The sequence below is a fragment of the Aythya ferina genome (assembly GCF_964211825.1).
Source record: "Aythya ferina genome assembly, chromosome: 3".
Taxonomy (NCBI): Eukaryota; Metazoa; Chordata; class Aves; order Anseriformes; family Anatidae; genus Aythya; species Aythya ferina.
In genome coordinates this window covers 17,977,755-18,097,860 of record NC_140298.1, presented here as the reverse complement: position 1 = coordinate 18,097,860, position 120,106 = coordinate 17,977,755, and the positions used below count along the sequence as shown (strand labels likewise).

Here is a 120,106-nt window from a genome sequence, read left to right as displayed (position 1 = left end):
CCACACACTCCATTCAAAGAAACACTGAGGCTGGCAGGCCTGTGGCTCACTCCTGCCCCCAAGTCAAGGAAACGTGCCAACTGCATGCCATCGGTGTTTTGCATTTTCCCCCAACTTTACAGGTCAAGCAAGAGACGTTAAAATCACCTCATGGCAACCTGATGGCTGATGCCAGACTTCTTTAGGAGAGTAGTGTTAATTTTAGTGAAGTGCCATGCTTAACGAGACACTGAGCTCTGAGGGGTCACCATGTGTTTGGAAACTCTCTGCTGGCCACCCTGGGCCTGCTCTCTGCTACTGCTCTCACAGGAGTAGGTGCTCTTCCAGACCTCAAACTAACCCAAAGCACAGCCACCAGGCTCAGCTGCTGCAGACAGACAGGCCAATGAAATCATAGCATGACCTGCAAAATGCCAGGTACTCAGTGGCAGCCCCTTTCTTTGCCTTTTGCCTAAAGGAACAGGAGGAAGCTCAATTCCAGGGCCAGTTCTGTTCAACATAGAATCATAGAATCATAGAATATCCTGAGTTGGAAGGGACCCTTAAGGATCATCAAGTCCAACTCTTGACACCGCACAGGTCTACCCAAAAGTTCAGACCATGTGCCTAAGTGCACAGTCCAATCTCTTCTTAAATTCAGACAGGCTCGGTGCAGTGACCACTTCCCTGGGGAGCCTGTTCCAGTGTGCAACCACCCTCTCTGTGAAGAACCCCCTCCTGACGTCCAGCCTAAATTTCCCCTGCCTCAGCTTAACCCCGTTCCCGCGGGTCCTGTCCCTGGTGTTAATGGAGAAAAGGTCTCCTGCCTCTCGACACCCCCTTACGAGGAAGTTGTAGACTGTGATGAGGTCTCCCCTCAGCCTCCTCTTCTCCAGGCTGAACAGGCCCAGTGACCTCAGCCGTTCTTCGTACGTCTTCCCCACCAGGCCTTCCACCATCTTCGTAGCCCTCCTCTGGACACTTTCCAACAGTTTCATGTCCTTTTTATACTGTGGTGCCCAGAACTGCACACAGTACTCGAGGTGAGGCCGCACCAGCGCAGAGTAGAGCGGGACAATCACCTCCCTTGACCTACTAGCGATGCCGTGCTTGATGCACCCCAGGACACGATTGGCCCTCCTGGCTGCCAGGGCACACTGTTGGCTCATATTCAAACATCTTTATCACTGATGTAGATGCAGGAGTGGAACGCATCCTGAGCAAGCCTGCTGATGGTACTAAACCGGGAGGTGCTGCTGGCTGTCTGGAGGGAAAGGAGGCCTTGGAGAGAGATCTTGGAGAGTTGAACAATTATCAGCAACATGAGTTTTGACAAAAGGAAATGCCGGGTGCTGCACCTGGGACAGAGTAATGCTGGACGTGGGTACAGGCTGAGAGATGAGTGGCTAGAGAGCAGCTCTGCAAAAAGGGATCTGGGAGCAGTCATTGACAGCAGGCTCAATGTGAGCCAGCAGTGTGCCCTGGCAGCCAAGAGTGCAAAAACACATTTTGGTTGCATTAAGAGGAGATTCTCTGTCTGTATTTAGTGCTGGGGCAGACTGACCTCAAGTATTTCTGAGCTCCACAATATAAAAAGAAGTTAAGGTCCTTGAAAGTGTCCAGAGGAGGGCAACAAAGCTGCTAACAGGGCTGGAAGGCATGTCCTGTGAGGAGAGGCTGAGGACACTTGGGTCGTCCAGTCTGGAGAAAAGAAGGCTGAGAGGCGACCTCATTGCTCTCTGCACATTCCCGAAGAGGAGATGTGGAGAGAGAGCTGCGAGTCTCTTCTCCCTGGGATATGTGGAACACATTGGAGCAGCACAAAGCAGCACCAGTGGAGGGTCAGACTGGACATTAGGAAATACTTCTTTATTGTGAGGGTGGTCAGACACTAGAACAGGCTTCCTAGCAAGGAATTCTATTTCTAAATCATGGGACTACTGCAAGTGAAGAACTGTCTCTGGCTGCTACTGCAATCCTCGTGCTGCAGCACCAAGCTTTATGCCAAAGTCTGCTGTGACAATCTGAGCCTACAGCACACACCAAAGCCCCGTGCCTCTCCTGTCTCCTGTCTTTATGCTTCCTGGGAATATTAATTGCTATTTACAACACTGTATGGTTCATGGGAAGGCACAAACCACAACAGGCCAGGAAGCTCAGATTTTATGAAGTGCTACATTCAACAGAAAGGGTTTGCCAGATGGACACTGATCCCACCCATCTACTATATTATCCATCTGTGTGATGGTTCGGGGGAAGGCCTGAGACTGTGAGCTGAAAGGAGTGCTGTGCAAAGTGTTATCATGAACTAGGCATGGGATAATAGTCAAGCTCTTCTCAGGATGGGGCAAACAAATGTTAACAGTATGCCCCAAGGTTAGATCCCTTCCTGAAACCACCAAGGGGTCAGTTTGTACTGTGAAGTGTGCAAATTTCCATCTGTGTTGAAAATAGTGAACACTGCTTTTATCCAGAAGAATATCTGATCCCTTCTGATAATCTACCAAGCCATTTGCTGTCTGTGCAAATCATGCAAGGAACATTTGAACACAGCTAATTGCTAAAAATAGCCCAGTTTTCAGCAGTAGAAAAGCTGGCAGTTCTTCCAAGTCATGTTAAAAATACTGTTTTAGTATGGCTTCAGTGAGAGCCGCCACCTGTGCGTGCTGGGAGGATGGAGTGGGACTGCCTTGTCCCTGGATGGGATTTCCTCCAACATGTGATAGGAGTGCTGGGTCCCACAACTCTGAAGTAGGGAAGCCACAAGCTCTGAAAATGCGACCGCAGTATAAACTAAGTACCTTGCACCTGTGTTTTCTTCCTCCTTACAGCTTCACATTTTTCTGAGCCCAATTTACGGATGTGTCTCTGAGTATCAGGTCAAAGTGAACAGTTACTTCTTATTAAGTAGGAACCTTCTGGTTACTTTGCTGTTCTAAGCCTGGAGGCCTGAAGTCCCAAGAATGATGCGCTGATTGCTTTTGGCACCTGCTGCCAAAGAAGAGCAGCAAGTTAAGATGCTGGAGAAGCCCAGCCAGCCAGTGATCCCTCTGAACGTTAGGAAGAGGTTCTTCACTGAGAGAATGGTCAGGCACTAGAGCAGGCTCCACAGAGAAGAAGGCAGAGCTCAAAAAGTATTTGGATGACACTTTCAGAGAAATGGTTTGATTTTGGGATGGCCCTGTGTGGACCAAGGACTTCTGGAGCCAACAGTCCTTGTGCATCCCTTCCAATTCAGGAGATGGTGACGTGATTTTCACCCAGCGTTAGGAGGAAGTTTCTGAGAGCAGCTGGCTTCTGCTACTCAGGATAAAGGAATTCGGGCGAAATGTCCAAGTGCTGTGCTTTAAAATCCAAACCCATGATGTAACTGTGTTTCAGCACTGAATCCTGCTTCTGAAGATACTCTTAAATATCACATTAGCTCAGATGTACTTTGAATTTACGTATCTGGAAAGTATGCATAGCTCATGGAATATTTAGGACAGCAGAGCTGGAATAGGACTGGGGATGGAAGAGGTGTGAACGCGTCCACACAAGATATCAACTGTCAGAGTGTAGACACATCAATAGCCCTAAAAGAATGGTATTACAATCATTTATTGTGATAATCAAATAGCCTTTTGCTAATTTACAATTACATCTGTATTTTTGGATTTCTCTTTGCATCAGCAAACACTGAGATGGAAAAACAAGCTTTCGTCGTGCTTAAAGGAGCAACAAATTGTGCCCAGCACCACTGGCAAATCATGTGCCAGTGTTAGCCCTGAAGATCAGGTCCTACTTACAGGCACTGGGAACCTGACCTGAGGAGCTGTGAGTGGAAACACACCTCTTAACCTCGGCTGCTCAGATGTGCCAGCCGAAGAGATCACCCTAACCAAAATGTCCCAGACCCAAAGGCTACGTTCTGACCTGCTTAATTTGATCTAACTTTGCCTTGCTGCCTCTCAGAAGTGCAGGATAGCAGCCAGTTAAGGCACTGAGACAACCAACTCTGGATTCTCCCTGTGAAGCAAGGGCTAGGAATTGTTTCCTTCAGCTTGTGCTTTCCTTGTTCCCAAGGATATGTGGAAAAAATGCAAAACCCTGACAGACTAATATAACTCAGTGGCTCATAGGAACAATGTGGTGTAGAATAGTGCCAGGCTTATTGGTGTTGAAATACTGAGTGACTGTAAATCAGCAGAGGATTGCTGAGACGGGGCTTGAGCGGGAATGGGATTTAATTAACATGCATATCTTACTCATCTGGCCAAAGTACAGGACAGTTGTTGGACATTTGCAGGCTACCAGACCTCAGTGCAATCTGGCAACGTGCAGCACCCAAAGAGCCCTGGCAGTGCCACCCTTTGAGACTCCAGCACTACCTCTCTGTGCACCTAGAAGTCTGAGGGTCAGGGTTTTTACTTTGCTTGCTGAACAGCAGACTGCACCCTTACAAGGGATTTTCATTAATTCTTTGAAAGAAATCTGTTGATTTGATAAGATTTCATTAATAAATTAATACGTTCTATCAAGGGATCTCCAAGCATGTTTCTATTAGCATCAACTTCACATCTGCTCAGTGGGCAAGGCAAAAATCAGTAGGATCTCTTTTTGCAAAGAGGAAAATTGAAGCCAAATGCCCGCTGTGCATCAGCAGCAGAGGTCAGGACCCTCTGCCACTCAGTCTCTTGCTCCAAGTTCTGACTCAGCTTCCTTCTGGTGACAGATCAGTTGCATACGTGCTACATAAGATGGCAATGTTATGTAAGCACAAGGTACTTATGTTGCTACATGATGGGTGTGGGGGAGAAAGATCTCCTGGGTAGAGGGGACATTTTGCATCAATCACTCCCTCCCCCATAGCCACCCACCAACTGCAGGGATTTTTCTGAGCTCTGAAGATGATAGAGTTTGGTACATTTTAATCCGTTCCTTACGCCCATAAAATCATGGTGGAAGCACTGCTTAAGGAAAAACTGATGTGGAGCAATTAGAGATGGCGTAACCTGCAAAGGAGCAACATGTATGTGACAGTGTGTGCATCGCAGGCAACAGGGAAGAGATCGCAGCTCCCACCTTGTGTCTCATTTCACCCCACTGGACAATCACTGTCAAGTACTGGGACTGCAATTAAAAAGGGACAGAAATCTGAATGTCAAGCAGAGCTGAAGAGCCTGGAAAAGGGCTGTGGCAATGGGAAAAGAGATGCACATTTACTGGTAGAAGCGAGGAAAACCAAATTATGTTTAAGAAGGAAGAAAGTAAGTGAGAAGTTAAGTCCTCAGTGCTAGTAAGAAAGGAAATAGCTTAGAAATGTTTCCCCCCTTTATGTAAATAAATTGTTCCTACAGCAGCTGTTTGAAGCAGCATGACTGCAACTATTTTCTTTCAGTACACTTAATACATGTCTCTGTTGGTTATTCAGAGTATATATAGTGCTCCATGCACTTTGCAGACTGTGAGGAGAAGCTATGAATATTAGTCCCTAGGTATATACTTAATTCAGTGTTAAGGCATTTACTCAAATATATTAGCTGGGTATTTGCTTGAGTGAAGATGTATAAAGCCAAAATAATTCACATTTCCACTCACCAATGTTCCAAAAAAAAAAAAAAAAATTAAAAAAATATCCCATTATGTGATTGCATTGGCACAAATTTTAAATTAATTAATCCAAACAAATCCAGATGCAGGATAAATACCTAAATTCTGTGATCAATCAAAACAGAAGTACCTCTGGATCATCATGTCCCACCAACCCTCCTCCAAAGTTCAAAGAGAAAGCTAACAAAACACCTGGAGACAAAGAATCATACTAGAGGGGTAGTCATAAAATACATTTCCTCCCTCTGTGATTTTCCTCAAGAGGACTACTTGTTCGATTTGTGGAAAAGAGAGCAAGAATTGCCAGATAGACTAACCATTTAAAACTGAACACTCAGCTTATTAATGACATAGCTCTGATAGGAAGCATTTTCCACAGTAGACACAAGGAAATTGGTAGACTTACGTAGAAGGCAAGAGATGCCTAAATAAGAGACCAATGGTACAACTACACCAAACTACATAGTGCAATTTTTCTTGACTTGTACAGCTTTCACTTATACTTTCCAGAGGTGAATAACTCTCTTGAAAAATGTATAAGTTACAATTATACTCAAGTGCATTTTGTATTTTAGTTACATATCCAGTTAGGATAAGAAAGCAACTGAGTGCCGCATTTCACTATCCCATAGAGCACCTGTGAGATGGGTGAACATTTCCATACATATATGCTGCAAGGTCTCACTTTCTGGAGTTGCTGGAGTAAAGAGCTCCAGCAACTGCTGCTTCAAGCACACAATCTATCAGCAGGATAACTGAAGTCCCATTCCAAGTCACAGCACCAAGCCTGTCAGAGTTTAAGAAGCATTTGGACTGTGCTCTCAGTCACATGGTCTGAATTTTTGGGTAGACCTGTGTGGAGGCAGGAGTTAGACTTGATGATCATTGTGGATCCCTTCCAACTGAGGATATTCTATGATTCTATGAACTATTCCCAGCACGTTCCAGCTGCTGGGTCACTGAGCTCCATAGCTCATGCTAACTGACTACTCCTGTTATAAATAATTGTTTGGAGATGTCACTGCAACAGTGATCTACGTTTAAGGCATAGTTTGCTGCAGGGATGATTTATTCTTGAGAACCACCTTGTTATTATTACAATAAGTTCTTCCTACCCTGTTAATACCATGGCAGTTTCCGCTAGCATTTCCACAGGCACTCACAGTTCAACAACAGCATATTTTTTCAAGAGCCATAGGCTCTTCCATCAGATTTTTATCTCCTGAAAATGGATTTCCACAGCACATATCCAGAAGAACTCTCTGGAACCAGAGAGTTGGTAGGGGAAGTAAAAGACCTTTGCAGGTAAGACAGTAGTTATTCACAGGACTGAACAACTGCTTCTGCTACAGCAAAGCGCTTGCAAATTCAAATCAAATAAACTTTTTTTTTTTTTTAAATCAATTTCTTTCTCCAGTCAAAAAATCTAAATGAAAAAAAAATCCCAAAAGAAGTCTAAATGGGACTTGTACTACGATTTCAGGTCCCAGCTGTGTTATCTCACAACTGCCTGCAGCTCAGAGCTGGACCTGCTCCATCCCCTTCCCAGCTCCACTCTGCCACTCACCTGTTACTACTGTGAACCAGATCCCAAAGCTGAGCTGGTCAAATTCTGTTCCTCCTCTTCTGCAAAGCTGGGGTCTCTGCCAGCTTGGTTACCTGAATTTCTTTTCTCAGATAAATACCAGAGCTATGCTTGGGGAAGCCACAGAAATACTTATCATAGAATCCCAGAATGGTTTGAGTTGGAAGGGACCTTAAAGATCATCCAGTTCCAACCTCCCTGTACTCATTTGCATGCTTAGATGGGTGCTAATGCAGGCAATGCTTGATCACTCTCTCTGCATGCCCTCCTGGCATTTCCTGGCATTGAAGTCTCAGTGTGAACACAACTATTCAGAGTCCTTGGGTCCTCTGCTGTTATCACAGAGGGGGTGCTTGGGATGCCAAATTTCATGTCTGGACTCAAACTCCTCTAAGCAACAGCCCTATGTACCTGGAATACAGATCGAGGGATCATTTTTATTTTTTCACATTACCAGTTGAAAGAGTTCTAGTTCTGTTCTTGTTTTCCATAAAGCAAAGCATAATTTGTCTGCAAATATTACTTGTTATTTCTTTAGCAAGACAAATGGTAGCCTTCTCAAGTGTCCATACAAGCCATAGGAGACATTCTCCTTAGTTCATTCAATGCTTTGATGGGAAGAACCGCATTTTTTCCTGTACAGAGACATTTATAATTTATTTTTAATTCATATGTGTGGCACAGCTTTGTCTGAGGAGTCTGCCACTGCAGCTTTTGTAATGTAATATTTCAGGAAGATTAGGATAAAAAATGGATTGGAAAAACTGCAAATTTCATTGCTTTGTTCTCTTTCTAGGGGGGGGTGACTGTCAGGGATAAGAGTAAAAAAAAGTGATAAAATACATGCTTGCAATAGTGACTGCTTATTTACCATACTTTCCCTGAAAAAGCCTCAACGTGTTACCAGTGGAAAGCCTGAGAAAGCTGTTTTCAAAAACTTGCGAGACTGGGAAAACATAAATTGCTTCGTTATATAAGAATGGTTTGTTGCAGCTTCTGTCATCGTGCTGTCTAGCAGAAACAATGCTTGTGGTTTCAAGTTCTCAGATCAGCTTTGACTTCACCAAGATTTTTCATGTCCTTGTGTACTTAACCTGACATGATTGGTATCATCAGCTGAACACTTGATATCACACTAAAGTAGCTTTAAAAGTGATCGTGCCTGAACCAGCTGTCCCTATTGCCCCACAACAAACATACTAGTTACCTACATACACACATGTACTCTATTCCTGCACAACATAAAACGAGTACAGGTAAATCACTTTTAGCAGGTCACTGCAGGAATTCAGAGTGTGTGATGAACAGTTATTAACAGAAGAAGCTGGGAGTATGGACCACCCACCCGATCATACACAAACCATGTCCCTTTCAGCAAAAAGGTATGTTTTCAGCAAAAAAGTTATACCAGCACAAAGAAATTCAGGATATTCTATATATAGCACACAGGCCAATGCCAAAAATAGATCCATATTCACCTAAACTGTTGGGGATGAGGCATTCATACTAGCCTCTATCCTGTGTAGGTACTTAATACGAGTAGCTCCAGTCTTTGTGGGTCTCTAGGGATGAATGGAATAATAGTAACGTTGTGACTTTTTAAGATCTGTTGATCCCAAGCTGGCAAAAAGAAATTGCTAGCCCACATGCCTGCTCCATGAGGCTGGAATATGAAATAACAACAATGGTAGCTCACCATCTGTTCAGTAACTGCTATAAAAAGGCTGGAGAATCTTGGTCCAGTTCTTGTCCATGGCATCCATATCCATCACGGGTATACTCACGTGTGCACGGCCACCTGTGTGGAGAAAGTAAGAAAGACAGGTACTGAGCACACATTGCTTTTGTACACTTACACCTATAAGTCTCTCCTTAGAGCAGCAACCTTATATTTAAATCACCTATGAGCCTGTATTCTGCTGACACAATGAAGAGCACGGCAGTAATTTGGATCAAACACAAGCCACATAACAAATCATTCTAGGGTCCCTACTGATACACATATTACACCCCTTTAATCATACCCACAGCAAGGCACTAACAAGAACAGCTCTGTAATAAATTAAGCCCATACTAATGACCTATTAACACAACAACTGAGAATTTTTCTTCTGGATGCATTCTTCCACCACAGTTACTGCACCTGTAAGGTGTACCAACTTTTTAAATTTACTTTAACAAGTTGCACAACATCGCACCTGTAAGCTTTAGTTTGTTTAAAGGTCCAACTTCAGAGCTTTACCAGTCTGTCAACTGTACGGCAAACTGTTGATAAGTTGCCTCAGTGTTTCCATGGAAACAGTAAAATGCCTGTTAATTTTAAAACAAGTGAGAGGATATGCCTTCCAGATGAGCTACTTCACGTTTGATGGGGTGTTTGCTTTTCTCACCTGCACTACAAGGTTTTGATCACCTGGATCTTTCTGGATCGTTCCTGTAGTGAGCTGTATCAAGCTGGCTTGACCTTCTGCAGTCAAGGGCTTTACAGGAAAACTCTGTGCTGGGACATCTACCCATGAACATGCAGATACACATACCTGGACTAATTTCACAAGCAGCTCCAGTCTTGGGGAGCTCAGTAGGCTGGTGCACAGACTCCTGCAGGACCTGCTCCCATTCTTGCCAGAAATAGTGTGAGGGCAGCTGGCCTTATGCTCCCTCCTCACTCATTACAGTCAGCCAGGAGGTGTGTGCAGCAAAGGAGAAGTGGTTCAGCTGTGCCTGATGAGTGAATAAAAATCAAGGAGAGGCAGTGGCCGGTGAGAGAAGATGTGAGCAAATTGGTAGTGTATCCAGTATTTGAACAAAAAGATCACAGAATTTCTAGGTTGGAAGAGACCTCAAGATCATCGAGTCCAACCTCTGACCTAACACTAACAGTCCCCACTAAACCATATCCCTAAGCTCTACATCTAAACGTCTTTTAAAGACCTCCAGGGATGGTGACTCCACCACTTCCCTGGGCAGACGGTTCCAATGTCTAATAACATTTTTGGTAAAGAAGTTCTTCCTAACATCCAACCTAAAACTCCCCTGGCACAACTTTAGCCCATTCCCACTCATCCTGTCACAAGGCACGTGGGAGAACAGACCAAAAATGCTTGTGAACAGTGGACTGTGACAAGATGGAGAACAGCCAAGAACTGCTGCTGTCCTTGAGTTAAAGAGGCGAGCTGGGGTACCCAAACATCCTCTCTTCTTTGAGAACTCTATGGGCAGCGCTAACAGATGTCACAGGATCTATGAAGTCTCATACCCTTTTCTTCCCTTCGAATGTCAAATCAGACTCTCTAAGTCATAGAAAAGACACTGAGGCAGTAAGACTGGAAGTTGCCCAGTCACTGGCAACTGAAGGCTGGAGATGTATTCTGAAGAAGAATTGCTATTGATTTTCCTTGTTCTTATACTCACCCCAGGCATCCATTCTTGGCCACTGCCCAGGGACAGGATGTTGAGCCAGATGGACCTTTACTCTGAGCAAGTATGGCCTTTCTGATGTTCCTGTGTAAAGTATGACAAACTGGCAGTTGCAAAAAGCAGAACATTTTAATTTATTGCTGACAAAAATGTCAATTCATTTTCCTTTGTACCAATTCTTAACATGCCTGATACCTACATCTGTTTTCCAATGAAAACCGTACTAGTTAAAAGCAACACACTCAGAAACACGTTATTTAATAGCTCCTGGATTAGCTAATTGCTTCTAAGTTTTCTAATTTTCTTCTACACTTCAGAGTAAAACCCTGAGGAAGGTAAGAACAATTTCTGCCAACCTCTCCGTGAAGAAGTTGGAGAACAGTCGAGAGCTGCTGTTTTCTTTGGGTTATACAGGCTAGTTGGGAGCACAGCTTGTCTTTCTCTGAGTTCTCCATGAGCGCATCAAACCACAGACATGGTGTTTACTTTTGCAATTATATACACTACCAGATATGGAAATAGCCCCACTGGATGTATTCTAAGCCATCAAAACTAGTTTTCCTTTAATAAATGGGATATTGGCAAGTTAATTCCTGTGTGGCTTCAAGCAAGCTCACCATTTCTTTACTCTCTATCCTGAAGCATTATGGAGTAGTGCTAAACTCAATTAAAGAGATGTCCAGAGAGAAATTGATCTCTATATGCTACTTACTGACTTCATCTGGGTGCTTTCAGATTTAATTAATATTCCAAGAGTACATTTTAATCATTGAGTGAAAAGCCTTATGGCACCCAAATGGCAGTATTTGTTACATTAACCTGATAGCAGTACGAAAGGGGAATAATGATTTGAAAGGACAAAAAGGAATAAGTTGTCTCAAGGAGCAGGCCAAGCAGAGAAATAATGTGACAGAGGACAAAGACCCAATAGTGTGGATCATGAGTGATGAATGTGGCCTACTCATTGATGTCAATAGGATTTTGTTGTCATTAGTAAGGAAATAAAGGTTGATTATTTTTGTGGTCTCTGACTGCTGAAACCCTTAGCGTATAATCTATTGAACATCAATGCTGCAAACTCTTTTTCAAGAACAATTCTGTATAATCAAAATCTGCCTGTTGGAGATTGGTAGTTTTAACCTTTATGGTGCCTTTTGAAAACATTTTATGGATTTTAAAGCTACTTTTTTTTTTCTGACCAACGGGTCAAAACTGCATCCTTGTTATTTATTTGAAAGAAAATAACTAATACCTTGTCAAGTACCTGACAAGAACAGCTACTGAAGTCCAGAAAAAAATAAAAATTACCTAATTGAAAGCATTATGTTTTGTAACACACAACAATACACAGCTAAAAGCCCATCGTCTACCTTGAGGAATAGTTCCATTACACTCTCCCTCCCATCTTGGAGTTCATTAACTTCATACACAGGTGGAACAACACTGTTAGAAACTAAGGACTAAGAATTAAATACAAACACAAATATAAGTCAACACGAAGGCTGTTAGTGTGTAAATCACTGAACCCACACTGGTGATTGACTCTCAACAAACGTGCTAGGCTTAGTGTGAAGACATGGAGGAAAGGAAGTTGGATTTGGAAATTACAGCAGTGATTGTCAAAATCTTAGGGCTGGGGCTTAGCTCCATCTAAAGTACCAAATTCCCTGTCCTTTCAGACAAAAGCGTACCCTGAATCACATTTTTTGCAGTAAATGATTTAATAGCTGCCTTGGCCTTAAATCAACTGGCTGAGAAATCCACACTTCAGCTCAGTGAATAAATTGTTGCAGCAGTATGTTGGGATTGCTCAGAGAATATCTGCTTTGAAGAATAAATTCTAATACCTATCTGGTTGTGGATATGGATGCTTTAGGTAGGACTGGTTACAATTAAGGTGTCTCATTTTTCATGTGTTACAGCTTTGACACATTTCAGTAACATGGGCTGATTCTTCCTGTGTTTGCTTATTGGCTGAATTTGAATTAGTGTTGAAGATTCATTTACAGTGTAAATAAATTAGAGAACAACACATTATTTTGTTCTAACACCTTTCTTTTGCTTCTGAAAAGCTGTTGCTATCCCTGTCACAGTGCTCTCAAAGAATATAGCTGAAACACTCTATTAACTGCAGTCAAAGCAAAATCATCATTAGCTTCAAAGGGAACAGCATTTCATTTTACAAGTAAAATATACTGTCTTGTGGTACAGAAGTTTGATTTTCATTAACAAAGAGGTGGCCACCAAATTGAACTCAGCTCTATTCTTTTCACCTAAATATAGGTACTCCTCTAGCCTCAGTACTACTCAGTAGAGTTCTTTGCTTTTGTTGTTAAAAATGGACTTTGTCACACATGCTTTCAAAATATTTTCAGATAGTATGACAACATCACAAAACTTAAAATCCTAAAGCTGTTCAAGTTCTTTGCTTTAAAACTGACCATTTTTAAAATTTGGCTTGTATGTAAGGTTCCCCCCCAGAAAGCTACATCATTTCCCCCATCTACCCAAGGGAAGCTTTGAGTAGAGCTTCCCTTTCATTAGAGAGGCACACGGATACTGTAGAAACCAAAGCATTTTTTTTCTACACTACTGCTAACTTACTTTAAAGAACTTCTCAAAAAGCAGTCTCCCACTGAGGCAGTTGTATTACAAACAGCTTTGTGTCATGCCAGGTACTGCTAGAGAGATAAAGAAAAAAAAATCTTGTAAAAATCTCTTAGCAGAGAATCACAAAACACTATTATTATTATTATTGGCTTGGGGGACTGAGCCAAATAATATTTAAAAAGCAGATGGGTCTCAGCTTCATCCTTCTAATGTAAAATGGATGCACTGTGTTGAGCAAATGCCTAATAACACTGTGGGTGTTTGCTTAGAAATGCCATTTAGGTTAAACACTGCTGCAGTATCTGTACTTTAAAGGTTCACGTGTTGTTGCTGAATTTGAAAGAGGATGAAATGCAAATGCTTGTGTTGGTCATTTAGAAAAGGCAAAACTTTAAAAATCTCCTTTTGGAGAATAGGAAGACTGCAGCAGCAAATAACACTCAGGACTGTGCAAACAACAGCGTAGCTTGTGCACTGATGTACACAAGGAGACGATGCCCAACGTGCAAAGGGCTGCTCACATTCCTGACTTGTGTTACGTGAGATCTGTTGTCTCCTGAGGCATTTCTGGGTTGGATGTATGGTCAAGGTAAAGTGTGTTTGCTCTGCTGTACCCTTAAACTGTTACACAGTGAAGTTGACTTTGTGACATTAGAATAAACTGTTCTCGAGATGGTCCCTGCATAGAAAGTTCATGTTTGGATTTATCCTTTGGGCACACATAGTTATGATGCGGAGCTCTGACTCAGTCTCTTAGTTTATCATATCTCTGGGCAAAAGCCTTGAATTGTTTCGCAGAGCATTCAAATGTGAAAGCCAAAACTCCGGAACTGATGCAGCCCTGCTGAAAGTCAGAAATGGGTCAATTTATGGAAGTCTGCAATAAGGACATCTTTGTGTACTTTACAGTTAACCTCCTTTTCACTGTCTAGGTATTTCTGACTGAGTGTGGATTCCAGTACTGGACATTATAGAACACATACTGAATATAAATAAAGGGTTATTTTTCCATCTTGATACTAATATCAGTTGCAAGTCAGTTTTCATACTCTCCTAAAACAACTCAGTCTCTCAGCAGGGATATGTTGCTGTAATTCCTCTTTGCTCATGACAATGTTGTAGAAAACACTGCCCTTGCCTTCTCAACACTGCCTGAGCAATACAATAACCATGGGATGTTTTGACAGCATCTCCTTTGCAGTCTTTGGAAACAGAGTTTGCTGGAAATACCTTAAATAGCAAATTAGAAATCTGAGTTTATAAAAGGGTTTCTTCCTCAGTTTATCTGTTCTATGTGTATTTGTAAATCTTATCTTTACTAATGAAACAGCAAGAAGGAAGGAATGAGCTGGATTCTGTCCTGTCTCTGGCACCACCAGTAGAACTGTCAGCTCAGAGCTATTTGTAGATTCCTCTCTTGCTTGGGTGATGTGAGACAGAACAGGTTTTCAGGAAGTGGGGTAAGCCTGTGGGTCAGATTCCCTGCTGTAATACAGACTCAGTGATTTCAAAAAGTGATCATTATGGGACAGTCATGCTCCAAAAGGTCACAGCAAGCTTCCATACTCCATAGTAATCAAGCCTCTTCATGTTTCAGTTTATCCTGTTACACCTAGAATCAATGGCAGTTGCAGTACCTGTGGAAGACCTCTCCCCTCAGAAAAATTAGATATGGGATACAGTCTGTCAGACCATCTCCTGTCACCCTTCCTGCAAGCAGTGAAGAATTTTCCCTTATAATACCAAACATCTGAAAAGTATCTATTTCAGTCATATTTTGGAAGGGGAGCGGAAGGCTGATAGACCTGCAGTTCTAAGAAAATGTCAACATATTGACTAGGAAATTTGTGGCATAAGATATGTAAAAGCACTCAGAGCTAGATCTAGATTAGATCTGGAAGATAATTTAGGGCCTGTTTTTTGCAGAGAAGCTGAGGCCAACTTTACCAACCAGTCTGAAAACTACAGATCTGACTTCAAGATCTGAAATGGGGCAGCTTCTGGGCTCTTCTCACAAAGGCCACCCCTGCAGCTCCCCTGCTACCAAACCCTTGCCATGCAAACACAATACAATGTGCTGTTATGACTGTAGAGGAATAGGAAAGTTATGAAAGTAAGGAAGAAATAATACTTCCATTTGGAAGGCTCTTTAATTCAGCATCAGCCTGGTGGCTATGAAAAAGAGGCTCTTCAGAATCTGCAGTTACCCTGCTTTCAGGGTAACCATCACCACCTGCAACGTTTTGTAATGGCTTTAGCGCAATGCCTCTCCAGGTATAAAGGAGCAAATGGCACAGTTCCAGAGAAAAGAATACACTGATATTTTTTCTAGTAGGAGGAATGAGCTTAAGCAAAACATTCTAACTCATGTCCCATCTTCTTTTCCTCCCTTCTCATTTTTTCTCTCCTTTCCTACTGTGATAGCATATAAAATCCCCACAAAATCTCAGAGGCTGTTTTGCCTGAAGGAAAAGCATAGCCTACCTGCTGGACAACAAACTTAAACCATATTTCAGTCCTCTAAGAAAGCAACGAGGTGGGAAATGACTTAAAATGCAGTTCAGTCTATGTTCTAATATACACATTGGCTTCACCAAGGTCACTGCTATAGCACACGTAGTTAGCACACAGGAACACATACCTCAGTGCGACACACAGCTCATAGCTGTTGACGACCAAACTCACCAGGCACAAGAAATACAGAGGGAGAAACCCTCAAACCAATGAAGCAAGAGGGTGAAATGCAAAAGAAAGACTTGGAACTTAGGAATCTGAATGGCACACCAAAGCTTAGCATCAGCCTCTGCTCTTGTAGGAATCGTGCTACGATGCAACAAGAGGACAGTGCGAAGAGGAGGTTTCGGGGCTAACACTGCTCTCCTGCAGACAAGGCATGGGTGAGTCAACAAAGACAGCAGGTGAGCTGCCTGGTTCAAATAATAGTTAATAATATCTACCTCTGTAGAAAGACCAAGCAGGGATCATAAAGTGAAAAGTATACAAACTATTCCCTAAACTGCACCCACATTTCCTTCTGGAACCCTGCATAACCTTTTTCTCACTAGCATCCCATTGTGTCTGGAAGAACAACCTATTTGTTGATGACTGTACATCAGGCAAAACATCTCTTATCATTTCTCTCCAAGTACGATGTGGTTCCTGTTCTTACTGACTCTTCCTCCCCCATCTCCTCTGCACTAAATCTTTTCTACTCTTCTTCATCTGACAAAGGGGACCGCACACACCCAGCATGCAGCACCATACCCATTGGGCCTGCAGTTGCTAAGAGACTGAATTTTGAAACTGTGGAGAGACCGTGCCCACACAATTTCCCCTCTGGCTCCCAATATCCCTCCTATTGCTACTGTCAGTTCTTACAGTTGATGCCACCTTGGTACCATCACATACATACAGCTTTTATGGGGTGTTTCTTCCCCCCGACTCTCACAGTACACAGGCAGATGTATTTGCTCGTGCCCTACAGAAAATACAGCAAGTTTCAAATGATAACAAATCTACTGACATGTGAAAGTTTTAGGGAAGTTTTAGAAACTCTCCAAGAGTCTTGTCATATTGCTATGCTGACAGAAGGTACCCGATCACTTTGGTCCCTGACAGTAGTGACAGACTTCTGCAGAATCATAAGTGGTTGTGATTTTGGAGTCTGTTTGCTGCCTCTCTCTTTCAGGCACGCGGCTGACAACTTGCTAGATACTTTGCTCTCCGTTAATATAGGGTCAGTGATAAATATGAGAGAATTCAACCACCACCGGCTTCATGAGCCATCTAGTTGTGCCCGTGTAAACAGGACTGAGAAGCCTTCCATGGCATCAGATCACAACTCTTTGCCTGAATATGCATAAAAAGCAATCAAATCTTCTGTTGACCTTCTCTTTGCTTACCTGAATAAAGGCGTGTTTTCTGCTCTTGGATCACTTGAAAGTGATTTTAAAGATTTTTAGGATAAGATCCATCTGCCCTAGAAGGATTAAGGACAAACTCACTTGTGCTTCAGTTGCAGCGTTATATGGCATCTGTAGCTATTGCAAGGATTGTCACTACAAGTATTCCCCTTCCACGTGCTAAAAGGAAGCTTAGGATTAAAGTCTTGGGCAGGCTACCTGAGGTCAGCAAAAACCTGTAACAAGAAACAAAGAAATCAGAAGTACATGGGAATATGAGCAAAGCAGCAAGCGGAGACTGACCACACTGCATAAATGCTTTCCCTGATGAAGGATTAGAGATAGCCTGAGAACAGGACGGGTTTGAGGACACAGCTCTTCAGAAGGGTAGAAGGGTAAGTCGTGCACAGAAGCAGCAGACACTGATAAAAACAAGTTTTCGGCACACTGTTTATAAGGAATGGGGAATGTGGAAAAGATGCCAAGAACAGCCATATATTTTTCTAGGGAAGAAAGCAGAGATGCTGTCAGAAGTTGAGATCGTGCCAAAAATAGTTATAAATTTTTTTTTAGAATGTCACAAGGCTGACAAAACATCAGGGCCAGATGGGATCTGTCTGAGAAAAATCAAGCAATTAACTAAAAAAATGCGGTGGCATATGAATCAAAGGAGCAAGGTCCATCATGCTTTACCCTGCCTGTTTCACACCAGCAACTGAGTGAAATAAACCCTGCCTGGCCTCAGGAAAAAGCCATGCTGTGTGTGCCACAGGAGCAGAAGGGAGAAATCAGGAGGATCCTGGTTCTCATGGGAAAAAAACTTCACGCTGCTTCAGTCACAACGCTGTAAGGCAGGCGTCTCAGAAGGCAGCACGTACCTCTGGAGAACGCTGCTCCTCACTTTCTCCTGGTAGCTGAGTATGAGGGATGCTGACACTGCTTCTGGGACAAGAGGTGCTAGTATATCCTGAGGTTTATGCAGGATCCAAAAACCAGGAAGAAACCCACAGCTTGACTTCCACAACGAGGGGGTGGAGATGGAACGGAGGCACTAATTAAGGGCACACAGAACCACTCAGGAAGTTATGACTTCATTAACGATAATGACTAGATGGGGAATCATACTTAAATCTGTTATACATGGGTTTTCTAGTTTAATTGGATATTAGAAATGCTCTTTTATATGCAGAAAAATCTAATGTGGAAGTCTGTTCAGCAGGGCAAAGGTTCTCAAGTAACTAGACTAAAGTTTCACATGAGAGAGGGAGAATTTGGGATGTCTTGCAGATAAAGTACCAGGAAGCTTATGGTGAGCTCATGGGATTGCATGTCAGTTTCTGGTGACATGACTGGGCAGTTCTCTACTACTGCACCATTAATGAGTATTCTGGCTGGCTCAGCCAACATTCCTACAGAGCCCTGGAGAATTGCATGCTAGAGTGAAGTTTTTGCCAGCTATTGGTGACACAGAGCCCAGTGCACGTTCTGTAGGCCTCCTTTTGTGCAGGAAATCATTTGGGGATGGAGAGAGACATCAACTACAGTCTTAAAAAAAATAAATAAGAAGTCAGTTTAAATCAGAGTTTTATTTAAGGGTGGAAAGCTGAGGCTGCTCTCCTTTCCTAAGCCTTTGAAAACTGAAAGCAGCAATGCTGTTCTCTTTCCTTGTGCTCTTCAGTCATCTATCCAGAATCTATGTAGCCTGGGAAATTCAGCAATGTAATAATCTCCACTGTAAACACCCCTTTCAGGATTTACAGAACATTTCCTGTCCAGTCACCATTGCACTTGACTCAACTCTCATTTAACATACCGGCTATATTCTTCCCATGGGCAAGAATAACTCAAATGGAGATCAGCAAATGCAGCACTGATCACATTCTAGATTGAAAGGAACTTAAGCAAGTTTTTTGTTTATATGACAAGAAATAATTTAAAATAAATTTCCAACTCCAGCAGGAAGGACAGGTAAGAAGCAGATAAATCGCAGGATGAAAATAAATGTATCTTGGGGAGCAGTGGTTCAGCCTGATAGTACAAAAACTTCTTTTACAGTTAGTTGAATTGCTGAAATAAATGAAGAACCAGGGGGTTGCTGGCTTCCCTCCCCACACGTCTTTCCCCAACAGGTCATTCACTCCCTCTGCATGCTACACATTTCATCTCTCATTGCCTGAGAAACAGCTTCTGTCATTATTGCTTTCTTGGTTATGCTAATTTTCACTTTTACATTCTCATCTCGTGCCAGAATTAGTTGGGTGCATTATGCTTCAAGTGAAGCTTTGCTATTTCCTCTTTTGCTGAACAAGCTTGAAAAAAAAAAAATAAAATACTGTTTCTCTCCAATTTTAATTCCTAATAGCCACAGAATATCGCTGTGATTTGTAGCTCTCTGGTGCATGTCTGTGTAGTATTTATAAAATGGGCAAGTACAGTACCAGAAAATTAAGTCTCTTGCTTGCTCATAAGAGAGATACAGACTTGGCAGCATCAGAGAAAGTTCATATTGCAGTAACTACTTAACTGTGCATACATAAATCTTCTCCTGACCATAACAAAAGACCTACTGAAGAATATGGGAATATCGGGCCTGTCTCTACTGACAGAAAGCAGAGGACACAGGTTCTACAGCTTTTTTTTTTTTCCACACCTGAGAGAGATTTCCACACCTAAGAGAGGACTCAGTGAACAGTCATCCTGTGAGCTAATTCCATGGGAAACCTTGTAAGTCCATTGGGCTATATCACAAAACAAAACAAAAAACCACCTCTGATCCTTACATTTCACAGCCCATCAGTTACCTCAAGAAAGCAAACTCAGGCAAAAGCCTTTGTTCTCAGCACATCTTGTTGACAATGTTAAACTCTTGGTGAGGATGTCTACACTTTGGAAGACACCAGAGAGCTAATGCTGTTCCACAAAGAGATGGACAAAAGCTTTCAGCACAGACCAGGGATCAGGCAACTATGTGTGAGAGAATATAAAGCTCCTTACACTCCACATACAACGCTCTCCATCCCACTGGAAATCCCTGAGCAGTGCTTACTGCTTCTGTCTTTTCAGATGTGACCTGTATTGCAGTAGCTGTTGACTTCAGCTCAATTGACAGTACAAAGCTCTGGAAAATTGTAGCAGGGAGACAAGGACTGAAATGCTCGTACTTTTTGGACTTGTAACTCATTTTTAAAATTAGTCCTTCCAGTCAAGGCGTACAACAGTATGAGGAAGACATGCATTTACACTGCTCTCGTGTCAGTAAACAGAAGGTCTCATTCCTCACAGCTGTCAAATAGGTGCCTTTCTCCAAGATCAAAAGTTATATATGCTGGTAAATCAGCCTCTGTCAGCATCATGATTTAAGGGAATCTTAAGAAAGGGGAGCAGCATATGTTTTTCTATTTCACAGCTTTCTGAAAAGACCGTCTTACAAAATATAACATTTAATCCTGTCTGAGCCAGCTTTTACTAAGAAACAGAAAGTATTATATAAGTAGCAAGAAATCTGATCTGAGTCGTAACTTCATTTAAGATGGAGAACAGAATCATAAACACGTTAATGTTGGAAAAGACCTTCAAGATCATCTGGTCCAACCATCCCCTTGCTACCAATGTCACCCACTATACCATGTCCCTGAGCACCACGTCCAACTTTTCCCTGAACACCCCCAGGGATGCTGATGCCATGCTGGAGCCTGGAGTATCTCCTGGTGATCCTGGTAGTATCACATACTCTCAGGACAGAGCAGAACACAGCCACAAGTGCCACCATTAAAAGTTCTAGGCTAATAGAAAATTGCAGAAAGGACAAGACTTTGTTATTTTGACAGAGAAAAACTCCAAACAGAAGATGAATTAATAAATATGAAACTACTGCTCCCTCTAGAATCTGTGCAGGATTTCTGTGAGATTTGGCACAAAGAATACCCTTCAGCTTGATTTGTCAGTCTGAAGTGTGTAACAAAACTTGTCTGAAGTCTTGTGAGTGGAGGATATACTTGCGTACTCTGTAAGCAATAAGCTTGGTTCTCATCTGCACTAGGAAGGGTCCGTTGGGTCAAATCCAGCCTGATGGAGCAGCCTGACATCTGTGAGATGGGAACGACGTATGAGGTCTCGGTGCCATTACAGTCCTGTCAGCACACCATCTACAAGCAGTACCGGGTGAATAAAGCATTCATCTGCACAGAAGCGTACTTCTCCCTTGAACCAGGTGATCGCAGAATGGCTGGGGTTGGGAGGGACCTCAGAGATCATCTAGCTCAGTCCCCCCTGCCATAAATACCTATCAGGAATTCCTCTAGGGAAAATACAATTTTAAAGTGTGCAGTAAGACGCTGACTACTTCTCATGCAGGAGTCCTGTATGCATATCACACTTACGCTCTGTATCAAGATTAATGCCTTTAATATTTCCCCAAGTTCCTTTGCTACGAGCCGCCGAGCCTCGCTATCATTTCTAACTACTGACACATTTCGAGCCCTATTACCACTTCCCATTTTACTGTGTGCTGAATAAATACCAGCCCTACAAGAGGACATTTCCCTTCGCAGTACTGATGTGAACGAAGACACATTTCCCCATCATCCCAAGCCACGATCAACTTGTGGGGCGCCTATTATTTTCTCTCCTAACACTTGTGGCTCTCCCCCCTTCCCTTCGACAGCGCTTTTTCAACCCACAAACGAGCAGCGAGCTGCGTGGGCTCCATTTACAGCCCCTCTTACACCTGCAGGCAGCTCTTTTTACATAAAAACACGGGGGGCAAGCGGCGCTTCTGGGCGCTGCGGGGAGGGGAGGACCCTGTGAGGCACCGGGCACTGGGGGGGGCGCCCTGAGGCGAGCGGGCTCCGTGAGGCGCCGCCGGGGCGGGAACGGCCGCGGGAGCGCGCGCGCGGCGCCGAGGGGGAGTGGGGCGCCCAGGCGGGGCCGCGCAGCGCCGGGAGCGCGCAGAGGCGGCAGCTCGCAGCCCGCCGGGGCAGCGCCGAGCGCCTGGCAATGGAGCCCTCGCCCAAAGACGGCGAGAGCGCGGCGGCCGCGGAGCCCAGCCGGGGCGCCGGCTCCTCCAGCGGGGTGGTGGTGCAGGTCCGGGAGAAGAAGGGCCCCCTGCGCGCCGCCATCCCCTACATGCCCTTCCCCGTGGCCGTCATCTGCCTCTTCCTCAACACCTTCGTGCCGGGGCTGGGTAAGGAGCTCCGGGGCACGGCGGCGGCGGCTTGGAGGGTGCCTGAGGCGGGCGGGGAGCGCGCTCCCGCGGCGGGTGCCGGGACGGGGGCTGCGGGGGGCGCGAGGCGCGCGCGCGGCCGTTGGGCGCCTCAGGGCGCTGCCGCCGCCTCCTGCCCTGCCCGGCCCCAAAACTTCGCTGCGGTGACGGGACCGAGGCACCGGGAGACATGAGGCGGGTGGCCGGAGCCCTCCGGGCACGGTCTGCAGGAGTTTGCCGAGGAGGCTGGTAGGGATAAAGCCCTGAGAGAGCGAGGCGAGGAGCTCCGCGGTACGAGGTCCCGAGTGAGAGGCTGAGGTAGCACGGTTGTAAACTGGGGCTGTGTTTTTGTATTCTAGCGGTAAGCAAAGCACTCCCTTCAAAAAAAGAATCGAACAAAAAAAGTCCATTCCTTGAATCTGCCACAGTCCTGGGCACTGTTTCAGCTACTGTGGCCGTTACTGAAGCTTTCCCTGCAGGAGCAGCAGCACCTCGCTTGTCCCGTACTTTAAAAGCCCTGCCCATCTTATTATTTTCAGGTGGCTTAATTCCTTAATGAACCTGGAATTCTTAATCATTCTTAACGATTAAAGCATCACCTCGGTCTGGGTTACTATGTGCAACGGGTACAAACCATCACTATTTCTGTCTGCCTGCTGTTAAGCTACAGGTGTGTTCCTGAGGAAAACATTCACCTTCTTAAATCCCTCATAGTGTTCCTGTAGAAAGAGTGGCATTGGTATATATGCTTCCAGATGTAATGCTGCACCCTCAGGTGTGTTATTTTCACAGTCCTTAGTGCAGACACCTGAAGATCCCGCGGTGATGAATCAAATAGAAACTCCCTGGTTCGGTACTTCCATGAGTTTTTATGTTATTGTCACGATTTCCCACCACCTTCAGAGAGAGGTTTTCAAAAGCAGAGCTAAGTGGATGTAGTTCTCCATTGCACTGAAGATACTATATGCTCACTGTAGACAAGGAAAAAAAATCACAGAATTGAAGGGGTTGGAAGGGACCTCAAAAGATCATCAGGTCCAACCCCAATGTTGGTTGGACCAGATGTAGATGGGGAGACTTACAATCCCTTTTCCCACCACATTTGAATAATATGATATGATTTTGATATAAAATGTGCTTTGCACAGCACACTAGAAAATCCTCTCTGTCCTTTCCTCATCCTGGGAGGGTAAACCCTTTAAGCTGTCCTCATGCCAGAATTGGCTTGAGGTATAGTTATCTGCACAAGCTCTCCTCTGCTGCTGGGCTGTTGGAGATAGCCAGTGCCGTGCCTTCCCTCAAGTGGAAGGGGCCGGTAAAGAACGGCAGTAGGCAGCGCTTCCTTTCTAAAGACTGGTGTACAGGGCTCCCAGTCCATGCTGGCTTGAATGTTGAATCTGGATTTTGCAGCCCTGCTGGTTGCATTATCACTGTTTGGCTGGACCAGCTCCAAGTCGTATTATTTTGCTTGCTTGTTTAATTTTTTTAATGACCTTAGATTTTTTTTATAATCCATCTTCCTTTTGATAAGCTGTTCTTTTTGACTGCCTGTAACTCTGTTCATCCTGATCATCTGGCATGAAAGTAGCAAAACAAACTACAACTTAAAAAATAAATAAACAAATCTTCCATGTGGCATTCTCACAGACTGGCCAAAAGCTTTGTTTGGGAGATGCATCCCTATGCAAAGCACAGCACTTAGTCCATACATAAATGAGCTCTTCTCTTAATGAAGCTGCTGATGTCTTATACATTTTCCTAAAAAATTTGCTCTGAGATACTATAACCAAGTAGAATATGACTGTGTACGGTCTCAGCCAGATCTTGTCATATATCACACAGCTTACATGCAAGGGGAAACAGGAGGGATACAAATCTGCTGGTAGGAATAGTCAGGGTAAAAAGAGATCTTGTGTCAGTCTCACACTTTAGCTGTCTCCATGAGCTGAGCAGCACTTACAAAATAAATATTTGCGATGATGTGGAGTATTTACATCTAGCATCTGAGCCTGTTCCCGTAGTACAGATTTTTAACATGTTAAAATGATGTTTCACAGGCTTCTTAGATATTTTCCCTGCTTAGGTGGAGAGCGTGACTTTGTACTGGTGATAACAGAAGTTCTCCGTTTTCCAGTCCTCAAATTCTGTTCCTCATCTGTTTTGCATGTAGTTATAACTGATCTGTAGTCTCTGCAGTGCACTTGTAATAGAAGGTCAGAAGCCACCGGAACAGGTGAGGAAATAGGCAACGCTGAGTAAATCCAGTGTTCCACTGCTTGGAGCCCAGTACATTTGATGTGCTCGTTAGTGCCTAGTACCCCAAACAAGTAATATCCAAACAGAACTTGTGCACTGTTGCACTACCAAACACACAGGAGGTCTCTTAGCATCTGAAAGTCTCTCCTTTCTTCAGTTAAATTATCTTTTCTACTTTATGGAAGTCATCTATGAGGGTGAAATCTGAGAATTTTAAACATCCAGTTTATTTTTCCTGTATGCTATTTATGTTTTGCTCTATCACTGTTTGAACAGGAGAAGTAATACTTTCTCTTTGTTTATAATTTTTTTTCCCTACAATTGGTTAATTTTTAGGGTTTTCTGTAGTAACCCAGAATTGCCATTTTTAAGATGCATTGTAAACTGGGTTTGTGCATAAACATTAGAAAATACTCATAAGATTTTTTTCATATCCAGGGGATATGTTAAATTTTTCCCTGACAAAAATTAAGTTTCCAGACCAAATGCCATGTAGAGAAGCTTGATTAGCCCATCTACTTGCAGTCCGCTTTGTGGAGCAGCTTTGAGATTGCACGCTGCTTCCATTCATTACGATAGATGCCACTGCTTGGTGATGTCCTGGATCAGGATTCTTCATGGTGTGCTGGGGTCTTCCTTGTATGCATCTGGTAGGGCTGCAGGAATGAGCTGTAAAAGGTGTCCCTTGTTTGGGTCCATAAAAGGAGGAGTTGGTATCCTTAGGAAGCACTTTAGTAAATGCTGTGGTTCTATCAACTACCAGTCTTCAGCTGTGTCACAGGCAGCCTGCCACGGACTCTGTGAACCTGTAGTTTGGCATAGGGCTTTCGGAGAAGCCTCTGGGGTCTCAGGGCTAACTCGTACCCCACCAAGCTCTGCAGGATGGAAGACAAGGACACCAGCAGAGGTAAATGGTGGTGTATCCTCTGTTTTTCAGTTTCCCACAGGACTGAGCAGCATGCATCTCCAGCCGGTACGTGCTGCAGATGGCAGCTGAAAGAAGGGTCTGTCCATGCCCTTTAGCTTGCAGACTGCGTTCTCCTGGAGCTGCCATGTGCCAGTCAGCGTGGGAGAAGATCTGGCTCTCTGTCATTCCCTGAGCTGATACACAGTAATCTTGCCCTCCTTCCTACCCGTTTTGCCTTCTCTCAACATCACATGTGTGGGAAGAGGGGAAAGCAAAAGGGGAGAACGGGAGGAAAATATGAGGAGTGGAATTATCTGAAAGCGTGAGGTATTCTCCAGGATGAATCCCTTGTGTCAGGAAGAGGGCAGACTGTTGGATCACAGCCTGAATTACACATGAATACTATTTTTATGCAGGGAGTAACTGAAATACATAGTATAACGTTAGTGGAAGATAGAAGAGCAGCCTCTGATGAGGCATGAAATAGCCAGGGGTGGAGATCATGAGGGACAGCCTCTCACAGCCAACTAGAGAAAAAAGGGATGATTCCCAGACGGCTCAACCTTTTTCTTCTGTGGTGTACAGCTCTCCTCTTCTTGGGTGTGACAGCTCCATGTAACATGTCTTTTGTTTTCTGTTTATTCTGCTGCAGTCTTGATAGACTTCAAGGGCTAGACCTTCAGCTGTGTAAACTGCAGTGGCACCATTGGCTTTAAGGCTTCATTTATGCAAGATGAGCATCTGAAGAATGGTTCTCATTAGAAGCTAGTGCTGTCTTCAGCAGAGGGATCTATGTAAAGGGCTGAAAAGAAGTGTAGAACACCACTTAGGAAAGCTGCAGGAATTAGATCTGTCTAAACTTATCAATACCCATTTTATTTTTCTTCATGGAATTGTAAATAGATGCCTCAAGTAAATATCCATCACTTCCATTATTGAAACAAATTTATTAAAAAACAAAAACAAAAAAAAAACCACATTTTCTTATATATAGTAGGGCAAATATTGCCAAAAAGAAATTGGGACTTTCAACTGTCTGTTCTTTAAAACATCAAGCTTTCTTTGGCATTTATGATTCCTTTTATTCTTTTTCTTTTCTATGGACATGCAAATGAATGAATATGGGTGATTCACACCCTTTTTTGTGGAAAACAAAGGTTTTTCAGGTGTTCCTATGAATTTATGTTTGTGAACTTTACTGCTGGAATTCCATAGCTAATGTTGCCTTTCAGCCTGTGGTGCACAGACCACTGGCAGTCTGCAGAAACAAGCTATTTTTTTTATGAGAGCTTAATTAAGCAAAGCAAACCTACTGTCGGTAGACCTTACTCTACTTTTTTTTTTTTTTTTTGTATTTTCTCAGAAAGTGGTCCATACATTGAAAAGATCAAGAAGTTCTTTGTGGTAGTTTTTTCACTTGCACATGTAATGTAGGAAAGGAGACGCAGGGAAAGATGTGTGTATTCACAGCTTGCTGTTCCCTGGTATAGCAGCAGTGGTACCAGCTGTTTGCTAGGTATTCCTAGGGTTGCATCTCTGCTAAGCGCTCTGCCATAGCCCCTCAGTTTTAATCCAGTGTCCATGAAATACAGGAGGGTGAGCCATTGAATAAAGCTGCTTTCTGCTTTGCAGTTATATTTTATTAGCTCATACTTACCTGAATACTTAATGTATTCTTTTCCTTCCTCTCTTTCCATTGTTTAAGACTGGATTCTTTCCTTGTGTTTATCTGCCTAGGCTTTATGCCACATCTGTGCATGCCTTCTTGTCATCTTCTCTTGCTTTACAAATGCTGCTGCTATGGACATACACAATGCACGCACAGTAACACCTTGTTCTTGACTACAGTCTCTGTCATAGTCCAAATATTTAGTATTGTTTATATTATTTGGTCAGTTTTTGCTCTTCACTCATTGTGGTTGGTAAAAGTCAGCTGTTGAGTGCTGCTTGTGTTTATAACAACTTTTTGGTTCTTTTCACTGTCAAGCTGCACACTACCTAACGCTGCTGCTTTCTGAACTGTGGTCACTGCCAGACCAACTTAACTGTGAACAAATTTCTCTCCCCTCCCTCATGCCTTCTGTTTTCATCAAAATAGAAGACAAGAACTGGCCAGAGACATTTTTCACTGCTGTAGTTTCAGCAGTTCTGTGGATGTATTCATTACTTAATGAACACATAAGGAGACAGGGTTTGCTCAGCATCTTGCAGTCTGGTTTGACAATGCAATTTGGACAGATGTACATGAAGATTAACAGTGCAAGTAGGAGCAGACAGAAGAAATATTAAATGGCCAAGTGAACCAACTGAATTTTAAGGGCTCTGGGAAGCTGTTCCAGATGAATGGTGTGACAAGGAGAAAAACAGAGAATCAAGCCCAGAAGGAGAGGAGCACAGCCTGGGAGAGCACATTAGCAGAGATCTGGTAAGAAGGACAAAGAACTAGAAATTCCTACAGAAAGAAGAAGAATGAAAAGATTTGAAGATGGAAGCTGGATGAGAAGAGTGCTTTAACAGATGAGTTTCGGCTAACAGGTGAACTTGAATTGCAGGATAAAGGTGAGTTGTTCCAGTGCTCTGAGTCAGTGGGCACCAGAGGTATTTAAAAACGTTGATAAAGCACCGTTGCCTGCAACAGTTCTCTTCCATTTTCTCTGGTCCACCACGAAAAGATCATTGAGAGGTTGTAGAGCTGTTCAGGATTGTCAAGGGAGCAGGAACACAGGTTTCCCAGGCTCTTTCCTACCCATCGAATCACATGCAGTGCCCTAACAAACACTCCCCTAGGGGGGCAGAAGATGGCATAAAGTAGAAAAATGAATTTTAGAATACATGTACAGTTTTGTGGAGAAATGAGATTGGATGGTGACAGAATTCTAAAATAGTCCCTAATTTTGTAAAAAGGGCAGTAATTTGCACTGGATTTATGAAAACTTTCATTCAGAGATAACCTGGAAAGAAGAAATACAAAAGAGTTTTCTTATTTTCTATGAGATATAAAATCAGTCTGACATAACATTCTTTCATTTGTCTTTAGACTTGTCTTCATTAAAGAGCTCTACAACTTCAAAGTTACACAGTTGCAGCATTACAATGGATGTGTATGGCCTTGGTTGTAGCAGTATGTAAAGATGATTATCAGTGAAAATGCTTTGACTATGAAATGCAAAATGAAAATATTCTAAGAGCTTGAAAAAAAATCACAAGCTATTCTGTGTAGTTATATTTCACTGGTTGATTTCCATTATAAAGTTATAAACTTCCTAGGTTTCATAATGTATAGAATCAAGGAGAAAATTAAGCAGACAGAACTTGAAATTTCCAGACTAGTAAATATAAATGAGATGTTTGATGAAAGCTAATTGGTAATACACTAACTTAAATGAAAAGTTCCAGTTACAAGCATACCCAAAGGATATGCCCAGAGGGGATAATGATTAAATCTTGCTGGAGGAAACAGTGAATGTGATCAATAGAGAGACTCTAGGAACATAATTGTGTTCACTGCAGGGATTCAACCTATACTGCATTTCTAACTTCAGTAATGATGCTTATGCAAGGTAACGTGACTAAGGCTGCCATCTCTGGGAATCTGAATTTGAACATACCACAGGTAATTATCCAGCATCTCACCAGCTTGTCATTTATCTAGGCTGAGTTCTCAACACAAACATTGATGAATATCCACACAAAGTTACAATTTCTCTGTCAGCTTGAGTTTGTGGCTAATCATTTTGTACAAGTCATAATAGTGAAAAGTTTCTAAAGAATGCAAAGCCTAAGTGGTCAAATTCATCCTGAGAAGTGGGGGAAAAAAAATAATCAGCTGAACCAAATGAGTATGCTGTTTTAAAGAAAGTCTGTACATTCACAGGTAAGCGCTATAAGCCCCTGAAGAGCTGAGATTTTAATGGAGATTAATAAACTAAATTATAATGAACCATTGTTACAAGCTTTGTGTTAAAAAGCTGAGTCATATCACAAAGTATGAATGGTAATATATGAAAATATTGTACTCGAGACAAAATAAGCCCAATGATGTTAGTATCTGTCCAGCTGAAACTGAGTTTTGCTGTTGTAGTTTAAAATATTTATAGCTATGCATATCTATTACATATACCAGTATGATAAGGTGAAATTTTTGGCTTAAGGTGATTTCATATTTACGTAGGTAGAAAACCATTTTTTAATATCTGCTTAAGTGCATTCATGAAAGAATTGATCTTAGATTTCATAAATGTGTTTTGTTAATTTATTTTTAAAATACTTGCAAGACCTATTCTGTTGCCATGACAATTTAATTTCCATAAACATGATTTTTGTGTGTGTGAATATTCAACATCGTACTTGATGTGTTGTGTTGGGGAAAGGAGATGGTAACTTGACACTGCAGAAATCACTGTGCTAAATGGCCCATACAGTCATGGAATGGTTTGGGTTGGAAGGGACCTTGAAGATCCTCTAGTTCTAACCCGCCTGCCATGGACACCTCCCACTAGATCAGGCCACCCAAAGCGCCATCCAAGCTGACCCTGAACACTTTGAGGGATGAGGCACTGATAACTTCTCTGGGCAACCTGTTCCAGTGCCTCACCACCCTCATGGTTCCCTGTCCCATATAAAAGAGAGAACAGAGCACAGGTACTACAGTCATTGGCAATTCCAAGTACAAAGCCACTTCCCTGTTTTCTCTCTTTAAAGCCAGAAGGTGATTTTGTATATTGACTTGCACCTGAGTATTTATTTCATTCAGTCCTCTACACCTCTCACACATTCCACAGTCAACATTTGAAATTGATTCTGCTGGCATTCCTTTGAAGCTGACTCCTTGAGGAGTCAGAAATAGATTTCATCCTATTTACATTGGTCAGCTACACGTTAAGCTGGCCGTTCTGCCTCAAGTGGTAGACCCCTTATATCATATTTGTCACAGAAGGCTAGTGTTATTTTACTGTTATGCAAAGGTGCAGATAGCTGCTGAAATGCAAGGCAGAGCTTGAACCAAGCTATCATAGAATATTCCGAGTTGGAAAGGACCCACGAGGATCATCAAGCCCAACTCCTGGCTCCACACAGGTCTACCCAAAAATTCAGACCATGAGACTAAGTGCACAGTCCAAATGCTTCTTAAACTCCGACAGGCTTGGTGCCACGACTATGTCCTTGGGTAGCCTGTGCCAGTGCGTGACCACCCTTGGTGAAGAACCTCTTCCCGATATCCAGCCTGAAGCTGCCCTGCCTCAGCCTGACACCATTCCCAGGGGTTCTATCACTGGTCACTAAAGAGAACAGATCGATGCCTGCCCCTCCATTCCTCCTCATGAGGAAGCCGTAGGCCACAATGAGGTCTTCCCTCAGCCTCCTTTTCTCCAGGCTGAACAGACCAAGTGACTTCAGCTGCTCCTCATATGTCTTCCTTTCTAGGCCCTTCACCATCTTAGTAACCCTTCTCTGGACACTCTCCAACAATTTAATGTCCTTTTTGTACTGTGGTGCCCAGAACCGCACACAGTACTCGAGGTGAGGCCTATGAGTGTATGTAGAAGAATGTGGGGAAGGAGGAAGAGCTTATCTCTCTTCTCCTGTCTCATCGCCAAGATAGAGGCTCTATGGCAGTGTTGTATGAATGTGCAACATAATGCTTACTCCTAGGCAAGGATTAAAATCATGGCCAGCCAGGAGAATACTACATTCTTTGGGTTGGTCATTTTCTTCCAAATCTGAAGAAAAAAGTTGTCTTCCCTATGACACCAAGTCATGGGTTAGCGATAGAACTCAGTAGGTCAGGTTGGCAGTTGGACTTGATGATCTTGAAGATCTTTTCCAACCTAAATGGTTCAATGATTCTGTGGTCATCTGTCTAGCCATCAACCATTCTATGTCACCAACCCATCTGGATACAAATGACTCCTTAGGCACAAGGTTGCCAACAGGCAAAGTCTCATTTCCAAAGTGAAGACCCACTGGAGCCACTTTGGATGTTAGATTTAAGGCAACATAGTTAGAAATAGGATGTGTCTCCTTCTGTTGAGTGCAGTTGATGTTTAGTTGAAGCCTGTGGTGGAGACAGGAATGGAGTTTAGACCAAATATTAGTTCCCTGGAACCACTCTTGCTTGGTAGCTACATGGTGAATCCTTCTTTTGCCGAAGCCACGATAAATAAGTGTGTTATTGACACTAGGTAGAAAAGCTTTTTGTTCTGTGTTAGCTGAAATGCGGTACACATATCTCAACTGAAAATCTGTCTCATGCTTATCTGTTCTACTCTCACATCAGTGCTTCTCCTGTGCATTCTTTCACCGCTAATTTAAATCTGTGTGTGCTAAGGCAGAGCTCATCAGACACATCTTCTTTATAGTTACTCTTAGGACTCCAGATCACATTGCTTGGTACAACAATCAGCAGAACCAGAGCAGTACAGGTACAAAATGTTTCAATTTCAAGATAAATCCACCCGTCAGAACTCTTAAGTCCTCAACGTGCAGAGCAACGTGGGGTTGAGCCTCTAGAAACATTTCTCACATCTGCTCACCATTTTTGTTTCTTAATGTAACATTTATCAAACAAATCCATGGTGTGATGACACATTAATAATGGAAAGAGGACTGGGCTCAAACGTAAGCACTAACATAAGTTCACTACTCGAGGCTGCTAGTGTGAACAAGTGTTACTGTGACAAGGAGCTTCAGGGCTGAGCTCATCGTATTTAAAAGCTGAGAAGATTCTTCCTAATTTGCATTAGCAGTAGGAAAGCCATTAAGAATTATATTTCCCAAAATAGCCAATTACCAAAGCTAAAAATCTGAGGCTGTGGTATCACAAAACGTATTCTTCTTTCTCACTTACAAATGTGGTTTTAAATATTTATGGCACTTATCATAGACTAGTAAATGTTCTTTAGTGTATTTTGTGAAAGGAATAATACCTAAGTGACATGAGACCTTATTCCAGTGACTGTGATTGTCTTATGTTCACTATGAACTGGTGCAAGAAGTGACAAGTCAGTAGCTCAGCAAGGTTTTACTACATTAATTCAGTAGTATTGTAAAGTGCAGATCATGCTTGAGGCCTTTTATGATACAGAAATATGAAGGAAGACTTGTGTCAGACTTAGACTGTTGGTAGTATGAATAGAGAAGTCAGGGAAAATAATCTGAGGATTGCTCAGGAAGATGGTAGCAGAACTGGCCGCAGATCACACAACCATACTTTGTTACCTTTAATCTCTTCCCAGGAAACCGTTTTTAATAAACTACCTGTATTACTCTTGGACTTGATATTTGTCACGAAGCAAGATGTTTGTGCCACATCTTAGTGAAAATGCTATTGACAAGTACAACGGACAGGGCAGTTAGTTCTTATGTGCTGGTTATTTCCTTGCATTATTCTGTGATCTGCTCTATGCTTGTGAAAGCACACACACTGTCTTGTACACATGAGAGGGGACTTCAGCATGTTTTACTTAGTACATGACCCCTCCATCCTCCAAAAAAGCACAACACAACAACACACCACTGATAATCCAAAACTACCAAGTAAGCTAGTTTGTTTCGTAGCATATATACAACTCAGAGTTGCCATTTGAAAGAACACTAATTTGTATTGTTCATTATAATATAGCACTAACAGATATTTGCAGTAAGTAGGCTCTACTGGATCTCATCTACACCGCAGTTGCATGCGGAATGAGTTCTTACTGTGACCCTAAAATGTACTGTTTTAAAATAGATTTATTACCTACACAGCAGTGTAGGTCACTGTGGCACTGTGCAGACAGTGGGAAAAGAACGGGTCCTATACCAGTAGGTTGTGATAGAAATGTAACCTCAAGAGTCAGATCAACGTTAAAAGAAATCTTAATAAAAACATACAATACAGTGTAATGAAAAGAAAAACACTTCCTCGAGTTGTATTTCTAAAGACAGAGTCTTAAAGGCACAGTTGGGACTTGTTTCTTAGCAACAGTGTGCATCTGAGCTGTGCAGGCATTCTCGTGTTGTAAAAAGACACCCTCAAGAAGAACGGTAACATGAAAGGAGCTAGAAACATCAAATTTAAGGGATATCATCCTGCAGGAGCATTTTATCAGCATTGCAAAACCTTGTATCCAGTACTAGATGTTTCAGAGGAAGATCTCTGATGGACAGAGCTGAATGCAATAACCTGCCTGTAGCAGAAACTCCTCCTAAAGCAGTTTACTAGCTAGCTGATGTACCAAAACAGAAGATATTAGTATTTTTTATTCAAAATGGCTTAACTGTAAATGTTCTTTTTAATGGAAATATTAGATAGTATTAATCTACCTGTATATCTGAGTTGGTTGCTGTTATAGTCTGTGAGGATGAATTAGACACTACTGGCATGTGACTCATCTCTTCTGTAAAACAGGTAGTGAATCACACCCTCAGGGGTCCTGTCCTTTTTTTTTTTATTATTAACAAAAACAACAAAAAAAAAATGCAAAGGGAGCTCAGAGTAATGGCTCAGATTGAGGTACATACCTGGCAGATACCTGAAGTTCGCTGAAGCTACCTGATAACTGGTTTGAGTGAAAAGAGGGCCTGGGTACACATCTAGCAGCCATTCAAGGGCAACCAACCACAGCATCTCCCTGATTCCTGCAGTGCTATTATAACCTCTACTATAGAGAGCTACTATACTTACTAATAAGGGTGACACGGATAATAGAGATATAATATCTGTAACTGTTCATTGCCTCTCCTCCTCTTGGTTCAGCTTGCTTCACCCTCGCCTGCCAGGACAATGCCTGGCTATAATCTTTGGTTATGATAAATGACATAGGGTTGCCCCCTCACACTTCTTCTGACTTCTGAGGTATCAACATTGCATCAGAAGCTTGACTGTGACAGCTTAAGCAGTTACTGCAGAAGTAACAGAGCCTTTGCCATGCTATAGCTGGAGATTACTCTATTTCACATCAGAGACAGCAGAAGAAAACATCTACTGGGACCTCAGTGCAAAGCCATGGTTAAACTAAGTTACATTTAAGTTTGGGTAAGCTTTAGTAAGACTTCACACTGAATCTGCTGTAGCACAGATACATGCTCCTTTCTGTTAACTCTGATACAGTCTTACAACCTATACTAAAAATAAATTAAATGCCTGGCAGCTGTTGCTCTTCAGCCTCGAAGTCCTTGTACAGTTACACAGAATAAACACTTGATTATACACCATTAGACCAGTTCTGATCTCCTAAGTTAAAACCAAAAAAAGAGAGAAAAGGCACCATTTAAACAGAAATACTATGACAGCACAGGAAAGAGATTTTTCAGACAAACTTGGCCTTCTTTTATACCCTGCAGTACCCTAATTTTCAGGTACACCCTTCTCTTCAGAAATGAATAGATTCCTAATATATATATTAGGATATATATATAATATATATTTGCATTGTAGCTAAAAGCCTTGGAGGGCAGTGAAGCTAAACTAGGAGAGCCAGAATTTAATCAAGTACCTGACAACTCTTTCACTATGACTTCGGGCATAGTCTTAGGCTGGAATTCCTTGATTTCAATGGGAATTAAATGCCTAAATATCTCCAAAGGACTGTGCTTTAGCCTCTCTGCCTTTCTTTCATTCTTCAGAAGGAAAAAAATGGTGGCATACATAATTACACAGCCTGCGCTGGGGTATCATTAGTACTTAAAGAATGCTGTGATAAAAAAAAGAACTAGATGAAGTGCTGCTGTTGCTTAGCACGTACATTAGGAGAAAAGTAACTATGTTCAAAACAGAATAAGTAGAAAAATATATGCAGTTATTGGCATATGCTAAAAAATATCAAAGGATTGTAAATAGATTGGAGCCAGACATTTGAGAAGGGTAAGAACTACGTCCACATTCTCCTCTGCTGAGTAGCATGGCTCAGCTTCACCCACTGGAAAATAGAAAGCACTTCTCCAATAGTCCAATAGATTTGTACTGCCTTAATCCCAGATCTGTAAATGTGGTGTTTCACATTGATCACATGCATGGCACCAGCTCTGCCAGTCTTGGGTCATTTAATGAGAAGATTGAACTTTCCCACAATACCGGAAAAGGGCAGGGTAATATGGCCATTGACCACCTCTCTGGGTGTGGCCTTTAAGCCAATTTCTTATTCACCAAATGGACCACCCTTCATCTCTCCCCAATTTAGAGATCAAAATGTTGTGTGGAATGTGTCACAGAAGTCCAGGTAGATGACATTGGTTGGCCTTCCCTTATCAACTGATGCAGTCACTCTGTCACAGAAGGCAACCAGAGTGGTCAGGCATGATTTGCCCTCGGTGAAGCTGTGCTGGCTGTCTCAGATCAAATCCTTGTCCTGCATGAATCCTTTACGTATCGTGCATCTCACCTGCTGTGTTCCACCTGTACCCAAGGCCCACCCATGACTCTCATTGTGCTCAGCTCCCAGGCTCAAGCACACGTTGCTTTTACAGCAGACAGAAATTCCTTTTCTATGTGAGGAATGGATTTGGGGTGAAAACTCTCATGATCTCTGTCACACATCTTATCCCTACACTTCCCCTTTCTCCCCATCTATCCTTTGTGCCAACTCACTGCTGCCTTCCCCTACAAGGAGCTGCTGTAGGATAGTGGTTCCGTTTGTGGAGCACAATTACAGGCTTGAGGTCCCACAGAAGGCCATTCCATCTAGGTTATCTCACTGTCTGATCACCCTGCTATCTCAAATACCCGTTCGCTGCAGATGGCTCTGATACTCCTGAGCGTCAATGGTCCTGTTCCAGTCTGTCTCCAAGGACAGTTCAGTAAGATGCTGTTGCTTTGTGATGTGGTCCTAATGCACTAAAATCTCTGGACTTCATGCAGAACAGATTTTTCTCTAGAAAATACTAATTGTAAAATTTCAGGTGATTTTTTTTCATGACTGTATCTGGTTAGACAAATGTTCCTCTAAATTACAATAACAGGCTTCTGCTATCAGATTATATTTTTAGCTAACTATGCTACCCAGAACTTGCTTATTTTTTCATTGCAAGCACAATAAGAGATGGCACAATAGATCTAAAACATCAGATCATTGCTTTTGAACAATACTGTACCAGAAGTATTTTTCTGTAAAAAATGCTGTGTTTTTATTACTAAAATGAAGAGAAATGAAATACTCCAGCATTAAATAACCGCACATTTTTAGCTAAAGTGTAGGAAGCTATAATGCCTGCAGAAATACACTTTAAGCATCTGTAGGGATTAGTGTAAAGGAATAAGGAATTGTAAGTAGGAAGACAGTATTTTGATATAGCAGTGTACCGGTGGTCCACTCTTTCAGAGAACACGTAATACCCCATGCTTTAAGGTGGGGAAGGAAAAACGCGGACTCAGCACTGTGTTAGTGAACACCCATCTTTCTGCCACTGCTAATTGACTTTGAGCAGGACAGAGTGCAGCCTTCTGTCATTTTGATGTTTAGAACCACAGATTTCTACATGCATAAGAAAAATCTGACCTATTTTTTAGTCTTACTAAGAAACGGTGAATTGATTTAGCCTTTGTAAATTCCTAAAACAGATGGGGATTTTTATTAACTGTAGAAAAGAATTTGTTGCACCAAGTTACCTAATGTCACACAGAAACTATGACAGATCCCTAATTCAGGGGTAGGGGTTTTATGTTGCAGTAATATATAAATAACAAGAGCAACAGATGCTCATCAGTTGTGAAATTAAGCGGAAAGCAGTTGATATGGTGTTTGAAAGAACTGTGGCTGCAACAGGCAATAGTGGTTGAAGTAAATTTAAGGAAAGAAAAAAGTTTGAACTTTGTATGAGAGAGGAAGAGGAAAAGTATTTGGGGTGACAAGTGCACAGCAAAAGGAAGGGGAGTATACACATATAGGATCAGATTTCTAATTCTGCTTGAATTTCATGGATACACATTTATGGTAGCCCTGTACAAGTTCATGTTTGAATCTCATTCATTGGCTTCACACAAAACAGCAGATGTCTATGCTTGGCCTGGCCTGTTATCCAGAGGAACAATCTTTCTGGTGTTTGCATTTCTGAATTGCTGCCAAGATCAGGTTAGACCTGATGAGCCAAATTAATCCCCAGTGTAACTCCCAGTGGCAGCCATTGAATTTAGGTTTGAAATGAATCTGAGCCCAATATAGGTTTTTGGCAACAGGAGAACAATAACAGAGGAAGGCTAGGTGGATGATCCCTCAGCTGAGCATGCCCTTTCAAGAAGGCTTTTCTCTCCTTGCTCAGAATTTCTTTTCTTCAGGACAAGGAGAATCTTTTGAGGTTCACATATTGCCTACTACTACTGGCCCAAGCTGATGCACAAGTAGCAAATGTGAATTCCCTTTCCTCTACAAGACTGGTACTCCCTGAGAAGCAGCCTTGTTTTAGAAACCACTATGAAAAATTGGGTAAGAAACCAACGTAGTGATTTCCAGTTTATCGAGCTGAAGGACAGGCAGGAGTAGAAAACCATCAACTTAGTTTAGGTTGTGAAGTCTTGTGTTGCAGCATTAGTCCTGGTTTTCAGGATTCGCTCCCTGCCCCCAGTTTGATGGCTTCTCCATAAGGACATTTTGAAGTCTAAATTTTATCTCAGCTTCACCCTTTAGCATTTCAAATAAGTGTTTCTAGCAGTCTTGCATAGGAGAGTTGAACCATTCCACCATTGCCTCTAATCTTCTTGTAACCCCTTCAACATGAGAATTACAAAAGAGAACGACAGGCAGGATAAAGGTATAACAATTAACACTTTGAGACACTTTCCTCAGTACATCTCACTCGATACAAGTCTTCTCTAACCTCTGAAAAAAATATATCCTTGATTTACTGTATAAGAGAGCACTTGCCATATTTCACTCTGAATAATTACTTGCTATATTGTGATACTCAGTTCTTTGTAATATCTGCAAACATATATGCACTTTTATATAATGCCTACCTGTAGCTAGATGGTTAATATTGGAAAATATGTGGTAAAGGGAAAAAAAAAAAACTGTCCTTTAGCTGAAATCAGTGTAAATCAGATTCTATTTCCTGCAGGTTGGGAATAGAAGAATTTGAAGAGATGATGTTGTACAGCCAGAAGCTGGCTGATTTGTTTGATATGAGCATGCATGCACATACTTAGGGGGTAACATAAAAAAGTGGTTTCTGTGTATTGAATGCTTGCCTGCTTTGGCATGATTGGCAACTCACAAGCAGGATTTGTTTGGGGCTGCTGACTGCTGTGGAAATCATTGCATCTGATACTTAAAAAGCAGAAGAGCTGTTCAAAAACAAATGGGAAGTCATGAAGTGCTCTGTGTTGAAGAGCCATTAGTTGTGTGGTGGCAAGAGGACGTGGCTCTGGAGAAAGAAACCAAGATAGTCTGAGATGGCTGCCAGGAAGAGGGAGTCTTACTTCAGTTCCTAAATACAGGAACTGAGAAAGCAGAGATTAAACAGACACACCATGTCCTTATCACATATAATCTTAATTATTTAAAACAACACCTCAAAGAAGTTTGAGAGTTCCTCTTAGGTAATGCATAAAACACTTGGAAGTAGTAACGTTAACATCTTAATTGTGCTACTGCAGCACTACAGAATAAAGCTGAAATTCAGAATTACTTTGCAAGTGCCAGAAAATTGGAGCATGATTTAGTAAATAAAACCAGGGCTGAATTCTGGTCTCCTAAATCATCTCCCAAACTCCTGAGTTCTACACTGCACCTCTAGGCTAGAGAGTACAGCTCTACCATATCCCCTTCAAGTCCTTCTTTGAGACTCTTCAGCTCATAAAATGCGTGTACTGAATTTTCTGGATAAAAACACCTTTCTGTTAGTCTCCTGGATACTCATCACTGCAGACATCCAAACATCTGTGTCACAGTTGTTTTACATTCTCATGCTACTTAACAGATAGCTTTACTTGCAGTGATTTTGTAGGCTGGTACACTTTATTGCACTTCCATTTCAGCTATCTTGTGCTACAAGCAGAGCTCTAATTGCTCTATGTCCCCATCTAACTTTCTGATAAGATTAATTCTCTCTTATGTCTTGGTAGTCCCTAGTTAACATAATTTATCCTCATAGTTAAGGACTCCAGAGTATTGCACCAAGGTGAAACTCATTGTTCAGTGCATCTTTCAAGTAGATAATTGTTCTTCCACAAGCAGAGCAAATGCTGTTAGGTAGCTTCAAAGGACTAAATTAGCTGCAAAGCAGTGAGCAGAAAAATAGAAGAGGAGGCAACACGACTACACACCTAGCCTTGAGCTGTGGCTGCTTGACTCACAGACAGACAGGACAGATGGACCTTTACACTTTTATTTTTCACTGTTATGCAGCTCTTATTTCCAGGGCACTTTGGGGACTGGATGTACCAGAAAAACAAAAAGCTTTCTTTACAGATCTCATGGCCACTCTGAAGTAAGGATGGGCTCTCTCCAGACATTCTGCTCTTGAATGTTTCAGGCTGGTAAAGTTTGGATGAAAAGCTGTGTGCAAGTTATTTTGATATCAGTAGCAAAAAAATAAAAATGGCTCAAGGGTTGTTTCTGGATTTATGCCAACAAAACAGCAAAGTAACTTCTGGAGGTGTTGAGAATAATGAATTAAGATCTTAAGATTGTAATCTTAAAAATAAGATAGGGAAGATAGGGAAAATAAGATAGGGGAAGGTAGTTTGTCTCCTCAGTTCTCCTGTCTCTTGGATCCTGAGATCCTGCAGTGGGTGGGTACAGAGCATCCTGTGACTAGGGGAGCCATGGCCAAGTGCACAAGTTCCTGCTTAGCTGGTGGCAAAGAGGAGAATAAGGCTTATTACAGAGTGTAAGAAGGACTTAATTTATCAGCAGACAACATGAATATAAAAAATCTGTACAGCAGCAGACAGAAAACTAAGTGTATCTGTTCCCATGAAGTAGAGCTGCTTGGTTGCTGATAAAATTACAGAGCAGCGGGGCTGCGTTCGCTCAGAGAAGATGAGCTTATAGTGAAGAGCCGTATGCCATAAATGCTGGTCATGCCTTTTTTTTTCCCTATATACTTATTATTATAATTGGAAGCCAATTACATTATTTCAACGATGACATACTTAAGGAGGATGCAAATTTATGAAAATTCTCTCATCATTCCACCAGAAAAGAAGAAAAAAAGCAAGCATCAAGCATAAGCAAGGCTGCACTGTCTGGGACCCTTTCATAGCAGTTTCTCTCACTGACAGCAGAACAATGGACACGCTCCTTCAGCCTCCCCGGCTCTTTGTTCCCTGTCTGTGAAGCACAGACAATCTGTTGCCTGCTTCATGACAAACACCTACCTCACCTACTGCAGAGCACCTCTACTACTTGTACTAGCTTTAACAAAGCCTGACTAGCCATGGGCAAGAATCAAGGCAGATTCTTTTATGTAGAACTCAGTCTGCTCTTGCTAGAGTGCTGCCTAGACCTGACTTATGACTTCTGGACGTCCCACAGAGCATCTCTCTACACGACTACAATCAGCATCACGATGCACTGAACGCCTTTCGTGCTACTTGGGCAGCCAGGGATCCCAAGTGACCCACACAGAAAACGGTGGGAAGGAAAGATGACTGTTAATAAGGCATTAGGAAGAAGGTGGGAATGAATGACAGATTATTGCCAAGTACAGGGTTGATCAGAGTGTCAGCTAAAGAGCGGCAAATAATTTCTCCTTGTGGCACATTATCTTAGTAATACGTCAAAAAATGATGCTTCTGATGTGGAGGGATTTATCATAAGCAATTATTTTTTTGTGACTGCAGGTGGTAGGTAGCACTTGTAACACCCTTCCCATTTCCTATATGGATATCTGTAGAGTTTCTGGGTAATATTCTACATCTCTCCCCTTCCCCCCTTTTGGAAAATTGCAAGTCCTCCCCAGTGGTTGAAACTATTATAAAATGTGATTCAAAAATATGAGTGGCAGTTCTGGAACCACATAGTTATATAAAGGAAAAATAAAATAGTTTGGGAGGTGGGCTGGTACAGCTTGCAAACACAGCTCAGCAGCAGAGTTCTGGCAAGAGCCTGAGGTCCGCTGTGCTGCTGCAGCTTACACAGCAGGGCCCTGCACCACAGTTCAACAAAAATACTCCAGTCTCGAGTCCAGGCTGAATTTTAAACGTCAAGTCAGAATTAAATCATAGGCTAACAGACAGGAGCTGGAAAATCTCTATTTATCGGTAGCTGTTTTTAAGTGTTCAAAAACATTGCAGAGCTGCAGCACTAAACAAACAACAGCAAAGAGCCACTGATGGCTCCATGTGTAATTAAGGGTTAGTAAGTCACTTGCCCTTTGTGCAGCCTTCCCCTGCAACTTAATATTTTGCTATGAATTTTTAGCCTAGGAAGCCTATAAAAGTTTGTTGCAATCTGTTTTTTGATGTTCCTGTTAAAACTCCACCTTTTCAGTAGAGTTAACTTCCCCCCCCCCTTGTGTTTAATGTTTTGGAAAGCACTTCTTTTGCATCAAAGTGATCTTATCCTACATGCACATGGGCCATCTTTAGTAGATGCTCCATAAATACTGCTCAGACCATGGTACACAGTCTTTTTAATAAAGAGACGCAGAGCACCAGCTCAGCTTTGTCACGACAGCAGCGTTGTGAAGCAGCTGTAATCAGTTATGAGGATGCAATGCTTTGGTGCAAGCTGGGCATTTGTCACGTAGGGAAATCAGAAAGCAAATCCTATGAACAGCCCACCTTATTCAGACTTCAGAGTTGTGACAAACCCCTTGTTCTTGCGGAGACAAGAAATCACAAGTGCTAGCTCCCACTTGTCAAGGCCCTGTATATATTTTTGTTGATACTGAGCACAAAATGATTGGACAGTCAGAATTCACTTCACATGTCCCTCCTGCATGGGAGGAAAAAAATAAAACCCATGCTGGCAGGAGCTAAGCAATGCATTTTTAATAGCAGGCCACAGAGGAAAAATCATGAGCTGCTCTCCATGGCAACATGCAAGCTCTGTCACATTTGCCTGCCTCCGCTCTTTCCTCTTCTTTCTCTCCTACCCCACCACTCTGGTTTCCTTGCCTGGGTCCTGCCTGCAGTGCTGCCTGTGACAGCTGGCCTTTGCAACCCGTCACTTTGCCACCAGGTGCTTGCAAATCATTGGATTTTCCCCCACTACAGCTCATAGCTGCATCATTTCTTAGTCACACTTTGATGCCATAGTTTGTGCTTGGCCTACAAATTTCAGGATTTTTTAAGTTTTTTTTTTTTTTTTTTTTTCAGTTCTAAGAGGTGATGACTGGGACCGAGCAAGCCTGCCGTTATTTTAAGCAGTCCTCTGCTCCTGCTCTTCTTCCCCATCAAATTGTTAAAGCTACTCATCCATACTAGCCCTCCTTACACCATGTGTGGAAGAAATAAACTTTAGTCTGTTTGGACAATGGGAAGGGGAAAAAGCTTGCCAGTGCCTGTTTAACCAACAAACAAAAAAAACCAACATAAGCTTTCTTTTAAGATATGGAGGTAAAATACCTTTATTTCTAAACAAACGAAGTTAATTGCACTGACTCTTGGATTAATTCCCTGACTGAAGTAAGCTGCAAGGGGAAGGTTGTAACGAATGCCACAGGTACACAGGTCGCATATCCTCTTGTGGGAATACCTAAATCGTGTTGATGCCATCTTGCCACCTCTACTTCCTTTATATTTCAGAAGCAGCACATGCAGCACCTACCAAAGGTGGGAGAACGGCTTTGTGACAAGCCTTGTACCCTGGACTGCGCACTAACCCCAGCCCATAGAGGCATCAGTGCTCCCCAGCCTCTTGGTGCCAAGAAGGCTACAGACGCATGAGCTGGAGCAGCCTCTTCTGAGCAGAGAGCTGTAATCAGCTTGTGATGAGGACGCTTATCTTGGAGGTTTAGGACACTCTCAGGCTGGCAAGGTCTCTCTGATGCAGCCTAAGCCCTAATGAGTTCCAGCAAGGCAGAAACTGGGGAGAGTGGTGAGGGCTCACACTGGCCAAAACATTCCCCCTGGATTTTGCTTTGTGTCTGTTTTCTCAAGGAAAGACATAAACAGATCTCTGAGAAAGGTCAGCAGCTACTCAGCCTGAGCATTAATGCTTTGCAGCTTCCTTTTCTTGTGCTGCTGACAGCGTCCTCTCTGCAGCCCAGCTCCACCCATGTGGCAGAGGGGAAGGACTTCAGGCATCGGCTGGCACTGCATACAGCTATTTCTGGGGAGAGTTTTTGTAGTTCTCTTTCCCTCACCATAATCCAGAGGACTACAGATTAGCATTTTGATTGATGCCACCAAGGACGAGAGGCCTCCATAGCTGAGACTCCTTACAGATGGAAGTATGAAAAATGAGTTCAGGACACCAAGGACTCACAGATATCTCAGCCAGTAGATCACACAGTCCCTATAACAGCAAGCAAACTGCAATCCTTATCACCCTTTTTGTGCTATTTTTCTGGCTTACTCGAGCAAGAACGAGCACATCTCATGAATTTTCAGCACATCCACAACATCTGCCTCACACACCTGTCAACACTGTTTAATGACAGCTAATAATCATTTTAGTTAAAAAAATCAGACACGTTAGACATGTCCCCACACACTGCATTCCCCTGACACAATACTGTTACACAGTTGCTTCTCATCCCCGCAAAACACACACCTTAACTACATCTCCCATCATCAAGCCTGCAGCCTTCCTTGCTGCTGCAGACATCTCACACATCGTTCCCCTGTCCTCCCTAACTGCCCATGCTCACCTGCACGCCTCCTAGAGCCTTGCTCCAGCGTTGTGACACATTTTGCTTTTTTCCTCAGGAAACAGGAGAGAAGCAAAGGTTTCCACTACCTCATTTACTTGCAGTACTGCAGGAGACCATCTTGTACAAGTCCCCAGCTTACAGGAGGAGGAACAGATGTCCCCAAACTCCTCTCTGGCTCCATCTGTCATGCTTTTGTAGGGTAGGGAGCATGACCAGCAGCAACCTAATGAGCTGCCCCAGATGCAGTAATTTTGGTTTCTTCTCTTCCTCCACCTGTAAGTGGGTAGCTCATCAGACCTGAATTCCTCACGTAGATAGTTTGTGGTGTGGTTCCTGGTAGTCAGTGGGAAGCCCAGTAACAAGTTGGTGGGCTAAAATTATTTCCACTTGCCCTGTGGCCACTGGTGTCTCATCTTCCTCTGTTTTGCACCTCGACTGACTAGGCTTCTACATCTGATGTTTCTGGGAAGATACAATCAAAAGTTTGCTCACAGCCACGTCCTTTACATGCAACATGCCAAGCTCCATATCTGACTGAAGCTGTTGCTTAATATCATGTTTATATCACCCCGGATGAGTGACCCAAACAGCAGTAGGCCAGGAGATGTCTCTCTGGAGTGTGAGTTTTAACTCTAGTAGGGAGAAAAAAAAACACACAACATACACAAAACCTTCCTGTCTCATACTAATTTGGTGTGCTCTGTGAGGCCAGGAGCTGACAGCTGATGCTCTTGGGAAGGCTGCGAGTGCCAGGATCAGAGGAGCATACAGCAAATTTCTCTTTCCCTTTGTGGTGGTATCCTACAGATAACAACAGAAAGCCTCCCTTATTTACTTGTGTAATCCAAAATGACCCAATTGATTGATGAATTTTCTCCTGGTGGAGGGAAGCTCTTAACAAGTCTGTTGTCTCTGTGTAACCCTGGCCCTTACTGCCTGCCTCACCTGCAACCTCTCGTTGCCCACCTATGGAACAAAGCAGGACACGGCTACCAGTGCAAGCAGCTTCTGCTCAGAGCAAAACAGAGAAAGCACGTGGTGTGGAGTAATACCAGATTTTACTAGGTTTGGGCTACTTTCTATTGGGAAGATAGGAGAAATGCCTCATATAACTTACTTTTCTCATGTTACACTGGCAAGGTTGTAGGGATTTTTAATTTTAATTCATTTGCAGTGTTAGCAGTTTGCATTCACTGACTACATTCACAGCCAGAGATCCTTTTGGAGAGCTCATTTATGTAGCCTGTGTAATCCCAGCTGCAATTTTCTTACCAGGTTTACACTTTATATGCTGCAGGTATCCGAGTGCCTGCATGTTGGGAGGTAAATGCATGGGTGCCCTAACTGCTGCAGACACGCAGTATCTGCAGACACAGCTTTCCTTCCTCCTCCTCTCCGGGAATGTGCTCCCAGATGCAAACTCTTCCATATTTGGAAACGTGCAGCTAAGAAACTTTCTTAAGGGGAAATCACATACCTCAGAAAATGTATTTAAGGTTGTCTTCTGCCTCACGTTTTGGAGTGAAACGGGGGCTAGAGAAGAGCATTTTCTCCAGGTTTGTTGAAATGTAGATAAGATGCTTGTCCTCTGAAAGAAACGTGTTTACTAGAGGAAAACTACTTCCATTTTATATCTGCTGGCACGTCTTAATTGTTTTTAAAAATGCCAACGTTTTAAACTAATATTAACTCATCATAACTAGTAAAGAAAATGCATTGGTTCCCATGAGCAGGAAATCGGCCTGAATGGGGAGTCAGAAGGCAAGGTTCTTGAGATTTTATCCAAAGTTTCTGTATTAATCCTGTCTCCAGACAGGGGCACTTGGCTGCTTTGTTCCCTTCAGAATGGGACTAGACATTAGCTTAGTCACCGTGGTGTGTAGGGGATTAATTAGGCAATTCAGCACCTCACTCTAATAATGTAAAAACATTAAAAGCGTCACTGGAAGGAACTGAAGCTGTATTTTAAGAATTATTGCTCATTTACAATCTTTTTTGTAACACATCTTGGAAGAGTAAAGGTAAGGCAATTTTCATTATCAAAATAGATATGCATTGCAGTTTGGCAAGATTGGCCATCCTGATGGGAAAACATAAATATTCAGTTTCTGATCCTGCCTCAATCCAATCTCGGATACTGCTGTGCTGTAACTTTGCAGAGAACTGTTTCAGGATGCACTGGGGAATGTTTCAGTCTTCCTTCTGGTTTGAAGAAACCACACAGGGATAAAAAATGGTGGGTAAAGCAGGGCAGAGATCTGGGGTAATCCCACACGGAAGACAGCAAAGCCAGAGAGCAAAAGGTAACCTCTCTCTTAATGAGAAACAGGGAGGCTGGTTCGACGTCCTTCAGGATAAAAGCAGTTCCCCCTTTTGCTCTTCCCACCTTGCTGGGCAGCCTGCCAGCGATGCTCAGGCGTGGGGCTGCCTCCCTCCGTTTCGTTTCATCGCTGCGCACCCACTCCCTCCCCGCGGTGCCGCTACTGCTGCACTGCTGGCTGCAGCGGAGGGAGCCCGTGGGTGTACGAAATCCAGTGGCAGGAGGACAAGGGGAGGTTAGGAGCTGGTGGAGCATGAGGAAGGTGCTGGAGCTGAAGCCTGCAGAAGATGGTGAGATTAAAAACAGGCTGTGGCCAGCCTTCCTGAGCACGAAACTGATTGTCCTCCTTGTTACCACTGGGAAGGAGAGTGGTGGCAGAGAGTCTCTCTCTCACTTCCCTGATGGGGTAGGACATTTTGCTCCTAAGCAGACCCTTCTGCTCTGTCTGTCCCATCTTCAGGAAGGATGCAGACTTAGTGTTTCCTCCTGCCTGCAGCCATGTCAAGGGACTGCCTCTTTCCCCTGAGTTCAGCAAGGTGTTTGTGTACATCAAAGATATCAAAGATGAGCTCACGCATTCACTTCTCACAGGTTGTTTGCGTGCTCCCGTCCTTACAAAGGTAAAAGGACAAGCTTTGTAGAAAACATTGTTCATCATTCTGCACCATTTGTTATCCCAAACATTCATCAAGGAAACCGTTTTACAGAACTGGCTTATCCAGCACAAACTCTGCCACACCTCTGTGTCTACCTTGGCAATGCCCTATCTAGATTAAAAAATTACAAAGACAATTTATAATGATAAGAGCTGTTGAAATGCACACTTAGCTCAGGTAAGTGAATCTGCCGACCTACAGCTTGTACCTCACAGGAATCAGAAACAGCTTCTGCTACTCTTTGCTGATGCTGTGCATTTCTGCAGGTTGGCTGGGGGGAAGATAAGACTTCCCCAAGATGCAGCTTCAGTTATCCATGGAAACAGAACATCAGCTCTGAATAAATGATCAGCCTCATCCAATGTGCTAAATTCAGAAAAAAATCTTTGTAATGTCTGCTGTGTAACTCGCCCCTACTTTTACCTTCGTGCATCACATCAATGAGATCATGTGTCTGAATTGTTTCAGGAAGCCCTGAGGGTGTGTGGAAATTTTGAAAGCTTGGCTCAGTTTGAGCCAGGGTTTGCAGCACCAGGTGAGCCTGGCTCAGTGCTGAGCTTTGGTTTTGATTTTTCCACTTTGTACACCCGGTAGCACCCTAATTCTTGGTGAATTTTTCCCTTTTAGAGCTTCTGTGGAGAAAGTACTCTCCCCAAAAGGGAATCGTGAGGCAGAAAAAAGGTACATGGGTGTTTCCACAGACAAATGTCAATCCTTAATCCTTTGTAAACCCTCTAGAGTGTGTAACTGGTTATTGGTGCCTGGCAGAGAAAAAAAGAATCCAAAACTTGAAAGAGGTTTTCCTGTCCTAGTTTCATGCATACATATCAGTGTAATTCAGTGGAGACAGTAATATGTTCAAAGTAGATGTGGCTATGCCTCTGTTTATCCTCTAATGATAATTGTAGATTTCCAGCACTGCAGTGGGAGCACACGGAGCAGGATGCTCCTTGTAAAAAGTAGGTTTAAAGGAAGGAGTGTGGCATGAAGCTGTGGCTTTCACTGTGTGTTTTCTTGCTGCTCTCTCCATAGGGACACTTGTATCAGCTTTCACGGTGCTGTGTGGAGCCCGGACCGACCTCCCTGACAGGCACATGTGCTGCGTCTTCTGGCTGAACATTGCTGCTGCACTGATTCAGATCCTGACAGCAATCGTGATGGTTGGCTGGATTATGAGTATATTTTGGGGGATGGACATGGTCATTCTTGCAAGTAAGTACAGTGCACTCACCCTCCCATTTACCCCCCATCTTGGGCTGTGTTGCTGGGACCCAGCTAACAGCCCTGCAAGCCTCCAGACTGCTCTCTAGGGAGCAAGAGCCACAGGATGGGCTCTGCAAGTCAATGAGAAACAGTAGGCAGAGGAATTGTGAGAGATGGTTAGGAGCACTTGCACCCAGGCTGCCCCATCACACATCTGGATGTTTCTCATCCCACCACACAGGTTAGGATTGTACATTCCCCCTTAAAAAATGAGAATTGTAGGAAGGGGTGCGGATCCCAGCACTGTGAATGCTGTTTTCTGGAGCTCTCCCTCCCTGGCTGCATCTGTGTGTGGTTTGAACAAGAAAGACCTTTGTCTCCCTGTGACTCCAGCTGCACCTCTCTAATTAATAAATGCTTCCTGCAAGGGCAGTCCATCCCCAGAAAAGCTCTAGGTTGATCTAGTACCTTCCATCCTCCCCGGAATCTATGTATCCAAAGGCTTTTTTTCACTTTTCATTAAGTTCTTAGGCTCAATAGGACTGTTGAGCTTTTTCTGGAAGGAATTCCCCTACACTCTTTAAGAAGGCTCTGGACCACTACTCTAGAGGAAGAAGAGAGGAATCCTTCCTTGAACATACATAACTTAGGTCAGCCAACTGCTTAACTACGTGTTGCCAGCCCACAAGCTCTGTCACTTTATCTGCTAAAGACTTTCACTGGTGGACACTTTCACTTTGGTGGACACTGCCCCAGCTGAACAGGTCTGGGACCTTCCAGACCAAGGGGGTCAGTAGTTCCCAAAGTGAGGGCTTCTGGAGAATGTCTTACCAGTAGCTTTTGCTGTTTTGTTTGAAGGGTCTTCACGTAGTCATCTCTGCTGATGACATCTCTGTGGGAGGAGGATCTCAGGAAACTGCCAGGCACCAGCAAAACAATTAAATGGATGAAACTGAAAAGAACAGCAGGAAAACAGAGCACATTTTCAGATGCCAAACCCACCGGTTAAACCCATCCACCAAACCACCTGCTACTTTCTGAGCCAGCTTCAATTTACAGGCTGAGTTCAGGGAGACCCACATACACAGTAAGATGATGTGAACATGAGTGAAACAAAAGGCTTTCCTCAAGACAAAGACAGCACTACACTTTGTTTTCCCCTGCAAACCAGCAGAAGTTTCATCTCAGATGTACCTGCATGTTTGGTAGCCTGATGAGGATAACATGTGAGTCAGTCTGTAACTGTGAAATGTCTCTAAGAACCTGCCTAATTTGTGTGCAATTGGGTAATTACATGCTTGTACCTATACACGCTAGCACTGTTGCTCTGCTGGGCAGCCTCAGCATGTGGAATGCTGCTGGCAGACCTGCTTTTGGAGTGTCAAGCACCTGTTCAGACAAAGAGCTGCAGCTGAAACTGTGACTTACCTTCCCCTTGTCGCATAGCAAAGACACACATCAGCTGGGCAAATGGCTGGTGCTCAGGAGGCTCCAACTAGTTTTCTGGTTTGGCTGCTGGGGATAAAACCACATCTTCGTCCAGATCTGTCTGCTAGTACGGAAGGGGAAGGGGAGCCCACATGGCTCATGTTAACCAGCTCGTTAAATAGCCAGGTTTTAAGTTTACTTACAATATATAAAGGAAATCCTGAATACGTTAAGCAGCTCATGGTTGATGGAAAACAAAAGAAAAAATAGCTTTGCAATCACAGGAAAAAAACAGAAGTGATCAATTGCTCCCAGCTGGATCAAACAGCCTGCCAGGCCTGAAGTGAAATGTATTTTGTTTTGTTTTTTCCCCAATGCTTTGTTTTCATGTAAAAACAAAACTAAAACAAAACCAAATTCAAAACTGAGTCATTAAAAATGAAACAATGTTTTAAATGCAAGAAATAAGATATTTCATTTAAAAACACTGCCACAAAATGTTTTGCTTTGGTTTGAGTTTGTTTGCATACAAATGGAAACAAGTTGTTTGCAGTTTGTTCTGCACTGAGCAGAAACCACAAACTGTTGCAACTTGAATTTGCATTTGGGTTGGGAGTAGTCAAAACCTACGGAACCACTGCCCCTGAACCTCTAATCTTCCTCACCATGGGATGGTTGAGTCCGTGCCTCCCTGTGGCTGTCCCATATATACAGGTAGTGTGATTCTGATGGGCTGAAGATGGGCAGAGCGTGTGATATCACAGATAAAGGGACTGGGGGGCCTTTGCTCTGGACTTCCATGGATGCCATGAGGGATCAGTGCCTCTTTCATGGGCTCAAGGCTGAGCCTGTGCCATTACATTGATTGGCAGAGCACTGCGTGGCAGCTAGGGAGGCTTGTTGCTATTCTTCCCTTCCTAGTGCTCCTTAATTCTCAGACTCTAAGAGGGGAGCACCGCAGGAGCCTGGTCCAATAGGAGAGGAACCTTGAGGCTAATGTCATGCTGCCTGTCTTTAATGTGGAGAAAAATGAGAGGAATTATAGGTCAGTCAGGTACACTTCAGTTCCTGGAACAGCTAGTCACATGGATGATTTGCAAGCATTCAGAAAATAAAAAGAAACAAAGCAAGAGTCAGCCCAGGGTTGTTGAGAACAAGCTGTGTTAAACTGGCCTAATTCCCTTCTGTGGCACAGGAATTCATTTTGTGAATAGAGAAGGTGATCAGACATACAAATCAACAGTGTGCATGGCTGTGCCTACGAATGAGCAAAGGCACTGTCACTTGTGGTTTCAGAGGACAGAGACTCCTGCTGCAGCAGTCCTTGGCCTTTCAAGAACTGGAAAACAGTAGTAAGAAATTACCTGTAATCATCCCGTCCACTCGTCACTCACTCCTTTGCTAATTACAATGCTCACGCCTCACCAGAAGCAACAGATGATTGCATGGTTACTGTACATCTGGGCTCCCAGAGACTTTGGGAAGTGTCACCAAGGCCTGTCTTCTCCACAGGGCCCGTCCTAGGGTAGGTTCTGCAGTTGCCCTGGTAAGGAAAGAAAACAGAAAGCATGTGAGAGACTCAGAAGAGAAGAGCATCCCTAAACAGCTGGTAACCCTTTGTGAGATTAAGGAAATTCTGGGGACAAATTGCCTACTTAGATCCATTATATTCCTTACAGTCTAAATAGAACCATCCCCCAGACTATGCCTAAGGTAAGTAGGTGGAATAACCTTTGTCGTGGTCTCCTACCAAGGGCTGCAGTGGGTTAAGTTCGTGACCTCATTTATGAATGTTAGATAGGGCCAAGGTCAGCAGCAACCAGTCGGGCTGGGACATGAAGACACCTGTGGGCACGAGCAAACGTGGTGGCAAACCTGGAGAAAAGCCAGCAGGTGTAGTTCTCCTGGCAGTTGGACCATGAACAGTGTATGTGCCATCCTGTACACCAAGATGTCTTGTTTTCCACCTTCAGTTCCTCTTCAGTCCAGCCTGTGTAATAGCAACGTCACTGAGGAGAGCACTCATGGGAGCACCTCGTGGGCTTGGAGGTGCTCGGCTCAGGGCCAGTGACCTGAAAAACAGATGAGGATTCCACAGGCCTCCCTAAACAAGAACCCCAAACAAAACAATCCACTTCAAATACAAGGATTGTAGCTAAACACAGCCTTGTCAAGGGTTAGCTTTGGTGTCAACGTTTGATTGTAGAGTTGTTCTCTGTGTACTTCACAGCCCCAGTTTACTCATTGTTCATGTGTTTCGGATATATAGCCTACAGTTACATTTCTCCCTCTCTCTTTCTTTCATGTTCCTTTGCCTCCTTTTGTTCACCATCCAAGTTTCACAAGGTAAGTTTGTTTCTGTTGTTCTTCCTTCCTCCTCACCCTCACACCTCATGGCAGATCGCAGCAAGCACTTGTCTAGGGTGAGGAGCTTAGGTGTGTTTTGGGCAGGTGCTGCCTGCTCCCAGCCCATGTCCCACTCTGTCTGTGCTGTCTGTGCGTGTCTGCCTGTGTCTGTCTGTCTGTCTGTCCTTTGGTCGCTCCAGCGGATGCAGGGGAACAAGAAGGGTACCGCCTCTGGCAGTAGCCTGCATCCCCATCCCAAGGGCAGGTTGCTCACAAATCCCAATGCCCCTACAACAGGTGATGCCTGAGCTCTTCTCAGAGAAACCCAGGGCACCTGCAACAGTCCCACCGTGTGCCAGGTGGAAGATCCTGGTATGGATCCTGTAGCTGCAAGACAGACCAAGGTCGAAATGTTCCCTAGGCTGTGTCACAGGTGGATAGGGGTGGTAGCAACCTGCTCTGGCCTCAGGGAACCTTGAGCAGGAACGTGCTCCTGGGGAGGGCCAGCGGAAAGACAGCCTGTGTAGGTTGGTTGCCTTTTGCCTTCAGCTTTCTCTAAATGCAATCGTGCAGTGGTTTACAGAAGTGCAATTTCAAGCAACCTTGGTTCAGTTGGTGAATTTGGGCACAAGTGCTGGTTCTAGACCTGTCTGCTTTACCAAACTGCACCTCAATACTATTGCTACACAAGCACACTAACATGAAGTTGCTCTACACAAAATACCTAGTGCTATATAAGAAGCACAGGAACTATTTATTTTAATGTATAAACTATTTAATAGGACAAGTAAGTCTTAAGTGTTTTAATAATGTAATTTAGCACAGAAGAGGTCATCTTTTGGCTTACTTTGTTCATGTAAAGAGTGATACAAGCTCTGCCACTGCAATGGGCTTCTAGCCATTCGCAAAACCAAGCAGCAGAACTGAAAGGATTTCTGTTATATCTTAATTAAAGGCGAGGCTAAACAACATAGCAATTGTTAGTATAACCTATCCTGCTTCAGCTAAGGATTTACAGCATGACCCCTGCTCTCCAGTCCACGTTTATTATTTTTTTTTACTAAACAAGCTAGAGTGGTGCCATAGGTAACTCCACATTGCAGGGCTTCATTTTGCCTTCACAGCCGACTCACAGAACATAAATGGACAAGAAATCATTTTTTCCCTACAAAATACTGTTTGAAAGATCTGGGAATCCTTCTGTTGAGCTGCACGGCGCAGGAAGCAGTGTGGGACAGCGCTGTGCTGAGAAGCGTTCATCCAGCCCTTGCCTCCCTGTGCTCCTTTAACAGAAGGGGATTCAGGCTGCCAAGGCTGGATGCATGCATAGACATTTCCAAAGTGCAGTGGAGTTCATTTACCAGGGCCACCTCTCAGCTCACCCTTACAGTCCCTTAAAGATAGAGGTTGGAGCACTTGAGTGTGCTCTGTGTTTAGCCTCTTTAGATGGACTTAGAACAACCTTACATGTGAGTTGGAAAGAAATTTTTAAAATACCAGCGTTCAAAGCATTAAACATTCTCTGGGATGTAGAATTTCAATTTTATTTTTTATTTTTAATTCAAAATACAAACTTTACACTTTATTCAAGCAAAGAAAACAAATTTAAAAAGATACCTGGTTGGAAGAGCTTCACTATCACAGGCAGCGCAGGTAAGGACAGTTTGTTGGTATTTTTGTTGTCGCTTTTTATTTTTTAAAGAGGAGATCTGTCACATTACAGCCTCAGCTTCTTTTACAACGGCAGCAGGTAAATCGTGCGGTGAGGTCATTGCAACTACCTAGGGAAGTGTTAAACAAATGACGTGTTTTTCTCATCCCCTCAAGATGTCACACAAGAGCTGTGGGTGCTCTGCTATTGCCCCAGCCCCTGGTAGCTCACCCCAGCTGAGGCAGCTGGCAGGGTTGGGCCTTTTTTATGCTGAGCAGATCCCTTGTCCCCAGTGCAGCCGGACTGACAAAAACACCTCTAATGCTGGTGGGCTGGGGCAGAGCAAACAGGTAATGAAGCAGCCGGAGTATCCTGATGGGGACAGCCCCAGCGTACCCGTGAAGGTGTGAGGTTATAGGTTGTAGCGTTGGCAGCCACAGCTATACCCAGCACTTCTGTAACCCCTCCCAGCAGCGTGCCCCCGTTCCTACCAGGGCAGGTGGTTACCCCCCTGCGTGGGTCAGCGTACACCTCCTCGTGCACCAGGCTTGCCGGAGCCTTGCCGGGGCTGCCAAGGGGCTTTAGGAGCTGAGACTAACCGTGTTCCCTTCCCCTCCTCCTCACAGGCTACAAGGAGCAGGGGATCCCACAGCAGCTGTAGTGGCTGGGACAAAAATGTTGAGAGAAACACGGCGAGAGATTTCCTTTGGCAGCCGCGGGCCACGGACCTTCTCACTACCCTTTGTCTTTCTTCTTCCTTTTGTTTTGTGCTCGCCCCTGTCCCCCTGCCCATCCAGCGGAGCGGAGGTGCAGAGCGGCAGCAGGAGACTTGCACTGAGCGAGGAGCAGAGATGGGGCAGAGGCAGCGTGCGTTGGGACCAGCCCCAGCCCGTGTGCGGCGGGTGGTCGAGGAGGAGGAAAAGGAGGGTGCCGAGAGGAGGAAACCCCCCGGTGAAGGTGGCACCCAGGCAGGCAGCAGAGCTGGGGGAGTGGGAGGTGTTGCTCTCTCTGTCCTCCCAGCAGCAAGCGGTCAAAGACATTCTGCCTCCTGTTAGACGTTTTTTGCCTCCTGTTACATTAAAGAAAACCAGCTGTGAACATCAAATGCCAAGGAGCTATCAATAGACAGACGTACAGCCTGTAGAAGCAACAAGCGGTACCTTTTTCCCTTCCGAGAGCCCCTTCTTGACTGCTTGGTGGCAGCAGAGGGCTCAGCCCAGCTTCCTCAGCTGTGTACCTTCGATGCTCTATCATTGCAGATGTCTTGAGAAATGTGCTTGCTGTAAATCGCATTTTACTCTTAAACTGACTTGGGCTGTCCTCTACACCGATCCTCTGGCTCCAGGCAAGCCCCAGACCTCCCACTGGCCCCGGGAAGCTCCTACCAGCGGGAGACGGGGATCCCCTGCACCCTGTGTGCTGCTGGTGGGGCAGTGGGACAAGCCCCGTGCTGCCAAAAACCTCCAGTGTAAAGACTTCTCCCCTTCCCCTGGGAGGAACCTGCTGTCCTTGGTTTGGCCGTGGATCCCTGCGCAGCGTGTCCTGCAGGACCGGTCGATGGAGCATCTCTGCTCTGCTCCCCAGGGGTGAGTGCCTGATGCTTGAGGATTGTGCCCTGCTGCTATCGTGGCCGAGGCGTGGAGCTGCATGCCCACGGTGTGCCTGCAGAGCTGCAGCTGCTGGCCAGGCCCCTTGTTCCTTTTTGGCAGGGCGAGGGGGGCTGCGTTGGGGCAGGTAGGACCTGCTGGGAGCCCTTTGGGAAAAGAAGGGGGTAGGTGGGAGATAGTGTGTGCGTGTGTCTGTCCATCCATCTATCCCTAGCAAAAAAAATCCCATTGCCTTCACCAGGATGTGCCCAAGCAGACAGACCTGAGCTGCTCCTCACCTGTAATTTCTGCAGGGAGGCAGCTGGCAGCACGCATCCCCTGCTGTGCCCAGCCTCTCACAACACGACCGCTGGCTTTGGAAGCACATTTTGAAGCACAGTGGCGTGCTTGCAGTGCAGACCCTCTCACTTAGGATAACTTTTTTTGGATAACTTGGCAGACTTAAGCCAAGCCAGCATAATTTGCACCCTCTGTGTGTGTACAGAAGCCAGCTGGTGCACCAGGGCAGCATGCCTGAGTCCATATGCTCAGATAAATGCATGCACAGCTGCCTTAGCACCACTGAACACATCCTCTGGTGCCCGTGGTCTCTGGAAGACGTGCCTTTGGCTCTTTGGGTGGAGAGAGCTGCAGAAATAACCCAGGGGGTTTCTGCTGGGCTCATGCACTGCACATTGTGCCGCTGTCCTGGACAGCCTCAAACAGATATTTCCAACTATCCTGTGTTAAAATGGGCAAGCTGAACCCTGGTTTTTCAGCTGCTCTACAAAAAGCAAAGGTCCATAGCATGGTGCAGACAGAAAAGCCTCTCACTTTCAATTTTTAGAGGAAAATGAAAAACACCAGCTTCTGGAGTGAGATAAACCACACAGCATAGGCAGCAGTGAAGTGGGTTTCTTGGGAGGACAGGTAGCAGCTGGTGCTTCTTGTTAACCTCGGGCTGGGTGTGCTGAAAATGAAAGGCAGTGTGATTGTCACACCACGAGGTGGTGATGGTTTGCACGACAGCAGCTATTTGGAAATCCCAGCTTGATTCATTTGGGGTGGATTGCAGTAGGAAAGGTTAAATTTGGGGGCAACCTGTATTAAAGGCAAGAGCTGAGTTCCTCAGGATTACCCTGGTGTTAAAAAAGCAAACATAGAAAGCCTTCAGGTGCAGAAGCCCTTCCCAGGTTCTGGACCAGGAGCAGCAGATAACTAGCTAAATGTCACCTAGGAAGGATGTGTTTTGGCACCTGTGGGGACTGATACACTTGTGTGCTTGGTGCTGCCTGTGCACTATAGCGAGGATGGGATGTTGTGGTTAGCCAGGGGAATGCTTGCATGAACACGCTGAACTCCTCAGGACTGCTGCACACTCAGGGGAACACCACTTTGATTATTTTTTTCCTTGTTTTTAACCTTACTGTCAAATTGGTGAAGTCGATCAAGCAATGTACAACTCCAGAGGTGCTGAGGTCTGCCAGATGGACACCAAGGCCAAAGGGTCCAATTTCTGCCTGTGAGAGGGATCAACTTTAATAAACAGCCAGATTTCCACTCCCTACTTCAGGACAGGAGCAGCTTTACAGATTTGCCACTCTCCCAGCTACCTTACAGAGAGCACTGGACTGAATCTTCAACCAACTGCTGCAAAAGCAACGAGGAACGCTGCTTTTTCCAGTTGCCCTTCCCTGGAGAGACATTTATGTGATACCACTGGATGGATAGAGGATGTTTTTTCCCTGCTCCTGAGAGACTAGACCTCTGTCCAGTGATGGATTGAGCGGAGCCCAGACCCCAACACTGCTCCCAAGGAGCCCACAGCAGGGAAGCCAGCAGCCAGAAGCAGGGGGCCACAATTTTCACTGGTGAGAAGACCAATGCCATGAAAGCCCAGGTAGAAGTGCTGATTTGAAGCTCTCCTTCATGAGCAATGCTTATTATTATTATTATTATTATTATTATTATTATTATTATTAATTATTTGTTGTTATTATTTTTAGGGCCAGATGAATCCAGCACCTTCCCACCTCTTCTGCCATGGGTGCACGCGGTGTGCTCGCTCCTGCCTGTGGAAACAGGACTGTCCCAGCCACCCCTCACCAGGCACATCAGCTAACGCTTTCAGGGCTTCCACCAAGATATTCCTCCTCTTCCTCCTGGTAAATACTGCCCCCTTTCACATTTTTTTGGTACAGCAAAATACCAAAAGGCTGTAACTGCAGGCCCTGCGCATGATCCAGCTGCTGACCTGGACGGCTCGATACCATCCTGCGCTTTATGAGTACAAATGCTTTAGGTGCAAGTGTTGCAGCTACAGAGCGACAGCAGGTTACGAAGAACAAATGCAACTGCTTCACCACCATCAGCCAGCAACAAACTGTCCTCTGTTGCTCTTTCCTGACTGGGAAAACCAGGTTTCTCAAAAAGGGCTTTAATGAAATAGTTCCTTGGTACTTTAAACCTAGCCGGGCTGAAAAAAAAAAAAAAAAAAAGCTGATTTACTGCTTGCTGGAAAGCACTTCCAGGTAGGAACCAAACCAAATGTGCTTTTGAAACTCGTGGTGAGTCATAAAGTAGTTTCAGTGAGCCGAACCATTTCAATGTTCATAGATCTGTTGGTGTTGCCAGTTCTGTACTTACCATGGAAAAGGTGCTGTGAAAAATGGTCCCTGCCCTCCGCGCTCCTGCCTGCCCGGCAGAGCTGCCTGCAGAGGCTCAGCACCTCCTGGCCATGGCAGCATGACGGGTGATCCCAGCACTTCCTAGAAACTTTGCCATATTAACACCGGACACCTCCTGCTGCCCTCAGCCAGGCTTTGTGCTAGGAAATGATCTGGCAGCAGGCGTTATGGGTACATGACATGTGGGTACCTGTGTCTGTGCCACCGCATCCCACACTGCCAAAAGAGCCGCATGTTCCTCTCCATGTGCATCACTTAATTTATTAAAGACCTTTCAGTTTTTCTGGAAATTGCCCTTGGTCGTAGCCTCTCCATGATGCATGAGGTGTTATGCAGAGCTCCATGCTTGGGAAACCCAAGCACGAAAACCCATGATGCCATTACTCTTCAGGGGCTGCTTTATCCCATCCTGGTATTGCCTCCTCACCACTTGGGGATGAGCCATGCACATGCTAAGCCATCAGGGTGTCCTCATACCCTGCCACTGTGCAGCACCACAGAGGCAATGCACAGGGCTTTATCCCATAAACACACTTTAAAAAAAAACAAAACACACACACACACACAAAACTATTCAACATGAACTACATCCCCTACATGTCAACACCAAGACTTCTTTGACGCTTTAAGGCCAGGCACAAGAAGAGCCATAAATACAGCCAGACCTGATGTTCCTCCCAGCCAAAGGAGTGGCTTTGCTCACTGGTGCTGCATCGCGATGTTTTGCAGATAGCACTTCTCCGTGTTCACGCACTCCATGCACTTTCAGGCAGTTCTGGAATGGGTTTTCCCAACTGGAACACAGCATTTCAACCCCTCCTGCATGCCCACCCTGCTGTACCACACCAGGTGACGGTGACACTAGCTAAACAGAGATTAGCCCCCCACCACCACCCACCAGTTCTTCCTCACCCACAGACCAGGCTGGTCTGGGCTAAAAAAAAATCAGTCCCACCACACCCAGAGGGCAGCAGCACCCTAGTGAAGGGGGAGCTGGTGCCCACATGCACCATCTTCTCCCCACATGGGGACAGTGCTGGTGTCCTGACGTTCACTCAGCCTGTTTCATTTCCATGCTGGAGCCCGAACTGACCCAGCCGCGACGGTCACGGAGGAGCGCTTGTAAGCCTGCCAGTGTTGCCAACTGTTTGGTTGTGACTTGCTGTGTTTTGATACTGTGGATTATTATTATTATTATTTTTTAAGTTAAATATATTCTATTGCTGTACAACTGGAATGAAATACAGTCTTTTTACACAGAAAAACCCATCGGCCCCACATTGAAGGGAGACTTTTCTCTTTCCACCCACTAAGCAGGTGGGTGAGAACCTCCAGCAATGCCCACGCTCCCTGAGAGGGGAGGCAGAGGCCAGGACAGTTTGCAAAGGAAAACATGTGGATGTGGGCTGTAAACGCAGCAGGAGGGCCTCAGTCCCCAAAATTAGTTTTCTATTAAATATACATGAAGCAGGCCCCCAGAGGGAGTTCAAATGTGGTAACCAGAGCATCCCCGCACTAAATAATGGTATCATGTACCAAGTTTCTAGTTCTGCACTGAGACAGCACAGCTGCACAATCTGCTCTAATGCAGGGGGTACACAGGAGCTGCAAGCCAGACTTACATGTGGGCACACATCCAATATCAGCAGTGCACCTTCCAACAGGAGCTGAAATCTGGGTAGGGGACCAGCTTCCCTGTTGTGCATTTACAGAGCAGCTGAGTCAGCAAAGCCCAAAGCCACAGGGATCTGCGCTGAAGGCCTGCTGCAGACAGGAATGGGTGTTTGACAGCTGCATGCCCAAATACAACCCCAAAGATGCCTTTTTTAGGGGAAAGTGAGCATTCCCATGTGCAAGTTACAACAGTGCTAAAAGAAAGTCAAAATGGAGCAGAAACGTCCTTGTCACTGGGGAAGCCCAGGGGCACCTGATGGGGGGAGAGCAAGCCCCACACCCAGCTGTGACAAAGGGCATGGGTAAGGACCAAAATCGTAACCAATGCACACGAGGCTACCTTCTTCCACGAGGCTCATCCATCCCGAGCAAGCTGAGGATATTTGCTTAGCAAAAAGCACTTCATATTTCAGAGCTGCCACTGTTTTCCTAATGTTAATTTCAGGCTATGTTAATCCAGAGGAGGACGGTTCGCAGCAACTCATCTCTGCTCCAGAAAAATGTTGTGTATATATATAAATAAAAGGCTGCACAGCTGTTTTTATTCCTTCTGAACCTCCCAGGGCCACTCAGGCCTGCACTGGTGACCTACCTATCACCAGCACGTGAATTTGGGGAACCTTGCTCCATTGCCTGGTGCTTGTGAGCCATCCCCTGGCTGCTCAGAGCTGCTACGCTCCCCTGCAGCGCAGTTCCCCTTGCAAGCAAGGCTGCTCTAACCCTTGCGGGTGTCACGGGCTGATTTATTTCTACATCTTTGGGAAAAAAAAATAATAAAGTGTACAAGGAAGGAGGGCTCCCCACTCCCAGCCCCACCCCTCGCGGCCTGGGGCCTGCAGCGGCCCCAGCGCCGGGCCAAGGCAGCGCCCTCCGGGGCCTCCCCCGGTGCCGCTCCCGGCGCGGCCGCTCGGGGGCGGGCACGGCCCGGGCCCGGCAGCGCCTCCGGAAAGGGCCGCGCCTCACGGGCCGGGGCTTAAGGCCCAGCCTGGGCACGGCTCGGTGTGGGGTTTTAATAGTGCTCGTCCTCTGCGACGTGCCCTAAAGGGGTGCGCAGCCCTCTCCCCATGTGTGTCAGTGGGGCATCTGCACGGCTCGTTCCCAAACCAACAGCACCCCGCAGCCCATAGGCTCCATACTCCATGCCCCGCTTGCTCCTGCCTTCCCCCACAGATAAACCACGCCACAGGGACCCGAGCTGAGCGGCTCACCTGCAGGGATGAGCAAGGGCCCTCCAGGACTGGGCTTGCTGTGGCACACACAAGAGGAAAAGCCTGGTTTTGCCAGCACTAATTCCAGCAGCATTTCATCTGGGCACAAACATAGGTTTGCCTGCTCCCTAATACCTTCATTTGTAGCCACCAGCCATAATGTGGCAGCAACTGAGGTCATTTATCTGAATCCTCATTGCCTGGGCTTCATAACCCCCTCCAGACATCTCCTGTGGGGCTTGGCAGCACAGTTGCCCTGCATCACCCATGGTGAGGCCCAAACACATCTCCAGGTGCTCCCCCAACACCAGTGCCACCAGTGCCACCAGTACCACCAGTACCACCAGTATCACCAGTACCACCAGTGCCACCAGTACTGCCACCAGTACCACCTTGCACAGCCTCAGCCGCCACCACGCAGCACAGCTGAGCCCCGCATCACCCAAAAGCCACAACACACCCAACACTCCCAGCAAAAACTTATAGGAGGCTCATTCTTGCAAGTGCTAGATAATTAGATAATTGAGAAGATAATTAGTAGAAATTAAACAGTTTGAACAGAGTGCCCTGTGCTCTATGGCCTTGTGGTAGGTGCTCAGGGGCTTCGCAGTGTTAAGTATCTACAGCAGCATCTGAAGTTTGCCTTGTTGCATCCGTGTAAATGCTGACCTCTCTGCTGTGAGCTGTTTGTTGAACATTTCATTTATTAACTCCTGCTGCGGCAGGGAGCCTGGAGAGGGCGGTTTTGCTTTGGGTGCAGCAAAGCAGGCGGCAGGGTGCTTGCTGTGGCGCGTGCTGTGTGGCGCTTGCAGACACAGCTTGGTGTGAAAAGCTGCCCGTTTCCAAACTGCACCTAAATTTCGGTACTGCCAGACTCCAGCACGCAGTCATGACAGGTTTCTTGCCCTGACCTTTTCCCTTCCCTTATCTACCACACTGTCACGGTATTTCCTTCAATAGTAGGTGAGAACAGATCTGAGGATCTCATTATTTATCTACTAGCTTTGCATTTTAGGGGGCAGCTTGGTGGATTTTGGAGGCCCTTTTGGAAATCTTTGCTGTCCCCTTCAGCAAGACGGGCCTCTCAGTGGCCTCCATGACCTGGAGTTAGCAAGTAAGCCATCAGATATTGGCAGTGATGCTGCAAGAGTGTGAAAGATAGGAAACCCAGGCTTCTTTCTTGCAGCCCGTGAGGAACTGCTGAGCGAAGTTGTAGCAGTGCCAGTTCTGTAGTACTCTACAAGTTATTTTTCATAGCAAGAGGTTCCCAGTCTTTCAGCAAAGTTTTGCTCTGGGAGAACCATGGAGAAGCCATGGGTTGCCCCAAGGCGGCTGCAAGCTGTGCCACAAACGGAACCGACGCCAGAAGGATGCTTCCCATATGCCTTTATTTGGAAAGTTACAGGAGTTTTCTTTTTTTTACAGGCACTGTGCATTGGTGTTCAGACCAGTTTAGATTTTTCTCCATGTTACCCAATGACTGAAAGGGGAGGTGGGAGCTGGGAAAATACCTCACAGCAACTGTTCCAGCCTCCAGAAAGGCATAAGACAGCTGGGAGAAACAATCTGCTTCTTCTGAAGCCACAAAGTGAGGAATCTATTTTATAAAGTCTTAAAAAATAATATATATATATATATATATATATGAGAGCACAAAGCTAAAATACAGCAATAACTGGTACATATCTAGGCATATCGCTTCAAACCTTTTCTCCAAAGGTGGAAAAGGGATGGTTTAAAAACTAAAAACACAGTTTAAAAAAAAAAAAAAAAAGGGATTCCATGCATGAAGCTTTAGTGTTCTGTGCAATTAAAATGGGATGAAAATAAATATAACATTAAAAAAAAAAAATCCAACCTTTTCCATGACACTAATGGAACAGAGGCAAGTCTGTAAGGCACTTCCATAAGGGCTAGTCTAGAAAGCCTGGTGAAGAGCTGCAACAATGCAACCATTTACAATGGCATCGTATGAGCTAAAGACATTTGTCTGCTGAGACAGGAGCTGAGAAAAACCTTGGGGAGTTTAACCCTTGGGAAAGAGGCTGGGGCACAGCTGCTGGGGGCTCGACAGCCCAATCCCCCTTATTGCTGCCAGAAGATGACCCTCAGCAGGGGAGTGTTGCTCAGCAGACGATGGCAGAGGGGCTCTCGAGCATCACTGCCGGGAGCGAGGTGAGCCGGGGCCTGGGGCTCCAGCAGGTGCAGGGTTTGTGGCTGCAGCTCGGTCCTGCCGGCCCATCAATAGCTGACCTTTAGAGAGCCAGTGCTGATGTGAGCAAGCTGCTTAGTTCAAATGTTCCAGGAAGTTAAAAAATAGCCTCCACCCTGAATAGAGAACTGGTTGTTTTCACAGGACTCGAAGCAGGGAGGCCAAACACAGGCTGGGAAGCTAGCGACCGAGCGTAGCGGCAGAGCCAGCAAGCAGTGCAAGAAAAAGGGAAGGCACAGGACTGCCTCGCCTCCCCCCTCTGCTTTGCCATGCAAGTCTAATGGGGCACCAAGAGTGCTGCTCGTCTGCCATAACTCCCAGCTGCTGGGAAGCACCGGGCAAGAAACTGGCACGGGTACAAATGGTGGAGGTGCTCCAGGTGGGAGGGTGGTTCTGGGCCAGGAGCAGGCATTGGCAGCACAACCCCCAAAAAAAAAGAATGACCAACCTGGATGTCTACCTTACATCTCGTAGGTGTCCATTACAAGCTGTTTTTCTCCCTGCCAGCCCTGCCCAAAGCCTTTATTCACTGTGGAAGGTCAGTGAGGAGCTCCTGGCATTGCCCACCCAGCCAGTGCAGCCAAGGTGGGTGACGTGGGGGGGCAGCACCCGGCCGTGGGAAATACCTGTACCCAACCGCATGGCCCTGCAGCGAGAGCAAAACCCTCACCCTCCAGTGTGACTCCAAAATAACAGAGAAACCTCCACAGGATTAATGGAATGTCTTCAACACAAAAACTCAAGTCTGCGATTCTAGTGATTTACGCACTCAGCAAAGACAGTTCCCAGGGCAAAAGGTGCTGGCAAAGGCAACTAAAGGTTATCAACCCCAGTGTCTTTTACCATCTTCAAGCCTTGCTCATCTGCCCTGGGTACTAAAGGGTCCCACGCATGGCCAGAGGTGTTTTGGAGGTGAAGCTGCTGAACCCAGCACAGGCAGAGGCTCCTTCCTCCACCACAGCCCCGTGCCTGGGCAGCACTTCAGGGCCTCAGCTGCAGCATCCCCTGACCCACAGTGTCTCCATGGCCACCCAGGAGGAAGGTTCCCTTAAAACCATGCTGCACAAGAGACAAAAGCATGGTAGAGAAAGTGTGTGTTTGCCTAACCAACCCCTCCCCGGCTGCTCCAGCACAGCCGGGCTACTGACTCTGTGAAGCCAAGGTTTCAAGTTCAGGAGTTGTTCTGGAAGGTTAGCTCTGTATTTACATGTGGAATTAAAAAAAAACAAAACAACACAACAAAACCACCTTAAATAGGGAGAGAATAGCTTTAAAATGGGAAGGGCAAGGGTTGGAAAGTGTCTTGTAGTGCAGTTCAGAAGAGTCAGTTGGGAACAGGTTGGGGGTAGTGGCAGAGTCGGACGCATGGCTTTAATGCGAGTCCTCCTTCTGGGACAACTCTGTCAGGATCTGGATGAGATTGTCCAGTCCCCAGAGGTAGCCATCCTCTCTGTTCCCTTCCACCCAGGGCACGTTGTGCTGGAGAACTTGTCCCTCCGGCAGCGGGGTGGTTTTCCCAAAGTCAATCATCCAGACTTTGGCTTGCTCCTTTTTGTCGTGAATGAAGAGGAGGGAGCTCCCGATCACCTGCGGAGACAAGGGCTCAGTTAGTTGTGCACCTGCTTCACATCAAACCCAGCTCTGACACCTCACCTACAGCTGCGTTTGCAAGAGGTTATGCCGAGATTTTGCATGAGCAAAAGCAAGATCAGTGCTTTGCCAGCAGTGTTTGCCCATGCAAATCAGGCATTCAGACCGGCTGATTTATTCATACAATTCCCCGCTTCTGGCAGAAGAAAAAGGTCAGCAAAACACAGGCACAAAAGGTACAGATGTGATTTCGGAAACTGAGTCAAGGTTCCTGGGGAAGGAGTGAGATGAATCCCAGCCTCCTGACTGAAGATTTTCCAAGGTTGGCTCTTGGTGGCTGGTTAGCACCACTCACACGCACCAACTCTGCAGGCATCGCTGTTGGAACAGGTATGCTCCAAGGACGAGGTACTTACAAACTGCTGCCTGAAACATCATTTGATAGCACCCAGATCTCCCCCTAGAGCATCCTGGCTTTTACAGTGCTCTGCACACACATTATGGAGGTGACCAGACACAAATTTCCTCTTCCACAAATTCCTTCTGCTGCTTTGGAGGGCTCACTCTTACTGACTGGCCTTCCAGCCACAAGCCCCAGGAAAGCCTGCAGGTATTTTCATCTGTGAAGGTGAAGCACATCGTCTGGATGTGCACAGATTTGGTGGACTGTGAGCCCACGTGCTCTTGTGTCACATACGGGGACTTCAGGTGAGCAAAGCACAATGGCCTCAGCACACACGCCATGGTGTGCAGATACCTGGAAACACCTCGCACACCAAAACCTGGGCAGACCAGAGGAGGAGCACAGCTCTGGGGACATCCCGCTGGCGTCAGCCCTTCAAGGCAGCAGCACTGAGTGCTACCAGGGACTCCCATGTCCGTACTGTCACTGGGGTTTGCCTTTAGACAAGGGTTTTAAGCTGGATGCGTGTGCTGTTTGCGATGTATTCACATTTTCAAGGAGACTTCCTCCTCCAGTGCATTGGGAAAATCTCCAAGTTCCAGCAACATGCATTATTTCCCAGAAATGCTTATCTTCAGCTCTTCTCCTAAGCTCTTAGAGCCCTCTCTTGGCCGGGATACAGCATTTTAAGGAAAAGCCTTTTGCTGACGTTCTTTGCTTGCCTGGCCTGAGTCACCAAATTCTCTTGCAGCTGCTTAGAGGAGCCCCAACCCACACGGGGAGATGTGAAGGGCTTGGCAGCCCTCCTGCTATGCTTCATCTTGAAGTTTGGTGGAAAGTCAAAGCCTCTTCTTTACAATTTTTAAGGATTGGAAACTCCTTTCAAAGCCTCTTTGAAAAGCCTGTTTTGTTCCTGCATTTTCAAATGAACTCTTTGGCACTTCACTCCAGGGAGCATTTTGTTTCTGTCATTGAACTGACCCAAAACACTCAGCTGTGACATTTCCCTGGGTTTCCCCATTGCCCTGCAGGCACTGCTGGGGGGAGGCATTTATCAAGGTCCATCAGAGGGGCAGCACAGCTCTGCCTTGGGCAGGGGGAGCAGTGACTCCTGACACGTTGAGCTAGGCATTATTCCTGCCCGTATGACAGCATGTGCCAAGGAAATGCACTCTGCAGTTTGCCAGGTAGATGAAATGGCATGGAGAAACTGGCAGCCAAATGATACCTGACCTGTGCATTCAGGCAGGAATTTCTCCCAAGAAGACCTATTTTTAAACTAGGATTTATTTCCAGTCATATAAAACCATAAGCAGATCGAATTCCTTTGACATCACTTTTAATTTGTATGAACATTGATTTCCATTAGATCTGAGCCCGTGTCAGATGCATGAACACTATTTCAGTCACCTGCTGTCAGTATTAGATAAACAGGTATGGAAATATGAGAATAAATTCAAAACCGTAGAAATTTACAACCTCTGAATTTGACTCCTCCTCCTTGAACAAGTTGGGGTTAAAGCAGTCTGATATACCTACATGGCACCCGAGGAAGGGAATGTGAGCATTACCTCATGGCACTTGAAGAAGGGGGATGTCTCCAGGGTGGCACGGATACCCTTCAGCCGGATCAGGTAGCTGTTCTGAAACCACAAAGGCAAACAAACCCTCAGTGCTGACCGTGTGCTCCTTACAAGCAGCCCTGCAAACTGCTGAAAGGCACTCAGGGCTCCTCGGGGCCCCTTTGGTAATTCGTCTCTGAGGTGTGAGCAGAAGGACAAGGCACAGCCCGTGCACAGCAGGTACCCTGGCAATGTCACACAATTAAACTGCTCACGCTGTGACTGCCTGAGGAGATGGTTTGGCCAAGGAGTCCAGAGACTGTGTGACAGAGTGAGAGCTCCAAGCCCTCCACATATAAAACACAGCCAGGCAGCTTAATTTGCAGATCCAAGAGTAATCCCTGGGTAACTGCTGTCAAAGCAAATTTGAAAGAGGCAGTGCCGAGGGCTACCCCATCTGCAGCCCTTCATTTGTAGGCTTTACAGAGTGCAACTTAAAATAAAGCCCTTTGTCAGTAGGATATTTGACACAGCCCATATGAATTGTTTACAGCTCGTATTCTCCTGGCAGTGCAGCACAACTTGGGAAACGCCAGCTGTGGCATGCCCACGAGAAGGGCACCTGGTGCAGGTATGGAGGTGCCTTGGCCTCTCCTCCTGCCAGAGTGAGCTCGGGGCAGGAGTCTCTGGCACCTGCTGTGTCAAAGCCAAGGCTAAAAAGGAGGCTCGGAGGCTGCCATCAGTCCTGGGGGTGATGGGGCAGAGCCTCTGCAACAGGCTTTGTGGCTGAGCCCTCAGTGGACTTGGACCTGATGGGTGCTGCTGCAGTGAATGTGTCCCCTCCCAGCTCTCCTCTCCTCACCACAGGATGGTGTTTCTCTCTGCCATTTTTCTTTCAAGAGAGCTCCCCTGGGCTGCGGAGTAGCCTCTGCAGGAGAAGCCCTCTCGCTGCAGCTCCCACAGCAGCCCCTGCTCACCAAGACGTTGCGGTTTCCCCTGGTGAACTCCCTGAAGGCTTCCGTGACTTGCTCCTTTGTCCGCGTCTTCTTGAAGTCCCGATTCACAGTGCCATCCTCTTTCTAGGACAGAAGGGAGAGCCGTCAGAGGGACAGGGAGAGGAGGAGCCAGGAGGAAGAACTGGTGTTTCAGAAGTCGTGTGTGTGTCCCCATGTAGGGTGCGACCAGCCCCTCTGGTAGCTGAAGGGCCTGTCTGTGGGGGGAGGCAGAGGCAGCACGCCTTGCCTTGCGTGTCCCAAACCATCCCTCAGCTCTGGTGCGTTGCCACAAGGCAAAAGGCAAGTCTCCACCATCAGGCACTTGCTGAAAACACTGCCAACACGGACAGGCTGCCTTTCACGGACCTTCCACTGAACGCCCTGTGTGTGGCCCACCGTGGGGACAGCGCCCAGCCCCGGCCCTGAGGCTCCCGGCCTCGCAGCCCCTCGTAGCCACTCGCCATTTCCCTGGTACCCCGAGGCTCTGCTGATTTTCACATCAGTGCCTTTCATTGTCTCGGACAGGCAGGGCTGGCTTCCTGGAGACAGGGGCTATTTTAAACAACAGGCTCCTGCTCACGGGGCTGTTTCCAGAGCTCTGTCCCACTGCGCTGGACAGCTCGTTTGCACACAATGGAGCGAAGGGGCAGAGGCCAAAAAGACATCCTGTGGGCTGCGTGAGATGAAGGAAAGGTGAAGGAAAGGAGCAGAGGCCGGGGAAGGAAGACAGCATGATCAGTCACCTGTCCTGGAGACTGACGTGCCCTGGTGGGACACGGAGACCCCTCCAGGGAAGTGACCCTGGCTCGGGGTGGCAGTGCCAGTCCAGCTGGGGGCATGCAGGGCACACGGGCTGTGAAGAGCTGGGCAAAGCATGTCCAGCAGCAACCCAAAACCTGCTGTGCAGCTCAGGATGAGCCACACCACACACATCCAACTTCCAGCTTGCATTTCGTGCGAGCTCTGACAAAGGTGGTATTAAAACCAGCACAGGAATGCTCTCCAAGGAAGAGCTTTGCTTGCACAGGGTGCAGCCGATACACCTGGCTTCAAACCAGCCTGGGATGAACCTGACCACCTCCTGCCCCCGCACTAGCTCTGTCACAGGGTATAAAAGCGAAGCTAACATCTGGCAGAGGCAGATGAGCTTCTCTCTGCAGATCTCCCTGCTGTAGCAGCCGTCCTGGGCATGGATAGAGCAGAGCCAGGCTCTCACCACAGGTTTTTAGCTGCAGCCACGTGTAGGACTCACCAAGTATGTACAAGGAATGTGCACTGCACTGCTCTATGTTTGTCATGGGGCAGTGCAGAAACCAACCCATCCCCTCCTGAGGGGATCTGAGGCCCCATAGGGGTGGGCTCCCCCAAAGCAGAAGCGTGAGGGGGGCTGGAAAGGGCTATTGGCACCTGCCCCAGCTGGCCCCCACCCCGCCAGCAGGTCCAGTTGGTGCTGGTGTCACTGGGACAGGGCTGGGGCTGTCTGCCTGCCCCGGCACCACTGGCCAAGGGGCTCACAAGCTGCCCGTCTGGGGAGAAGTCAGGAAAGGTGGTCAGGACTGGCTATGAGACCCCACAAATGTCCTAGACCCAGAAATATCTCTGCAGCAATGTCCCACCATGGCCTTGCAGTGGGAAATGGTGAACAACCCTCAGGTAAGAGCAGAAACTTCAAGATTTTTAATTTTTTTTTTTCCAGTGAGCAACTCTCCAGAGAGCTGAACTGGGTCAAGAGGGACCATTTGTACTACTTTTAACAGTGACTTTCTTAATAGTTGCTGTTTATAACATTTTTGAGCTGCTCCACAAAGTTAGGTGTCATTAACCCCTTTTGCAGAGGAGAATTCCCATTTTGAAGAGGAAGAGCCATCATCTCGAGGCCACCTGGCAAGTGAGAGCTCAACCAACAAAGTCTCCTTGTCCCTGTTCCCATCCCTGTCCCCGTTCCCATCCTCATTCCCAGCCCTGCCCTGTCCCCAGGCCGTGGCTGCTCCCTTCCTCCTCCTGCCTTCCCCCCAGCCCATGCACCCAGGACAGATCCTGCCCTTCCTGCGAGCACCCAGCCCCTTCCACGGGAACCCATCCTCTCCCATCACCCTCACACTGTCAGCGAGGGGCAGAACAGGCTCACCCCTGCTTTTCCCAACGTTGTATCCTCAGCAGGAAAGGAAGCATGGAGAGCCTTGTCGTTAAATGACACTTCCCTGAGGTTTCCCCAGGGCTCAGAAGCAGCCTCAGGACCCTGAAACAGGTCAGCTGCAGCAATGCAACTCAGCTCTCCTGGTTCTGCAGCCCTGCTGGAGAAACGCCAGCCCTAAACCAGCCTGAACAACTAATGCTGTAGCTTAGGGGAACATAATCCAGAAGCCAAGGGATTTAAGTAGAATTATAGTAATTAAAGCCTTGATCACATTAGTCAGTCCCAAGCAGCAGAGTTACTCCTGGAGGCCAGCACTTCTCAGTTTTTCAATTAGAGGGCTGCCTAACTGCTTTGAAAAAATCCACGGCCCACATCACGTAGCAGCTCACTTACACTTGGCTAAAGCAGGGGTGCAACTCTCACCCATCAGTCATGGCTTTTATTCGTCCCCCCAGCATTTTCTGGCCTGTGTGAGAACAGGATTTTTTATTTTTTTTTTCCATTTCAAGTGCTTTGCATGTGACCTGATTTTGCTGTAAAGCCCATGAAAGTCACCCAAACCACAGAAGCACCACTAGAGGCCAAGGATAGATCAAGCTGGACTATAAATAGACAGATATTCTTGATTATAGTGTAAAAACAGGGAGAAGAAAGAGTGCATGTGAGCTTTGGTCCGAACTGGCACATGCATATCTTTTATAGCCATGGTTTTATAATAGGTACCAGGAATAAGAACCAGGCAAGGGGCTGGCTGGAGCAGCTCACAGCATGCTCGTGGGTGCCTGCAGCAGAGAAGAGGCTTTGGGAGGGCTGGGAATGGTGGCAAAGAGTTGTAAAAGCAGGGAAATTGCTAACATCCATGTGAACCTTCCATCACTAACACAGATGCTCTCAGTTACAGACCTACCTCTGTTCGGGTGCCATCCCGGATGCCTTTATCACTGCAAAGCCTGTTGCTGATCTCTGCCACTCGTCAGGACAGAACCCCCTGGTTCTCATCTAACAGACACCCAGAAGCATCCCAGGAGGTGTCTCCAGAAATGCGTGTGTCAGCTCAGAGCACTGGCATTGCCCAGCTGCTGTGCTCTTTGCAGAGTGCTCAGGCAAAACTGAGAGAAGCAGCCTGGATGTAGGTAACACTCAGGTGCTGAATTTGTCTGAACATTCCCATGTAAATACAGCCTTGTCACCAGCTCCAGCTGAACTCCCAGCTCCAGCCAGAGACAGGCACAGGCCAGCGCACACTCAGGCTGGGAATTGGGATTAATGGCTCAGGCTGGCAGCACGTTGGCATTGAGCTTGTTGGCAGATGCCTGCTGAGGGATCAGGATGCCCTGGGGTGACAGGAGCTTGCCACCAGCCTGTTCTGTGGATTTGCTACTGCGTGTGGTAACAGAGAGCTGCTCTTCCTCCTGCTCTGCCTCCCGGAGGGCCCTCACCTTTATCCCCTCGATCCTGAAGCCCAGCGTGGCGGTGGAACTGATAGTCTCCCTCCACTGCATGTAGCGGGGCTTGGTTACTGCCCGCAGCACGTTCTCCTCCTCCGTGGGAGCATCAGGGTCCACCTCGATCATCTTCTGGTACATGTCCTTCCTCAGGCTCGGCTTCTTTCGGGCCTTTATCAGCTCCTCCTCCAAGTACGTTCTGTGAGGAGACGGGGGGAAATTAGCAGAGCAGCAGAGGCCAATGGCTAGGAGACCACTGAGCCACTCCAAGGCTATGATGATCTTTAAAAATGATCTTTAAAGGTCCCTTCCAACCCAAACCATTCCGTGATCCATCTTTCACCCTAGGTGCTGTGGAGGTTTTACCATGAAGGGCAGCTGAACTCCGCTCTCTCCCTGCCCCTCCTCAGAAGCAGGGGGGAAGAAGAAAAGGAAAGAAACAACTCATGGGGTGAGATAAGGATAACTTAATTAAAGGAAAAATAACTATTAAAGGAAAATTATTAATTAAATAATAATAATAAAAAGAAAGGGGAAATACACCAAAAAAAAACAAAAAAAACCCAAGCCAAGGCCATGTGGAAGTGCAGAGGAAAGAAATGACTCTCTGCTTCCCACCAACAAGCAATGCTTGACCACATCCCTGAAGCAGGGCCTCAGCACACGTAGCCAATGTTCGGGAGGACAGGCATTCACAAGAAGAGCCCATGTGGCTACACGTGCAGAGCACAGCCCTGTATGGGCTGCTGCAGGGAAAGGTGACTCCATCCCAGACAGACCCAGCACAGATGCTTTACTTAATGAACCTATGTTAATTAGAACCCGCTCACCAACACATGCTATTTTACCATTTTCTCAAGGAACCACAACCAGCCTGGCAATGACAAGGGAGATTATTTCTTGCAGGTGCCCACATTGTTGCTGCAGTACCGATACCCCCTCATTGCCACCTGTTGGTCCTGGGAGACCAAGGCACAGCAGATCTGGGCAGTGACTTACTCCCACAAACTAAATGCAGCTTTCACAGCATGCTCAGGGAACTGCCTGATGGGCAGATGGAATAAAAGAGCAGAATAGAGACGCAGTGTTCTCAGAAGGGCTGCTCACACTGCTCAGGAAGCTGGATTTCCTTTTGGAGAGAGCAACACCTTTGTCTGAGGTATTGGTATCCCCGTGTTGCTCCAGACTTGAACCACAACCAGCTTAAGCCTGACAAAACTTACTGCAGGGATGACTGCACTGCACCAAACCACTTTCTCCACACACCAAATGGTCAAAAAGCAGAGAGGAAAAGCCTGCTGTGTTCTTCCCAAACCCAGGCTTCCTCACATCCCTCTCCTCGTGCTGTTGGCTTAGCTTTTCCTGGAGACAGGTGAACGTGGTATTCTCACTTGCAGGCTTTGAGGGTTTCAACATCTGCTTTCAGTTCCCAATCTTAAAACTCAAACAATGCCCCAGAGCCACTCACCTGACCCCCATTTTGCAGTCCATTACACAGGGGGAGTCAAACTCGGCCAGCAGGTCCTCCATCTGGTTGTACCGCTCCCCATCCTTCACAATGTCCCCGTGGTAGGCAGGCACGTAGGGCTTCAGGACATCGTTCATCAGGCGGTCGAGGCAGCGCTGCTCGGATTCACAGTGCTTCTTCAGTATCCTGCCGTTGGCCGCTGCCTTGAAGCTACCTGCGGGTGGTAACGGGTGTGGGATGGCATGGAGCCTTCCCAAAACAAGAAGAGCAGCCCGACAGCACCTTGGAAGCGTTCCCATGCCCAGAAGAGGCCCTGCAGACTGGGGCTTACAAGCTCCAGCTCCTGGATTCATGTATGGGGTCGGAGGTTTATGACCAGCAGTGTCAAACCTCAGGCAGAGCAGGGACCTGTCAGCAGCAGCTCCTGCAGGGCACACTGGTGTCCCATTCTCTGTGTGTTTCATGTGAGGGTCACACCACGTGGCTTTCCCTCTGTGCTCGTGTGTGGGGCACCTTCCTGCCAGGCAGTGTCACACACTTCCCTGTGATCTGCAAGGGGTCTTGGGGCTCACCCAAAGGACCCAGCTGGCTGCTGCTGGAGAGAAATGGGGGGTAGCAGCAGTAATACCCGCTGGCCTTGGGATACTGAAAGCACAGAGAGCTGCAGCTCCTTGTTACCCTCCTGAACATTTAGAGCTCTGGGCTATGGACATGGAAGATGAAATCTGCGACATTCACGCAGCAGTCAGAAGCAATTCTGTCCAGAAAAGCCCATTACCCTGACTGAACAAGACCCTCTCCACCACCCTGCCCTCTCCCAGCTCCCACAGCCGCGGCTGAGCTGCAGATGGTTTGGGATGGCCCCTGTGCTGCTCTCTACCTGCATGTCCTGCTAGCTGAATCCAAGGGTACTTCTTCTTGAAGGACATCACAAATGGAGACCAGTGCACCATGTTCTTGATCTTCCTCCATGATTTGCTCTAAGGGAAAAAAAAAAAAACGTTGAATGCAAAGTTTAAAGCTTTTACTGTCCATAAAGTCACTCCATGCAGCACGTGGCTGTCTTGGACGACGCAGGAGGCACTGCAGCCAGCGCAGGATGGAAAGCAAACAGAGAATCTGCTCTTTTCCCATCGCCCCATGCCAAGCCAGAGTCACTGGGCCTCATCTCCACATTCAAAATTCATGAGTAACCTCACTGAAGTGGACGGCCTCGCCATTTTCTTCCAGCTGGCTGCTTCTGATGAAGAGCCCAGCCGTTTGCAGCGCCTCCTGTCCACTTCCATGTACCCCTCAGCAGCAACTGTGAGGACATTAACTCCTCTTTGGGTTAATTGCTGCATCAGATCATAGCGAGCAGAGTGGGAAATGGAGCCCAGGATTACTCCTGGGCCACAAAACTCCACTGGAGCCCCTGCAAACACGTGCGTGTGCTCACCGATGCATTTCTGCTCCCCACGAAAAGCCAGCTGCCCTGCTCACCACGTTTCCGATCCACCTGTGTCTGATCCACCTGCTTTGGCCAACCATTAACCACACTCTGGAGAACAATTCCTTCCTGACATGTTGTGCTTCTTGCCAGATAGATTGCACAAAACTATTTACATTACCTTAGCGAGAGCTGCATCGGATATGCAAAAGCCTCGCTTGAATACATGTTCCTTCCTGCACAGAGGTTTTCCCTGGATTGTTCTGGGGAACACACTGCTAACAAAAGGCAGCGGCAATGGAAAAATGCCTTCTTGCAGATGAGGAGACAAACAACAGGCTTTATCCTGGCCACAATTTGCTACTGGGTTCAGCTGGAAGCCCACAGAAAAATTATCCTCATTTGCTCCATGCCTAATGCATGCGGGGGAGCCTTCCAGAAAGCCCCAGTAATATCTTCCCCGCGCTTGGAGAATCGGCCTCTGTTCCAGTAACGCCTCACAGGCAGGAGGAGAAGAGCCAGCAACCCCGGCTTGCAGCTTGGACGCTCGTCTGGGCTGAACTCAGAGCACAGGAATCCGTGCTGGGAACTGCTGAGATGTTTGAAAGAATAGGAAGGAGCCAAACAAGGATGTCAGTGTCTGCAGCGTGGAAGCCGCGCCGTGGCGGGCCACTGCACCCTGAGGGAGCAGGGCGCTGGGTGGGCTGCGAATCCCATTCCCTCCTCTCCTTTCCCATCTCCCAGCCCAGGAGTGAAGCTCCCCTGGAGCACCGCGTGGGGCTGAGGGTATCCTGGCACACCCTGGCATTTAGGGCAGGAGAAGAGCGTTTTGGCAGAGAGCTCTGAACAAGCGTGGAGTGACTGCGGGCATGCCCTTCAGCCAGGCTCCTCCACGTGGCAGGTCTGCACCACAGCATGGTTTGCTTGCTTTGGCAGGGGCTCGGGCAGTTCCCTACCTGCCATGGGGGAATGTTTTAATTTCCAAGGGCAGTGCCAGGACCGGCACGCTGTGGCTGTTCTTTGTTCTCCTGCTGGCAGAGAGCAGGAGGGAAAGTGGAGGGGAGGTGAAAACGGGGCAGAGGGGTCTCCCTGCTTTTGCTTTAAAACAGTAACAGCCAGGTCCAGTGTGATGTTGTGAAGAAAGAGGGGAGAAAAAAACTCCATGGGAGCAACATGCCTCATCTGAAATGAGAAGGTGTCCTACCCTCCCGCTCAGCATCCGAAGGCACGCGGTCCCCGGAGAACAGCCAAGGCACTGCACCTTCCCAAACCAAGGTTTTATTTTTCAGTGCTAAGAGCTCTGTAGCTAAGACCACGATGCACTTCAAAGCGCAGGCAGAATGAAGCCAAGCGGTACCCGGGGCGGTGCAGCCACCTCAGCCCCACCTTCGGCAGAGCTCTCCGAGCACAGCACTCGGCTCCAGCACTGCTGCTCCCTGCTTGCCGTGCCGCTGCTCCTGTGGCGCAGGTTGATGGCCCCGAGTCCCCAGGAAAAAGCAAACAACACCAAACCCTCCCGCTGAGCTGAAGCCTCACTGACTTGGCCTGCATGTTTGGTTACAGGTTTGTCTTGGCAGAGCTCTGGGGATAAACCTAAATAAAGCAAAGCTGTGGAAGATGGTGCAGATCCGAACCGAGATCACTCAGTGAACAAGCAAGGCCTTCTTATCCTTTCAGACAATTGCCAGAGGTTTTTATGGAGGTCCTGGAGGTTGCTTTGCCCACCTCAGGTCACCCCCAAGCTGCTGGAAGCAGGCTGAGTTGTGGAGGGACAACACTGGCCAATGTTTCCCAGTGATGCTGCAACCCCGTTCGTTTGAAGATAATGAAATTATCTGCCCAGGTAAGCAGTTTCTCTGAAAGTTCACCCTCTGTGCTTTCCCGACAGCTTAAGGGTGACTCCGGATGTCTGCGAGCCAGCACCGGGGTCCTTCCAGGCGCTGGGGACGGCCAAGAGCTTTAGCGAGCCCCAGCTGAAGATGCCTGTGTTTATTCACATGCCAGCGTGGGTTCACGCAGGGGTGAACATCTCAGAACTGACAGCCTCGGATTCCTGTCATGCCAGCCCCGTGTCAGGCTGCTGCCGATGGCCACAGACTTGGTTAGTGTCACGAGGCCCGTGCTGCTCCACCCTGGCTCTGTGGCCACGTGCAGCACGCAGCCCGGGCTCTCCCACCATGCCCTGCCCTGCCCTGTTCACATGCAGCGGGAGCATTAAAGCCGTGCACAGCCATGGTATCCCCTCTGCCTCCAAAGGATGTGCAGAAGGTGCCTGGTGCAACCTGACACTTGTTATTTAAAACCTGTTTCAACATCGGCAAATGCCGACTGATTAGCAAATTATTTAGTAACTCTGAAAATGTGTGGAGCCCGTTGTCTGCCTTGTGGAAAGAAAGCTGAGCAACTGGCAGACCCAACCCTAAAAGCTGTTTCAGCCCCAAAAGTGGGTTTCAGCAGCGCTTTGCTCCTGCCCCTGCCATTTCACGCTGCTCACCGAGGAGCTGGCAGGGTGTGGGACTGGGGCCAGCAGAGCTGCGGCCTCCCGACAAGTACCCACAAGTGGTCAGTGGGAGAGGAGTGCTTGGAAAACAATTTTATCTGCTGTCTGTTTGGCTTTACTTATCTGAAGCTTAAAGCAAACTCCAGGCTTTCCCCATCTGTCAATAGAGCTTCATATGGAAAGAACAACAGGGAGAACGTAGCACCAGCCCACAAGGTCAGAGGGTACGTGGTGTTTAATTAGATTAAACAGAAAGTGACTGATGAACTCGGCGCTCGCTGCACATTTTCCCTGGAGCAGATGGCTTTCCTTTAATGCCTGCCTGGGGGCGGTGTGACATTTGGGGACTGCTGCTCCCCTCCCTCTCCCAGCGGGAGCGTCAATGGGGTTTGGTCAGTGTCACGGGGGTGCCTTGCCCTTTCCACGCATTGAGCCGGAGAGATGGGCAGAAACCGATCTAATTTGCTGAAATTATTGTTTCCTGTTGCTTGGCAGGACCAAACATCCTGGAAATAGATGGAGTTGGGCCTGCGTTTCAGTACTTTGTATTAGCCAGGGCATGCACCACTGGAGTCAAGACCATGTAGCCGGGGCAGGGAGGAGCAGGAGCAGCATGAAGTTAATGATTTGAGGAGAACTTCAGCCTATTTGTCCCAGGAAGGTCCTGAAATAAACTAGGAGCAGAAGATGGTGGAAAACTGAGAGGAAACAGCAGGGCCTTGCCTCTCTGCTTTCACTTCCAGCCCTTCCCAAATGGGAACTGTCAGCCTGCTTGGGGGCCACGCACACACATGCCATACAGTTTTCCATGTTTAAAAGAATTAGTGTGTTTTCTCGTGGTCTGTAAAAAATAATTAAGCTTTTCTTAGTGATGACTGTTTCCCTTCACAGGAAAAACCTCATGACAGTCGGTGAAGCCAGAAGGCCACCTTAGTTCTTAGCTCTGCACAGTGGCAAAATAGCCTTTATTGGCCTGAGGATCTACTTGTGATGGGAGAACTTTGGACCAGAAGGCAGTTTCTGGTTTAGTCACATAGAGACGTCAGCAGCTCCCCCAAATCTGGCAGGGCAATGCCCATCAGGTGCCCGTGGTGGTTGTTCAGCAAAGACAAAGAGACTCCCTCAGCAGACTGCACTGAAGTTAATAATGGGATGACGATACTTTGGTAATTGAAACACACTTCTGCATGCCTAAAAATTCTAGTTTAAACCCTCAAACCCTATTAGATTAATTATTTGTGTAGCTGGGGCACAGTCACACAAATAATTAATCATAGTCCCGGCCTGCCTCACCTTGAGCTTTGCAAGAATATGCCGAGTGCAGCCTGGAGGACTCAGAAGCGAGGACCCCATTGCATCTAGAGAGAGAAAAACTCCTTGTGTATGTATTATTTCTTTGACTTTCAATGCTTTGTTTATCAGAATGGTTTCATTTCAGCCAGCAAGGATTTTGGCTTTGGCAGGGGAGAAGCCAGTCCTGCCTGGCACGGTGAGGAATACCCTTTTCTCTAGTGCAACCAGGAGCCAGCCGCATCAAGAGCAAAAATCTGGGGCAGAGGGGCAGAGAGACAGTCACTGCCATCTCTGCCATCTGTGAGAGATCAGCACGAGCAAGAGAGGAGCTTCAGTCAAAACGCAGGGCAGGCAGGAACATCCGTGGGGATCGCTGAAAAAAATATTCCAGCGTATTGGAAAAAAAAACAGGAGCTCGCTGCAGACTCCCCCTTCCTGCTTATGATGCCAGAAAGGAGAACTAGAAGCCAAAGGCACAGGCGGGTGGCAGTGGTGCTTCAGCTCGACCTCCCCTCTGACAATAGAAGGAAGCCCCGTGGCTGTGGGAGCGGGCTGCTCGGGAGGCACCCAGTGCACCGGGAATATTCCCAACCTCCCCCTGCCGGCCTGCAGGGCACGGTGGGCACACGGCAGCTCCCAAGAGACAGGTACAAGGAGAAGAGGCAGCGACAAAGCATCAGCATTGAATTTGGCCAGGAAGGAGAGAAGCCCAAGTGGGAGCAAAGGCAGAACTGGCATTGGAGCTGCGCTTGTTGCTGTGTCCCTGTTTCTTCCCGATTAGGAGTCTTCACTTCAGTGAAGGTGAAAACTTTCCAACGCAGATCAGTCATAGCTGACTTCCCAGGAAAGCTGGATGAAGTGTTAACTGCATGCATTAGACAAGTCCAGCCCACTTTTCTGAGTGGGAACAGTTCCAGATCTCTGGAAATGTCTCGGCAAGAGCTGTTCACTGCTGGTGCACTGCTATGGAAGCCCCACACTGCTTCTTGCCCAGCAAGCAGCTCACTTTTAAAATCCAGCAAATGGTAAAAATGCTCACTAGTAGCCAAAAGCAGGCCTTGGTGAATGTGTTTGTATGAAGAGCCCAGGAACACTGCAGTGCACCTCTGAAACCTGTTAGTGCCCAGGGCTGGGGCAGCAGATCAGCTGTCCAGCTGTCCACCCTCTCCTACAGTTTGAAGGCAAGTTTTCAGGGATTTAAACCAAGACACGAAATTTCCAGCCTGCTTAGAGGCATTTAGGGTCTGAGGCACCGAACACAGAAGCAACATCCATAAGTGGAACAAAGGAGCTTCTAATGCCTATTTTTGGAGTCCTTATTTTTGGAGATTTCTTCCTATCTGCTTCTGGATGCAACCCAGGGACTGAATCAGCCTGCTCCTGGACATGTGATGTGAACTGAGCTGAGATGGCCAAAGGCATGGCCCCAGACAAAGGTGGTTCATGTCTACAGGCACTGGCACTGCGCAAGCAAGGCGATGCAGAACCAGTGCCACATCGTGCCACGTGAGTGAAGCAACCTGCCGGAGAAGCTGGATGGGGAAGACTGGCTTTTAGAGGTGAGCTCTTCTGTTGCAGGAACCCACAGCAGCTCACGCTGCTCTTGGGCACCAGGAAACATTCCCACTGCCGTTCTCTTGCTCTGCCCACCCCTGGAGCTTGCCTGCTGCTCTGACACTATTCAAACTGGATTTCGTGGTAAGGAATATGTGAGTGAGAAACGCGTCCCTCTTCCACAGCGGAGCAAAATGGTCGGATCGCAGCTTGAGTGCCTGAGGCTGGAGTGGGAAGGCAGGCAGAGAAAAGGGCAGGATGATGGCTGTGGTAATTTGTTTAGAATAAAGTTGTTTTATTTTATTTTTTTTTTAATTAGTCATAAGCCTTAAACATACCCGCACTTACCGGGTACGTGGAGTGTAAAGAGCTGATTTAAAAGAGCAGTTATAAGTTTCATAAACATGACTAAACCCTAAAGCTGAGTGTTCAGCAGGCACGGCCTTTTAATTTGCCTCTAAATCAGTTTAGCACTTTCATTTGTGTTTGGATAGCGCTTTGACAGTCTAAAGCACTCTGCAGAGTTTATTGTCTCTCCCGTGCTGAGCGGCTGGAGCAGCCTCTGCTCGCTCAGGAGCTGCTGGGAGCCCCAGCCAGGCTTGGCCACGGCTCCACGAGCCTCCCTGGCACCACTACATGCTGCCACTGCACCCCTAAATACCCTTGAGTACCCCTAAACACACCTGAAGGCCTAGAGAGGCTCGTTGCAGGCACATGGTGATACTCTGGCCCCAGCCTGAGTGCCCCATTTGGGAGGACCCAGCCCCTCCAGCAGCACGCTTGCCACCACTGCCGACGCTCTGCCCGTGCAGGGGCAATTTTCCATGATTCATGCTCAGAAGAAAGTCCTGGAGCCCCGCAGCAGCAGCGAGTTATTCTCCGCCTGACTTCCAGGGTCAGGGCCCCGTGCGCACCCCGTCGCCACTTCAGCTATGAGTCACAGAAAGGTGCCCGTTTTAGCAATGCAGCACGGCTTGTGCAGGGCTGGGTACGGACCTCCACCAAAGCCAACATCCTGCCACACGTGCTGGCTGCAGGAGCACTCGGTGAGCGCGCTGCTGCCGTCGCCCCGCCAGCACCCGGGCTGGGTGGCAGGGGGAGAAGCCATCACGGCAGGAGGCAGGGGGGTTTCTTGCTAGCGAGGAGCTGAGGGGTGCTCTGTCACTGCTGCTGGGGTTCTGCCTTTGAAGCTGTGGTCGGTGAGCAGGGCTGGCAAAGCTGCTGCACCCCCGAGAGCCCGCAGGGGAAGGGACAGGGTCCCAGGAGCCTCCTGAAGCACACCCAACGATGTTCAGGCAGGAATGCCCTGCACCAGCCTCAGCTCAGAGCCTCCCTCGGGACCCCAAAATAACCCTGCAGGGCTGAGGCTGGCAAAGGCGCATGGGGGGGATTGCTGGGACTCAGGACAGGGGGAACCTTGTGTGAGGAGAGCCCACCTCCTGAACAGTGCCATCCCCTTCCCTGGGTGCTGGGAGACAGCAGCGCAGTGGTGCTGTCACCGTGCCCCATGCACCTCACCCGCGGGTCACCCAGGCAATTTTTCATCATCTAGAGATCTGAAAAAGCAGATTGCTCCTTTTCTTTTTTTTTCTCCTTAAGTGAAATAGTTTCTAAAATAAATATTCCTCTTGGAAGAAGCTATTCCTGAGGGGCACTGCAGGAGCCAGGCACACGGCATGGCACGGTGGCTACACACATAACTCCAGCACCAGCCTCTGGGCACTGGGTTAGCGAGGAGCTGAGTTACCCATGAGCCGTGGCATCCTTTCGAGAAGCAGAAGTCACAGATTTTATATGAAAATCCAGACAGCCTTTCCCAGAACAGCTCTGTTACATTTGAAGAGGAGGCTCAAGCCATTTTCTGGTCAAAAAAGAAAAGAAAAAGTGAAGAAAACGAAGGGTAGGAGGCTGTTATATCTAGCCATATAATCACTAAGGCGCTGGCGGAAGCAATACAATGAACCCATTATAAACATGGGTGGAACAAAGACAGAGCTTAGCTCATTGTGTCTTGGTGTTTCTAATTATATTTTATCTTGAAGGAAGAGCAAGGGAGAAGAGAAATTAGTGTAGGGAAGGCGCCTGGTTCTCCATCTGACTGGGGCTTTGCAAGCCCACGATCTCCGAGGCTGCGGCTGTAGGCAGCAGCGAAGTCCTCTTGCTGCAGGAGATCATGTTTAGTGCTGAGGGAAGCAGAAGAGGAGGCAGAAAAATTTAGTCATCTCCCCTCAGACATCTTGTTTTGCTGCTCGTTTAGCAGCACGCGAAGGACTTAGTCACTAGATCTCCGACGGGGTATTTTTAGTTTTTTTTTTTTTTTTTTTTTTTTCAGAAGAAAACGAGAAAAAAGGAGGCTCCTTCCCAATGTGGTGGGGGTGAGTTGGGTGCAGTGAGAAGTTAAATGGCTGGGACCTTACCTGACAGCTCAGCGCCCGCTGCAGATGCTCGGGGGAGTGTTTGTAGCCTGCAGGAGCCCACTGGCCCTCCGTTCAGCAATGAATTTTGCAAGAAACACAAATGCTGAATGCAAACGTGATCAATAGCTGCCATGCACAGCTCCTTGAATTCCACACCCAGTGCTCAGACCCGGCACCCACCTCCTTCCCCTACCAGAGAACGAGCGTGGGGGCAACCCGGTGCATTTTGCGACCAATTCAGGAGGGGTTTTGGTGGGCTCAGAAGGCACCCAGGCGGCTCACAGCTTCCTATTGCTTAATCTTGACTACAGAGCAACCTTACGAGGTCTTCGTTACTTGTTGACATTTGGCGCTACAGCAAAACACACCTTGTTAACGCACAAATAGGAAGCACTGAGGCAGCTTTGAAGAAATTTGGTGTTTTTCCTGTACTGCATCTGCTCCTGCTTTGAAGACGGATGAAATCCCTCGCCGAGCTCCCGAGCTACCGCTTTGTTAGCACCCAGCAGGCTCCGGGGACAGCAGCAAGCCCTGCTATTTCCTTATTTTCCCTGGCCACATCGGTGAGGGCCGGGGGGAATGCTGAAGGCTGCGTCGCACTGCTGCGTGAGACGGACAGCCCCACACACCTATCACCGAGCCGAGCGCAGGCGGAGGTTGCCAAGACAGCCGGTGACGCACAGCTGGCCCCACTTCTACATTTTTCCATGACACAGAGTTGAAGCTTGCAGAGCAGGAGGCGGCTTTCTCGAGCAAGCTATCAAGAGATCAGCAAGACGCAGCAGGATCCTGCGGGGCACGCCGCGCGCGCTTTGTGCTGCAGCTAAATGAAGAAGCAGAGAAAGGAGCCAGAAATGAAGGGTAGGGGCGTGTGCGGGGTTCAGATCTCGCTTGGGAAGTGCTGCGGCCACTGCTACACTCCCCAGAGAGCCCCAGCGCAGAGCGAGGAGTTGACATGAAATGAGAAATCCCCGGCTGTTCTCACTGGGGCAGCCCTGTGCCTTGCAGTGCGGGCACAAAGCAGCACGCAGCAGCCAAGGAACCACAGCGTGAGCAGAAACACGACCCAGTCACGGCTCCAGAGCTGCAAGTCGTGTCTCCCAGCTCTGTCACTGGTGTCCCTAGGGGGCAGGTCTCTCCAGGAGACGTCCGTCTTGTCCCTGTGCAGGCAGCTCCTGCCCCACAGTGCAAATCCCCCAGCACGGCTGCACCGCGAGGCTGCAGCCGCCACGGGCAGACTCGGCGCTCAGCAGCATGCTGGCTCCACGCACAGCCTCCTCCCACTGCAGTCAGGGACCAAACCAAGCAAATAACAACAACAACCAAACCAACCCAAACCCAAAGGCATCTCCAAGGGGTAGGGTTGCTCCTGTTGTTGGTTGGGAATGGAAAGAGGCTACACAAAGGTAATCTCACCTGCGGGATGCATGATAAAATCTCCCCACGTCTGCCCCGGAGATTTCCACTCTGAAAAGCCAGCCCTGTTCTCTACAGAAGGGTGCTGAGACTTTCACCTTCTCAGGCTGAGTAACACCAAGATCAATTAGAGCTCATGGTACCTGTCAGTGTTTTACCTTGGGGCTAGATACCTTCTGGTGACTTTGCCTCCACTGCGAGCACTGCTTGGCAGGTGGAAGAGAAGACTCTGCAGGCTTAACGCGAACAAAGCCCCAGCTATGTGCAGGGCTGCTGGGGCCCTGCCTCTCGGGGGATGCAATGCCCAAGGTTCCTCAGCCTTACAAGGAGTAAGGAGTGGAGATGTGCAGAAAGCAAGCTGCACCACTTTGCAAACGCACTGTCCCTGTCACACAGAAAGCTGCCAACAACAGCAGTGTTTGCATTTTTTTTGCATGGAACCACTTTGGATTCACCACTCCTTCACCTGCACGAACAGCAGGACCCTCTGTGTTAAAAACAAGTCACGAAGCTGCAAGAGCAAGTGGCACTCCAGACATGTCAGGAATTACTGAAAAGGCTTTGTTTGCTCTCACAAAGCAAAGATCTCGCAGCTGTTGCCACCACAAGCAATTTGGGTCACAGTGACAGCGCCATCAGTGGAGGGAGGAGGCTCACACGTCCCCAGCACTGCGCTGGCACTGCGTGGCTGGGATGTGCAGCAGCACATTCAAAGCTCTGTACAAGAGCTATGCAAATATTCTGGCTAAATCCTTCCCGTTCTCAATCCCAAACGTAATTGCAAATGCAAAGACCATGCAGCTCCTGCACTCCCAGCTAGGGGCTGGCTGCCCACAGCCTGGTCACCTCCATGCGGTGACGGGAAGGGAGGGACCCTCAGCACCCAGCTAGGCTAACTCAGGGCAGATTTAGAAACCCTGTGAGACCTAAAGATAGGTTTCAAAGTGCAAATGTTAAAGTGCAGTCCCTCTCAGCCGGTGTGGGGGCACACGGGCATAAGCAGATGGGGGGGTGTCCTCCTTCACCCAGCTTACAAACAACAGCAGGTGTTTTAGGTAGTCACAGCCGCTCATCCTGGGGTGGAAAAAATGTATATGCTGGAAAAAAGTGTCTTGGTAATGAATCAAGGTATTTCTAATAGCCAGGGTGTTAGAGGTCACACCAAAAAATGTGCTGAGGAGGTGATTATTTGGTACCCGGCCTGACACCAGCAAAGCGATCGCAGGGCAGCAGCTGGCACATCCCAGAGAGTGGCTGGATTTAGAAAGGATGGGGGAATTTGGGTTTTCTGTAGAGATGTCATTAAAAGGGGTTCCTCTGGAGCATCTGGGAAGCAGCAGCTATGGCAGGCAGCTATCAGTCTGATTTGGAAGATGCAGACCCCATTAAAGCATCGTTAATTTGCATTCAAGCAGCTTCAAAGGCAAGGACCAGAGGAAATTGCAGAAGTGGGGATCTGGACAAAATCACCACGGGAGCTGCAGCTGCACTTTAACTACACTAACAAGGACTGGGACTTGGGATTAGCAGCAAACTTCACCCCATGGGCTCTCCTCTTCAAGCAGGTTTTAAAAGCTGGGGGACACACAACGTGGGACACACTCCTCTGCCTCCTTAGGTCATGAAGAGGACAATATAAAATTGTATTTATTCTGAGCGATTGGTCTCAGGAGCTGGATTTATTGAGTCAGTCGTGGGTCTGGTCTCCCATTGGAAAAATATATTTTAAAATGCTCTTCAGACATGCACGCTGGTGCCATGGGGAAAAACACCCCACTGCAGCCAGGATCAGAAGAGCAGCCTGCACGTTGGAAAGCATGGGGTAAATCTGACCCTGAGTGAATCCCCTTTTGCAAAGCCCTGTTTGAACCACTCTAACAGGAGCTGTGCTATGTCTGCAGTGGCGTATTGCTTGAATGTAATTTAACTTTGCAGTAGTTTTAACCCATTTAAATGGAAGCCATACGGGCAGCTTGTGCCTTTCAGCCCTGCAAGAGAGCAGCCGTGCCAGCAGAGCATCCCACGCCAGCCAGCATCCACACCGGCCAAGCATCCTGTGCTCAAGAGCCATTAACACCCAAATAAGGGTTAGGAAGACAAAAAGTTCTGGAATAAAAAGCCTGAACTGGAAGCATATCCTAAAGCTCGGGGTTTGAGAGCCTGCTTTAGCCTTTGTGTGGCTGCAGACAGCACTTGCTGCCTGTTTGTTGTGTATGGCATTTGAACACAGCAGCTCTTCCTCATCCGCATGCAGTGTTGGCATGACTCAACACCAGAGATGTGATTGCTCGAATTAAACCAGCATTGCAAAACCAAGCGGGAGCTACACCATGTGTGCTTACATGCCTGGAGACATCTCCCTCCTTAACCCACTGCTGCCCTGCAGGCGCAGCGTCTGCTCCCATCCCCTAATTCTCTGCCGGACAGTGGAGCCATGCCAGGGCCTTGCCCAGCACCATCTTTAGCAGCCAAGAGAGCCAAGAGAAAGCCACGCACTCAGCACACCCCTGTGCCCAAGCCCCGTGTCCCACGGCACAGCCAGGGTCCCGCCGGTGGCATGCCCAGCAGCCGGACCTGCCCCTGCTCTGCTGGCAGCCAGAACCCAGTCCTTTGGCACACTTCTTCCCTCCCTGGCAAGACAGGCCAGAGCTAAACTTTTCCATTGAGGCTGGTAAACAAAGACGTTGCTTTTTTTTTCCCAATAACAAAGTTTAGTCCAGAAAGTCACATGAATGCAGCTGCCTCCAGCATTTATATCGCGAACGGCTCAAGCGGCTGGTGGTGTATGGATACTCAAAACCTGATTCAGGACAAGCTCTGCTCTGGAAATGAACCTGGAAATGCCCTGGAAATGCCCCAGAAAGAGCCTGACCCCCAGGGCCAGCCTGAGGACAGAGGCTGGAAAATCACCCCGCAAAGTATCAGCGCTCCAGAGCATGAATAAATGATGAGCACTTTGCCTTGGAGGCAGCGAAAACACGGGGATTTTCTGAGGGTCATTCTCTGCTGTTACAGCCATAAATCCATTCATCAGCCAGCCAAAATGCCAGAGCAAAGAATGTGAACTTAGGGAAAGCTGGAAAAAAGAAAGGTGTTATTAGACCAAAGTATTTTCCAGCAATGTTTAAAGGCAGTGCTAAGCCCAGCACCAGAAAACCTGCTATTTCTGAACCGGTGCCACGCTCCCCCTGCAGCTATCGTGCTCTCCCTGGGCTTTCTCACCCTGCACAGAGCTTTGCAAGCCCCAAAACACTGGGAAATTCACCCAAAGCACCTGAAGAAGGTGTTATATGTGTGCCCTTCCCAGAGAGGAAGGCAGAGGCTCAAGGGCAGTGAGACAACAGCACGAGGCTATGACTCGGCTCTCTGCTTGGCCGTGTCCAGCTGTCCCGAGCCTGCATTTTATTAGCCCATAAATAATTTCCATTAATGACCTCACCACTGCAACCCCACCTGTGTTCCTTCACTTACCTCTCCTCCTCCGTGCGCGGCTTTTCTGGATGTTTTCCAGCGGAGGACCTCATCCCAATAACCTCAAACTTTTGGGAAAACGCAGTGCAAAGCAGCTGACCTTTTCCGCCTCTGCTTCTCCTAAAGCAAAACCCTCGCCACCAACTGGGGAGGTGCCTCCAGCACAGGCACGGGGCACCTTCCCCAGCTCCTGCAGAGTTCCTCCTTCCTCCTTTTTCCACGGAGGAAGGCACAGCCACCCAAAGCACCAGCCTGCCATGGGATGGGTATCCCAGACAGAGCAGGTGGCTTATCCCACAGCAGGATGCTCATCTTGGAGAGGACAATGTGTAGCAAAAGCTCTCCCAAGACATCTCCAAGAAGAGTTCCTTGATACAGCACTGGCTCAGACCACCACTCCATCCCTGCTTTCCAAATTCAAGGCCTCCCTACGATGCATACTTACATCTGTGCAGCAGTGCGCTGGAAATAGGAAGCTGTGTGGGTGAGCCAGCTGTGGGGAGAGGAGGAATCAGCCCTGCTCTGCTTGGCCCTGTTGACTCCTGCAGTCACCGAAGTGGCACTGCTTGTTGATGTAGCCAGGGCTGACTCAGTGGGAACAACCCTCCTGGGAAAGGTCCTGCTGAAGTATTTGTTCCTATTATTTACTCTGTGGCTTAATCAGGCATCCCTGCAGAAAAACCAGCAAGCAGCTCTGTTCCCCGCTTACTGAAAATGAGGTCACCGGCCCTCATTCACTTACAAAGAGCTTCCCAGGAATTCAAGGAAGTTTGCCCTCATCGTTTTCATCCTGGGACTGTCACCACCTAAAGCACATATTTTAAGTGCCTGAGCCTGAAAAAGCAAGTTCTGTTTTTATTTTTTTTTCCCCAGGACACACATTTGTTCCAGCTGCAGCCAACAAACCGGGAGGGATGAGGACATGCATGCTTCGCTGCATCTGCACGGGAAGCCAGGTGGGAGTGAACCGTGAGTATCCATACCATGTTCCTTGCTGAGACTCACTGTCAGGCACAAAGCTCTGACAAGGAAATGTCAGGATTTGGCTTCATTCTTCCAGCCTGATGTAAAGCTTCCCTTGAACTTTAAGCTTCTGACTCCACAGTTGAGCGGTAACATCTGCTACTTCTACGGGATCCAGGGGAAACTTCGCAAGAGCAATCTAGCAGCCAGCTACTGAGCACAAACACATTTCTAAACGACAGGGCAACCGTATTAAAACAAGCTCCTTTCGACACACACACGGAGCAGAAGAACAGGAAAGGCAGAGGCCCCACCACCTGAAGGGCTCTCATCTGAGATCGGTGTTTGTGAGTTACCCAGAGCAGGGCTGCAGTGCCTGGGCTCTGACGGCAAGGGACGTTTTCAAGGAAAGCACTTCAGCAGACAGCCGAGCTAGCAGCAGCTAGATTTCTGTAGGAGAAAGTTGCAGCTGCCCAGGGAAACAGCTCTTGAGCACAACTCTCACCTGACAGGGTTCTCACGTTGCATGGCTTCCCTGAGCTCTGCCTCAGATTTGTGATAAGGCACTGGGAGTTTGCCTACAAAAGATTTGTTGTCTGCAAGAGCAGGGTCTGCATGAGCACGGGTAAGCCTCTGGATTGGGTATTTCACAGGCAGCCCACTCGGCAGGTGGCAATCCGGGTTTGCAAGGAGTCATCCCTGAAACCCAGAACCCAGGGGTGGGCAGAGCAAACGGGGTCCTCTGCAGCCAGCAGCCTCGTCAGCCTGGGATGTGTGGCAGCGTGTTTCTGGTGGTCTCTCTGAGCAAGGATGGTCCCTCGGGGGCAAAGAGGTGGCAAGGGATGAGGGGAAAGGGCTGGTGCTAGCAAGGATGCAAGGGGGAGGCAGGCAGGCAGAGCTGCCCTTTCCTGTTGGCAACAGAGCACACCCCGTCCGGAGTGAATGCCCTCCGACAGCCGCTTCTTTCCTACCGAGCTTCTTCCCTCCTTGCTTAACCCCGAAGAACCCTGCGCCAGCAAAACTGTGTCTTACAACACTGGCTTCGGCAAATCACAGCTCAGAACAAAAATGTCTCCGAAGGCCAAGCCAGGAAAACCTGAACTGAGAAGCAAAACGCTGCGCTGCCGTGGGGACGAGCACCCTCGAGTCCTGCTGATCCTCTGCAAGCACAGGCACCCGGCACCCCTGCAAGCAGAGCCCTGCCCTCCCACAGCACCCTGCTCGGTGGCCCTCGGCCATTTCATCCCCTGCCCTCTCCCATCTCTGCAGCAGAGGACCCACGGAGCCCCTCGCTCCTCCCCACCCGTCCCCGCAGCCCTACCTGAGACAGGCGCTCCCACAGCAGCTGCAGCAGCCCACCGCCAGCGCTGGCTCTCCCCGGGCCGTCCTGCATCGCAGTGCTGCCAGGAGAGGTGCTGCCCTTGCCCGCCAGCAACCCGGGACGTGACGAGCGCCGGGAGATGCTCAAAAAGCTAGGCTGTCTGTCTCCTGCCTCGTGGTGCGCTCGTCAGGCTCTGAAAACAGGTCTGTGTTGTGCCCAGGAGGCTTTATAATCCCCAGGTGGCAATCCCTTAAGCTATAGGCAGTTTTCCCAGAGGTTTCCCGGATCCTCTGTGCGAGGCTATTGCCATAAATCAATGAGGCTGCTTAGTCACCTCTGTTTGTCCCGCCAGTGCCAAGCCAGGGCTGCTATTTCACGGCACGTACTGTACAAAGCACCAGGGCCTGAAAATGAGATGCACCACGGAAAAGTCGATCACATATTGTTTTCTCCATTGCCTTGCTGGACTGGGTGAAACATAAATAAGAAGAAAAATGAGCTAAGAAGCCATGTTAAAGGTTAGCGGGAGGTGCCTGGCCCGGGGCTGAATGTGTCTGGGAGGCTGAGGCCAAGTTCGTGAGCCAAGCAGTGAGCGAAGGGAGGTCTGACCCTCACTGCTGAACCCATCACGGGCAATGGACCCTCACTGAAGCCAGGGTTTTTGCCTCAGTGTCACTTATCTGGGCAATACACAGAACAACAGCTACTCTGCATGCCTGTCTGTCTCAAAACAGGTCCTAGAACAGAGGTACCCAAGTACCTACCTGGACTTGGGCACAGTATTTGACTCTGTCCTGTACAACACCCTTGTCTCCACGTTGGAGAGATGTGGATTTAACAGACAGATCTGGTGGATGAGGAATTGGCTGGATGGTCACACTCAGAGAGGTGTGGTTCAAGGGCTCGACGTGCAAATGGAGACCAGTGACAAGTGTTTAGATTAGGTTTAGATTAGACATTAGGAAGAAATTCTTTACCACGGTGATTATGAGGCACAGGCTGCCCAGAGAAGCTGTGGATGCCCCATCCCTGGAGGTGCTCAAGGCCAGGCTGGATGGGGCTTTGGGCAGCCTGGGCTGTGGGAGGTGTCCCTGCCCATGGCAGGGGATGGAACTGGGTGGTCTTTAGGGTCCCCTCCAACCCAAACCATCCTGTGATCCTATGAAAGTGAACAAGTATTGAAGAAAATGCTGACCTCTCTGCCAAACCTCCTCAGTGCACTTCAGCTGCCTGCCAGGGAATTTGTCACAGATGCCCAGGACACAATGATTCCCGTGGAGCTGCGAGCCCTGGAAGTGACGTGGCCAAGAAGCTATATCAAGCTCTTTCCCATTGGAAAGGTTTGTATTTCAACTCCCCTTCCTATATTTATCATGAAACGCAATGTTTGACTAGCGTGACGTATAAGAAAGATGCGTTTAAGATCCTGGAAGGCCTCTGGCAGAGGAGGAGGAATAATGAGGAAAGCACATGTAGTAATGTTCTGACAGCACTTAAAGTAAACAGGAATCAAGGCCTGCTTGTGGTACATCCTGTACAACAAAAAAGATGTAAAGAAGACCCATTGCCACAAAGGCTGTATGGTACGAACACACAAAACCTATTAAAACATTAAAACAGAGGCAAAGAAACCGTCTGCCTGCTGCTGGGAGATGCAAGTCATCTCTGGTGGCTGCAGGCAGAAGGGATCGACAAAACCAGCCAAATCCCTTCCACTGAAGGACAGGAGCTTAATAAGGAGGTCGCAGAGCCCTCAGGAGCCTGCCAAGGACGTCAGCACTGCCAGCACCCTTTTGGATTTGGTGAATGGGTTTAATGGCATGGACTTGTCAGGAGAGAGGAGAGGGAGAGTAATTCAGGAGAGCAGAGCAGAGCAGAGCAGGAGATGGAGATTTCTTGCTGATAACAGAGAACCACAAGGGCACGTGCTCACAGTGTCAGATGTCCCCTACCAGTGCAGGTACAGCCTGAGCTTCCTCTGATAGGCCCTTGCGGCGGAGCATCCCCGTGTAGCAGCAAGCCGGCCTGCCCGGGCTACAGGAAGACATTAAGCAGAGCTGATCGTCTGTGAAATAAAGTGATGATGCTGGGGACACTGCCTAGCTCTGGAGGTTGTGATGAATGCCATGCATGCCTCTGCTAGGCTGGTCCATGACTTGCCATCTCAAAGAGGAGGCTGTTTGTGTTGTGTTTTCTTGGTGACTGCCACACACAAGTGCTGTGGGTTTAAAGCTTCACCATCTCTGTCTTGCTCCCCCTCCAAAGCAGCTCGTTTCAATTTTGACCCCAATTACTTGAGCAACTCAGGATGTTCATCATTTTTGTGAAGCTAAAAGCAAAAGCAACCTTCATACTGAAATCCTGAAGTCCCTTTTCATTTTTTTAGAAACTTTATTTGAAAAACAAACCTTAACTTCAATGTAGTTTCACTGAGACCTTTGCTTTCCAGTAAGGACGGAGAGAAAACTGAAAGACAGGTTTGGAATCAGGTCCATGTGGCGTAAACATGATGCAGGCACTGCTAATAGAAGCACTCACACAATAGTGCAGGAACTGACAGAGGAGGATTTCCCTTCTGGTCCCTCCCATGCAATGGCTCCTGTACCCATCCACACCCTGCACCACGACACAAAGGATGTGGCTCCCTGCAAAACCCTCCTCACGTCACTGTCCTCATCCCGGGACGACAATGATGGGGGCAATCATGTCACAGACATGCTGCCTGCGTGTGCAAGTGTGCCACGGCGTGCGTGTGCCACACGTGTGTGAGCTGCTCCTGCCACCTCACGTGGCAGCAGCACGCCGTGCAGCTGCATGGCGAGAGCAGCACCACGCCGAGAAATGACGCTCAGCTCCTGTAACAGACCACAGGGGCTGTTTTCTGGGCTTTGTGTGGCTGTGTGTGCATGCTCTCGCTTTCCTGTTCCTCCTCAGGTCACTTACGCTCAGCCTCGCCTGAATGAAAGGGTTCCTCCACCTGCACCTCGCTGCACCTCAGGTCAGCTGAGAGAGGCTGCAAGAGAAATGCAAATCCAAAGAGGAAACCCACGTGCCCCCGTTTGAGGGCTGAACAGAGAGGTGTTTTTGCTGGTGCTAACCTGCTCGCTTTAGCGTGCTGCCACCAGGAGAAGAAAACATACTGCTGCTTTCTTCTTGCACAAGAGGTTAAGGAATCCCTCCATGCAAGGCAACATCCGTCCCCACAGTCACACACCACCCTAACATCTGCTCTTGCATCCAGCTTCAACTGCTTGATCTAATTGATGCAAGGAGCTGCAGAGATCCCTGGTTCAAACTAAGCAAGGAAAGAGATGAAACTGGTGCAGAACTAAAAATGCTGCTTCTCCCCAGAGCAGAGCCCAGGCCAGAGAGCAGCCAGTGGTCAGAGACAATGGCTATTGTCCCCCAGACGCAGCAGGGCCTGGCCGGGAGCTGGCACAGCTCCCAGCACCATGCGATGCTGAGCAGAGCCTGCCCCGCTGGCCAGGGGACAAAATCCCATCTCCACCCCGTGAGCCCCCTGCTCTGCTGCCAGCACAACAGGTTCACCCTGAGAGCCCAGGACGAGTGCTGCTGAGTCTCTGAGCAATGTCCACGCAGCTCTGCGGAAACCTGGGGGACTCACGGCCCAAAGCACGCCAGCTCTGCCATAGCAGCGTTTCACGCAGCTAGAATATGAACAGAGCTCCCTCTCAGACTGAACCACGAGTAAGGACATATAAATAATTTTTAGATCTACTTCACTCCTTGCTTAAAAAAAATAAAATGTAAAAGCACCTACTGAAGAAAGCGGACCTTCCCTCCCACCCAGACACAAAGCTCAGCTGCATACTTTAAAACAAATATCCTGTTACCTTGCTTCTCTCTGATTCTCTTCGTTTTCTGTTGTGACAAAGCATCACAAGCAGCGCAACCTCTCGAGCTAAAACTGCAGGAAGAGGGTGGGGTTTCTAACACAGCCCAAGCCATATTATTTATGTAAGCCCTTGAGACAGTGGCCAGACCCTCAGCTGGTGGAAATCCGAGAGCTGTGCTGAAACTAAGGCAGCACGGGGAGTCCAGAGGAGGGCCACAAAGATGATCAGAGGGCTGGAGCACCTCTCCTACGAAGAGAAGTTGTGGATACCCCATGCCTGGAGGTGTTCAAGGCTAGGCTGGATGGGGCTTTGGCCAACCTGATGCCACCTGGGTGGCATCCCTGCCTCTGGTAGGGGGCTGGAGTTAGATGATGTTTAAGGTCCCTTCCAACACAAGCCATTCTATGATTTTATGATGCTATGATGCTCTGATATTCCCAGGTTTTCCTGTGAGTAAGCAAGAGCCTTAGACACAGAATCAAACTGCGTGCGCCCCTCCTTGTGCACCCTTTGGGGGCGTTTTTGGCGAGGGCCGTGCCTGTTCCTGTAACTGATGAGTGTTTTCACGATGAGCTGTGGGACTCGCAGCCCTAACTGCAGGAATCTGGATGCACCCACAGGTTGGGACAGGGAAGGAGCAGGGCTGCAGGGGCTGAGCAGCTGCAGGGTGCTGCCAGTGCAGCCAGGCTCTGTCTCCGTGCCCTGCTCAGCCCATCAGTGCCAGCACCATCCACGTGCGAGGGGGCCCATGAAATAAATAACTGCGCACGTGTGCGCCTGGGTTTCTCTTGGCACGTCCTATGGGTGTCCCTGCAGAGATGTGGTGTTATTCTTTCCAAACTGGCTCTCTCTCTCAGCAGGGGAGAGAAGCTGTTTTGACTTAAGGGCAAGCAGTGAGGTGACACGGGGCAGATGGCAGGCACACCAGGGGACCAAACACATTTCCCCCGTGACGCTGGCACTTGCTGGCATGAGTTAAAGCACAGTAACCTCTACACTTAGGGGAAGCCAGTCCCCCTAAGCCAGTATCCCCATGCTGGTTAAGGCAGCGTGCAGAGCTGAGCTAAAAACATAACGTGAGGCTGGTGGTGTCCATTTATTGTAACGTTTTGTCCTCGGGACTGCAACTCCTCTCATCTATTTTTAGTGTAGGTGACTGCATCAGCAGTCGGGCACTGCTCAGCCGCAGCTCCCCTCGTGCTGAGCGGCCCCAGCTGCGCCCTGCAGGGCCCTGCTTCTCCCCACTGATGTCACAGCAAGATTGGCTCACACACACCTCGCTGTTTCTCACAAACCCTGCTTCAGACGTCATGAAGAGCTTTTAAAATCCTCCTTTCACCAGCACCTTTCCCCCCTGTTTCCTCCTTTCCCACCCCCTGACCAGCTTCCACACGCAGCTCTCCCCGACCTCCCCCATCTCCCCCCACCACACACCGCTCCTCCTGCCCACAAGCCCAGTCCCCGTGGGACTCCGCATGCAGCCAGGGCTCTGCCCAAACCCTCAGGGTGTCCCCACACACCCCCTCATCCCAAACTCCCCTGCACCCCGCCTGCCCCCACGCCCCGCCGCAGGCTCACCCCGCACAGCCGCACGCCGCCATCCCGGCTCGGCCCGGCCTCCTCTGCATGCCGGTGTGCTCTGTGTGGCGGGGAAGCCAAGCCACAGGCACGTCTGGGATTTACACGTGGCTAAAGCAGATTCCCAGATGGCTTCACAGCTTCCCCTGTATTCTCTTTAGTCTTCCTGGCCTCGGTGGTCATTTCCCTTTTCTACCTGCCTTTTCCCTTCCTGTCCGCCTTATCTCTTTCTTCTGACCCTGCTGCACTCCCACGCCGCACGGCTCCCTCTCCACAGCCTGCCACGGGTGTCCCTGCGTCCCCTCGTGTCCCCTGCACTCACGGCATCACCTCTGCTTTGTGGCTTGAGCCGGCCTGCACCCACCCGCAGCGCGAGCCTCACAGGCAGAGGACAGCTACAGAGTCGGTCAGTGAGAAGCTGGGGAGTATCTGCAGCTCAACTTGACAAAATCCTGGAGAAAATAAGGTCAGGAAAGAATCGTGCTCTACTTCCAGATGGAGCATGTGACGGGACTGAAAACTCTGTGTGTGCCCCCGCGAGGAAGACGAATGGAAAAAAGGCTGAAGGAAATGGTGGCATGATGAGACAGCAAAGAGGCAAACAGCATGCGGGAGCAAGGGTGGGAAAGATAAAAAGGGAAAAAGGAAACAGGAAAAAACAGGTAGATTCTTAGATGTACTTCACATGCTTTTACAAAAGTTGCACTTCCTTTGAATTATCTGTGCCGGAGATATTTTCAGCCCATCTCCGCTTCCCTTGAAAGATTAATTTGGCATGCATTCAATTCTCAGATGAGCTTGCAAAACATGAAAGAAGCTGCAAGTGTCACCAAAATGTAGGACCAGACTCAGTTCTGAGATCAAGAACTGCGCATCTTCCTCTTTGAGAGCAAAATGGTGCCTCTTGTCCCCTCCCTCCCACCTCACATAGCCCCAGCTCCCCACACCCAGCTACCAACAACAGCAAGTTTATTTCTCTTCTAAATGGCACGAAAGGTGTTGAAAAATTGCATAGGATTCCGATCACACCGAGAGATTAACTCATCTGGCACCTGATCCAAGGACACCAAGGGAAAGGCTCATGCTTCACCCCTGGGTGCATATCGTGTATATATCATCAAAAACCAATGCTTTGTTTGCTTACAGATGTAGTAGTGGCAAATGTAAGTCCCCCTGGCATGAACAACAGCCCTGATCTAGGAAGAGAAACTGCAGTAATTTCAAAATCGTTGGCTGTACTTTCACAAAATGTACTCATACCATTTTTTCCATTGATCTGATGACACTGGTTACTCACACAGCTCCTCAGACTACTTCCTGTTCTGCTGGAGAGCTGAGCAACCCGCATTACGAAAAAAAAAAAAAAAAAAGTATCTAGATTTATTTTGAGGTCATCTGAAATAGCTCTGGTGGATGGTTCCTGGTTTTGCTCCAAAATGTATTTATAACTTCACTCCCATCGGAGGGTATGGCAATCTTGACCTGTCCTCTTCCTTGAGATGCCAACCCAGTTTTATGTGTGCTGAGCTCCTACAGCACTGACACGAGCTTCAGCTCTGGGCACAAAAAGACCTGCTTAGGGAAAAGATGGAAAACTTAATCTTTGTGGTACATTTTGCTGCTGCTCTGTCTGGGCTGTGTTTTCCAAAGGATCCCAAACCATGCTAGCTGTGAGGGGGATTTTGCAATGCGGGCAGCTCTCCATGGTTTTACATAAACAGTGCACTAGCCTTGCCCATCTGTTTCATGTAATTCTTACTGAAATTTACCCCTGGTTAAGCCCACTAGACTCAATAGAGGTATGACAGAGTCAATTTGGCCCAATCTCATTCCTGTCTTCAAATTTAAAGAAGCAATGCTCTGTACTGTCAGTTATTCTCAATAAAAATGAGAGAGAAACATAGTTCAGGGAGTCAGTAAGCTTTGTTTGAAGCCCTGGTTCCTGCAGTAGCAAAAGAAGACAGCAAAGGACCGTCAAACAGCAGCAAATAAACACTTTGCAGTGAGATCAGCTGGAGTTGCTCCTGCAAAATCAACCACCAAGCCTACACCTGGAGTCTGCCTTGCTGTTCCAGAAAAAAAAAAAAAAAAGCAGGATTTTTTTCAAGATTAGTGGTTAAATCTGTGTCTTTCCATTATCCAATATGAAAATTAATATATCTTAGGGGTTTAAAGGGTTTAGCAGGTATTTTCAAAGTATTTTGTCTTTGGAAAAAAGACAAAAATTATTCCAAAAAAACCTCTAATGTTAGCTGCGTTGCTTTACAGATGTTAAGTGCCATCACATCACATTGTTAGTGTTCCCTGGGCCAAGGCTTGTTTCTCAAATCCCCACTCTGTTCAATAAACACTGACACCAAGTAAAAACACTCGGTATGTGTGTTGTAATGTGTGTTATTTTACAGCTGGCCATGCTGTTGAAACCGGCCTGCAGTGTAATTCCCAAGCAAGTAACTTAACTGCACAGTGTATAGAAAATGTTGCTGTTACGCAAGCCTATGTTTTCTGACAATAGCCAGTAAGGCTGCTTTCCACATCTAATCTTACATCCCAGAAATATTCTCATTTTGTTTATTAGGCCGACAGTAAATTTATCGAGTTTTCCAGAAACAGCTGCTTTCCAGAAGAACATGTCCACGTTGTTTGCAATCTTTAAAAATGCCCTTGTGGTGTAATGTCACTGAAGTTAACCCTGCAGATGGGGCACCTGAAAAAAAGTGAGCCCACCAACTGGCAGTGGGATACAGCCAGCACTGATGCCTTTGTTTGGGGATTATTCCCTTTAAACATAAACCAGCTCTAAAGACGCACTAAAAAAGAAAAATATCTTTGCCTCGTTACCCTTGGGGAAACGAAGTTGCATACCCATCATCTGGAAAAAAAAAATACTGCGGTGTCTTAATTGAAGAGGAGAGCTGGAGAACGTGTCAGTGTATGTGATGAGAGGAGGTTAACATCCAAACACCCTCAGTGCTGCTAGAGAACAGAGAACTTGGCATCGTTTCAGGACCTTTGCACCATTCAATTGCAAGGAAGTTTAGGATGGTTGAATAACCTTCCTCGGCCTTTTCTGACCACTGTCTGAGCCCAGTATTTCTTATTAAAGATCTGGGCAGTCTTCAATAGATCACTGACTAAATGCAATCGTTTAGTTGAAAAATTGAGATTTTTGCTAAAAACGTGGGCCTCCCATGTGCAGTCTGTATTGTCCTTGTTCTCCAGTCACCACTTTCCTCTTGTCTATGCCCTCACCTCCCATTTTTGCCTTGGAGATGATTCTTAATTTCCACAGGGATGTAAGAATCAAATGCCACCTGCTGTCCTGGGCCCGCGACACACATCCAAGCAGGAAGTCAGATCTTGCTTTATTCAAGGATGGGCTTTTTGTTTCAGCTGGGGCAAGGAGGAAAGCTGGCTTTCTCAGTGTGTTAAATTAAATGCTCTTCTGGCCTTTCTTTCCATGCATCAGATTTCTCAACCAAGGGAAGAAGCTATCCCAATAGCGCATTTGCCCACCCCTGCAGCTTTACCGTGAGCCCTGCCTTGTTTTCACAGCCCCCAGCTCTTGCAGACAGGAGGCTGAGACTTTGAACTTTCATTTTTAAAAAGAAAGCACATTTGTAACCTTCTAGCTAAGGGAGATGAGACTGTAAAATCGCCCCAAGTGTAAGTAAAGGCAGAAAAATTAGAAAAACAAACGTAGAACTTACCCCTGCCCACCCCACCAAAAAGTTTGGTGGTTTTCAAGGTGATGTTCATTATTTTGAGAAGATCCATCCTTCAGTAACAATAAACTACAGCAGCACAGGAAAAAAGCTTACAAATCTTCCTGCTGCAGGTAAAGCCCAGGATTTTCCCAAGAACGGAAAAGGAATTTCCTATAGCTCCTGACCACGAGAAGCTGCTGCTAAAAGGTTTGCTGTCCTGCCCCACAGCATCTGTTTTGCACCCAAACCCTCCCAAGGCATGGAAGTAAAGGGGTCAGAAGACAGACACGGTAAATCTCAGCAAAGGCAGCTCCACTCCAGACACCAAGTGATTGACCCCTGAGGAGGAAACAGCACAAAATGTCCCAACAATGCAAAAATCAGCAAGGGACAGAAAACTTGGTGATGGCTCAATACAGAAAATGTGCCCATTCCTTCCCTTCTGGCTGCAGCAAAGCATCTGCTAGCTGTTTGTTTGCTTCCCGTTAATAAATGAGTTGAATGAGCCCAGTGTGACTGTCAGAGGAGTGAAAGTCTGCCATTCAGCTGTGTGTAAACTCCGGCTTTTCTGAAGATTTCTAGATCAGATTTCAGGGCCTCATGAGTTTGGGTAATTTTTCTAGCTGAGGTTCCACATTACGCCTTCCGGAGAAGCTGCCAGTTATCTACAAAAGCTACAGCTCTTAATCATTTGATACCACAGGTTTCAGGTTGAATCACAGCCAAGTGTGGTTGACCTCAGATTATACTGAAGTCCTCGCTCCATGGCATTGCACTTAAGGATTGGCCAGCACGAGAGCTGGAGGGAGCGCGGCTTTCTTTGCATCAGAGCTCAGCCAAAAAAACCTTGGGGGAGAGGAGATGCTCAGGTCAGGCTGCACACAAATTAAATTGTGGGGCTGCAGAGAGAAAACTCTGAAATTTCTCATTGGGAGCCATTTGGTTTCATTTTGGGTTACGTAATTTCTAATAACCCTTTCTCTTTTCCTTTTCGAATGTGTTTTGAAGCCGAGGTCAACGTTTAAGTGAAAAATGCCATTTTGAATCAAATCTACATTTCAAATGCGTGCAAAACATAAACAAACCATTCCCAAAATGAAACATTTCATTCTGAAAGTGTCAGAATGACACACGTCGCTATTTTTAACATCCCACCCTCTTCCCCCACCTCTGTATTTTTTTTTATTTTTTTTTTCTAGACCAGAAGTATTCAGGAAATGTGTTTGAATTTGTGAATCATTTTGACTCCCCCTCCCCCTTGACATTCACTGGAAAATTTACTCTGTGCCAAAATAACTGTTCTGCCAGCTCCAGCCAGCTCCTACAATCTCCTGTCCTGCTGGAGTCTTTCTGGACAGGACTGCTGGTCAAGATGTCTTGGGGGCACGCTACAGATGCTCCTGGGGTACAAGCGGAGCTGGAGGGCAAACCACAGCATCTCTGCAGGCAGCTACAGGATCTGTGCCATAAAGCAGCTCTAAAACCTCCATGGTTTTGCCTGAAAAAGCCCTGAGCCACCCTCTCCAGAGACCAAACGGGGAGTCAGCCTCTGAGAGAAGCCACCGCACAGACGGAGTTCCTCAATGAGGCTGGGCTGGCTTCCTGCTAGTGGGGGAGAGCGCAGAGTTTTGCTTCTCTTGGAAAAATTTTAAGCTCAACATCAGGCCTCTGAGGGTGGTTGGGGTATGCCAGGGCTTGGAGGTGCTTCCATGGAAGTTTAGGGAAATTTCGGCTTTGAGGTAAGCGTGACTGCGCTGTGGCTCGCACGGCAATACAGACACTTGATTTTTTCGCAGCCTAGCGAATTGCAGAACAATTTATGCCTTTGAAATGTGAATGTAAATATTGCTGCTCTCATTTGTGAGAATTTCGCTCCTACCCTGAAACTTGTAGCAGGTGGAAAATTTGGATCGCTCTCTCTCTCAGTCCTCACATCCACCCTATCTGCAAGCCTCCCAGCTTTTTCAGGGTAATATCCCTCACAGAGCCTCTCCAACTTACACACCCAAGTAAAATTCACCTCCAGGGCTCATCATCTCAGCTCTGAATTTCACATCTCAATATAGCTCTGCAGACTTGCTCTGCAAAGATCCATCAAACCCATTGCTGAAAGATGGCTTTCTGAACCTGTCATCTGGCCCTTCTGCAGCTCTCTCCGCCTTGATTCTTTCCCCCTAGGTGCATCACGTCTCAGTTACTTGGCTTTTCTTTTCAAATGTGATTTTATCTATTCCCATCACTAATTTCAGTGCCAAAAGGTCAACTCCTGCGTATATTCTAGCATGAGATCAGCCTATGCTCAACAGGCACCTCTGTGTGTTCTTCCCTTCTGGGGAGGGTTCCCATCCACGAGAACAAACCTGGGATGTGGAACAGTTTTTAGGCTGGCCAAAAGCTCCAAAACCTAGTACCAGAGCTGGTCTGGCTGTAAAATACAGGAATGGCCAAAACCAGCACAGGTGGCACCACGCTGCCTCTGCATTGCCTTCGTCACTGGCCTGTCCCCTGGTCAATGTTATGGACACTTCTGATGAGCCAGACTCCCACGCTGTCTTCCTCAGCTCCGAAAAGTCATTCCAGCACCAGAGAGAAACATGAGAAAGCAGAGACCTGAGGAGAGAGGCCAAGCCTTTCTCCTCAAATGAGACGTGGATGAGAGGACGCTAGCAGTGAAGGAGCAGAGCTGTAGCCATTTGTTTTAACCTCCTGTGCAAGGAGGCTTCCACAAGAGCCAGATGACATTAGCTGCACCCTCCTCTGAGAGAGGGTCTGGCTCAGGTTGGAGCTGGTTTTCCACCCCTTTATCTTCGCTCTATGAGCTTTAAGCAGGCTCTTTTTTTTTTTTAGTGGTGGCACATCTAGGTCAAAAACTGTGATATCCAGTTTTTGTGAAGGTGGCAACGTGACACCTGACAGGTAATTCTGTGGGCTTTGCAAAAAGAATAGATCAAGGTTAGATCTCACTCTGTTGAAAGTATGGAAGGAAAATGCAGGATTTGTCAAGCAGAAAGAGATAAACTCAACCGGGAACATTGTATATACAAATTCCTAGGAGAACATTAAAACAATGGAGCTGGGAGAGCACACTTGTCAGGGTGTTTTGTTTTTTTTTTCAAACAATTGGTTTCACATACACTGCCTCTTAAAATACAGCAGTAATTGAGGTGGATAGAGATAAGATACAGTTCCAAGACCTCATTCCTTTGCTTCCTTTATGGTCACCCTCATCTCCAGCCCAGTAAGACATTCCTACCATGAAAGTGCAGGACGAAGGGCTGAAGGGAGACTGCCCTAAGCAGCAGGAATGGACACGGGCGAGAGGCTGCATGGGGGCCAGCTGTGTGCTGGGGAAGGACTCGGAGGCCAGTGCAGTGCTGGCAGCTGTGAGAAGCACCAGCACCTCTGCCTGCCCCTGTACCAGCAGCCACTACCTGGGCAGCACGCACTTGCTGCTGTCCCAAACTCCCATCTGCAACAGCTCCCAGAGGTGGAAATACTACCCTGGCTCCCTTATGGTCACTTTATCTGAGTACTGAGGACAGCAAAAAGTACAAGGTGATGCTGAATGAGCCCCAGTGGAGTTAAGCTGATGCTATACATGGATTGAAAAAAAAAATGTTTCAACCTATGGGGCCTTATTCAGGCTCATCTCTAATTATATCCTAGGATCAGGCTTTGAAACCAGTTCTGTAGTCCTCAGTAAGGGTAACTTTACAGTTGTTATTTGAGTTCCTTGCCAATCTGTTGTTGGATTTTCCATTTGACATTATTAAAGGATTAAGTTGTTTGTCTCATCATCTGTTATCTGTCCTGTTGAATTTCCTACAAACAGACTTTAGCCAGAGCAGACACAAAGTGGAAAGAAAAAAACCAAAACCAAACAAAAACAAAACAATCAAACAAACAACAACAAAAAACTACAACCCACTTTCAAGATACAATCGTGGTTCAGGGTTTGTTCGTATTATTGTTTAAATTTATGACTTTGGATGTATAAACTTTGCTGACTCCTTAAATCTGGAATGCATTAAAGAAAGCATTAGGTGTTACAACACATTATTGTATTATAATGTCCTGATTCAGCTACAGCTGTGGAAGAAATACATAACAGGAGATCCTGCAGTTATACATTTCAGACTCAGATCATCAGTTGACATAGAGAAGATAAAAACAAATGTAGCTGAGCCTGGAAAGAATGTTGCTAAAATTGGACAAACTTTTAATGTGAGTAGCCTAGGGGTGCAATAGCTTTGCCTGAAACTTAACAAAACCCACCCATATAAAACACACCCTGGGAGACTGCAGATTGGACTCTGACCTGCAGTCAGCCAAAAAAGCAAACCTGACTTCTCCTCCCTCCCTCCAGATGCAGGTTTGAATGGTCCCTGCAGCGTGTTAAACAGATATTGCCCATAGCAGCACACGTAACACACACAGCCTCCCTGGACTATTGTATTTAAGTCATTGCTTACTAAAAATGCTTTGAAAACATGTGGCTCAGTGGGGTAGAAGCTATTCTTCCCCCTCCCCACAACAAGGCCTAGCAGCGAGCCGAAGACGAGGCTCTGCTCCTGCCCTTTTAGCAAGCGGTGGGAACGGAGACCTCAGCAAGGAACGAGAAAAAAACATTCAGCCTTAAGTACAGTTTCCAAAAAATCACCTTTCAGATCTCTGTTTGTAACGCTCCCGTCCCCAAAGGCTGTGTGCATCAGTGGGCAGAGCCCGCGTGGGGCCTGCCCCTCTGCTCCGTGAGCTGCGTTTGAGGTTGGCCTCGGTGCAAGATGTAACTGGATACATGAAGGGGAGAGCAAGGGGAGAAGTGATAACGGACCCAATCTGCAGCACGCTCCTGCTGGCTTCTGCGGAGCTACAACAGCTTTTATCAGCGTTTTATCTGACCCTAACAAAAGGAGCGAATTGTTTAGCAAAGGAAGAGGGTTCTTTGATTCTATCTTGCTGCAGATGAATTGCCCAAGCAAGGGCAAAGGGACAGGAAGCGGAGGGGGAGGAGGGGTGATGCTGAAGGTAGCTGCTGCCGTTGCTCAGCTTGCTGCTAACCTCCACTCTGTGCCACATTTCTGCCTTCTCCCTGGCGTTACAATCCTATAGATCCTACCGAGAAGTTGTGCTGAGTATTCCTGGCGTTGCTCTTCATTCCAGCAAGGCCCAAAGCATTCAGGCTGAAGGGAGTTTTGTAACAAAAAAAGACTGCAGGATAACTGCAACACACCCCCTCTGCTCCACAGCCTGTTAGTCCCATCTCCCAAAACGCCAGGCACAAGAGCTAAAGCCAAGGATGAAAACCCAGAAGCCAGCAATGAAACCCTTATCAATTCCGTGAGGCCCACGCCACAGGAGCTACAGGCACTGTCCTCTCTGCAAACCAAATGCACGAAGCAAACAGTGAAGAGAGTCTGATTCTGCACTTCGAACCAAACCCCATTAAAATGTCTGTCAGCATGGCACTCCAGAGCCCGTGTAGGTCTCTCTGGGGGAGGACGGATGCTTTACTATTACTTAAGAACCGCAACAGTGCTAAATGCTAATGCAGTTCCTGTTGTGTACTGCTGATCAGATAATGCACTGTACTACAAGTCGTTTGAAGTGCTAGGCTCTTACTGTTTTACCCCCTAGCTCTCCTCCCCAAAGCAATCGCTGTGTTTTGGCTAACAATGTATCACAGAGCTGAAGGGAAGAATTGGATTCCTTCTATCAGGCTGTGTTGTTTTACATTTCATTAATGAAAAAAAAAAAAGTTCTTTACTATTAAATAAAGAAATAAACAAATAACTTCTTTCTTCTCATAGCTGAAAAGTATGATAACATTGAAATAAATATTATAAGAAAGGATAAAGGATAATATGGGTCTTAGCAGCCTGCAGCTGCTTCAGACTTTAATTCTGCTGCTCAATGAGAAACTACAGGCCAGAAAATTCCTCTGCAGTCACCACAACCCACAGCTGACTGTGGTAGAAAGGGTCTCCCTCCGCAGGCACAAATCTGCAACAGAAGCTCTCCAGTGCCGAACTCCCACCATGGCTGGGAAAGAAGAAGCTGTGATCTGCATCTCTTAAAAGCACCCACCAAATCTGAGCACAGACTGAAACTTGCAGCTGGAGACCCTGAGATTACAAACATACCCACAGCAACTTGTGCTGCTGGGTGCCCATCCCTGTTACAGAGCAAATCACACATTTTGCTGCCTAAACACCGACTGGAGAGCCAAACATAGGCACTTTCATTTGGGGCTGACAGACCTCAGACTGAAGCAGGTTTCTGAAGTACTTGCAACTATTGTGCAGGTTATGCTTGATGTGGATTTTTACGTGTATGAATATGAATGAAATTCTGACAAATGTTATAAAATGCATTTATGTGTAATTTAGGAACAGATTCCTGGCTTGAGCACACTCCTTGGCTAATCCTAAAGATAACATCAGAGTGAATAGAAAAGAAAGGTACCATAGAAGGGGATTTATCCCGGGGAGATATCCAACACGGCTGAGCATGATGAATTCTGTCCAAGGGCCACTGCAAGTGACCCAGCAGGTACTGAAGCACACATTGCCCTAAAAGTCACATTTGAGGATACAGATTAGGCTGCTAAGTCACTTGGTGATTTGCAAATGTTAACATTCAGTATTCACCGTCTGCTAAATATTAACTTGTCTTTCTTAGAAAGCTTGGCTGGGCTTCATTGGATGAAAGCAGGTCAAATTTACTGCACAAATTTTCCTACCGGTATAAACAAAAATAATCTCTAACAATTACAGAAGACTAATCTTAGCTGAAGCGACATTTAACATCATACATAGATGTCATTATTCCTCTAGTGAGTTAGAACAGATTTACATGTAAAGAAAACATTAGCTCAGTGCGGGCTTTCAGTCACTGCATGGCATGCAAAAGTTCAGCGCTGCGCTAATATTTTCTTCATATGCAAACCTAACACATTATAGAAATCATATGGAAAACATGAGACAGCTGCTGACTATGTTTTGATTGCTTTTTGCCTTTGCAAGGCTCTAAAAAGTTAAAGACAAAACTGTAAAGTTTTCACCGATCCAGGAACTTCATTCTGTGGACATTCAGTTTAATGCCCCAAGAAGTATTAAGGGGTAACCAGCAAAGCTACTGACATCTGTGATTCCCAGCAGAAGGGGAGGAAACATGGCTCTTTCAGAGCTGGAGACCCAAAGAATGATGAACATCATGCTTGTTCTTGTCTGTTTTTTCACCTCAGAAATGTTTTGGGCTTTATTCCATTTTTATGAACTCTTTTAGTGTGAAATTGTTTTAAAAACAAAATATGCAAGAGACATCATCTGCGTTAGCAAGTAAGGCATCTGCTATGTGCCATGTCACTCCTGTGCTATCAATCATGGAGAATGTTAGCAGTAAAGGAACCCTTCCCAATTAGCTTAAAAGTGGTGATGAAAACGGGTCTGAAATAGCACCGCTCATCTCCCACTGGGTTATGGCAGCATCTTCACCTAGCCTCCGTGGGTGGGATAAAAAAGCTGCTTATCTACTGAGAAGGCCACATGAGTAGGTAGAAGATGAACTACCAAAGAGAGAGCAGTGCTTTGTGAGTTCCCAGGAGCGCACAGACTCAGTCGAAGAACAGCCTGAATCTCTGCCCAGCCTGCCAGGCACTGGGTGGTCCTGACCTTGCCCCATGCTGTGCCACCAAGCCTGCTGAACGTGGTGCTCTGAGCATGGAGAAACAGAGGTGCCCACCTTTTTCTCCTCTCTTTCTGAGTCTTCCCAGAGCAGGGCTGGAAGAGGCTCTATCCTTTGGCACTTCACCTGGTGGGCTAAGCATCTTCCCCTGCCAGCCACAATGCCGTGCACACTTCTTAGAAGTACACATTACCAGACTAAGAATAACTTCAGAGCAAGCAAGCAGGGCTCTAATATGCTAGACATTGTATTGATACTATATTGGTAATACCACTCAAGCTCATTAGCTCAGGAGCTTTTAATATAACCATAGCAGGAGGAAGGAGCAAAGTGTGTGAACAGAGTGAGCCTACAGACATGTATTCACAGGGTTGCATGCATCACCATAGCCATGTGTTCATGGTTTCTCTTACACAGAGACTTCCCAATCACAATCACAGCTCTGAAAGGGAATGAAAGCACATTTAATTTGATGGATTTTTATAGAAACAAACCAGGAGTGTTGTTGTCAGCTTACATCTTGGAAGATCCGAAAGAGAAATAAGCATGGGTCCCACAGGCCCTTGGCTAATACTAATCCTGTCTAAACTTGGCTCTTCAGAAATACGCTACAGCCATTGTGAGTCAAACAAACAAATCAATAAAAAAATCATCTGTCAGCAGCAGTGCCATTAGCATTTCCAAACACTCTTGTCATTCTGCACATGGTAATGGAATTCTCTTATCCTAAGCAAGCTGTTCGGCCTGCTGAAAGGAACAGAAGTTTCACAATGTACCAGGAGTTTCTTGGTCACTGCTCAGCATATATCCCTGTTTTCACAGTGGTGGTGGGAACACCAGGAAGAGGAATGCTGTAGTATCTTCCACTATTTTTCCAGGAGTTTTGTTGTTCTTCTTGTTGTTTTTCCTATAGCATATACTGGCACAATTTCTGCATTTCTTTTGACTCTTCTTTTGCTTTGTTTCCAGTGGCTGAGGAATTGAAAAGTTAGGGGATTTAGGGGATTTGGCTGAGCAAGGATCTGCTTCTCAAACTGAGGTGAAGACTGGAGGCAGGCTGGGCTGCAGCAATCATACCCTTGTTGAGTTTGTGACCTCGAGGAATATGGACCTGACGAAGAGCAAAGTCAGGACCCTGAGCTTTTGAAGAGTGAACTTCCAGCTGTTTAAAACCCTAGTGAATGAGATCCTCTGGAACACTGTCCTTAGGGACAAAGGAGCTGAACAGAGCTGGCAGCTCTTTAAGGATACTTCTCTTAGAGCACAAGAGCTCTCCAACCCCATGTGAAAGAAATTAAGCAGGGAAGGCAGCAAACTGGCATTGCTGAGCACGGACCTGCTGGGCAAATTGAGGCAGAAAAAGGAAATTCACAGGCAGTGAAAGCAGGGACATATGGGAAGAGCACAGCCCTTCCAACCCAAGCCCTTCTATGATTCTGTGACTCCCAGGGGATGTCTGTGCCCATTTTGCTGAGCATCCTAGAATCACAGAAGATCCCAAGTTGGAAGGGACCCACAATGATCATCAAGTCCAACTCCTGAGTCCACACAGAAACACCCAAAAAACAAACCCTTGTGTCTTAGAGTATTGTCCAAATGCTTCTCAGACTCCGCCAGGTTTGGTGCTGGGACCACTGCCCTGGGGAGCCCATTCCAGTGCCCAACCACCCTCTCAGTGAAGAACATTTTCCTTATATCCTGAACCTCCCTCATCACAGCTTCATGAAATTCCCTTGGGTCTTATCACAGGTCACCAGGGAGCAGAGCTGAGCACCTGCCCCTCCACTCCCCTCGTGAGGAAGCTGCAGGCCGTGATGATGTCTCCCCTCAGTCTCCTCTTCTCTAGGCCGAACAAACCAAGCAACGTCAGATGCTCCTCATATGTTTTCCACTCTAGACCCTTCACCATATTTGTAGCCCTCCTTTGGACATACTCTAATAGTTTTATAACTTTCTTAAACTGTGGCACCCAAAACTGCACACAGTGCTCAAGGTGAGGCCACACCAGCACAGAGCAGAGTGGGACAATCTCGCCCCTCAACCAGCTAGCCATGCCATGCCTGATGTACACCAGGACGTGGTTGTCCCTACTGGCTGACAGGGCACACTGCTGGCTCATGTTCAGCTTGCTGTTGACCAAAACCCCCAGATCCCTTTCTTCGGGGCTGCTGTCCAGCCTCTCATTCCCAGTCTACACGTATAGCCAGGGTTGCCCCCTCCCAGGCGCAGAAACCAGCACTTACTCGGGTTAAATATCATGTTGCTGGTGATTGACAAATCAGCTCTCCGATTTGTCAAGATCTTTCTGCAAGACCTCTCCACCCTTGATGGAGTCAACAGCTCCTCCCAATTTAGTATCACCTGCAAACGTAATCAAAACACCTTCTTGTCCTACATCCAAGTCATTTATGAAAACATAGAAAAGAACTGGCCCTAAAATGAAGCCCTGCTGAACCCCACTGGTGACTGACTGGTCACCAGCCTGATGTAACTGCATTTACTGTAACCCTTTGAGCCCAATCCATCAGCCAATTGTTCACCATCGTATTATGTTTGTATCTAGCAGTATGCTGGACATTTTGTCCAGGATACTGTGAGAAACAGCTTTGAAAGCTTTGCTAAAATCCAAAAATATTGCATCAACTGGCTTTTCTTGGTCAGCTAGGGGGGTGACCTTGTCATAAAAGGAAATTAAGTTTGTTAAGCAGGACCTTCCCCTCATGAACCTGTGTTTTTTAAGACCAATGACCACGTTGTCCTTCAGATGTTTTTCAGCAACTCCTAGAATAATTTTCTCCATAATTTTACCAGGCACTGAATGAGACTGACAAGCCTGTAATTACCAGGGTCTTCTTTCTTGCCTTCTTGAAAATTGGACTGACATTTGCCAGCTTCCAGTCAAGTGAGACCTCTCCAGATTCCCAAGACCATTGAAAAATAATTGATAGAGATCTTGCGATGACATCAGCCAGCTCTCCGAGTACCCTGGGATGAAGCCCATCAGGCCCCATAGTCTTATATGCTTCAGATTAGATCACTGATGATGATTTGCTGTAATAACCATCATTTGAATATATTTTGCTAAAGGAGTACAGTCAGATTCCAAGACTGGGGCCTGTTGTCCTGCTGCTAAGTACACCTTGGTCTATCAGTTTTCCTTTGGGAAGAGCAAACAGAGTCCTCAGAAGCAGCCAAGCTCACAGATCCAAATTTTTTCCCTGAAGTTAGTGATAGTCATAGCTAGAATGGGGCTTCTTTTGGGTGTGAAACCCCTTTCTGCTAGGCTGCCATCTCAGGCTATTTGTGCCCCTTACGAGTTGGGACGGGGAGCACCTTCTCACTTCCCTGCACATTCAACCTGCACAACCAGGTAAGAGGGAAGAAGCCCTCCCGCAGCACAATACATGCTGTGACAGAGACAGACACCCTTGCAAGAGCTGCTGTGCCCCAGGGGGGGGCTTGCAGTCAAGAGAAACATGTATTTTTCTCAAGCTGCCCATGTTGCTGTTGCAAGGATTTGCAGCAAGGGCTGCTCTGCAACATGTCAAACTGTGGTGTCCTCATCCATACACGCTGCCTGGACAGGCCAACCCTCCCACACAGCCTACGAAGTGTAATCCCTCAAGCATCATTGAAACCTTGCAAGCATCAATAAACAAGCATGGAGCTTCTCCATCACCAGCCCGCAGCCCAGGGAAAGCCACAGCTGCAAAAGCTCTTACACAGAGGTTTACTCAGACTTTAAGTAGACTTGCAATTAAACATCAGCAAAACATCAAACTGCTCTTATTGTCTGTGTACTTCACAAGTCCTGTATAATCATGGCATAGTCGCTATTTTCTAGTGCTGTATGGCCACCATTCACCAGAGAATACTCCAGGGACACGTGATGTACTGAATAAAATGTTTCAACAAACCTGCATGGAGCCTGTATCAAATGTGGTTATGGGGTCAAAAAAAAAAGTGGCCACACTACCTCCCTTCCTTTCACTAGGCAACATCATTTTCTTCTGATGACTGTCCAGTTTGTGGACCCCACTGCAAATGCAGTTTCCTACCTGAAGTATAAACAGAGGGCAAGTCAGCCAGGGGGATCTGCCTTTTCCCCGGGAACACCAGGAGGAACTACAATAGACAGCCGGACATCCCTAATAGACTGTCTAAGCTAGCCGGCATCCAGAAAGGAAGGGCAGAAGCAAGCCTGCTGTTTATCAAATCTGTAAACATGCAATAGGAGATGTGCAGTGCAGAACATGCTTGCAGTGAGAATGGCTTTCCTGCAGCTCATCGTGACTTCTCACCTAGGTACAACAGTCCTTCCCTGCACCGTCAGCAAACAGGGCAGACTAGCAGGGCTCTGCCCCTGCCCAGCATTTATCTGCTCAGCTCAGAGGAACGATGTTGGTTTCCATTTTCTATTTGGGTCAGAGCAATCACAGGTATGAGTAGGGATTGGGTGAAGAGCTCACTGAGAGCAGCCCTGCAGAGAAGGACCTGGGGGTTCTGGTGGACAAAAAACTTGACACGAGCCAGCAGTGAGCACTTGCAGCCCAAAAGGCCAACTGCATCTTGGGCTGCATCAGCAGAGGGGTGGGCAGCAGGTGGAGGGAGGGGATTGTGCCCCTCTGCTCTGCCTTGTGAGGCCCCACCTGGAGTGCTGCATCTACATCTGGGGCCCCCAGCACACGAAGGATGTGGATGTGTTAGAGGAGTTCAAGGCAAGGTTGGATGAGGCTTTGGGCAGCCTGATCTAGTGGAAGGTGCCCCTGCCCATGGCAGGGTGGTAGAATTAGATGGTCTTTGAGTTCCCACCCAGCCCAAACCATTCTGTGATTCCATGGGCCGAGGTCTCCCAGAAGCACTTATTTTGACAGAAAAGCACAAGTTGCGGAGACAGCTTCTCACACATTCTGTCTCGTTACACAACTCGTTTCCAGACAACATGTGTTGTTAAAAGGAAACAGTGAGTTCACAAAAACAAATGAGTGTGCAACCTGAGACTGCTTCGGTAGCTGTGTGTCATTACGGATTTAAGATGTTGCCAACCAGTACACACAGTTGGGTGTTATTTATATGAATCAGCTTTGAATTACTTGGCATTCGCACACAGTCCTGCTGAGAAGTTGACTATAACCTGCCAAAGCCAGTGATCAGCCCTGCACGGGACCTTTGGAGCCCAGCGGAAAGCATCTTTGCACATTAGCCCAGCTGCTCCTGCTGAGATGACTCCAGCACTGAAATACCGAATCGGATGCACCTCCTCAGACTTCCTGACACATTTTGGACCAGTTCTTCATCTTGTTAAGCTTGCAGAAGTCCTACTGAGCCCAGCAGTTACTCAGGTCTTAGGCCCGATCTGATCCAGGCCTACTGCTCGTACAAACAAGCTCTGCCTTGGGCTGAGCCATGGTCTGGCTGAGCTCGCTGAAGGCCACAGGAGGCTGCATGGAGCCAGCCCGAGACCCCGGGAGGCTTTCCACAGTAGCATCAGGGATGCTACAGCTCATCAGTGAAGTGTTTTCCACAGAAAAACAGTGAGAACTGGCACAAGTAACAGTCATCAATTAGTACGGAGAATAGAGCAAAGATTGCTACAGCTCGTGCATATAAAACCAGTGGCATTTATCAGCAGAGGGATTACAGCAGCTCTGAAAGGGAGAGATCTGATTCATCTGTCAAGAGCCCCGAAGTACAAAGCTGTCTGCAAACACAGTGAGCCACAGATTCATAACTTTGTTAACCATGCTTTTACTCAACTGCTGCTCCATCCTAAGCAGAACTGAGCCTGACTTCTTGGAAAAGGACAAAGCAAATAGAAAAGCAAATATGTTTATTTCAGTCTGCTGAGTGTTTTATAAACCACAGTGTGTCAGTTCTTCTTAAGTTTGATACCTTAACTCTACTTAGGTATTTCTCTGCTCCAGGCTTCCTTGTGTAATTGAGCTTAGCAACTGAGTTTCACTATAATGTGTCTATGGAAAGTTAAACAAAATGAACCACATCACTGAAAGATGATCTCTGTTGATCTCAAATCAAGGTAATATCTCGCATCCAGAATATGGGAGAGCCCACACTGTGATCAGAGCACCTCGTGACAGCCGCCCTGCACTGGGATAAGGCAGTTCAAAGCCCTCCAGATAAACAGTGTGACAGCTCACAGCAAGGCACGCTCTGTATGGTGCATTCAGACAGAACGAATTCCCAAAGTGATGCAACAAACCCCGTGAGTGCCTGCCTTTAGAGAATGCCTCAGAGCCCGCTCCTCCACAAAGACCTCTTTGCTTTTTAGGGTAATACGGCACTGAAGCTTTATCTCTGTTTTAGCCTCTGCAAGAACTGCACAGCAGGGTGAGTGTCACTGCTCTCTCCCATGAGCTCGGCATTTTCAGACTAGCAACAGGAGTAAGTTTTTCACGTGAGAGAAAGCACCTCCAAGCACATGCAAAGTTTCTCTGTGGACCTCTGCTGCAACCTCGGTCCCCCTGCAGTGGCTGTGCCAGGGCTGTGAGGCCATGGCCAGCATGGGGCCACTGCCAGCCTGCTCCCCACCACCCCAAAAGTGGTCACTCACCACTCGAGGCTTCTGCTGGTCCAGGGTCTGCAGGAAGGCGGGCGTTTGGTCCAGGGTGCGCTCAGGGTCACTGGAGATGTCCTCCTCTGACTCCTCCCAGGACGACGAGAAGCCAGTGGAAGAGGCTGAGGATGATGAGAGCTTCCGAACGGGCAGGTTGCTGGGGGGCACGGCACCCGCCTCCTCCTCCGGGCCCCCCAGGTCCGTGATGATGACGGCAGGGATGCTCCCGCTGATGGCTGGGCATCGGCCCTCCAGTCCTGGGGGGGCCACCACCATGTCTCCTTGCTGCTGTCCGGGCCCTGAGGGCTCCAGAGGGCTGCTACCCTCTGCCTGCCCCACAGCCTGCGCCTCAATCATCATTAGGCCCCTCAAGGACCCTTCAGTGCTCGGCTGCCTCAGCACCTCCCCAGCATCGGGGTCCTTGCTCTCCCCATAGGCTCGCAGCCGGGGTCCTGTGCCAAGCCCCGCCGCCGGTGCTGTGGGGCTGGCAGGCCGCGGTGAGGACGGCCAGGGCGAGGACGGCCGGGGAGAGGACGGCCCAGGGCTCCATAGGAGGTGGGCAGCAGAGCTGTGCGCCTGGATGTGTGCCTCGAACAGCCCCACTTTCTGGTTCACTTGGACATTGTGCAGCTCCCGCTGCAGGCAGCGTGCCACGGGGGAGCCTGGCGGCCCGTCTGCGTCCCGGCTGCCCCTCCGTCCCCCAGGGCTGCCCAGCTGCTGCGGGGGCTCCTCAGGAGATGGCAAGAAGAAAGCAGGGCCAAGGCACGGCGTGCGGGGCGGCACGGCGGCGGGGCTGAAGACAGGGAGTGAGTGGCAGCCGCCGGGTGGCTCCGGGCTCCTGGGCAGGACTTGTCTGGGAGGAGACGGTGTCTTGCTCCCACTGCTCGTCACCTCGCTGTTGCTATTCATCATCACCAAGCTATTGAACGCATAGCAGTACACAGCCATAGTAGTCAGCCAGGGTGCACAGGGAGGCCACCACCACCGCCTCGGCGCTCGGGCTCAGCGGGGCTGCCGGGGGTCTCTCCACACTGGGAGTGGCAGCATCACCAGCGGGCAGAAGGGGAGCTGGGCTGGCCCCGGCACACAGCTCCATAAAATGGAAAGCCTGGGGAGAGAGAGAGAGAAGAGTGGTGAGAGTGACTCTGCTCCTCCCTAAATTCACCCTCCAGCTGTGCACACCGCTGGCTAAACCCTTCCCTTCCCAGGTGGCCCCCGCTGCCACAGGTCCTGAGCACGCCTCCAGGCATCCCGCTGTGCTGCCTTCGGGAACATGGCCCACACCGGTCACCTGGAGAATCTGAGCCAAGGGGAAATCAGTTTGGAGGCTGCTTCCCCTCCTTCCTGCCCTTCCTGCCACTTCCCTAGGCTGTCTGTTGATGAAGCCACAGAACTGGTGTCCGAGAAGATACGGCCAAGTCAGCAGCTAGTCCCACAACAGAACTGGGGAGTTACAGCCAGCTGGTGTGTAAACTTTTGTGGTGGAAAAAAAGTAGGAAGCTTCTGAGTATCTCTCCCAAAAGGTGTCATTTTCCAAATGAAAGAAAAAACTCCGAAGAGCTCAAATTTGCTGCCTTCTGGTTTGTCACCTGCGTCCAACCATGCCCCAGTCTCACATATGGATTTCCGTTCCATAACTGCCTGCCCCGTTCTGTGTGTTACGGGACCACATTTCCACCAGCTCCTTACCTACCCATGTACAACTACATCTTCACACACACCCTGTCTAAGCATATTTCCCTTGCACACACCTTCCTGCTGGGATGCCGACTGCCGCAACCACCTCCAAGCCTGGGTCCCAGGCATGCACAAGGCTGCTGTTTGCCCTGCTGTGAGTGTGCATGCATGTCAGAGAGGCTCTGCCTTTGCATGCGGCTCTCTGAGCCCCTCCGTACTTTTGGGTGCCCTCCCTTGTGTCCGTTTCTTCCACGTGCGGCCGGAGCCGCAACCCTCACACTACGCCAGGGAACGGGGAGCCCACAAACACGCAGGCTGCGTGGGGGTGCGGGCTGCTTTACACACATGTGCTAACCCTGGCTGTGGCCGCACGCTTCTCTGCAAGTAGCCGTGTGTGATGCTGGCACCCCTGCGAGGACCCAGGCGGATCAGTGCCAGCAGCCCCCAGCATCTCCATCACCCAAAGCTCCCCGTCCATCCCTCCAGGCACCTCTCTGCGGCTCAGCAGAGCGCAGGCTGCGCACAACCCCCCTCTCCACCCGGCCCCCCAAGCAAGGCTCGGGGGCACATTTCGGCGCCGGGACAGCCCCCTCGAGCCTCCCCCAGCCTTGTGGGGGCAGCCTCCAGCCCCTGCTTCCCTGCACCTCCCTCCTTCCCACCCCACCACCGCCCCGTACCTGCCCGCAGGCTCCGCGCCCGCTTCAGTGCTCGCCGCCCCGCAGCGCCCGCAGGCGCCGGCGGCCGCAAGGAGCCATCCCCGCGGGCACGGGGCTCGGCTCGGCTCCGCGGGGAGCTGGGGGAAGGGGAGGGAAAAGGAAAGGGAAAGGAAGGGAAAGGGGAGGCCGCCGGGCTCCCCGCTCCGCCGGCTCCCCGGGCTCCGCGCCCCGGCCAGGTCCGCGGGGCGGCCGCGGAGCCCGCTCCCGGGGCGGCTTTGGAAACGCGGAGAGAGGAGGAGGAGGAAAAGGGAGAGGAGCCGAGAGAAGGAGGAGAGCAGAGAGGGAGGGGGTAGGAAAGCAGGAAGGAAGTTGTGAGCCTGTCTGGGGTTGAACTCAGCGGAACAAGTTTCTTTTTTTTTTTTTTTTTTTTTTTTTTTTCTCTCTCTCTCTCTGCCGCTTGGCAGGACCGCTGGAGGGAAACACTGAAAAAAAAAAAAAAAGTTTCCATTGTTAACTAAAAAAAAAAAAAACGCGTTTCTGCCTCTGTGGGTTAAAGATACACGATCCATTTTCCACCGCTAGCCCCAGAGCACGATGTCTGACCCAGTGCACGGCTCTGCACCCCCAGCCCTGCACAAGGCCTGGCCCCACAGCCCAGGGGTCCCCATGGCCACCAGCAGCAAGACAGACGGGGGCACGATGGAGACAGGAATCCTCCCACCCTCGTCTTGTAACGCGTTTCACTTCCCAGCCACCCTACTGGCCTTGGTATTCTTCCCCGGTGTACAATGTTTGAGGCAGAGGCCGGTCCCTACACCCATAGGAACGAAGGGCTGAGGGGCCATGATGCCCCCCCGCACCCAGCTTGGAGGCACAGACTAACCCAGCCACTGCACCCCACATCCTCCTTCCCCCAGGCACAACGGCTTGGCCCCGTGTTTTTCAGCACGCTGTTCTTCACATTGCCCCAAAAGTGGCACAAAGTCCCCCCTGGCAGGCTGGGTGGCTTTGGGCGAGTGTGTCCCATGGGGGCAGGTGGCTCCCGGATGCCAAACTCCGGGCACGTGAAGACACCACAGGCACATCCACTCACTGCGGCTCTGCCCCAGGTTTGCTCAGGGCCACAGCTGCCGTGTCCAGGACAAAGGCTGTCCTTCCTGGCGCAGGGTGGACCACGGGCGGCCCTTTTTCAGCTCCTGCAGCCCCCAGGCACAGGTCCCACTTGGCAGAAGGAGCAGGCTGTTGGCTGTGGTACAGCGCGATTTCTGTATCAAGATAACTCATTGGAAATAGCTGTCTCTATGTCAGCACTTCAGGAGAGCAGGCTGAGCGATTTGTTCTCAAACTAGGAGTCAAGGTCAAACCCGGATGGCAGCTTTTGGGTTGGTCTGGACTGGCCAAGGGAAAAAAGAAAAAAAAAAAAAAAAGAAAGAAAAAAATAACTGCTATTTGTCTCTGCTAGGATTTCTCAGCTAGGAATTTCCCCTGGAGAGGGAAATTGATGTCACAGTGGATCAGCTTTTTGTGATTAAGACATAACCTCTGCAGTGTAAACAGGAGCAGAAAGGCAGGTGGGGACTGCCAATCCTCCAGGCAGACAGACAGAGACACCTAGAATGAGTTTATGTTTGTTTTTCCAGTAAGAGAGATGTTATTTTGAATTCAGTGCAGGAAAGGAGATTTTTAGACTCTTTCCACTTGAATCTGCTTCCTCAGTTAGGAATTGGTCTTTCATGCAATAAAGTCTGTGATCAATCTTTCTCAGAAAAGCGACCCCTCTGAGTATAAAGGCACTATTCATGAGCACGAGCTTACCCATGTGTGCAAGTATCTGCAGATTCTGGTCATTTGGTCCTCCCGTTCCCTCGTGACTGCATGCACACATCAAAAAGTAGGAACACTTGAAAGAAATAAGGAATTCAGAAATACATGCGGCTGAACAGCTATCTCCCTTCTTAAAAGAGCTGCATTACGCTATGCATGTATTTGCAAGCATTACGGATATTTGTTTGCATGTTTTGACTGTTCCTTAGGGTTATTTGTGTTAGGGTTATTTGTGTTATGTTTACACAGCATAACCAGAATAGGTGCTTAAAGCTTACAGTGCTTTAAAGCCCTTTCTTAAAGTCACGCAAATTCGGGCACCTTCTGATATACATCTTATCTGTGTGGGATAGGACAAAGAAGTGGTGAATTCACTGTGGCATGTTTACTGATAGAAAACTCCCTAAGGGAGACATGGCCTTAAGATACGGCAGATTTTTGTCAAAAGAATAGAAATACGTGATGTTCAGAGCCAAAGCTAAGCTGTTCTGTGGGCATGACATACAACAACAATCTTTTCTTTAAGAAGGAAGTGGCTAATAAAAGTTGGAAAAAAAAAAAAAGGCCTAAGGATAAATCTCTTTTCAGAATGGGCAGGTACAGGAGGGAAATAATTGTTTCCAGATAGGAGCCAGGCAGACGTCCACATTGTATAGTGAAGAAAGCGCAGTTGGCTTTCAGTACCCTTGTTTCCAATCAAGTGGAAACGGAGCGTCTGAGTTTAGACTAAATGGAAAGCAAAAACTGAGACACGTTGCTAGTCCAAACCATGGACAAGGATGGAGGCAAGACAGTAGATGAGTTTTTTTCATAGATGCAGATGGAAGTCTGCAGACACTGTCACTGCTGTAGATGCCTGGTGCTGCTGAGGAGCCCCCTGTGGGTCTTTGGCTGTAGAAAGAGAACAGAAGGATGGCCCCACTTTGATTTGCAGTCTCAGCACACATCATCAACCAAAGTGCAATTTTCATTCTCAAAAGATCTTGCTTCTGCTTAAGCCATGTTCTTCGATTGAATTTGAAAAAGTATACTCTTGCTTCTAAAGGAAAATAGTGCAGTACTTGAGGATATTGAAGCAGGCTGGGTTAGGACTTCATACGCAAACACTTAATCCAGCAAGCTTCTATTTTGGCATTTTGTTCCAATTCAAGAGGGTGAGGCCACAGAATCTTCCACTTCAGAAGGGCATGTGTTCACTGCAGGATGTATTTATTCCTGAAACAAAGCAAGGACAGACAATTACAGAAGGCCACGGGGATATCCTGGCTGTGTAACATCTCCTGCTGACACATGGCTATAGCACAGCTGTCAAACTCAGTGACCTCCCAGCACCGTGTTCCCAATGTGCTTGCTGTGCCCAGCGATCATAAGCAGCATGTGTGGTCCAGCTACAGTCACTGCAACCCTGGTCCCAGGACTGCCCAGAGCTACAGGGTCAGAACTGTGTGGAGGGACACGACCTGATGTCTATGAATGTGGGGTTGGGGAAAAGGGGATTTGGGGTGGCCGTCCTGGCCCCAAAGAGCAGTATGTGAGGGAAAAAAGCCCTTTTAGAGTGTTGACAAGCTGACCCTTGGGATAGTATCTAAACAGTTGCCAGAGCATGAATATGAAGACAGGGATCCTGGCCTCTGGCAAAGTGACACATTGTTTTGAGGGCCTGTGGTTTGGCAACAGACTGACTCCCCGAGACTGAGATGTGTTGTAAATCTCAGCACTTTACACTCCATGGCATATTCCCCTGACTTGCTTTTCTTAGGGAAAACCCAGGAAGAATTGTACTGGTTTGAAGAACCTGTTCCCCAATCCAAACCACAATGACAAGCCAAAAAAATAAAAATTAAATTAAATTAAAAACATCCCGCACTGCAGAAATACCTCCTTCCATGGAGAGGGAAGAACAGTTGCATGAGAGATGCTGGTGATCCTACTCAGTTAAATACCCAGAGGCACTCAATTCATATGTCACGAGCCGCATTATAAAACTAGAATAGGACAGTATGAACCACAATCCACTTAGTATAAATCTGATTTTGAAAGCAATACAGAAAAAAAAAATCATAAAAGTGTAATCATAAAACAACTACAATCCCAAAGCATCCTCCTCCTTCCATTCTTCTTTTATAATACGATTCATTTTTTTAAATTATCATTCTGTTATGTTTTGGACTGGTTGGACAAGACAGTCTTCACTGTGTTTTCAGAGTTGAGTCTTCTGAATTGTCACTGTTTATCCATTTCAGCAAAAGAAGGATTGTCAGCATCCTTACATTGGAAGCCAGTATTTTTATGGCAATTACTCACCACTGAGTTGAATCCTACCATCTTGTAAAATATAGAAACTGATAAATACAGAGTAATTCTATAGCCAAGAGACAGGGTGATGGAGAGTTGACTTGACTAGCATTTTATGGAGAAGAGGATAAGAGAAGGCTTGAAGGGAAATGCAACGCAGAATTATGTGCTGAGATTTGGCAACTGCTCAGGCAGGTGACCATCACAGGAATGGCTCACTTCTGGTCTGGCCGGGCTGGCAGGTCAGGTTCAGAAGAGGACAATGGATGTTGCTCTTGCACCAGACCTTTGGCACTATGTCAGTGGCAAAACAAGTCAGAAAGCAGCAGTTTTCCTCAGTTTTCCGTGACCTCGGAGCTGGGTAACCTGGCCATTTGCTCCCTTCTGCCTGTCCCACAGGCACACGTATTAAGGCAGAATTAAGGGGTGACTAATTAAAACCCTTGGTTTGCCCACGTGTGAAACAGGCAGCATGTACTAGGACACCCTGTATGTCCCAAGATACTTGTGGCTGTGAACTCCCTACAGTTTCGTACAGACTTGTTGTCTTTGGAGACAGACCCACACGTTCACGCACAGCACACACATGCAGTGTGTTAGTGCTGTATTACAAAGATCAGATTGGCTTAAAGGATCCAGGTTTTGCCACAGGGCTTTGATGAGCTGTTACAGAGCTCAAGAGATTTAAAATGTATGGATGGAAAATATTATGCATGGTGAAGTACTCTGACAAGGAATTATATGCATGCACAACAGGCAGGAAAGTTTAGGAAAGCTATCACAAGCACGAGAGGTTACTTTTCCTCTTGATACATACATGTCAGTGGCACCTTACTTTTTCTCTCATCTAGTAAACCACTCAGAGTGATGATGTGAAAGTCTGATGAGAGTGCCCACTGGCTTTATGCCTGGATATGCCCAGCAGTTGCAGTGCCACTGTTCCCGTTTTTTTTCCTGGTGCCAGCCCATAGCCCAGCTCTGCAGCAGGTATGTGCCACAGCTGTGGTGCTCTGTGCTGCAGCAGGGCTTCACATTGACAAGTTGGTTGCTCTTGGCTGATAACGAGCATACAAACACATGTGCATATCTGGGGAGTAACCCATGATTCAGCATTAATGTTTCCTTTTTTTTTTTTTT

The 120,106-nt window shown here is 47.4% G+C and overlaps 2 protein-coding genes and 4 long non-coding RNA genes across 12 annotated transcripts; 2 read left to right on the top strand and 4 right to left on the bottom strand.

Annotated features, from left to right (window-relative positions):
* Window positions 1–6,622: 6,622 nt before the first annotated feature.
* On the bottom strand, window positions 6,623–18,118 carry LOC311434878. Its single transcript, XR_014691794.1, has 6 exons — window positions 17,964–18,118; window positions 17,086–17,321; window positions 10,568–10,657; window positions 9,694–9,877; window positions 8,853–8,954; window positions 6,623–7,567 (listed from the first exon to the last, which is right to left on the bottom strand). It is a non-coding gene; the product is annotated as an uncharacterized lncRNA (long non-coding RNA).
* Window positions 18,119–22,045: 3,927 nt separating this feature from the next.
* On the top strand, window positions 22,046–59,288 carry STUM (stum, mechanosensory transduction mediator homolog). Of its 6 annotated transcripts, XM_084515134.1 has the most exons (8): window positions 44,955–45,739; window positions 47,628–47,694; window positions 47,787–47,840; window positions 48,192–48,371; window positions 49,221–49,588; window positions 54,414–55,377; window positions 56,817–57,273; window positions 57,380–59,288. In XM_084515134.1, exons 1-5 carry the CDS (start codon window positions 45,497–45,499, stop codon window positions 49,244–49,246), a joined length of 570 nt encoding a protein of 189 aa, XP_084371260.1. In that variant the 5' UTR covers window positions 44,955–45,496; the 3' UTR covers window positions 49,247–49,588; window positions 54,414–55,377; window positions 56,817–57,273; window positions 57,380–59,288. The 6 variants fall into 6 exon arrangements, 5 of the variants coding, with proteins under 5 accessions (XP_084371262.1, XP_084371263.1, XP_084371259.1 ...); XR_014691714.1 differs by lacking the exons at window positions 44,955–45,739; window positions 47,628–47,694; window positions 47,787–47,840 and adding exons at window positions 27,544–28,007; window positions 51,303–51,503; XM_084515133.1 differs by lacking the exon at window positions 49,221–49,588 and having other exon boundaries at window positions 44,948–45,739.
* On the bottom strand, window positions 25,566–44,532 carry LOC311434759. Its single transcript, XR_014691717.1, has 2 exons — window positions 44,181–44,532; window positions 25,566–26,250 (listed from the first exon to the last, which is right to left on the bottom strand). It is a non-coding gene; the product is annotated as an uncharacterized lncRNA (long non-coding RNA).
* LOC311434758 lies at window positions 46,127–49,316 on the bottom strand. 2 transcript variants are annotated; one of them, XR_014691715.1, is made up of 2 exons: window positions 49,194–49,316; window positions 46,127–46,781 (listed from the first exon to the last, which is right to left on the bottom strand). It is a non-coding gene; the product is annotated as an uncharacterized lncRNA (long non-coding RNA). The 2 variants fall into 2 exon arrangements; XR_014691716.1 differs by having other exon boundaries at window positions 46,127–47,114; window positions 49,194–49,306.
* Window positions 59,289–62,311: 3,023 nt separating the features above from the next.
* On the bottom strand, window positions 62,312–115,208 carry ITPKB (inositol-trisphosphate 3-kinase B). Its single transcript, XM_084515856.1, has 8 exons — window positions 114,872–115,208; window positions 112,515–113,625; window positions 73,635–73,734; window positions 72,755–72,968; window positions 71,281–71,485; window positions 67,687–67,788; window positions 66,719–66,790; window positions 62,312–64,741 (listed from the first exon to the last, which is right to left on the bottom strand). Exons 2-8 carry the CDS (start codon window positions 113,463–113,465, stop codon window positions 64,526–64,528), a joined length of 1,860 nt encoding a protein of 619 aa, XP_084371982.1. The 5' UTR covers window positions 113,466–113,625; window positions 114,872–115,208; the 3' UTR covers window positions 62,312–64,525.
* Window positions 87,284–92,894, top strand: LOC311435166. Its single transcript, XR_014691973.1, has 3 exons — window positions 87,284–87,803; window positions 90,335–90,458; window positions 92,053–92,894. It is a non-coding gene; the product is annotated as an uncharacterized lncRNA (long non-coding RNA).
* Window positions 115,209–120,106: the final 4,898 nt, after the last annotated feature.

Excerpts from the sequence above, each read along its gene's own strand:
- STUM (XM_084515133.1), top strand. The coding sequence starts at position 45,497 with ATGTTGGGAGGTAAATGCATGGGTGCCCTAACTGCTGCAGACACGCAG. Across the intron at positions 47,695-47,786 it reads GCCAGGGTTTGCAGCACCAG|AGCTTCTGTGGAGAAAGTAC; the intron begins GTGAGCCTGGCT and ends TTTCCCTTTTAG. Across the intron at positions 48,372-54,413 it reads GGACATGGTCATTCTTGCAA|GCTACAAGGAGCAGGGGATC; the intron begins GTAAGTACAGTG and ends TCCTCCTCACAG.
- ITPKB (XM_084515856.1), bottom strand. The coding sequence starts at position 113,465 with ATGGCTGTGTACTGCTATGCGTTCAATAGCTTGGTGATGATGAATAGC. Across the intron at positions 66,791-67,686 it reads GGGGAAACCGCAACGTCTTG|AACAGCTACCTGATCCGGCT; the intron begins GTGAGCAGGGGC and ends TTGTGGTTTCAG. Across the intron at positions 64,742-66,718 it reads CCTTCTTCAAGTGCCATGAG|GTGATCGGGAGCTCCCTCCT; the intron begins GTAATGCTCACA and ends TTGTCTCCGCAG.